General features: G+C 35.3%; 2 protein-coding genes across 5 annotated transcripts; one reads left to right on the top strand and one right to left on the bottom strand.

Moving 5' to 3' along the window:
- Positions 1–27481: 27481 nt before the first annotated feature.
- LOC145668707 (WD repeat-containing protein WRAP73-like) lies at positions 27482–54639 on the bottom strand. 3 transcript variants are annotated; one of them, XM_081736806.1, is made up of 8 exons: positions 54475–54639; positions 51185–51356; positions 49859–50041; positions 47999–48175; positions 39729–39950; positions 38503–38662; positions 37362–37571; positions 27482–30458 (listed from the first exon to the last, which is right to left on the bottom strand). In XM_081736806.1, the coding sequence occupies exons 2-8, from the start codon at positions 51335–51337 to the stop codon at positions 30241–30243; spliced, it is 1323 nt and encodes a 440-aa protein (XP_081592932.1). In that variant the 5' UTR covers positions 51338–51356; positions 54475–54639; the 3' UTR covers positions 27482–30240. The 3 variants fall into 3 exon arrangements, with proteins under 3 accessions (XP_081592932.1, XP_081592934.1, XP_081592933.1); XM_081736808.1 differs by lacking the exon at positions 54475–54639 and adding an exon at positions 54395–54415; XM_081736807.1 differs by lacking the exon at positions 54475–54639 and adding an exon at positions 53977–54335.
- A 137-nt stretch (positions 54640–54776) lies between these two features.
- Positions 54777–137593, top strand: LOC145668706 (sorting nexin-13-like). Of its 2 annotated transcripts, none has more exons than XM_081736804.1 (18): positions 54777–54924; positions 65041–65153; positions 68013–68115; positions 94415–94626; positions 96137–96360; positions 97209–97381; positions 103150–103263; positions 106145–106274; positions 108052–108219; positions 109656–109816; positions 111208–111330; positions 115305–115641; positions 116893–117035; positions 119212–119427; positions 123814–124005; positions 129580–129794; positions 133318–133430; positions 135976–137593. In XM_081736804.1, the coding sequence occupies exons 2-18, from the start codon at positions 65041–65043 to the stop codon at positions 136215–136217; spliced, it is 2979 nt and encodes a 992-aa protein (XP_081592930.1). In that variant the 5' UTR covers positions 54777–54924; the 3' UTR covers positions 136218–137593. The 2 variants fall into 2 exon arrangements, with proteins under 2 accessions (XP_081592930.1, XP_081592931.1); XM_081736805.1 differs by having other exon boundaries at positions 54796–54835.
- The last annotated feature ends 6586 nt before the right edge of the window (positions 137594–144179 follow it).

The raw sequence follows: 144179 nt of genomic DNA, 5'->3' as shown, positions 1-144179 counted from the left end.
ACTATCATTCAGCTTTAAGATGGCACAAATTTTAAAGGACTTTGTTGATAAGTTGTCTCAGAATTATTTCAATCTTTAAAGATGGTGTGGTTGCATAAAACAGGAATGTCAAAAGGTGTGTTAAAACGGAGATCCTCATTTTGTCTAGTTAAAATGTTTGCACTGAAGAAAATTAAAGAAAAACTTAATATTTACACGAGCGTGTGTTTACACCTATGAGAAAGATTTTGTTTCACTCACCTAATATTATGCTTTCTAAACTTTTATATTTTCTGCAATTTCTTAATTAAAATTCCTTTGGAGAATTTTTCTTTATCATATCATGATACAAGCAAACATATAACCATTAAGACTCTCTAAAAGCTACACGCTGGCTTGAAAAGTACTTTTCTGTCTATAAATTCCGGAAAATGTCGTAGAAGAAAGTATGTTGTTTGACGGAAAAGAGAAAGCGGAAAAGTGTTGGTATTATTCATTTGCAAAAATAAATCTAGAAGTGTCATTGAAGGCCCGTTGAGCCTGATACTTGCAGCAACTATTAGTTTCAGCAGAAAATCCATAGCAGCTTCGGCTGAGTTGTTATACCAGGAAAAGGCCTATCAAAAACACAAATTCACACCTAATGGAAATTAGAATGTTGATGAGACTGAAGTATCAACAGTTATCAAGAAAAAACAGCAAAATAGTCGCTTTGAAAGGAAAGAAGAAGGTTGGGAAACTGTCATCTGCTGAACGAGGATAGCTTCTGATTGTAATTGTTGTGTTGAGAGCAGGTGGAAACTATTTAGCCTTGATATTCAACTTCTTCAGAAAACAAGAAAACCCTGATTTTATTAATCATGTTCCACATTTTCAAGAAACTGGTTGGATGCAGAAATACATTTTTATAAAGTGGTTTGAGAAATTCATAGAGTTTACAAACCAAACTCTAGAACGACGTGCTCTGCTTTTACATGATGGACATGACACTCATACTAAAAGTCTTGAACTTATTTTGTTAACTCGTTCTCATAACCTGTTATTATCCGTCTTTCACCTGATTGCGCTCATCAATTACAACCATTAGATGTCGCTCTAATGGCTGCACTTAATACACATTACAGTCAGAATTTGACACATGGTATACAACGGAATCCTGGTCATGTAGTTACCGAGCAAGTATCAGAGAGGTGAATTGTAAAGCACTTATGCATGCTGATTCAATGTAAACTGCGATTATCGGATTTTGAAAGCTGTGGAATTTATCCTTAGGACACAGATATGTTTCTTGATCATCTACAGAGAAACCCAATATGGAGACACCGACGATAGAAACTCTACAAGTTGAAGTTACAAAAAAACAGAATCACTCAATATAGAACCAGAGTTCTAACATCGTTGATTAGGCAAGAGAATATCCTACACAAGCACAGCCATCTACGTCATTTGCCATCCACCCTTTCAATTTGCCGCAGAACAATCTTTCAAATGAAAGCGTAGTTACCAAACAACAGCAATTTCAACTTCTACACCTTACAAAGAATTACAAATTATAAGGAAAGGAAAATTGAGATTGTAAATCAAGTTCAAAATACTACAAAATCCAAAATCAATTAAAAATGTTCTAAGCAAAAGCGACTAGCCGTAAACTATTTAATGAAGTTTCAAACGGAAGAACATAGAGAAGTTTCCTGAATATATCCTTGTCACAGGATGAACCTGGGGATGCTGTATATTTATCCTGCAAAGAAATATTTTATCATTCCGCTACCAAGAAAGGATTCAATGTTTGGAATGTCAAAAATGGGTACACAAATGGGGTGGAAAAGTCCCCTCTAACCTGACCTCTGAGCTGCATCGGGCAAGAGATTCCTTTAGACCCAACTGAAACGGACACGGTCATTCTAAACCAACAAACCTTAAAACCTCTGACATATGGCCAGGAGATCCAACTTATGGAGAAAATAACTATTAAGGGAAATTACTTATTTGTAATCTTGTATAACTTATAAACTATATAACGTCTTTTTATAATAAAAAGTAAGGGAAAACCCGTGTATCGTTATCTACCGAATATTACACTATTCTTGGGACGTTAAATCGATTGAGAAAACAAGTATCTTGATAGCATTTACCGATTTCGCTCAACACAAATCAATATTGAAACCGGAAGTAATAGTAAATATGAACCACCTTCGGTTTTAGTAAACTGTTGTAGATAATCATGGTATGTTGTATTGAGCCGCTAGTCGTTTGCAAAGAACTGCTTCTTAATATTTGTTACCATTTTCGATCTATGGCGATAAGCGTTGAAATTGGATATAGCTAATTTTAACGACTTCCGGTTTGAATAGAGGGTTAACGGAGGAGATGGAACCTACTCTTGGGACGGTGAGTCGATTGCAAAACACCGCATCTTGATAGAATTTACCGTTTCTCCTCTACAGAAACCAGTATTGAAATTGGAATAGTCAACTTGAACCACTTCAAGTTTTGAAAGCGTTGTACAGTCATAATATGTCCTTGAGACGCTGAATTAAAAAAAAACACTCTATTTTACCATTTTCATTCTATGGCCATAAACGTTGAAAACAGAAGTAATAATAAATTTAAACAACTTCTGGTGTCGGTAATGTGTTGTGGATATCCATGTTATACACGACTCCAAAAGTGCATTACCACCTGCAATCCTCCCTTTAATGCAAAAGTAAAAAGCCAAAAAACACTGTCGTTGGGGTGGTTGAGAATTAGAAAGGCGTTGGACCAAACATCAATTTTGTTACAAATATAGGCAGTGCGGCAAACTGCAAATAAGAGAATAAAAAAATTGTTAACAATGACGATTTTATTATCGTGAGAGCAATTGATGACATGAAAAGTTACAAAATGATCTTACTTAAGCAGTTCAAAGAAGAACGAAAAGAAATAGATATCAAAGAAAAGCAGTTTCTCTTCTCTTTAAAAAAATTCACAAGAAAAGAAAAAGGTTACATAATTTAAAGGCTTAATATAAATGCCTAACAGCACAGAAACACACATGAACTCGAAACGGAAAGAGAGGCAAACACAAAATAAGGAACGACAGTGGCGTAGCAGACATGCGGATAATAATAATAATAATAATAATAATAATAATAATAATAATAATAATAATAATAATAATAATAATAATAATAATAATCTTTATATTATTATTATTATTATTATTATTATTATTATTATTATTATTATTATTATTATTATTATTATTATTATTATTATTATTATTATTATTATTATTATTAAAAACTCGTTTTCTTTTCGAAATTTCTGACTGCCTAAGAGCGTGTGTGCATATACCGGTCATGTGTGCACTTTTGTCAATGGGCTGTACCAAAGGCCAAAATGGATGGAAAACTAGGGAAGAGAACAAAAAATTCTAAGTCAAAGTTCGAAGCACTTGTTTTTGACAGGTGTTTTTTGTTTCTCTTCTATCTGGAACGGAAAAATTTTTGCGGCTAAGAAGTTTCAGTATATAATATTGCTAATTTGCAAGTAGATTTATTTACATTGAAATTTGTGGTCATTAAGAAAATGTCATTAGAAGACATTATTGTAAAAATTAAGTTTCATTTCTTCATCCATCGCAAGTCTTAGGAGCCCTCTATACTTCACTCCTTGAATGTCGGTATCGAAAATTTAGGATATCGATATATCAATGTCGATATATACGTGATATCGAATGTTGATAGGCCTATGTCAATATAGATATCGACGATATTGATATACCTAAATATCGCACATGCCTAGAAACATGAAATGATGCATTATTATTATGACGATATTATTATTATTATTATTATTATTATTATTATTATTATTATTATTATTATATTAATAATAATAATAATACGAAAATAGAGAGGATGCTTGAAAAATTGATTAAGCCACTTTCAAAATGAATGCGAAACTTAGTGGTCAAATAAAATACTCAATTTCCAATAGAACTGTAGATCTCCGAGACACATCTAGGATAATGTCAAACGTTTAACACATGCTTTGTTTCCACGTGGTTCGGTTACAAATTGTGTCGTGTTCATTGGACGTACTGATCTCAAATACATTCTAATAAACCCAGTAGGTAGCTCGTGCCCGTAGGTCATGCGTTCCATTCCAGACTACTAATGAGCACTGAACAAAAAGAAAAAAAGAAACAAAGAAAAGAAACGAAAAAAAGAAAAATGAATGATTGCTACTTTACTGCTAAATTTCTATCAGAAACACCCTATATTAAAACTCCAAACTGTATCATAATGAAAAGTTACAAATGTTCAGAAGGAAAATTGAACAATCATTATAGATGTAGCAGATCTTACATGTTTCAACCTTCAAATGTGAATAAAACACATTAAATTATAGGATGAAAACAAATTTTCTGCCAAACTAATAGGAATAAAATGTTGTTTTGAAATAACTAAAGAGGGGCCATTTTCTAGTTATCTCCGAAGATTTATCTGTTCGGAACGATTTCATCTATTGCGGATATAGCCTTGTAATTCGCACAGTTGGAGCCATTATTATATGTAAAAAAACATTTCCTGACAGGGAATCGATCCGAGATTTTCCACGTGAAAATCTTGTATGTTAACCACTACTCCAATGATTGCTCTACACAAACTTTGCTTAACAAGTGTTGTGGTGTTTCTTTCTGAGAACGATAACACGAAAAGTGCTGCAAATTAATGAAGTGTTTCGAATATCCTGGTAATTTCCTTGACCTTTCGCAACCAACATTCATAAATCGTCTTTACCATGTTACAGGTGTTTGCTTCCACATTCTTGAGCATTGCTCGTCCAGTATGAGATGTCGATTCTTCACGATCACTTTGTTATAAAAAACAACTTGGGCGTGAACAGAACTCAAACCTAGGTTTGATAACTGGACTGCTTTTAAGTCTGCTACGTTACGAATACACTATCATGCCACGTAAAACTAAACACCAAATATTACTAACTTCAGCTTTGGAACGAACCGGCTCCTTGTAAGGTTATTTACACCAAACTAATTAGTGGGTACTAATTTTTCTCCAGTTCGTCGAATAAATAAATTTAGTGTATCGTGGCGGGCATAAGTCCTTGACCAGGTAATGGTGATTACTTAGGATCCAAATACAAAGTATAAGAATTAAATCTGTCATATCTGTAGTTTGGTGTGGAGAAGAAACTAAATTGTAAACAAAAGATTTAAGAACAACTCATGCCAAAGATTATTGACTTGTAGCGTCATAAAAGAAATACGAAAATCGTTTTGAAGCGAAGAAAAATAACGTATAACTTATTCGTTACAATTTTGGGTTTTGGTAACATTTCACACACCACAGTTTCACACACCCCAATAGAGGAGCCTTGCCCAAAATAATATTCCAGACGACTATAGTAACATTGCGGATGAGTGTTATTGTATTTTGTAGCAATAATACTCATGTGCCCCAAATTCGTTACCAATAATTATTGGGGAAGATCGCTTCAAAAATTTAAAATTAAATCTCCCATAAGGAAAATAAACGTTTGTGCTTACGCCCCAAAAGAGGCCCCAAAGAATGACTTTCTCTCATTTACTATTAAAATTTAAAACACTCAGACATTTTTCAATAAGAATGCCAAATTTCTCATTAATAGTGTGAAAACTTCATGTTCTACCAGTGATGTAGAAAAGTATACGAATTATGGAACAGGCTATATATATATATATATATATATATATATATATATATATATATATATATATATATATGAGTGGAAATTGGGACTATAGGGCACTATATAATGACAGTTGAATTCACTAGACAATAGAAACATCAACTTCAACCTAGCCACTAGCCGTGTTCTTAAACCTGGTTAACCGGATGGGTTCGATTTAAGGTTGAAACAAAATGTGTCGGTTTATTTCAGAAACCGAACCGTAATTTGGTTCAGTTTTGTTTGGAAACACACTATATTGCCTTTTTTCAGAATATGTACACATATTTTGGAAAAGTTCCTAAAGATATGTAATGGTTTCGTTTTAAATTAAGTTATTATGAATCTGCTGTTTCACTTTTGAATGAAATTACGATACTCCATATTTTTCTCTACATATATTTTTGTGAAAACACGTTAATAAGAGATAGAAAATGCAACTTTTTCGGTTCGGTTTGGTTTCGGTTAATCGTTTGAAAATGAAATCTTTGCGCTTAATTTCCCACGATTATGTCTCGAGAAAACCCACGAGCACGATGTTGTTTACCTGAATATTACTTACCTTGGAAACGAACCAGGTACCTCACCCATCAGATACTTCAGTGGTCGGGGTACCGGGGTCGATTCCCAATGGGAGAGTATTTGACATTTTAAATGTCGTCGATGTATCTGTCCAAGTCGTTCAACGGAGATACTTTCCGTGAATCAGGAAAAAAGTGGTTTGAGGCACCAGGTTCCAGTTAAGGGTTCGAATTACTCTTAAGACCACTTTCTCTTTCATGTCTTTGCGTGTTCGTGTATATTTCTTTATTTTAAATTTGAATTCTCTGGACGATAGTATTTTAACATGACCGAAATCAGAGTGTTTCAGCGTTAATAAAATATTGGAATCGGAATAGGACGTAATATTGAGGTCTCAAATCTTCAGTATTAATAATAATAATAACAATAATGGTATTAAATTTTTTAATGTCGACCTAAAATTAGGCAAAACTTACAGAAAAGTCGTGATTTCGGAGAGGGGGGTCCGTACCTCCAAAATACACCTCTGCAACTACCCAAATTTTAAACCAAAGCGTTCACTAAAGTTTCATATAGAAAGTGTTCTACTTTACGTTTTAAGGGAAATAATTGTAATAAAAATAACTGAATATCACTGACCAGTTGAAGCATTAAATAAAATAACTTTTAGAACATGCAAAGTTAATTATAAAAGCTTTGCTACAAAAATACCTATACAGACCATAATTCGATGAGGTCCGAAATACAGAACTAACTCAGGAGAGTAATGCTCTCGGAAAGAAGTAGAAACGGAAAACACAGTTCTGGTTGGTTGGCGTTATCCATTTCTTACCACATTGCATTCAAATAGCAGAAATCAAACGATTGCTGCTGTCGGTGTTCGTGGCCGAGTGGGCTAGCGCTATATCCTAGTAACATAATTCTCTTTTGGCGTAAGTTCAAACCCAGCCCAAGGTAAGTTTTTTTCACATTTTTATAACACTTTTTAAATTAAAATAAGATGAAAATAATACTTAAAAAAGTATTTTACTTACTTTTGTGCAGATAAGTAGTAGTAGTAGTGGGAAGGGGTTAGAAGCCCCGCAGGGCTTTTTGTTCCCCTTGTGCTCCATGATATAAATTTTGACCAACTTAAAACAACTGGCTAGGATAGCGCGAAAAACAGCTGGCTAGTGTAGCGCGCGAAAAAAAAGTGCTTCCGGAAGCATTACTCTCCCGAGCGGGTTCGTCGAAATACGAAGTAACAAAATGGAGTATAAGATTCAGTCTACAGAGCATTTGTTACTTAAAGAATGGACATACACTATCGAGAATCGAAATAAAACGAGAAATGTTTACGATACTTTTCGTCTCGTCTCGATTCTCATCTAAAAGCGAGACGATAATTTGAGTTAGCCTTGTCCCGTCTCGAATGTAAAATGTTAATTGTCGTCTCGATTTTGCTTCTTTTACTTTAGAAACAAGAGGAGAAATTCCTCTTCTCGCTAAGAACATTAAACAAAACTGAAATATTCTTGCCAAAAGTCACGTTTCAACTTATAATGATGTGACCTGAGCGACAATAAGCTTTTAACTTTTAATCTTCTACGAGATAATAATAATTATTATTAGTTTATTATTACTACTATTATTATACTACTACTACTAGTAGTAGCAGTAGGAACGGGTTTTAAGCCCCGCAGGGTTTGATTGGGTTCTGTTCTCGACATCAAATGGGCAAATTAGACTTGCACAAATTCTTCTGTAAACTTTACGGGCCTTATACAGAGTCGTTTTGACGTATGGTTAGCGTCAACTGAAGACCTCAATACTGCAGGAAACATGTTAGTTAAACTCTTTAATATGGCACTAATCACGCTTCAGAACAGCTCTGATAAGACCTTACATGACATGACCAACTTACAGTTGGCTAAGGTACAGATAAACAGTTGGCTAAGGTAGCGGCCGAAAATAATACAGGACAGCGCGCGAATACTGAAACATTTGGGATCGAGAAAAATGCGTCCGTCACGATACATTTTGGTGTAAATAACCATACAGGAAGAATCCGGTTCGTTCCGAAGCTTTGGGGAGAAAATAGAACAAGTGAATAGTTTTCGTAGTAATGACATGAAGTGCGAACCTGAAAGAAAAGCAAACATAGGAATGGAGAAACAAACATTTAGGAGGAAGAAAAGTGTTTTGTGGGACCTTGAGTAAAGAGTTGATAAAAAGACTCATAAAATGCTTCGTTAGGAGTGTTATATGGGGTGGAAACGTGAAAATTATTTAAAAGTGATGAAAACGACTGGAAGCCTTCAAAATGTGGGTGTGGAGAAGAATGGAAAGAATTAGTTGTGTCGAGAGCGGAAAACGAATGAGAGGATGTTAGAAATAGTGGGGGAGAAAAGAACACTTTTAGATATTGTTAAGAAGAGGAAGAGAAACTGGTTGGGACATTGACTAAAAAGAAATTGTATCATGAGGGACGTCCTAGATGGTACGATGGCGGGAAAGAGAGGGAGAGGGCGAAAGAGATTACAATTAATGGATGATATAAAAACAGAAAGATCATACGTCAAGACGAAGAGGTTAGCGGAGGACCGTGGAGCATGGAAGCTTCTCAGCTTCTGCAAGTGACCTGCCAGTAAAAGTAGAAAACCTATGATGATGATGATGATGATGATGAGCTTCATGTGGCACGGTAGTGTAGGGGTAACGTAGTGGACTTACAAGCAGTACAGTTATCAAACCTAGGTTCAAGTCTTCTTCACGACCAAGTTGTTTTCTTTAACAAAGTGATCGTGAAGAATAGATTTCTCATACTGGACGAGCAATCCTTAAGAATGTGGAAGCAAACACCTGTAACATGGTAAAGACGATTTATGAATGTTGGTTGCGAAAGGTCAAGGAAATTACCAGGATATTCGAAACACTTCATTGATCATTCGAAGCACTTTTCGTGTTATCGTTCTCAGAAAGAAACACCACACCACTTGTTAAGCAAAGTTTATGTAGAGCAATCATTGGAGTAGTGGTTAACATACAAGAGTTCCACGTGGAAAATCTCGGTTCGATCCCCCGTCAGGAAATATGTTTTTTTACATAAAATAATGGCTCCAACTGTGCGAATTACAACGTTATATCCGCAATAGATGAAATCGTTCCGAACAGATAAATCTTCGGAGATAACTAGAAAATGGCCCCTCTTTAGTTATTTCAAAACAACATTTTATTCCTATTAGTTGGGCACAAAATTTGTTTCTTTCCTATAATTCAATGTGTTTTATTCACATTTGAAATTTGAAACATGTAATATCTGCTACATCTATAAGAAACATCCAATTTTCCTTCTGAACATCTGTAACTTTTCATTATGATACAGTTTGCAATTTTAATATAGGGTTTCTGATAGAAATTTAGCAGCAAAGTGGCAACCTTTCTTTTTGTCTTTTTTCTTTTTCATTTCCTTTCTTTCTTTTTGTTCAGTTCTTATTAGTAGTCTCGAATGGAAGGTATGACCTACGCTACCTACTGGGTTTATTAAAATGTATTTCGGATTAGTACATCCAATGAGCACTACCGAATTTGCAACTGAACCACGCGGAAACAATGCAGTTGTTAAACGTTTGACATTAAGCTAGATATGTCTCGGAGATCTACAGTTCTATTGAAAATTGAATATTTTATTTGACCACCAAGTTTCGCATTCATTTTGAAAGTGGTTTAATGAATGTTTCAAGCATTATCTATATTATTATTATTATTATTATTATTATTATTATTATTATTATTATTATTATTATTATTATTATTATTATTGCATCATTTCTCGAATCTAGGCCTATGTGATATGTCGATATATCAATATCGTCGATAATGATATTGACATATGTCAACATTCGATATCGCGAATATAATTCGACATCCTAAATTTTCGATATGGATATTCGGGGGGCGGGGTATAGGGGGCCCCTAAGACTTGCGATGGATGAAGAAATAAAACTTAATTTTTACAATAATGTCTTCTAATGACTTTCTTTATGATCACAAATTTCAATGTAAATAAATCTACTTGCAAATTTGCAATATTATATACTGTAACTTCTTAGCCGCCAGAATTTTTCTGTTCCAGGAAAAAAGAAAGAAACAAGCACCTGTCAAAAGCAAGTATTTGACCTAGAATTTATTTAGTAATTTTTTGGTTCCTCTCCCACCCCTTTTGTCCTTTGGGTCCGCTCATTGACAAAAAGTGTACACATAACTACTAAATGCACACATGCTCTTAGCCAGAATCATAGATTTTGAAAAGGAAACGAGTTTTTAATAATAATAATACTTCTTCTTCTTCTTCTTCTTCTTCTTATTATTATTATTATTATTATTATTATTAATAATAATAATAATAATAATATAACTATTGGGTTAACAACTAGGGTCCCATCTATTTATCTTGCATGTGAGGGCTGCAAGTCTGCTACGCCACTAGTGTTACTTATTCTGTGTTTGTCTTTCCGTTTAGTGTGGATGTTTATTTTTGTGTTGTTAGGTTTTATATTGTTTTTACATTAAATAACCTCTTTTCTTTTTTTACGAGATTTTTTTTGGGGGGGAAGGAGAGAAACTGCTTTCCTCTGATATCTATTCTTACCATTCGTCTTGTTTGAAATTCTTAAGTAAGAACATTTTTTAATTTTTATATCATCCTTTGCCTTCACGATAAAAAAGACATAATTCTTAACAATTTATTCTATTCACTCATTTGCAGCTTGCCACACTGCTATATTTGTAACAAACCGCTTCTATGATAATAAGTGTTGAAACCGGAAATGACTAATTTGAACAACTTCCGTTTTAAATAGAGTATCTGGAAAACATGGAACGTAACCATTGGATGCTTAATCGACTGCAGAAAACCACATCTCGATACCTCTTACCATTTTTGATCTTATATCTGTTAACAGACAGACGGACGGACAAAACCGTTCTATAAGACTTCCGAGACTCATATGCAAAGGATAGTTTGGAAGTAAAAAAAATCGAAATGCTGTAGTCTTATAAGCTGTCCCATCTTGATCTGGAATTGTTTCTTCCTTTGCAGCTAGGAATTCACACCTTTTGACCTTTGTAAAATACTATAATACTATTTGCTCCTAGGAAAGAAATCAGTATCTCAGTGTGAAGCAAAAACTGAACAACTAAAGCCCATCATTATATTTCGCCTATCATTATATCATATTACCACATATTGATGTTACCGTGTCTGTCAATCATCAATTGTATGTAATGTTACTCACAAAGAACTGAACGATACTAAGTTCCACCTAGGATTATAAAAACTGCGCTCGTGAGCGCGCTCGTTCTTCGTGAGTTTTATCATGGGTTCACTTTTTTAAAAAATGAACGTGAATTGAGTTTAGCTCGAAATACACGCGAGTTTGACTCAATTTTACGCTTAATCCAGGTTTTAGGCATTTTCATGCCAAATGTTAATAGTTACTTGTCAGATTGCTATTTCTCAACCTCTAGGAAGACACTAATAGAAATCTGCTTACAATGGTAATAACAAGTAATGTACAATTTTAGAGACTAATGGATCGAAACGGCGAGAAACTTCCTTTCCATTTTCGGTGAATCTTCTTGTTGGAGTTGCTTATCATGTTCAACATAGATGGACTTAATTAGAAACAATGATCTAAAGGAAAGACAATATTGTTGCTTTGTTATTGTGTTCATCATTTAAATTAAAATGAATTCAAGTTCTAGAAAAAATACGGAGAAGTAAGTAGTTTTCTTAAGAGATCAGAGATGCATGCAGAGGTTTGGAGGGGCCATGAATATTTTAAAAATTCTCTTACAAATATCTAAATTGTGATTTTTGTCAGGGCCGGTTCTAGACATTTCTTAAGTGTAAGCAGATAATATTTAGGCGCCGCACCTAAATGATAATAAAAGAGTAGTGGGGGCCGCGGTGGCTCAGTGGTAGGGCGTTCACCTCTGGTGCTTGGGGTTCCGGGTTCGATCCCAGCCCCCACCAAGTGAACTTTGTGGTGGACAAATACCGTGTGCGTGGGTTTTCTCGGGGTTCTCCCGTTTCTTCCCACTTTTTCATTCCACCATTTCATTCATCACTCATCATCACCGTCTCCTTTAGCCTAACCGGCATAATCGTGGGACGTAAAACTCAAAGATTTCATTTCATTTCATAATAAAAGAGTAGAAAGTTGTAACGGACAAAAATTCTTCAAATAATTGTTACAATTGCAAATTTCGTCAATAGCTGTAGTCTCAATATGAATATTAACAAAAAAAAAAAAAATGGCCAAATAATATCTAATTGACTTTGGATAAATACTGAACAGAGTTCCAACTTTAATAATTAATATCATATTTATTAAATAAGCGCAAAACACAACTAAAATATATACCTAAAAAGTATTTTGACCAGTACAATTGAAACAAAGGTCAAAACAGAATAAAATCCATAAGCTTCAAGTCTAACATTAACACGGTTTGATTTTGACAAAGAGGCATGCTATTTTGTTTCGTTAAAAGCATATTTATATAATATTTTCTAGTGATATGACTGTGGTGATTAACTTAACTTCTAGTTTTCTTTGTTACTAAAAAGTTCATGTTATAAAGACACTTTTCTGACTTTCAATTTGGCAATATCTCTTACTTTTGCATCCGTGTCCATTTAATCGAGCATGCCATTTTCAATAGCCAACAAAGCTAATTCATTTCATCGTCCTGAAGATATAGTTCATTTCAAATAATTCTTTATATTTTAAATGAACTTGTTTTTCACCAACAAATGAGAAAAGTGAGTGCCTTAATAGATATTTAATTTGTCTTCGATCCAGTGGCGGAACGTCAACTCAAGATTTCTCTTTTGCGTCCAAAGATTTTTTGGATTAGCCTACAAAATGCAAATAATTTTGTGTAGGTATTTGACCCCTGAAATGGTGCTACTTTTTTAAAAAATTAAAAGTTCTGGGGGACTTAGATTCTCGGACCACCTCCGTCGATGCACCCCTAAATACAAGTGACTAATAATCAAAATTTTACATTGCATTAGGACCATTACCAAATGTTTAAAAAATCGCTCCATCTAAATTTAATACGAGAGAATGGATTGATGATGATTATTGCACTGTTATAATAAAACGAGCATATGCATACTCTGCTATGATTGACCGTGAATGTTCTGAAAAATGTGATACTGGTAGTTACAATTCTAATGAACTTTAACTTTCGATTATAATTACCCTTTCGAGTTACGCATATACTGCGAGAAAACTAATTATATTCAAACAAATTTTGAAATACACTAAAATTTAATCAGACCCATAACCGAAGAGGTCGTATACATTCCATTTTAATTTAACAATTAAATTACTGCAATCAAGTAAAATAAACTTACTTAAGTAAAATAAACTTAAGTAAAATAACAATCAAGTTTCAAAAGTTTGTCGACTTGCAAATGCTTCGTTAACAGTAACTGATATTGACAACTTCCCCACCTCAGTATTTGTATGATTATCACTTTCGAAATTTTGTCCAGAAGCCGAAAGAAACTTTATAGAACCTTTGCTTGCCTCTTATCTTCTTTCAAATTTCGTAGCTTTCTTTTCTGATAAAATGCTGCACATAGTTTTAATCGTTAGCCTTTATTATTACATGAAAAACAAAGTACTATTGAAAAGAAGGGAAAACACACATCATTATAAATAAAAAAACAACGAAAGGACTCAAGAAGAAACGAAAATATTGATGAATGACAAATGGACTAATAGACATTAACAAAGTGAGCATTAAGCACACTGTTAAAAATAATTTCTTAAATTTGACATACCGTTTCATATCTGTGCACCGAGACAATATTTTCTTAAAAATGAGATTCAGCAAATTTCATTCATAGAGGAAAGTAATAGTATATTTTCTCTTTTCGCTTTATACAACCTCATCTTTTCTTCATTTCTCAGTAATGAGAGTTTCATACTCTTGTTTCTAAGAAGAAAAGATACTCTCGGTACACAGATAAGAAACGGTTTCTCATATTTAAGAAGTTATTTTTAACAGTGCAGTGGGCAGCGATTGTGACAAACTGATATTAGGAACTTTAAAAAAGTTAAAATTTCCCTCAGAAATTATCAAAAACTCCATTTGTACCGCCCTTCTTTTTGTGGTATTGGCTCCCATCAATGGACTAGTGGACAACAAAAGCCTAGTTGCTTCAACTTCGATAATGTATATTTCACTTACATTGACATTTCTCAACCCTTAACTGTGGTGATTGAACCGAAGTACTGTGCGGGGACACTTGTTTATGACAAGGCAGAACACCCTTGAAGACATTTCTTTCTACTGACTGATAATGCCACCTAAATCCATAAACAGCACGTGCAGTTTGTTTCTTTGTGTTTGTTGACCCATTCCCATTTTAAAGACATTAATGGCAATGATATTCTCAAGCAAGGTCGTGTAAGGGTTGCTGCGAGAGGAATGAAGACTCTTATACTTGTATTTTGTACATATTGTGGGATTGTGTAAAGAATGCCGCTGTCTTTAGTCGTTACGCTTGATAAAACCTCTATTGAAAATCTGAATTTCTCTTCATTTTATCTCATATTCGTAAAATCCCTCCTTCTCTCTTTAAAAAAACATTTCCTAAATCTCCCTGTGCACGGGAAATTTTCCTCAAACTATCATCACTTGTGAGTGTGGCATTGGTGCCAATTGATGTACGAGTACATTTCAATTGTAAAGAGGTGTTTTACAGCTAACCACGCAAAGACTTGACTTCATTATCCTTTTGATGTATTTTATCTGTATCTCAGTCTATACAATATTTACTTGAAGCTATTTGGAAAATTTTTCATAATAACATTTTCTCTAATAAATATTCACATTTAAAATACAAATCTCCTTTAGCCTAACCGGCATAATCGTGGGACGTAAAACTCAAATATTTCATTTCATTTTTTAAAATACAAAATTTATTTTCCAATTTGGCGCCCTTTTCACCTAGCGCCTTCTTCGAACGCGTAGTTCGTAGGATTCAACATCCGGCTCTGCTTTTTGTGTTAATAATATGATTTTGTATTGACGTCTAGAGGGGTCACGAAACATTTAGGGGGCAGGCCCCCTAGCCTGTTCTGATTTGTGTAATGACACGCAAGAATTTAACTACAGAACCTTTATTGATAACCATAATTTTGTGCAAGTACAATAGCGATCACAGGATACAAACTTCTACTACTCACAACACTGTTGCCATAACATGTATTACGAGGAAGCCAACTTACAATAACAACATATCCCCTCCTCAATGTAGCAATTTTGATTTTAACACAAATTCAACATTGTATAAAACTTTTATTTTTACGCCTTGCAGTGGTTTTGTTAACATATCAGCTATCATTACTTCAGTTGGACAATATTGGAATTTTACCTCTTGTTTACATTCCAATCACGAATAAAATGAAATTTTATCTCTATGTGCTTGGTTCTGGGATTTATTTTGTCATTACTTATTAGACAGCTTTGATTATCCTCATTAATTACAATTGGTTCACAAAAGCTTTCATGGAAATCATTCAACAAATTTTTAAGCCATTTTGCCTCCTCACAAGCTTCAGACATTGCAACATACTCTGCTTCAGTAGATGACAAGGTAACACATGACTGTTTAAGACCTGTCAGTTAAATCGCCTGCCCAATTTGCATCTACAAACCCTATTAGTTTGCCGTTACATTCTTTCTTATTACCCAACTGTAATTTGTAACATTTGGTCCCTTTCAAGTATCGGAGAGTTCTTTTTACTTCAACCCAATTTTGTTGAGAAGGATTATTAGTTTTTCTACTTAACATGGAAACACTGGCAGCAATATCTGGCCTACTATTATTGATTATATACAGTAAAGCCTGTCTCAGACTGGACTGAAGTAAGGCTGCGATTCACGATCTAAAAATCACGACCTTACTTAACGATCGTGTGAGAAGTAACTTGCCCCTAGTTCAGGTTGAAATTTTCTGCTATCCTTATTTGGATCCTGACTTGGAAGAAATAGAAGCAGTTTCTATTTTCTTCTGGATTTGCATACAACTACCAATCAGAAAAGAGTAGCGCCTGACGACATTCAAATTTATTTCTAGCTGTAATTTCAAAACAATGCTGTCTGGACAAGAGAAGCATTAATAGTATTAATTGAGTCATAAGAAAAATATGATTTTTTGTATAACATGAAGCACGATTTATATTTAAAAGAATGCAAGAATAAAGACCTTAGAGGAGGTATGCAGTGAAGGTATCCGCCAGAACACTACAGATGTGAACAAACGTAATTACATCTTTTAAAAGAATAAAAATAGGTGTTTAAAGTATATGGTGCAATTTGTATACCAAAAAAAGTAAAATGTTAAAAAAAGCGTGCAGGTTTACTTTTGGCGCACCACTTGAAATAATTGTTCAAAATTAGAATTCTTTCACTAATAACCTTATTGTTTTCTAAATGATTTTTGCTGGGCGACATGAAAATATCCACACAGGGGTGCCCACAAGGGGGGGCTATGACGCAAACTGCGTCATTGAAATATTTGGGGGGGTTAAAATCTATATAAATATGTTTGATGAGGGGGGTAAAATTAATCGAAAAGAAGATTTTTTTCATGGAAGAACACCTACGAATAGACAATTGGGGGGGTGCATCATAGACATAAGGGGGGGTGGGCACCACTGTATCCACATGGCATAGTTAAAATCCAAGGGGGTATCGTAAGCAATTGTTAAAAAATTATAATTCTTTTATGATTTGCGTATAAATACAGCGTCCGGATGCATGCATAAACTACAGCCCAAAAAACAAAACAATCTGCGCTAGGTTGCCACTAAAAAGCACGAATGCTATCTAACCGAGTCATAGCAGAGCGAAGCTGTAGGGCCGAGCGTTGGCGAGGGGGTGGGTCTGAAGGGAACAGGCGCGTCAGCGAAGATGGATATCCGCATAAGCAAGAGTAGTGAAAATGAGTGGGTTTTGATAATGATACGAGTTTCAATAGCATTTGTCATGGTTTTATACTAGTAGCGTTCCACTTGTAAACAAAATGCAACTTCTGTAAACTTACAGAAATTCACCGCCGGTGGAAAATAGCTTCTATACAAGCATCTTTCATAGCAACTCTCTTATTTTATCCGTTGTAAAGTACTTGTAATAATTTTAGACTAGTAATCCTACACTTGTAAACATAAAATTCTAATGTGAAAAGTAAATCAACGCCACAAACAGAAATAATGAGTTAATTGTCATCAGTGTTATGTGGCTTTCGTGAAATTTTAGGGGACAGTTCTACAATGCTGGCACAATACAAAAATTCCGTGTGTAGTTCATAAGAGTGGTTCCCAGCTCAGTAAGTTTACTTTATAGGCTATGTGGGCATTTTATGTGGGTAGTGAGCTGAGCGGATGCACTCAGTACCTATACTAGAAAATTCCTCTTACTTCTTTATTTTAGCTTTACGCGCCTGATAACTGCTCTCACTTACATATTTGGACAAGTCATTCAATTTTCAGTTCTACAATCTGGTGAATCCAAGGATCTACAGACCATTTTTCAGCTGATAGGCTCCCCCATGTTCGTATTTCGCTGCTAAATTTTCGGTTACTAATTTCAATAGCGTATGAATTCTGAATAATCCATTCTGTAGATTTTTTTTTTGTAGGAACGAGAATCTTCTGTACGTAGTTCATTATTCACCATTGAAATTACGGTGCTTTCCTGTGCATTATTGCGGCGAATTCACCCCCTGGTCCACCAAATCCTCTTTACTCTTTCTCTCTCTCTCTCTCGTTTTTTATGGGTGGAGGGAAGGGCAGATTTTATGTCAGCAACAAAGCAGATATTGCTGCTATAGATATTTCACCCTCTTCGGATGAACTCATATTGTGAAATAGAAAAACGATAATGTTTACGATTACGATAGTTGATTGCCCTATCAGCGACCATGAGAGGCTCTGCTGTTAAAACCTACTTAGTTTTAAGGATCGTCTGAGACCCCTACATCACCTCAGGATAAAAGAAATTGCATTCAAGTTTGAGTTGAGCAACACTGTTAAGTTGTAGCCTGGGTTAAGGCCTTAGTTCAGATCCGTGTGAGACGGGCTTAATGCGCCAATAGCCTTTTGATACAAACTTGCATCAACTTTACTTAATGATTCTACACATAAGACATTTCTAATGCAACCAGGATCTAATGGAAATTTTGACGTTTTTGCATTTTCTAGCCTAAATCTTTTTAGCACTTTATCGACATAACTTTCTTGCGAAATCACAAAATATCCATCAATATTTCTGCTGATTTCGAGCCCTAAGTACCTGCTCAAATCGCCAAGACAATGAATCTGAAACTCTTTTGCAAGCAACTGCTGTGTTTCATCAATAATCCTATTATCGGTACAAGCTATGACTACATGATCAACATATATTAACACATACACATGAGTATAATTTACTTCCTTAGAATATAAACAAGGATTTGACTTTCCCCTCCTGAACCCATTATTTAAGAGGAAATCATTTATCTTTTAATTCCAAGATCGAGCAGCCTGTTTAAGACCATATATGCTCTTCTTCAACTTCCATAGAAAGTTTTCTTTACCTGGTTGCTCAAAACCTTTAGGTTGTTTCATGTAAATTTCTTCTTGTAAGTCACCATACAAAAAAAAACTGTCCTTATGTCATAATGTTTCACTTCCATATTTCTTTTTCCTGCTACAGTAAGTAACACACGTAAAGTGGTTTGTTCAACAACCGGTGCAAAAACATCATAGTCTTCCCCCAAGACTTGGTAAAACCCTTGCGCAACAAGTCTATCCTAATACTGTGAACCTTTGCCGTCAGTATTTTCTTTTAACTTATAAACTCATTTGCTACTTAGTGATGTTTTTCCTTCTGGTAATTTCACCAAATCCCATGTTTGATTTTTGTGCATAGAACTAATCTCTTTCTTTCATTGCCATCTTCCAGATTTCATTGTCCGGTCTACTCATAGCTTCCTGAAGTTTTCCTGGTTCTTCTTGTGTCATTACCACCACCTTCTCTGCATACCTGGCAGATAGTTTTCCTTTGGTGGAACGCGATGATCTTTTCAGTCTTTGCTTCTAAATTGTTACCGGTACAAATTTCATCTTGAGCCCTTTCTTCATAGTAACTCCCGATACTTCCTGAGGTTTCCAGAGTTTCACATGTTTCACCGTTATTTAAACTTAACGGTACAAGGGCATCATCTTCGTCTTGTAATACTGCATCCACTTTGGGAAGATTTTGTGTGTCTAAGACAGTAAGATCTTCACAGGTCGGTACTTCATGCGATACATTCTCAACAAACTGACAGTCCCTACCTATCACTACTTTGTTGTGACATCTAGTAGCCTGTACCCTTTTCTGTTTTCTTCATACCCAACTAAAACCAGTTTTCTTGTCTTGACATCAAACTTTGATCTTTGTTGATTATGGATCATCGCATATGCAATGCATCTAAAAACATTTATGTGTCCAAGATATGGTTTCTCGCCGTACCATTTTTCATATGGTGTCACCTCACACGCTCTAGTAGGAAGACGATTTTGAAGATAGTTTGCTGTTAGTACAGCTTCACCCCAAAATTTATTTTCCATGTCTGCAGCAATTAACATACATTGTGCCATTTCTGCTTCGATTCTCTTTCCGTTACACCATTCTGTTCAGGAGTATACTGTACCGTTTTTTGGTGAAATACCTTTTGCTTAAGAAATGCCCGTAAACTAGTTGATGTATATTTGCCGCCATTATCTGTACGTAGCACTTTTGGCCTCTTCTGAAAATAGTTTCCGATGAATTGCACATATTCTTTCAACTTTTCTTCAACCTCATTTTTGTTTTCCAGTAAATAACAGTATACCTACTACAATCACCAATAAATGTTATAATATACCTGATTCCCCTTGGAGTTGGTGTTTGCATAGGCCCACAAACATCAGAATGTACCAAATCTAAAATTTCTTTGGCCCTATAGCTACTTTCCGAAAATGGCTTTCTTGTCATTTTCCCTTGTACACAAACATTACATATCTTTTTAGTATCATATTGCTTTAATACTACACCACAAACTAAGTCATCTTTAACATTTCACCTGTTTTCAAGTACCTATGGACTTCTGTGTCCTAATCTACTATGCCACACATGAATACAATTGTTTATTTCTCCTTGAGTAACCTTTAAAGCTTGTGTATCATTACTGTACTCTTGCTTACAAACATCTAGTTTGTACAAACAACTGTTCTCTTTAGCACTAGCGATCTTGCTGCTATTTTTCTTAATATGACATTTATTCCCTGAAAAATATATATCTAAATCCTTTTTTGTTAGTTGATTCACAGATAAGAGACTACCATCTAATTCTGGCATATAAAAATCATTCTTTACTACATTACATTTTCCATTTTTAGCAACTTCATTTTTGCACAATAAAATATCTTCCCCAATACCCTTGGCTACTAACATTGGACCGTCTGCCAAGTAAATTTTACTTTCTGCATTATAGTTTTATGTTTTGAAAAATTGTTTATCATTTGTCATGTGATAAATAGCAGCAGAATCTACATACCATTCACCTACATTTACTTCCCTTGCACTAGCCTTAAAACATACATATGCATCTTCATCTTCTTGCGTTCCTTGTGAACAATGTGTTTCTACAATCACTTCACTAGCACTTTGCACTATTTACCGTGGAAAAATTTTTCTTTTTACTACCAGTAGCTTTAAATTTTCCACAATCACGTTTGAAATGACCTGGTTTTTTACACTAAAAACACACTTTTCTCTTCTTTTCCTTGCACTTTCTTCTTTGAGTCCAACTCCATGGCACTTTCTTCATTCTTGTTGTGACCTTGCAGTTCCTTTCGCCTCTTGTACTCGTCTATGAGCTTTCCTTTGACTAATTCTAGTGTTAGCTCGTTCTCTGGACGTGTTTTCAATGCTGTTATCAAAGTTTCATAGCTGTCCGGTAAACTGCATAATGGCATCGCCACTACTAAATGATCGGCCAATGTCCCTCCTACTCCGGTAAGCTGATCCACGACGTTTAACATACTATTAATATGTTTTCCATGTCACTCTAACTGCATACGACACAGTCTTTTCAGCAGAAACACCTTGTTTGTCAAAGTTTATTTTTCATGATATGACCTTAAGGCTTCCCAGTAGTCCTTTGCACTTTCCTGTCGCCGTAAATGAACTGATTATCTTCAACTAGCAGCCCGATCGTTGCCCTAGCTTTCCCATCCTTCTTGCACCATTCTGCATCAGGAGATTCTGGGTTTGGCTTTTGTATCACATCGACAGTTCTTCCATGAGAAGCAACTGTATTTTATAATTCCAAACACTGTAATTGCTATTGTTTAACTTTGGAAACAAAGTTTTTGCTGTGTCCGCCATCTCGTACAAGTTTTGCGCCAATGAGAAAACAACAAAAACGATCGATCCTAATGACTGCGAGACGTCAAAAATCACAGATACAATTTTAACAGTTTTAAACCACTTCATTTACATTTTCCTCGTCTTTACCGACATTTCACTGGGTTTAAATACTTATCTCTCTGGCGCCCATAACCAAAGCTCTGATTTGTGTAATGACACGCAAGAATTAAACCACAGAACCTTTATTGATAACCATAATTTTGTGGAAGTCAGGAGCAAGTACAATAGGGATCACAGAATACAAACTTTTACTACTCACAACACTGTTGTCATAACATATATTTCGAAAAAGCCAACTTACAATACCAACATAGCTTCCCTGGTTGCGGGCCTGGTAAGGCCCCGTGAAATTTTATCATTTATTTTTTTTTTGCGAATAAGAGTATATAATCAATAAATCATCATTGTTCTAAGCACAATGGCTTAATTTCGTGTGTAAATGTGTATAGAGAGGGGAAAAGAGTTCGTTGAAGAATTTCACCTTCAATTTCTAAATTTGACAATAAACCGTACTTTTGGCACCAGTCTCGTTATTTTTTTAAGCCAGACTTCATATGCAACTATTACTGTACTAAAGGTTGACACGACATTCGTGTAAAAACAAAAACGCCTGCCACTCAGTACGTCAGCAATGGTGTTCAGTGCCCATTTTACTTTGAACCGTTTGTGGCTCTGGGTCAATTGAAGCTGACGCAGTCATATGCCGCTATTCCAGTATACAGCAGATGCCATCGAACCTTCGACACAAACCAGCCAAATCAAGCCTCAAATGTATACAGATAGAGCTTCGATTTTCGTATAGAAAGAGCCAAATCGATCCTCAAATTTTGTACACACATACAGCTTCACCAGATTTATTAGCGTGCGAAGCCGTTTTTTTCGATCCAAGTTGAACTGGAGAGGTCACATGTTTTGCAAGATCAAGAAGTCGGGAATCCCTCAAATTACAACCCAACTATCCCACTGTGCTGCTGTTTGCATACTGTTAAGTTCATGCTAAGAACGGGCTTATTTTTAGTTGGTAAATCAGTAGACAGTTTTATTTGTAATCTTCCTGATGATAAGCGTAAAATTGAGCGTGAGTTGAGCGCGCTCCTTTAAAAAAAGCTAAAGTTTACTCACTTTTCACAATCGAGTTTGAGTTGAGCTAAGCTAGTTTTAAAAGTGAGCGTTTACAACCTTGATTCAATCATATATATTCAAATTATACTTGAAATATTTCATTAGTGATCTTTAATCTTGCTGATACCTTTTCTGATCTCAAACAGCTTTCTAAGTAACTTGAAACAATCATTGAGTCTTCTCTTAAATGGCATTACCAAAATGACAAGAAATGGGCCAGTTCGCAATCACGGCTCACTAGGGCTCAAGTTCACTATCCTCAAACAGGTTCGCACTTACTAAACTCAATGAGAATCACACTAGCTCCGACACATACTTGAGCCCAGGCTCGATATGCACTTTCAAACTTTCCCATAGTAACATCCAAATCTCTCATCAAGAACCTTCAGTATCACGGAACTCAGATGGAAATTAAGACAACATCTGTTGTTAGGATTTATTTCATGGATTTTAGGAATAATGGTGATTATTATTAGTTTAACAGTTTGGATTCCATATAAAAGTCTAGAGCAACACACTTAGTAATTAATACAATGCCTGGTCTGTGAATTCTAAGGTGAATGCTTAAAGTAACGATAATTTGTTAAGATTTATACATTTTCAAAAGGAAAAGCTTTAAAGCATTATAATTGCATCAAGTTAATCAGATATGGCAATGAGACGTATGTGCATAAAAACAAATACAAAACATGTCCCATCCACGCTTCTTTACTAAACAACCAAATTATTTAGTATCGAACAACTTCATTGACATCGGAAGTGACACAATTATTTGGCTCATACATTGGTGGTTGAGATAGAATAAATTATTCTGATTCCGTAAAATATCAAAAATGATTGAACCATTACAGAAATTCCTAGTTAGATCTACTTTGTATCATTCCCTAATTAATTTTACCCAACGGACTAAAAAAGAACAGAAGAAGAATAAACTTGGAATCTTATGTAAGATTGGCAGTGATTTTACGGCATTCTTATCGAAAGCAAACATAGCTGATCAGTAGCGCAGCCAGGATGTGTGTTTGGAGGGGGGGTCCAAGTGCTGTTATAGGTACATATAGAAAAATTACAAACAAAAATATATATAAACATAAAAATATATAAAAAATACAAACATCAAAGTACCAAAGTACATTGTCGGACCTCTTTGGGGGAGGGAGTCCTCCCTTTTCTACGCCACTGTAGCTGATGCATAATATCTACTGTTAACTAAGATACAAAGGATCTTATCTTGTACCTGGGGAGTTTAAAAAAATAATAATTTCGATGCTCTCTGGCAATTTTGTCAATGTCTTTTACTCGCTGCTAATCTGGTAACGCCGGGTTTTGAAAATCAGTGGGGGTGCTCTAATTCACAGCTTACAATCAAGGAAACTTAAAGTACATAATACCACCCAGGCTTAACAGAGGCCAGCCCCTCGGAAAATTTTTGAAATTGATCCTCCTGAAAATCAGAATGGAAGAAAGTAGGAACGCTTTCAAAGTTTTAACTGGAGATCCAATCGGAAAACGACCATTAGGAAGACCTAGGAGCAGATGGGACAACAATATAATGAATCTCTCAGAAATAGGAATGAAAAGTAGAAACTGGATTCAGATTGGCTAAGGATAGAAGACAATAGAGAGGTTTTTGTGAACGCAGCATTGAACATTCGGGTTCCATGGGCCATAGAGTTAATTAGTTAGTTAGATCCACCTGAAACTGCAGTTTTAGGTACTTTTGAATGAGAGTGTGACGACGTAGGGAGGTTCTAGTTCTATCTAACCATTGATCTTAGTTCTTGTCACGCTATTCGGAACGCCGACTATTTGCAATGTGGGAAGTTAAAAATATCTAGCTAAAATTAGCACCCAGAGAAACAGTGGTTCAATATGTCATTTAAAAATAAAACGTCGCCTCGCATAAAAAATGCCATTTTACAAATTCGTACTTTTATATATTTTTATCTCTGGTACAGTATCTGCCCAAACTTTGTATCCGCTCTCTTTTATATATATAATTTGCCACCCCCTGTATCTTCAAAACGACCGCGAATATGAGAAAATGCAAAAACACATCCATCATTATTTTAAGGGGCTTAAATTTTGAGCTATAAAAGGCCCACCCCAGACACTCCCATATAGGGATACGTGGGGTCAACTTGAAAATTTTAAATGTCAAAGGGGGTCGAGTGATATATCGTTGGAAAGCTCTTGACAAGAGAATTATTTTGCCGAAAGTTTCAAGTCCCTATGTTGACCCCAACTAAAATGGCAAGGGTTTTACATTTCGTGTCCATGAAGTCCGTTGCCACCCCGTGTATCTGCGAAATGACTACGAATATGAGAAAACGAAAAAACGCATTCGTCATTATTTTAAGGGATTGTAATTGGGACACAATTCATTAAATCTTCTGGTAGTCGCACGATAGTTTCGTCCACATTCTCTGAAAAGAAAAATAAGTTCAAATATATTTCAGCAGAACGTGCTCCTTTAATACGATTCATTATGAATGTCATAAGAAAATCTTCAGCAAAACTCGAACACTCACACACAAGCTCAATCAAACTATCCTCGATAAAATGTCTTAAAACAGCACTGCACCCAATTACATTCGTTTGTATGAAGATTGGATTCGACGCAAAGACAGACAGAACTACAACAATATTAATATTTATGAGCACTGTAACGCATGCCTCACCATAGTATGTGAGAAGTGTAGAAGTTGCTACGCAAAATAACATCCAAATGTGCAAATAGGGTAGACAATTGTACTTTTAATTGCTTGCGTAGGCCTAATTTATCTTGGTCTTAAGCCTGTCTCTGTCAAATAGGTACGCGCCTTTTTGCTTCGGAGACCCGGATTCGATTCCTGGCGGAAGCTCAAGTGGTTCAGATTCTACGCTTATCAGTAGGTCCCGTCTCATGTAGCCTCGCTGCTGAAAGGTATGCTAACCTCAAAATCAACTCAACTGAACTCTGTCAAATGGATAACTTAATTGTCCGAACACTCAACCGGTGTAGTCAACTTTGCTTCGACTGGTGCACCTAGAGGCAAATCTCAGAACAAACAAGTGACATAGTAAGATGTTTATGCAAAGGTTCATTCCCGCCAATGTAACTAATTGGAAGATAATTTGGGACTGTGTATGCGGGTTGCTACATTTTCAATCAGCGAAAATACGTAGTGCCACATGTCTAAAACCTGTAGTGATTACCACTTCTCTACACACTGGTAGTATTGATCCTTCTTTCTGATGTCCATATTTTCGCAACTGTTTACTCCGTTTTTTGAAACAACCATTTCTTAGAACCTTACTCTCATGGCAATACAGTATAACAACAAAATGGGCCTCCGTTTACAAAACTAGGGGCAAGATGCACAGAAACAAAGTCTCAACCTAATAACTCATCATTTTTTTGTTTTACAAAAGTATTTACGATACCTACACCCTACCTAAAAATAAATTTTAAAGAAACATAGAAGGACCACATTCACAAGCCATAGATATCTAAAAGTCATCAAAGGCCTTCAATCTGAAATCTGATTTCACCGACATTTTAGATTTCGGCAAACTAGCAAGTTCAGAACTTACACCAAAAAGTTCATTTGTCGAGCCCGTTCAAACTACTCGACCCCATTTGCCATTTGAATTCTTCAAGTTTACTCCTGTACCCCTATTTGGGAGTTCTGGGGTGGACCTTTTATAGCACATAATTTTAATCCCTTACAATAATGACGAATGTGTTTTTCGTTTTCTCATATTCGTAGTCGTTTCGCAGATACACGGGATGGCAACGGACTTTATGGACACGAAATATGAACTCCCGCCATTTAGGATGGGATTAACGTAGGGACTTGAAACTTTTGGCAAAATATTTCTTTTGTCGAGACCTTTCCAACGATATATCACTCGACCCCATTTGTCATTTAAAATTTTCAAGTTGACCCCACGTACCCCTATATGGCGTTGCCTAGGGTGGACCTTTTATAGCTCAAAATTCAAGCCCCTTAAAATAATGATGGACAGGTTTTTCCGTTTTCTCATATTCGCGGTCGTTTCGAAGATACAGGGGGTGGCAAATTTTAAATGCATCACCCTGTTTATATATATAAAGACCATACTATCATTTAAGAAATACGGGGAAAGATTATATTTTTTTTCCTTCTCATTTTCATTTTTCTTCCGCTTCTTTCGTGTAGATACTAAGCACCCTCACCAAAAATTACGTGGATGATGTGCAGAGGAGTATTTCCAGCGCCGGCGCCCCCTGAACATGCGGATACGTTTCCGCCTTCCTGTGGAACCAAGTACATTGCAACTAAATGAAATTTCGCTCTATGTACTGCGAGTCAGATTTTCATTCAGTTGTAAAATAATGAGTTCCACAGGAAGGCTGAACTTACCCACATGTCATCAGTTTAGAAGCAATGGTAGTATTTAATAGTGACAATAATAGACATATATTCTTGAAACAATCGTTCAACATTTTTCCATATTAAGAATACGAATCGTTATATCCCACCATTGTTACATTCTCGTGATAGATTAATTAAAAAACCAATACACTCTTTAAAAAAAAAAATTAAACGCACAGAACAGATATCGAATCTGTTACATGCTATTTTTTTAAAGAAAGGAAAAACACACACTATTTAAGGAAAAATATTTATTCAAATATAAATTATATTTATAAATATGCAGGTATAAAAAAACAGTCTAAAATTTAAGTCATGGTAAAAAATACCTCGTCATTCATTATTCCTTACAACTTCCCGGAGTCTCATCTGCAATGTGCTGACAAGATTATTTTAGTTACAGACGGAAGTTAGAGGAATCTTTAATGGGAGTTGGACAGTCTTTCTAATGAATATATACAATGCCTGCACTTCGAATATATAGCAACGTAAACTAAAAGCACCGTATATTGAGCAATTTTTCGTTGGACTTCAGTCTTAATGTAACTACAGCCTCAAGCGTTCCCAAGGTGTCCATAATACCCTTCAAGTATAGATCATGTTAAAAGTGTTAACGGTTTTGCTGCAAGTGTGATTCTAATGGAAACCAGTGTACTGAGCCCGAAAATTACACTATTTCTTTCTTTTGTCTTATTACATTTTTCTAAGTTTCCAAGTTTCACAGAGGAGTATAACTCTGTGGAAAATAGCCCCTCGGAATGGTACGGGATTCCACTAGAATCACACTTGCAGCAAAACCGTTAACACTTTTAACATGATCTAAAATTGAACGGTATTATAGATACCTTGAGAACGCTTCAGAGGCTGTAGTTACATTAAGACTGACATCCAAAGAAAACTTGCTCAGTATAATATGGAAAATAGCATATCTCATCTCATGAAATACTAATGACTTCAAGAAAACATCTAAATGTGATGGCAAATACTTTCGTTAAAGCTTTTGTGCAAGCCAAATATTTCTCCAGGCGAATCAGTGAGGCTATTTTTGTTTTCCACAATTTACTTATTTTCACTTCTCTACGCGGAAAGCACCAACAGTCTGTTATGGAAGTTTCTGTCAGTTGAGTATAAGGCACTATGAACGTGTACAGCTGTGTTATTCATGTGAGCCATGTTAATAATAATAATAGTAATAATAATAATAATAATATAATAATAATAATAATGAGTTTGTTGCTAAGGCTTTACTCAGGGGTTTGAGTCGTATATGACAATTGAATACATAATAAACACGAGCGAAGTTTTGTAATTAACATGGTTAATGTCACTATTGTCTAGTATGGAGTTCGTAAAAATTCTGTCATATCTGTGTGCTTCATATTTAGTGGAAAGGATTATAAAAATGGATTTGTTCGATAAGGAACCTTTCTTCTTGTACTTCAAGAGAAAGTTGGTGATCAAGATATACCATTTATCCCCTAACATTCTGTATAACGATTGTGTCGGTCTGGTTTACTGGCATGAAAAGAAACTGAAGGTAATGCTATTTATCACATTAAAGGTAAAGAGCTTCCTCGTAGCTAGGGGCATGAGAACCGAATTCGATTCCCGGAGAGAGTTCATATGGTTTGGCTTCTACGTCAAGCTGTAGGTTCACGTCTCATATAGTCTCGTACTGAGAAGGAACATTAAACTACAAACAAGTTAATAGTATGGACGAGCAGAAGTCCATCTCACTAGTTCTCTCTTCCTTTACTAAATTCTTATTAGTTTTAAACTAGCAACCCTAGTACGTGATTGCATTCAAATATGGTACCCGCCTGAAAGATTCACAGCTACTTCTCCGTCTTCTTATTTTATGATGTGTTAACGAAAGTGATTAAACTGGGCATGTTTTTGTGTGTACAGTCCGCAGCAAAAAAAAACCTGCAACATGAGCATGTAAGTTTATTGTGAAACGACGAAGTTTTTTGCTCCAAAATAAGTGTGCAGGGGAGGACCCGAGGTTTTTCCTGCCGTGATTCGTGCCCCTTAGACGTTATGTTGATTCCTTGCGCTGTTAGGTATAGTTTCACAATAAACTTACATGCTTATGTTGCAGGTTTTTGGCTGCGGACTGTACAATAATGTTTTTCCTACTTTCAGGCAAGTACTTTGTTTTACATTCCCAAGTATACAAGCAAATGTATCTAATTCTTAACAGGAGTATAGAGCTTTTCTGTTCCCAATTTTCTCTCCTGAATTCTATATATATATATTAGTTACTTTATGTGAATAAATTAGTACGATATTCTTTAAGACTAAATAATGTGATTACATGCGGTTATTTCAAGAAAATTTATTTCAACTAAAGTTGCACTTACCAGAACCATTCAAATGGTAAGTCTCACCGTGAGTGTTTCAGTAAAGAGTTATTGTCGTCTTCAGCACGGATCCTTTTCAGCAAATTAACGTTGCTACATGAACTGCGCTACTGTAGATTAACTTTTACTGCAAAATAACTTGTGCATTTTCAGAAGTACTTTTCTTTTAATCTCCGCATAAATAACGTGATTTTCTAGATCCTGTGAATGAACCTGTTTCCGTTTGAAGTTCCACTTGCTTCACCTTTTCCATTTTCACTTGAATGGCAATCGGGTTTGGAAGTGCGTAAATTACCTTTTCTACTAAAAGATATCAACAGTATTGTAGTTCGTTTAGCAGCTTCAACTTTTGTGAAAGGATCAGTGCTGAAGAAGTAATAAATCTTTGCTGAAACATTCACGGTAAGATTTACGACTTGAGTGCTTTTGGTGAGTAGGACTTTAGTTAGTATTTAATATGTATCCTATCATCATTAAGTATTTTGATGTAGTGAGAAAGTTACGTGGTATGGGTGCTGACGAACACAGTCACACGGTAGTTAAAGTAGCACTCAACCACGAAAGGGAGCAAAAAAGATATATTTTTATCGTTTTATTTACGTTGCTATATATTCTAAGAACGGATGCAATATAGTTTAATCACGTCTGGACGGACTACATACACAAATAAGCATTTGGTGTTTGTTAAACAAAGATAAACTTTTGCCTGATACGTGCCATAATAAATCTGTAACTTCACAAGTATTGTTATAAGGCAGAGTTACTGATACACAACCAATGGAAGTCCAAAAATAAACACTAGATGTCCCTGTAGCGACAGCTAGTCTTGGTTGAGTTGGATCCCACTCGAAACCTACGGAAATAAATGCAATACATAATCGTTAATATTAATAGATATCGTTAATAGAGTTTAAAAGCGATTAGTGCTTGCGAACATTTGATTGTTTGCCACGTTACTGTTTGAAAATATAACAACACAGTAGAATAATTCTAATCTTGATACAAACAACTTTAGAAAAGACTAAATTATACTCAAAAAATAACGAATTACTTTTCATATTAAATTAATTCTTTTAATCATTCATCAATTACCCTTCATGAGCAGGAGAAAAAAAAAATCAACGTTTAATTGAACATTGAACATATATCTATATCATAGATTGTTGAATAAAATTCGTCTACGAATTACTTTTCATATTAAATTAATTCTTTTAATCATTCATTAATTACCCTTTATGAACAGGAGAAAAAAATCAACGTTTAATTGAACATTGAACATATATCTATATCATAGATTGTTGAATAAAATTCGTCTACGAATTACTTTTTATATTAAATTAATTCTTTTAATCATTCATTAATTACCCTTTATGAGCAGGAGAAAAAAAATCAACGTTTAATTGAACATTGAACATACATCTATATCATAGATTGTTGAATAAAATTCGTCTCCTGCACGGGATATTAATCGTATCTCTGTTTGTAAATGACTATATTTTGTTCTACTACTAAAATGAACATATTACCAGACATACGAGGCGCATCCAGAAAGTAACTTTCTCACACGTCCCATAGCTAGCAAGCCGTGAGAGAGTAAGGTCCTAGCATGACGCACGCGCCACTGGAACTTTTCTAGTGCTCTCAGTAACGTCGTGGCAGTGGTTGAACATGGACATTCCTATTCCACCTCCCGCCGTGTGTGAAGTGTGAGCAGTGATAACGTTTTTGAATGCACAGGGCATAGCGTCGATTGAAATTCATCATCAGCTGTATCGTTGCAAAAATGTCAATGCTGACCCCACGCGCCTCGCTTTGTATTATGAAGTCAGTTGCTCCGGCACCCACCTGGCACACAACTCCATAAACAGGCGCTCCGTGACAATGGTGTGCAATAAGGACAGGGAAATCGGCGTGAACTGTTTGCGCATGACGTTACGCCTATAGACCTGGCACAATTGATGATGGATTTCAATCGGCGCTATGTCCTGTGCATTCAAAAACTTGATCACTGCTCGCACTTCACACGCGGTGAGAGCTGGAATAGGAACGTCCATCTTCAACCACTGCCACGACGCTACTGAAAGCACTAGGGAAGTTCCGCTGGCTCATGCATTATGGTAGAACCTTCTCTCTCACGTGCACGCAGTCGCTTCCTAGCAATGGGACACGTGCAAAAGTTACTTCCTGGATGCACCTCGTATATGTATAGCACTACCTGAAGTGCCTGTTCTTCGCCGGACAATAGGCATAAATAGGAAATATGTAGAACATTTACAATCCTTTGTCTTTTGGATCAATAAACTGGTTGACATGAGTTCGATTTGACTGCATTTCTGACTCTCTCCGTCAAAGTCGTCCATAAAAGCTTTCTTCCCAAAGTTGATGCCTAACTAGTGTTGTAAAATTTCCGGAAATTTTGAACCTGCTGGTAAAAAACCGTTTTTTCCGGTTTCTTTCCGGAAAAATTGAGAAAATAATAAAAATCTTTGTATTAGGTTAGTTTTACTAGTAATGGGACCTTTTTTTTCGAACGCGTGAAAAATGTAAGTTGAGAAATTTCAATATAGCGAATATTAAAAGAAAAGTATTCGAAAATAAAATTGTTGTAATTATTTTTGAAAATTAATAGTCTGCACTCATTTCCTTTATGTGCCTTTTACTCGTTTACACCTGGTTGTGCATTAATTACAGAACTTTTACAATTTCATACACATCTACCATCATGAAGCGTTTCTGTTTTGCAACAAATAGGGCTCTTGAATGAAACTGAGTTCTTAATGTGCTCTTTGATCTGGTGAAATTTTGTTAATTTTAACCAAATTATTTCTTAAAAGAAAGAGCAGTAGACAAATTTCTCTATTACTCATGCACTTAGATATATAATTCTATCATTTAATATCCAAATACAGAATTTACTATAAATTTTACGTACAAAATTTTGTAAGTAAACAAATACCTGTTTTCTACTGCGACAAATTATCTATATATATAAAAGTGAAAGTGAATATATTTGTAATTTAAAAACTCTTGAACCACCATACTGATCTCAATAAAAAAATTTCAACGTGGATGAATTTAGGGCCTGGGATGGATTTTAGCATTTCCCTTCGAGGGTGCAACTTGGAGGAAGGAAGTGCGAATATATATTGAAAATTACCGATCTTGGTGTCGAACATATAGTTTCGGGGTTGCTAAGATGAACAGTGACATTTCCGATGCCATTTAAATCCAAATTCAGACCCATAACTTGGGTAGGAAGAGATATATAAAAATAACTGAAAGTGGCCCATATTAGTGTCAAATCTATACTTTTCGGGGTCGCTGAGATGAGCGACATTTCCGATGCCGTTTAAATCCAAATTCATCCCCGTAACTAGGATGATGAATGATGAAAATGACCGATATTAGTGTCGAATCCATAGATTTTAGGGTCGCTGAAATGAACAGTAACACTTCCGATGCCGTTTAAATCCAAATTTATCCTCGTAACTTGGGGGCGCGGAGAGGTGACCGATATTAGTGTCGAATGGGGTTCTGAGATGAACAGTAAACTTCCGAAGCTGTTTAAATCAAGATTTAGCCCCATTAGTACTAGTAAAGCGGGAGGGTGACATGTAAAATAATTAAAAATGACTGATACTAGTGTCGAATTCATAGTTTTTGGGGTCCCTAAGTCCATTGGTGATAGTTTTGGTGCAATTTATACCCAAAATGAAACGTATTCTCCCGTGCGAAGAACGGGTATTTTGCTAGTCTTTAATAATAACGAACAGAAGTTACATATGATAAATTTATTAATATATTTGTCGCTGCTCAAATTTACGCACTTGTACGGCGTATGTGCGTATATGTAAATAAGATCATCTCTCTTTTTGAGTTGTTCGAAAAATATACAAATAATAAACAGGGATTTTTTTTTTTATTAGAAATCAGAAAACTAAAAAGTAAAATTAAAAGCTGTTGCTTTAAATATTTTTCCTGCTGGCGAAATACATCGTATACATTCTGCAGACACGTTACAGCAAATAAGATTAGCATCAGGCGAAGAAATAGTTTTTAAATTATATTTCCCAGTTTTTGCCAATATTTCAGAACAAAAGTTTTTTTCTAATGGGTTCAAAATTTCCGGAAATTTTACACAGCACAAGGAAGATACGTATCTCCATAAAATATATATTTGATTTTAACACACTGGTTATAACTGAAATGATTCTGGCCTGTTATTTTAACACTTCCATGCCGTAAAACGGTAACTTTATAATATACTTAAGATAATTTAAATACGTCTATATTAATTAATCTACTTGGATTATATTTTAGTATCTTTTGTAGCCATAACTCCATTCTATCACGGTGCTTACTTTAAAGGAGTCTTGCAATATTTGTTGCCACAAAATTTCCCTATTCTAATATAAGAAATATAACTACTCACTGATCTTAACTGTAAACTAGTAAATATAAAATAGTTTTCATTTTAAAAGCATAACGGGGCAAAATATTCGAAAATTTCAATTTTTCACAATTTTTCAGTTTTTTTTTCAAGCCCGGGAAAAAAAAGGTTAAAAACTGGTTTTTTACCCAAAATTTCCGTTTTTTTTTTCCAGGCTTTTACAACACTATGCCTAACTAAATCACTTTCTGGCATCTCATAAAAATGATAGAATTACCTCACGAAAAATCGGGAAGCAAAATCCTGGGTCCCTACATCTTGGAAGTGAGTTCTTCCAATGATATTTCATCAGACCACTTAAAGCATTTTCTTGCAACTAAAATTGATAAGATTCACCCAATTCCATGGAATATATTAGGCAATCACAGGAGTTATACGAACTGTTATTTTTCGCACAAACGGTTCCAAGCTGCACCAAACACTTTACACTTTTAAAATCTAGGAAGAAAGATCTAGGTACAACAGCCAAAAACTGCATATTTTATAATGCAAGTTTGGATATTCAATGTTTTGCATGTAACGAATACTTTAAGACAGTTTACTAATACGCTGAAGTATTCTGAAAATCATCTTGTTTGCTTTAGATGATGATTTCTGAAGAATCCTCGCACTTTGAAGTTTTCGGTTCTTCCCTGGAGCCTTATTCACGAGAATAAAAGTAGAAGCAATAAAAACACCAAGAAAATATAAATGAACCTCCCTCTCTTTCCTGCGACCATACCCTCTAAAACGTCCCTTATGATACAATGATCCATGTTCCATGATCCAATGATCCATGATACATGTTCCTTATTCAATATCCTAGCCAGTTTCTCTTCCTCTTCTTAATAATATCTATAATTGTTCTTTTCTCCCCTACCATTTCTAACATCCTCTCATTCGTTTCCCGCTCGATCCAGCTAATTCTCTCCATTTTTCTTCACATCCACATTTCGAAAGCTTCCAGTCGTTTTTCATAATAAACACTTCTGACCAGAGTATATACACTTGTTCATTAAAAACTAAATTCCAGTGTAACAGTTTCGACAACGTAACTCTGATGAGTTAGTGTCTGATGAAGACAACGTTACGTTGTCGAAACTGTTACACTGGAATTTAGTTTTTAATAAACAAGTGTATATACTCTGGTCAGAAGTGTTTATTATTTCTTTAGTGAGTTCCAGAGCCGTGATGGATAGAGTCGTTTTTCATCATTTTTGCGTATCCATTTTTCTGACCCATACAGTACAATACTCCACACGAAGCTTTTTATGAGTCTTTTTTCAACTCTTTATTCAAACAAAATAGATTTTCTTCTTCCTAAAGGCATCTTTCGCCATTCCTATCCTTGCTTTTATTTCACGTTCACATTTCATATCATTACCAATAATACTACCCAGGTATCGAAAACCAGACACCTGTTCCATTTTCTCCCTTCCTACTTCTATATTTGACACCGACCCCTTCCTTCCAATCACCATCATTTTGTCTTTCTAACATTTATTTTAATCCATATTCTTCACAGCCCTTCCTCAAGTTTTCTAACATCTTATTGATCTTCTCTTCAGATTCTGCAATAAGCACCATATCACCTACAAACTGTATACACTTAATCATTCTGTCTCCTCCTGAAATGCCGTTTTCATTTTGTAGGCTCTTTTTCACTATCTCCATCAAAGAGAAGCAAGGAAAATATACCTTGTCAATTGATCCTTGTCACTCGTAAATGGCGGGGTCAAGTTGTACGTTCTTTTGTTCGAGAAAGGAACGTTGCCAACTCATATTGATGTTTTTATTGTTGTTAAGTCAATACTGGATGTATTTTTTAATTACCGTCTCTCATTCTTTGCTCAACCAACCATACTTTATAATATGTCTTGGATATTTTGAAAGAGCAAACAAATTGAAAAACAGTCTTTTTGTTTCATTTTTGGCTTCAAATAAAATTCTTGTGTCTATTATATTTTATATACTATATTTCTTCTAAATATTTTTTCTTTCTTTCTTTTTAGAAAAGATCTAAAGTTGGGTGCTCTGATTTTTCTTTTAGAATCTGTACGATGTTCTTTGGTTTGTATCTTTTCCGAGTTTGTACGAAGTTTTTCTTTCGGCATGCCAATATACCTCTCAAAGCAGCTGCATTTTATCTTGTAGATTCCTGTTGTTTCATTGGGATCTTCGTAAGAGCTCTTAAATTGGCTAATATTCTTCCTCAAAATTTTTGGGATTTTTAATAACATGCAAACTTTGGCGGGGGGGGGGGGGGGGCAGAGGGGCAACTGCCTTCCCAGGGAAGCTCCCCGCCGTTCGAGGCAGGCCCATTTTAAGACATTCCCTTACTCCATATATGATACGAACATGAAATTATAAACGAAGATCAAACAGATTTACTACATTACATAAACAAAACAGCACACAGAAGGTAAATAAAACAAAAAATGAGTCGTGGGTCCATTTCAGTAAAAATGTTTACTCTTAGGGGCCCTACAAATAATATTTATTCGTATGGCTTTGAGATTTGACAATATTCTCCCCTTAATTTTGTCATGTATGGAAAGGGCCCAGGGGCGTAACTAACGGCCCCGCAGACCTTGCCATGCGCGAGGGCCCACAGGCTCCGAGGGACCCATAAAGAGTAAGAGAAAGAAGGAAAAGAGGGCCCAAGAATTAGAAAAACGACTTTTTCTAGGGGGCCCAATTACGCTTATTAACGCTTGCTCCCCCAGAAAGAAATTTAAGTTACGGCGCTGACAAACAGTATTGTGAGGAAATCTTAATTTAGAACATAATGTGACTAACACATATTACATACTTATGTTTGATCACAGGTTAAATAATTTTGCGTATTCAATGCAAAAAACATAACTGGTCTTACAAAAAAAAAAAAAAAAAAAAAAAATGGTACAACTTATCCTTGTTTTCTTAAAAAATATATGCATATGCAGAAATTTTACGTAATAGCAACACCTCTGACATTATTTGTAAACAACGAAATTTGCAACGTTACCATCTGCGCAAATGTTTTGGATGTGTAACAATTTCGAAGATCAATTTAATCTCACAGGATGCAAGAATCATTATAAAAACGTACGCATATATTCCTTTGTTTTTAACGTAGCGTCACTAATATCTACTCCACATGAGATATTAGTAACAAAAGATAAATGGTATTGTGACTAACATGAAACAATACTTGCGTGTTAAAGAGAGCTTTAGAAACAAAATGTAGAAAAGGCAATTATAAGCATGCTTAATAACACAACATCATGGAAACTACCTTCAGAACCATACGGTCAACTATATATTTAATTCCTAACTTTGACTAACCTGTTATTGCTTTATTCTGTATAAGAATAGCTTTAAGATCTAGCACGGTGAGATCCCAGACCCAAAGAACTTTCGGCATATTGTCATTTCTCGTAGCTAGATACTGTCCATCGTGACTGAATTTCATCAATCCAATCCCAACTTTAGGGTTAGGTTTACTGAAGTCTGGTTTCAGCGTTGGAAGAGGAACGGATTTTTCACAAATGACATCTACAACATACAGAACGTAAACAAAATATTACTCAACGCCCGCCAAAACTACTAACAAACGATTTCTATAACCGTTTTTACATACATAATACAATATCCTTCTCTCTTTAGATTTCTGAAAATATTCTATGAGCTACTAGTCACAGAACTCCGATCATACAAAACCTCAAGAACAAAAACTCCAAAGAGAGATGACACTTGATCTTTGTCAATAAAATTATCTTCTAGAATTCTAGTTAATACTAATAAAGTTTTACTCACGTTAAAATGTTCATCATAGAAGATTGAAAACGGAATTTAGTTGAAAAACCTTCATCTTTCTTCACATGTTAGTGTTACCCTGATCTTTTGTGTTAGTAATGAATGAAAATGGATTACAAGGGATTGCATTTAAGAATTCAAGGTTTACTGTCCACAGACCTAAATCATTTATCCAACTAATCTTGGTAATCGCTCATTTCGTTGTTTTCTTTTTATGCAAAGATTTTTTTCAAATAAATCTTGTTATATTTTGCTCATGAGAAATAAAAATATGCTTTTTCACTTCTTTGTGTTTCCTTTTACATTTAACATAAGAATAAGTTTCATACTAACAGTTCACTTCCTGCGTAAAGATGTTACATTTTGTGTAACATATACTTGTGCTCCAGTATATACGTATCTTTATTTACATATTTACGTAATTTCATATTTAAGTTACGTAAGGTAAAATTTCAGTTAGGACAAAAACCACGGGATTCGAACTCGGGACTTTCCATTTACGCTTGGTCACTTGATTTATAAACATCATGAACAAACATGCTTCGTGTTTGAGTGGTCGAATGTGACTGGATTTATTACATTCAGTAACACACGCATAAATTATAGAAAAAAATCTTATTTAACACATAATATTGCAACCTATATAAGCTTGATAAATCGAGATACTCACATTTGCTCTTACACGCTGTATCCACTCTTCTTCCAGGCTCCAATTTTTCTTCAGATAAATCGACCTCTTGATATACTGTACAGTTTGACTGTAACACTGAATTTCGATCGTGAGCAATGTCAATTATAAGCCGGTACGTTAAACAGTTTAACAACCGAACCTACGAAAAATAAATAAAAATAAACACAAATTTAGAATGGATGTCACATTGCATAGACAAAGTGCAATTAACTAATAAACTAACACATAGTAAACCTTCTATAGACGTAGACACAATGAAATGCAACGAGTAAAGCTAAGAACACTTTGGAAGGTGAAGTGAAAAAGGACTGATGAGGAGGGAATAGGATGAGAAAAGATTCGAAATGAAGAACGGTTAATCGAAAGATGTTAGAGGGGCTTCGCTACTTACTAGCAAGAACCGACAATCCTATTTATAATGCAAGAACACTATCACCTGTGAATAACGCTTATATGCAAACTTCAAAAACATTTAAGAGTTACGGGTTGCCTAAAGATCTAGGTGAAAATATTTAAATATTCTCATTCCTTATAATGAACGCAAGATGCCTCAATCTGTCAAGCAGCACGCTGATAGATCTCGCTAGCTGCGCTGACTTCCTCCTGACACTAACAGAAGTCTGTAGCGTGGAGGCAATTAGCCGACGACCACAAGGATTAAAGCGAACAACTAATTTGTAATAACGATTAATGTAGTTCAAGAACTTGTGTCACCCACAAATATGTGAGCGCATTTTATGATGTCATAATGCAAACCCAAAAAATTCTGCACAACATGAAAAAGCTTTGAAAACAAGTGCTAGTTCATTTTACAGCGTTTTGTAAGGTACAAAGGACCTATATTCCAAATTTACGAAGTTGTTCATTATTATTGTGTTATTTATAAAAATGCAAAACAAGAAAACAGATTACAAATGAGAAACATAACGAAGAACATTAGGAAACACTTAGTGAGAGTGTACTAGTTATTTTAACTACGAGTAATATTGCTACCTAACTCAATGGAATGCCTATTAAATACATATTTTTTAAAACTGTACTAATTTTAAAACACACTGTTATTTATTCCACGGTGTATGTTTTGAGCTTTTCTAAAAGAGCTTGGGCTGAGAATGCCAAAAACCATTTGCCGAAACGTACACAGTTGAACAAATAAAAGGGTGTTTTAAACTAATACAATTTTAGTAACAACGAGTAATACTTACCTTTTGATCGTAACTACCAACGGCAAGAAATTGTGCGGTGGGTGACCACAATAAAGATTTTATTCCAAGTGCCCATTCGTATGCTTCATATGTCCACAAACATCTTCCATCCAGGGTATATAATTGCACTTTGTAATGCAGCGGAGAATCCCAGACACAAAGTATGGCACTGTCAGGACTCCACGATAGACCACTAATAGTTTTAAGTCCACACTCGAAACTCTAAATAAATTAAAATTATTAAGTAAAGTTTATATTATCATACAGGAAAATTCAATTTATATCTAACACAAACTACATTAATCAGCTCCGCTAGAAGAAAAATTTTGGCCGGTAATTTCCAGAGTTAAAAAAGTGCGGCTCTCATTTTTAAGGATAAAATGACAAGAAAAAGTAGTTTCATAGGAAGAAATTTGAAAACGGACACTTGACATAATCTCATTGTCAATTTTCAGAAAAAAACTGCGTTATCGCGTCCTATTTTTCTCATCAGAAATGTAATTTATTTGTCAAGTATTCTCTTCCCTCCATAATACTTGTTCCATTTACCTCTTAAAGCAATGGTGGTCTTCAGACTTGTTTTATTCGTATGTTGCTCTATATACTACCACTATTTTCCTTCTTTCTTTACATATAATATATACCTAATCCTCAAAGACGACAGAGTAGGTACTTGCAATAATCGCCGCGCAGGTTTCCTTTATTCAATAAGTCTTCCTATAAATAACTGTTTATATAAAGAAATGATTCAAAATCCACTTAAAATTTTAAAGTTACCTATTATAACAAATATGGGGTGACATTGTAGTGTGTGGTTAGAGCGTTGGAATCATGTCTGCGTGGTTCTGAGTTTGATTCCCAGCCGATGCTTCGCCAATTTTCGGTGTCCATCTAGTGTCGTGAGGCAAAACTGGGGAGTCACCTGAATAAAAGACGTGACGACCGTGATACGCCAGTTAGCGATAGGGCGACGCGGCACGTTGACCACGCGTTCGTCTCTAGGTTGAACGTAGTTCTACCAGTCGCTAACAGATGGCGTGGAGCGGCTCAGGCCCACAAAGCAGGTCGTTACGCCAAGTGGTAATATAACGAACATGAAAATTCTCTTACGTTTATTACAAACTTTACATGTTTACTAATGAAAAATCAAATGAAATGAAATCTTTTAGTTTTACATCCACGATTATGTCCTGTAGGCTAACGAGACGGATTATTAAGAAATGTGATTGATTTAATAAAACTGGTCCAACAAGTATACGAAAGGAAACGGGAAAAGAAATGAAATCTTTGAGTTTTACGTCCCACGGTTATGCCGGTTAGGCTAAAGGAGACGGTGATTATGAGAAATGAATGAAATGGTGGAATGAAGAAAGTGGGAGGAAACGGGAGAACCCCGAGAAAACCCACGCACACGGTGTTTCTCCACCACAAAGTTCACTTGGCGGGGGCTGGGATCGAACCCGGGACCCCAAGCACCAGAGAAAGGAAACGGGGTAACCCCGTGAAAATGAAGAGCATGAAGTTGTTCATTACAAACTCACATTGGTTGAAACTGAACCAGGGATCCTCGTACGAGAGGAGAGCACTCTACCACTGAGTATCGTGTCTCTGCGTTACCTAATGATGTGGTGTTGATTGAGATGAACAACACCATGATCAACAAATTACTATAAATAGAAGCTACCTTATGTAAATATGATGAAAGTTAGAGTGTCATGTATCTAGAAGGACTGTACATCCATCCCAGTTATTCAATCTATTTTGTACGAGGACCATCTGATAAGTCTGTTATCTCACGCAAGATGCCACTCCAATCGCAAGTTTAATTTTGTACTTGAAATCTTCAATAATAATAATAAAAAAAATTGATAATTTCGAATGTCTTATTGCGAGGAAAAACTATTAAGCAAACAAAAGAAAAGCTTGAAAAGTGTTATGGAAATGTTTCGTGGCATAGTGCGAATATGGTTTATAGTGTTTCATTTTGGTCATAGGGGCACAAACGATGCTGAAGGTTCGGGACGTTCAAAGGAAGTCACATCTGAGGAAGCAGTGAATAAAATTCTGGATATTGTGGTGAAATATCATTCAGTGAAGATACCGGAGAAGATGAGATAGTAAACATCACAGTTTTAATATTCATCATGAATATTTAGGAATGAAGAAGCTGTCGGCAAGGCAGACGCCGCGATTTCTTACTGTTGACCAAAACAGAATTACATGAACATTTCGAGATAGTGTTTAGATATATAAGGGCGCAACCCTAGTGAGTTTTCGAGGTGTTATGTCATTCTAGATGAAATTTAGATACATTACCACCAACTAGAAAGCAGCGTCACAGCAGTGGATTTCAGCAGGAGTTGTTGCCCTTCAACTCTTCCAAAGAAATGGTAATGATTGTTTGGATTCCCATAAAATCGTTTCCATCAACTATTTGGAAAACGGTAAAACTATTATGGGTTACTGTCATTCTTTATTAAATCGTTTTACAAATAGTTGATGAAAAAGCGGCTTTACTGAGCAAAGAAAAATTTTCCTTCACCAGGACAATGTCCCAAACCACACTTCTGCAATTGCCATGGCCAAAACTGTCGAATTACATTACGTACTGCTACCTCATCCATCATACCCTCTAGAAGTGGTAGGCCTTCAGTGTCTGAAAATGTTGCAGTGCGAATGCGTGGAATCTATTCACGGAACCCGAAGAAAGTGATTCCTGCCGGATCCAGGGAACTTGAAATTCCACTCACAACGTTATGGGGTTTCTACGTAAACGTTTATCCATGAAACCATACCGAATAAGTCTCACTCACATGCTAACGCTTGAGGACCGTCGTGCATGGGAAACTGCTCTGATATGTAAGTGCTCCTGGCCTAGGATAATAACTTTTCCCAGAACCTGGTTCTGACAAACGAGGCAACACTTCATGCAGGTGGAAAAGTACAAGCGAACAGAAAAAAAAAAAATCCACTCTGCCAATCACACACAGCAGAAAATCAGAAGTATGTGATGGGAAATGGTTCCTCAATCCCCTTATAGTACAGACGTGCCCCCGTCCGATTTCTTTCTTTTTGGTCGTTTGAAGGCTCACTTTCACAGTAGGCAGTTTATTAGTGATCAACAACTCATTGTCTTTCTGAAACAGTGGTGTAATAGTCAGCGTCCTTAGTTTTACAAAAGTGCGTTTACAGTATCGAAAGAACAGTGAGCGGATGGAGGATACACTGAGTGATGCGTATTTACATAAAGGAAACAAGTACACACACACAAAATTTCATGGTCCTAGTGCAACTATTAAAAAAAGTTACGGTTCACCGTGCAAAACTTTTTGAACGCCCTAGTAAACACACACAATATGCGTAATTGGGTAACGCAAAATCTATACAAGTTTGTTCAGATAGTTCGGGACACCTCTAAAGTCAATGTGTTTTGTGCTGTGTCGTGTCCTTTCTTTTTAGGGAAGGAAACGGTTAGAATTAATTTCTTTGATATATTGACCGAGTAGTTATTTTCTCAATGAAGCTAGTAATACCTACGGGTCATTCCATATCAATTCAACAGAATGACTGAACTTCACCATCTCAGATTTTAATGAAATTTGGTACATAGATGCCCTATAGATAGACTAAGAAAAATACCAAATTTCAACTTTATATATCAACCGATATTGAAGATAGGGCTATGTAAAGTTTAAAAACATCCCCAAAATATCATGTTCAGTGAATTTTGAAATTGGAGTTGCAGCTTTCCTAATTGAGCTAGAGAGCTGATTAAGGTGTCATTTTACACCATTTTTCATGCTCTTTCCTGTGGTATACAAGATCATATAGGATAATATAGAATTTGGTTGTTCAAAATCAAAATTTTATTTCAAAAATTTTCAAAAAGTACATATTTTAAAATTTTGAAATTAATTCCATGAATAGATAGTATTATTATAAAGAACCTGGCAAAATATGAATTTGGGATGATAATGTATTCATTGTTTTAAAAAATTCAAAACTAACACTTGATTGTTCAAGAATACTCTGTACGTAGAGTAATAACACAACAATGTTATGTTTTATATTTCTGTAAAAATAAAATGAACACCTACCTGACGAAGGAGTATAGATGAGCCCACAGTAAAACTTTTCAATAAGTAGTAGGATATGTTTATCATTTGAAGTTCGAAAAAGCCACGTTCTTTCGGTATACATCACTTTCAAGAAAAACATAACTTCTTCCAGTGGGAGTTAGAGGATCCACTACTAACATCTACATATCGGTATTTCTTGGATATGAGAATGATGGAGATGGCCCAGATGGATGAAGAAGTTATTTTTACTTCATCAAGTTCATTTTTCTGTAAAACATATCCGAGCCACCAATTTCCTTTATAGTCAGCGGTGACATAGTCTGATATGTCATCTAATTGAAGTTTATTTGGAGATTTTGACACTTTCTTTTACCAACCCTGCACACCATCTGAAAATTTTTATACAATTTGCTCTCATGTTGAATTTGAACTACCACCCCTGAAAACCTATGGCTTCTCCGAAATAAATTCCTGCGTACGTCCCTGATAACCAGTGCGCTAAAATAGAGTTTATATAAACAATGAATGTTGGAATTTTAAAATTAAAAATTTAGTATGAGATATTCAAGAAAATTAAATTCCAATTGATAAGCTACAGATGTAATCGATAAAGTTTGCCTACTTTTTATCAATATATTTAAGCAGTGTTAAAAGTATTGATACATATGAAACAGACATTCAGGCATTGTTTCGTTAGCAGGGGCGGCTTCAGGATTTTAATTTTGAGTAGGCCATTTTTTTTTTATTTGTTTTAAAAATACAACTGTATAGGATTTGTTTCTTTGCAGTAAATATATATTTTAATTATCTTTTAGACGTTTATATTTTTCAAAATTTTGGGGTATGTCTGGGCCTACCCGCTGAAGCTGTTTCAGTTCGTTTGGTTTGTTTAGGCTTAACGTCGTTATGTACAAGCGAGGTTATGAACGATTGGACATATTACTTAAAGTGACATCTGACTCACTACTCGGTTTCCAGCTGGGAGAAATTTTGTGGGCTCATATTACAAGGAGAATAATAAATTTAACTAACACAGATGATTCGAGATATTTGAAAATGTCTCTATGAAATTCACACGATTTGTAGCAAATCTTTTTTGTTTGTTTACACCATTTTTTTTAAACACTTGGTTTAAACCAGCCAACCCTGATGTCGTACCAGTAATAGATGTATACTTTTCACAAACCACGTTTATTTACAGTAACATTTTTTGTGAAACTTGTATTAAAATTATTTTATTGACTTCCAAAAAACTGAAGTTCATAAGTATCAGCACTTTAACTTAACTCTAAGTTAAAGGTTTTAGAGCATGAGCTTAATAAGTATTGTCAGCAGATTACAAGTCTGTATGATAATATAATTTAGATCCATTACTCTACTCTTTATATTTATTCCCACAAGTAAAACAACAAACATTGAATACTTGTATTTTTCAGCTAGGTACAGAGTATTAATGAAAAATCTAGTGTTGGTTTTAAACTTTTTTTTAACAATGAACCCATTATCATCCCAAATTCATACTTTGCCAGGTGCTTTACAACAATACTATTTATTCATGGAATTAATTTCAAAATTTTAAAATATGTACTTTTTGAAAAATTTTGATTTTGATTTTGAAAAAACAATTCTGTATCAGCCTATATTATGTTGTGCACCACAGGAAGGGGCATACAAAATGCTGTAAAATGACACCTCAACCAGCTCTCTAGATCAATTAGGAAAGCCGCAATCCCAATTTCAAAATACATTGAACATACTATTTTGGACACTTTTTTTGAAATTTTATATAGCCTTATAATACCGCTTGATATATAAAGATGAAATTTGGTATTTTTCTTAATCTCTATGAATAGTACCCTTGTGCAAAATTTCATGGTAATCTGAGATGGTAAAGTAAATTTTGTCTTCAAATTGTGTTGATTTGATCTGGAACGACTCCTACGTCATACAATCGGATGGATCCCCATCACATTTCCATAGCGAGATGGGATCATTCTTGAGTAGAAAACTACCACATCGTTGAACTGGAATCTGAAATGATGATGACTAACTTCTGTCATGACCGCCATGTTCCTACACCAGACTTTTTATCAGGTATTACGCTAAAGACACATTTTACTATGTTCCATTACCGCGTACAATTGACGAACTAAAGGTTCGCATAACCAATGCATTTCACGCTGTTACACGTGACACGCTAGGCCGTGTATGGCAAGAAATGAGTATCGAGTAATTACTTGTAGGATTGTCAGAGGAGATTACGTTGAACATTTGTAACAGTTCAGGAGATTTCTGACATTTTGCATGCATCTGTACGTATAAAATCTTTATTATATAAAATATGGCTGCTTGTTTGTTACCTCTACAATAATATTGAAAAACCTTGTATATGTGAAAAAATGGTACAACCAAAATCGATGAACTGTAACTGATTAATATTTACATACGACAATATATGACTTGACGTAGAATATGATAGTTCTCAATAAATTATATGAATTGATTAAGAAATAATATTAAAAATGCTCGATAATTCTACTACATAATGACTATAGATCATGTAGGAATATTGCGATATATAGTTCGTTTATTTAACCAATCTTTTATTTATGAAATAAATACTTTTATAGCCTGATCTGTCTACACATGTTCAAAAACTCCACTATTGATATTTAGTATATTTCCTTGTACTCTATTTTTCGTTGTTACTGGTTTGTTTATTCGTTATGTAGTGTTGTTACTATGAATACAAATGCTTAACGAATGAGAATTTTCAAACAGAATGCGGAGCATAGGGAATAAAGTAAACAAACTAAAATATTTATTACGACAATCTAAATTTGTACTATTCAAAAGCTAAAACTACTGAAAAGGGTTAACTTTTACTGTTTACAGAACGGTGACTTTCCAGTGGTTTTAATATTTGGAAATATGTAAATTATTTCATTCAAATACATTTTAACCAATACTCTACAAAATGTTTTCCCCCTTTTATTCAATTTTTCACGTCGAGTGGTGAAACAGCTGTTACCCAATAGTTATCATACTGAGAAACAAACAGTGGAAAGATGAGTATATTTCTAGAATTTTAATGTTTCTAAATAATTTAAAAGGACATTTTCCAAAGTTCTCAGAGATGTAGCAACAAGCTTTTTTTTTTTTTTTTTTTTTTTTAAATTTAAATACAAATATTTCTATCAAGAATCTTTAACGTTAAGGCTGATTAAGTACGTTCTTAGCTTTGAATCTGTCATGGAAATATGAAGCAAGTGCAATTACTGCTGGGAATAATCATTCTGACTGATGTTGTGACGAGTCGGTTCAGTAACAACAGAAAGGCGCTTTATATTAAGGTCTACTCACATCCTCTGGACAGCCATTCATCACAATATAACAAGTACTTTAATTTTCAAGGAGTATATTGCATGTACTCATTTTTACTTAATCTACTTTCCACAAGTTTGCAAATGGCATTATAAGACAGTGAAAGAAAAAAAATATGTATAGGGTGTTTCAAAACAACACCGACAACGTTTGGGAGTGATTCCTGACACCAAGACAAAAAGTATAGATCAACCTGGGTGCACAAATCCTTCCTTTCGGAGTTATAGGCTCCCTAAAACATGAAAAAAATGAACTTTAAAAGTCCACAGCTCCAAAAGTATGGGACCTACCGTAGTCGGGTTAAGACTGCAGTTAGGAACTAATATGTGCGCTATCCAAAATTACATGTTCAGAATCCTAGCGTATTCAGGCAACAATTTTTATAGAGGGAGTTTGGCTACAGGCGTATAATTTGAAGTACTCATCAACTACCTCTATAAAAATTGTTGCGGAAGTACCGCAGGATTGTGAAACTTGGAAATTTGAATAGGGCACATACTAGTTCCTAAGTGAACTCTTGACCCGACTGCGGTAGGTCCCATAGTTTTGGAGCTATAGACCTTTAAAGTTTGTTTTCTCATGTTTTCGGCAGCCTATAGCTCCGACAGGAAGCATTTATGCACCCAGGTTGGTATATACTTTTTGTCCGATCTTGGTGTCAGGATTCACCTCCCAAACGTTGTCGGTGTTGTTTTGAAACACCCTATATATATATATATATATATATATATATATATATATATATATATATATATATATATATATATATATATATATATATATATATATTCTATATATTCTCTTTACCATAAGCTCGGACCACGATGAACATGATATTATACAAAGTGAATCTTTAGCATCTTTCTGTTTGGCAAGTGCAAGATAATGTCCATCTGGGCTAAATGATAAACAGCCATCTATTGCTTTTGGATGCTTGAAGTATGTCACAGATCCATTCAAGAGAGACCACACAGCTACCCACAACTGAAATAAAGATTGAGATACGAGGGTTAATGAACTAAAGTTGCGAAATTGACAAGAAATAAATGAGAATTACACAATAATTGCTTACAGAACGTAAGGAATATTTCTTTATATCCTATTTTACTAACTTACGACATGTTCCTGTAATCACCATACATTTTTGGTGTGTACTAATTATTTCAAATAGAAAAACGACTATTTTTTCTCGTTAGTAGGTAGGCTTATTCCACCTTGTGATGCTAGCTAGTCACATACTAAAAACGCTAGAACTCCAGTGAAATGATGAAATGAAAATGTTTTAAAACTAAAAGATAAAACTTCATAACTGTAGTAAAGAAAGCATTTAATGTGACGAAGATCGAATATCACGTATCAACACTCAAAAACATATTCAGCCGCACCTTAACCTAAATATTCAACACATTAATAAACTTTATGTGTTTTGTCTCAGGATTTCGAAAAGCTGAATTCCTTCAATGCATAAATTCTCGAATACTTTTTTCGCTATCCAAGCAAACATTTCTTATAAATATTCATACCTTCATCTTTAAATAATTTTTGCCATTCAATACTGTCATATCAAATTTTAGTTGGTAAATTTTAGTGACTTTTCTCTGTAATCGAAAAATGTTTGTGCAAAAACTATTATTGATGTAAAATGAAAGAAAATTAAGTCGAGAATTGAACAAAAACACACAAAACTTAGTGTATTGAATATTTATGTTAAAATGCATCTTTTATATATATATATATATATATATATATATATAAACGATGAAATGCATCTTATTGATATGTGCCCTTCAAGTTTCGTTATAAGAGCTTTCGGTACTACACTTACAAAGTTGTATCTTTTAGTTTAAAACTATTTCAATTTCACACTTTCACTGCAATTCTAGCATTTTAGTATGTGACCAATTTTCTTCACAAGATGGAATAAGCCTACCTATTATCGAGGAAGAACAGTCGTTTATCTATTTGAAATATTTAGTACACGCCAAAAATCTATGGTGCTAACAGAAACACGTCGCATGTTAGTAAAACAGAATATAATGATAATTACACAGTTAATTATTATGATAAACACAGGAAACTAACTGAACCATTTCTTTCAAAAGAGCGTGCACTCTCTGTATTTTTACATGAAATCCCATAAAAACAACGCAATATACAGGGTGGGGCAAAATAATAATAATTAAATAAAAGTGGCCTAATATGAAACTAGGAATATGAACCTACATAACTTTTCCCAAAAACCTTATGTTCTTCTGCTTGATTTATCGCAATGGAAAAATCATATTGTACACAATAATGTGTGTGTGTGTGTGTGTGTTAATCCTCCGGGGTAAAGAAGCGGTGATAATGAACAAAGTGGTGCAATGAAAAATTTGATTAAATCGTGAGGACCCCGAGAAAACTCATGCTCTTGTCCACCAAAATGCCCACTTGGCGCGAACTGGGATCGAACCTGTGACATAACGCAGCAGAGATGAATACTCTACCACTGAGCCATCGCGGTCCCCTATGTGTTATTCCGTAATTGGACGTATTTTATGGAAGCAAAACTGGCCAATTTTCCAGGAAAGTAATTTTTATAAATTTCACTGAGTACGTTGTCAAACATCTATTCTGTACTGGTTAAAATGCTGATTTAATATTAAAACAAAGTTTTGTTCCTCTTACGTGGAAATCTGCAACAGTGATGATATGTCTACTGTCAGGACTCCAACACGCAAATACTATTCCACAACTTCCTTCATCTATTTTACAGTGCCAATCTGGATCCACTAAAGAAAAAGCAAGAACTAGAGCTTTCTTGTATGATGCACAGAGAATGTATGACGAATCAGGCGACCACTCAATGTGCTAAAATAAACAAGTAAGAAAAAAAAAATAATCAATAAACAGACCATAATGTTATTTGTATTAACATATTTAGTATAATTTTTAAGGCACTAAGCTCTCTTCCTTATATAAAAAGTGTTCCGAAATTTCATTTCAAAATTTCGACTGAATTAAAAATAAGTAGTATTATGTCAGTATTATCCTCTATTAAGTGTCCCTATCACTGCGAAATTAAAATACCGCTAATTTTACAGAAATTATGAAACATCTTCAAATAGATAAAAGATAATCGAAAAGTGGATCAAGACCCCCCTAGACGACGTTATTTTGCATGAGGTAGCGTTATCACGAGTCACCTAGTAGCTTTGCGTTTGCAGTTATTTAGAAACGAGAAAATAAATGCCAATTTTCTAAAAGGCTGGAAATCGAAAGCAGATAAGTGAGTCTTGATAACGGTATCTCACGCAAAATAATATTGTCTAGGGAGGTCTTGTTCCACTTTTCGATTATCTTTTTTCTATTTGAAGATATCACATAATTACTGTAAAATCAGCGGTATTTTAATTTTGCAGTGATGAGGCCTCTTAACGTAGTTTGATTCACTTTAGTTGTTAAGTAGTTACAAAAGACATTTCCTTATATCAAAGGGGAAAAACACTTTTCTACAAGGTCTCTTTGGTTTTTAATGCTTTAAACATGATATTTTACTGTTTATACAACAATGCAACAGCTATACTAAGAATACGTGGAAATACTACTAAATCTTCAAGAAAGTGGAAATCTCTTACCCATATAATGTTTTCTCAAAAGGTAAAGTTTAAGAGAGGAACTCTACCAAAAGGATGCATATGTTAATGGAATAATTGAGCGCGGTTGATCACATTGACCAAGTTGCCAGACAGCAACGAAAACTTTTGGGAAAGTCTTCTTCTTCTCGGATACAAGGTAAGGTCTCCAATATTAAACATGTATGCTATAGCTATTATTACCAAATGTTTACTATCGACTTTCTCATATTTAAAAAAAAAAAAAAAAAAAAAAAAAAAAACTATTTAGAACTAAATTGCAAACTTATAGAGTGCCTATCTTTTTTATATACATACAACAGCAAGTTGCAAAACATTCATTATTAAATAGGTATTTCATTAAGAAAATGATACAAACCTCAAATTCAGAAAGTGTTGGATATATGTGAAAAATTTCAAATGTTTCAGCATTTCTTACAATAAGTTTTGAAGATGACCCATATGCTAAATACATTCCATTTGGAGAGAACCGTACACGAGTATTTGTTTGAAATACTTCCGAGAAATGCATTTATCATCAGTCTGAATACCTGTAACACAAATAATAATACACTTTCAATGCAAATACACAAAAATAAAGACATCATCAATAGTAGATATTCAAACACACAGGCTCAATAACTTAAGTAAAACTAGATAAACTCCAAGTATTAGATACGTCTCATATAGCCTCGCTGCTGAACGGGACGTTAAACTCGCAACCAACCCAACTTTAACACTAAGTGATAGCACGTTTAACCTCAAAAGCAATCACTGTGGCTAAAGCTTTTCTATATTTGGATCAATTCCAGATATAAAAAAATATTCCTGAAAACTGAATACTATCATATTGATAATACGTTTAAAAAAAAAAAAAGAAAGAAAAAAGTCCATGATTAAGCACAAGGGCTAAGACTGTGATAATGATGGAATAAAGAAAGTAGGAGAAAACGGGAGAACTCTGAGAAAACAACGCACAAGGTGTTTGTCCATTACAAAGCTCCACTTGGCGTGAGCTGGGATCGAACCAGGACCCCACAAACCACAGGTGAGCGCACTACAATTGAGGCACCGCAGCCGCAATAATGAAGTTTCAGAGTATTGGAAAGTTAATACATAAATTTAAAAACTACCTACAGTAGAAGTGCTTACTGTAGCTTCTTATAAAACAATCACTTCGGATACATCCCAGGCCAGAACTCAATTAGAAGTCCCAAATTGGTTTTCCCTATTCATTTTCTTGAAGAATAGTTTACATAGGAAATGTTTTTTTAGGGAAAATATGTTACGCTTCGTGTTTCATTTGAAAACCGGATTTAGGAAAGATTTTAAAAATTTTTTTTAGATAAAACGCTATCTTTAACTTAATATCCTACGGTTATGACTTTTAGGTTACAGGACACGGATGAACAATGAAACTGAATGATTTGAAAGAACTGATGGGCGGTGAATACGGAAGAAAAACCCATGGACATGATGTTCTTCATTGCTCTCACATGGCGTTGTATAAAACCAAACAACGTGCTTCCTCGTGTTTTATTTCAGTAGCATCTTCAGAAGTAAACCTACACCAAGGCGGCAACGGCGATCACATAAATTTGTTTGACGGTAGCTATTTTGGCCTTTATTTTGATTGTCTTGGAAAATATATGTAAGACTTTGCACATTACCTTCAGGCAGCAATTGAGTTCAGCATGGATTCCTTACGGAGTACCACTACGTGGCGAATTACATTTCGTACAGCTTTAATATTTATAAATTGGTGCAGGTCAAGTTGCACATTTTCCAAAGTTTACGGGTAAAATACAATACTCTTCATTGAAATACATGTTTATAAGGAAGAGATTTCTGCAGGTAGCAGAATTACATAGTAAGTAATGCAGCTGTAGTATTTCTGCACCGTATACGAAAGATGCATTTTATTTTACAACTTTAGCTTTACTACTGTGAAACCATTAAAAGAGCTAAACATATTCGTGTCACTGCGAAAATTCACGATGTTTCACTGCTCTCGCGTATGGGCACGCTCCCTACAGACACTTCCCGCAGGCAAACCAGATTTGCCCTTCCCTTACTCGGTTAGATAACACTTCTACTACTGTGGATATCTAGCACAGGTTTGTTTGTTTATTGCACTGTACTTTCTATCATATAATTTAGAATGCTGTATTTAAACGCAAATCGTGAAAAAAAAAAGTATTTTTTAAAATTATTTCTTAAGTGAAAGTTGATCATTAAAAGTTGCATTTGTATTAATTAAAAATTGTTAAAGGAAAGGACGAATATAATTGGTTCATGGAATACCTCCTCTCACTTTAAGAAGTATATAAGCTGTAATCTTAGAAATTGTATTTCATAATGTGTCTGATGAAGGCAAAGATAATTTGCCGAAACTGTAACGCTATTATTTATTAGTTAATATATGCTTTGGTCAGAATTTGTCTGTTATTTTATACAAGAAGTTCCAAAGCTAGAATGAGTGGCATTCAAAGAAATACAGAAGAATTTTAGGTTTACAAGTGTTGCGTTACTAGTGTAAAATCATTAAAGTGCTTTACGACGGTTAATAAAAGTGAGTACATGTGAAAGATGACTGTATTAGATACTATTTTTCCCGGCGGTGTATTTCTGCACAGTGTACAGAAGCTATATTTTATGTTTGCAAATGGAGCGTTACTAGTGTGAAACCATGACAATTGTTATTTAAACTCGAATTATTGCCAAAAGCCACTTGTTTTCACTACCCTCCCTACGCGTATACAGACCGTCCATGAGGCGCCTACTCCCTCGGATGCATCCACGCGCTAACACGCGGGCCCAAAGCTCACATCGGCAACAGTGCACTTTATGCAAAACAAGTTATCTTGCCACGTTGTTGACATGACGCAAGGTAGGAATAAGTAGGGTAGGGTCGGGTAGCTTAGGGTTAGGAAAATTAACAGAGTGTAATTGCTCACATTCCTATTTAATGTAGCGGTTCCTATAAGTGTTCTGCACAAAGTGACCTCACCCTAACAGCTTTCTCCTGCCCTGACTCGCTTAGAAAACATTCATGCTTCTTAGTGACACCAACAACAGGTTTGTTTGTATTTTTTGCACTATAGTTTTTATTTTTATTTTATTTTATTTTTTTTTTTTGTTTTTTGTCATATACCCAGACGCTGTACTTACATGTAAATGGTAAACGAATTGTAGTTTTTCAGAATTCTGGTGGCTCCCTTGAATTTTATCTATGCAAAATGGGGTAATGTTATGTCGCCAAATAAATGTTTTGGAAAACAACAGAAAGGAAAACAGTGAAAGAATTGTAATTTTTCAACAATCATTTCGAGTGGTGCTTAAAATAGACCTGCACGTTTCCGGTGTTTATACATTGGTTCTGAAATAACATTAGGGGCGTAAATAAGGCATTGCGGGGGGCCATAAGCCATCCGGAGACCCCAAAATCGTAAAGTGGGACGTAGAGAAGGGGCCCCACTCCACACTGTCTGCGGCGGGACCTCCAAGACTTTTGTTACGCCACTGAATAACATAATACATTTATTCCGTAAATTTTACAAATCTATGTATCCGCGAAATAGGACTGCACCTTTACTTCAACAACAGTTTATGATTTACATTAAGTGAATAAATAAATGTGAAATCATTCAACTTCCTGCCGAAACTCACCAAAAACACACTGAACTATTTTTGAAACCGTAAACATTAGCAGACAACAGATGTTCATGAACAACGTTACCAGAACTAAGGATAAAATAACTAAAGCCACACAGTCGTCTGGAGAATTTCATGATTAATGATTTTTACCAAAGAGAAAAATAAACTAAAACAAATCAGAGAGACGATAATTGTAGAAGTTAAGAAATAAGAAACGAAAAAATTGATACAGATAAACACATATGTGCACCGAAATTTCTAGGTTACCAATACGTTCTTGTATAAAGGCATTAATATCTGTCGAAGAATAGTCTGTGGCTATCTGATATTCTGCTAGGTCAATTTTTTTGACACACTACTTGTTAGAATTTAAGTATGTGAACTCTAGAATTAAATGTTTACAGAATTTGCATATAGCTAGTTCAAACGTGGAAGAGAAGTCTGGGCTAGAAATTTTTGAAGGTGTGTTCGAAAGGAACATATAACAAAATATTGTGACCGAAACAACTTAGTAAACTGATTGTAGTAAACATTTTGTTTTAAAGTTTCTTATTTAGCATAATCATTATGTGTTCTTAAAAGTAATGGAAAAACGTGAGTGCAAGCTAAAAATGTAAGGAAGTCGAAACATCACTCATGAATACTGATGTTGAAAATACTTCCCAGGTTCCATACCTCTAACCAAAATGAAAAATTGTCATTAATTACATAATATAAGCATCACTATCACAATTCTGGGGTGAATTTACATTGGTCGCTCCAGTTGATATCATTACGCTGACACAATAAATTATAATCGGAGTATGTTTAGTACAAGGGGTCCAGAAGCACGTAAAAAACACAAAATTTACAGGAGAAATGAGTGATGCAAGTACTTAGACGTAACATAACGTAACCAAATCTAACCTAACCTAATATAAATTAACGTAAGCTAACCTGAACTAACCTAAACTAACCTAATATTAGTAGAAATAAGCGAAATTCTATCATTTTTTGGAAAATTATGTGGGATTCCTGCACTAATATAACAAACTAAACTAACCTAACGTAACCTAAACTAGCCTAACCTAACTTAAACTAACCAACCCTACCCTAAACTAACCGAATGTGAACAGAAATTACCAAAATAGTAACATTTATTTAGAGAAAAATCTGGACCCCTTCTGCTAAACATAGGCCTTATAATCTTATTGATTTTAACGAAGCGAATTTTTTTTTTTTTTTTTTTTTGTGTGTGTGTGTAAATTTTACCTCAATTCTGTATAGAGAGATCAGGTTTACTGTAGTGGAATGGCGCGTCCAGCATACAAAATTTACGGAGAAATCAGAATGAGAGGAAAAGTCAGCATAAGAGTAACAAGCTAATAATGGTCATCTATGTAGGGTTATTAATTAGGGGGAAAAAATGGCAGTATGAGCTTGTGTATTGATGCGATATTAGGCAAACAGGCAATAGAGCATAATATGGCAGTGTTACAAACTCGCTGTCTTATTAATTAACCTAGGATGTGTTAGATTAGCCGAGAAGTCTTAAATACAGTTAAAATACTCGAATATTTCATGTACAGCGTTTTTATGTATGCTGCTCATTTGCCGTACTCACTCAGGCTTCAACACTGTCCAGTGTATTACAAGACAGATTTTCGAGTAAATTATATATTTAAAATGTAAAAGTATAAAAATAATTTTGAATCAAGTTTACATTAGCATCGGTATTTGTCATCCTAACTATCGTCACACGGTGTTTTCTTATTTATATAGTACTCAAGTCGAATCATGAAGCTTGACCTAGATCTACCGATTTCACCACCCAATAGAACGCGAGGGTGTGTTCCGGTCGTCAACCCCCACCCATCAAATTTTGTCAGTGTCTTCTCTCATGCTACACTGAAAACATCTCCCAAGAGTACAGTGTTGTCGGATTGGCGTCAAGTTCCGTTTTGTTAATTCTTTTTGTTGCGTTATGTTTTCGTTGTTACTATTTGTGCTATTATTACCATTTTAGACTAGTTGTTACAGTAGTTATTGTTGTGCAGTGTTATTATTGGTAATTTTTAAATGGTCTTTTTATATACTCGTTTACTATGTCTTCAAAGTTTAGCAACGTAGTTGGTGAATTTCAGCTGTTTGACGTTTCCCCAAGTGTGCGCTCGAAAAGCGGCTCCACGAATTGTACCGAAGTTTTCCGATGTGTTGGAGCTCAAACAAATTATTTCTCTGATTGGTTTAGAGCCCAAACTTCACGACTCGGCGCGAGTACTATAGTCGAAAGGAGTGCTATTTTTGTTATACACAATTTCAACTGGTGTCATTTGCCAGAAAGTAATCACTAGCACCATCACCAGTCTCATCAGTGTAGCAACCTAAGATTAGTTTAATTTTGGATAATACATGCACAATACATCTAGAAAGCTACTAACATGGCTTTTAGCCTTAAACTAAACTAATATATATGTTTAAAAAATAAAGCTAACACTTAATTTTTACTATAGCTGGAATTACATGGCACTGAACACAGAGAAGGTGTGTGGTTGGTCTGAAAGTTCATTGCGTAGAATAGTGACTAATGCACCGGAACGGTAAGCCGAACTCCTAAATTAGATTCACAGCCTATTTTGTATTTTTGTGTAATAAATTCGAAAATACTTAGGTTCAAGCTTTTCCGAAGTAAACTAACTTTGTATTCGGATCTATAGAAGATGTGGTTTGAAGAATAATCGATTGTAACCATTGGAGATTATAATAGTTTAAATAGATTTTTTAAAAATAGTTTAAATAGATTTTTTTTTTGAAGGAACGTTTCTTTTCTTGGTGATCACTTTAGACTGCAAGTCCTTGTTAGGCAAAGGTGAATTGTCATAACATTTATAAATGATATTATAAATCATCTTCCTCTAGCATGGGAAGTGGGAACCTCACGAGATGCTAATGAGGTACTGAATAATTAATTACTCTCAAATAGCGCTCATCATACTGACTATCAAACCCAGAAAGCTAAACTGGAAACCCCAAAATCATAAAATATAAATTAACAATCGGTGCTTAATTAAATTCCAAAACTGAGGTGATATTATACAAACCATTCTCGATAAAATCACCTCCAAACAAACAAAAAGAAATCAGATTTTAAAACTTAGGCGAAATTTATGTGCTAAATACGTAGAAATTCGTCGGGGATCGTAACACGGCAAATTTTGGATGCGTTAAAATATCGAATAATACTTTTGATAAAGTGGATACTTTCAAATATCTAGGATCAATATTAACAGACGAAAATGATATTTACGAAGAAATTAAATGTCGACTAAAAGCAGAGAATTCGTGTTATTATTCAGTTCAAAATCTCTTGTCGTCACGAATTCTGTTGAAGAATTTGAGGCTTAAATTATACAAAACGATAATCGTGCTGTTCTGTATGGTTGCGAAACATGGTCGCTTGCTATGAGGGAAGGGTATAGACGGAAAGTATTTGAGAACAAAATCCTGAGACGAATATTCGGACCCAAGAAGAACGGAAATGGCGAAAACTTCATAACGAGGAACTACATAACGTATATGGTTTACCAATTATTGCTAGGGTAATCATGTCTAGGAAACTCAGATGGGCAGGTCATGTAGCCAGGATGGAAGAAAGTAGGAACACTTTCAAAGTCTTAACTGGAAGATCAATCGGAAAACGACCATTAGAAAGACCTAGGCGCAGATGGGAGGACAAGATTAAGATGGATCTCGTAGAAATAGGAATACAAAGTAGAAACTGGATGCAGTTAGCTAAGGATAGAATTCAGTGGAGAGTTTTCGTGAACACGGCATTAAACCTCCGGGTTCCATAGGCCATAGAGTTAGTTAAATTTAGGCGAAATTTATGTACTTAATATGTATTTCGTGCCGCTAGCTAGTTACGATTTTATTTTTAAAATATGCCGCTGCCAAATATCAGTAACTTTCGCGAATAGAAAAGTGTCATGTTGATAAACGTTGCTGTACGTTTTTTTCCTTAATTCTTAAGAAACATTGTTTGGGATTGAAATAGGTTAACGATTGGGGATTAATTCAAAATTAAACCCCAATACTTTCACTTAAATGGCATAATTAACATTTAACACCAATTCGTAATGTTTTTCCTTCAGTTGGCGACTTGTATTATACGAGGACAAAGATTTGATTTAAATCAAGAGAATCAACAAAAATGATTTTAAAACAATCATGATTTTTTTCCATCCTGTGCATTATACAGTGTTGTGGGATAATATTTTTTCTAGTATTGTAAAGCACAAAGAAAAGTCAGCTTCTTGGATACTTTGTTGAAAAGTTCTTCAATTTTTCCCCTCTTTTCGTTTTTTTTTTTTCAGGTATGTCTATCCTCAACTATCGCTTTTTCTTTTCTTTTATACATCTTGTACGTTTAGATTTAGAGTAATTTTCTGTACAGAGGATATGAGTATTTGCGAGATAACAAAACTGCTGAAGAGAGCAAATATTATCACTTGTGTGGTGTATTATTTTTCTGCATTTTTTCTCAAGCAGACACCTGTGAGCATCATAAATTATTCAGTGTACAGTTGTTAATTCTAAAAAAGGTGTGAGGTATGTGAAATATAGAAAAACGATACCCCAACACACACCACGCAGGTAACAATATTTTTGTTCTCTTTTATACAAATTAGTGCGTTAAACAGGAAAATCATGTTAACAATGCTAATAGTATCAATATGAAATAAATGGAGCGCCCTCGTGGCTATATGGTTAATGTACGCGTCTTCCGCACACGGAAGACCTGGGTTCAATTCCCGGCCGGAGCTCGTATGATTAGGATCCTACGTTAAGTTGTAGGTTCATGTCTCATTTAGTATAGCTGCTGAAAGGGACGCTAAACTACGATCCAATCCAATAAAAAATAAAATCAGCCGGAGCCTATATTTAGGTCTACCATCCGTACATAAGTAAGGTGAAACTAGGTAAGAAACTTAGGATGGTTATTGAACAGATTCGAACCCAGGATAGTGTAGTTGTTGAACAAAAAGGCTAACCTGGCTAACGTGCACTTGGTATGAACTTTTGCTAGCAACGTTTTTGAAGAATAGATTTATCCTTTTATTTCATAATTACAATATATGTAGTTGACACCCATACACGTAAGTGCGAGCCTTTTGAAAGATAAGATTTTTTTTTTTTTTTTTTAATATACTCAATTAATGGAAATTCTGTTCTGCGCGTGAGGTCAAGACTTTCCTAGAAGTTAATTCGGCAAAAAGTAGGGGTGTTTGATACTGATATGTTCGTTATATGTAAGATAGCGAAAAATATCGATATACATCCTAAAACCAAACGATACTGAAAATACTAAACGAAATCAAGGATACGAAACAGAGAAGGCAATAGTCACAAGAAAATGGTGACTGGTAAATCTCACAACAGACTTCAAATTTTAACCATTGCATATTTTTGGATCAATATAAAGGTACAGATGTTCAAAAAATCACATCTGAAGGCACAAAACTGTCTTCAAAGTATTATAGGATATTTTAGAAATTTCGTTTATTTTTATGCCAAAAATTGGTATAAAAGTGCTTTTGTTAATTTACTAAGAAAGTACAAGCTACGAATGTATAAAAGCAATTAATGTGACGATAAAGCACTGTGTGATAGGAATTCTGTTTGATTTATAAAGTTTTTAGAACAGATATATGAAGTATAACAGGCATATCATCGTATTAAATATGCTGTGATGACAAGAGAGAGTGATAAGGATCCAAAACTGCGTGGTGTGGGTTTCCAGCGAGTATAAAGACTCTAGAAATGACTATTCAACTGAACAATTAATTACCATTACTTTCGATGCTTCAGAAGGGTCTCAAAGTGCCTATTGCATATATATAGCAAGTTTTCCCTTGTTGCTACCATAAAGCATAATTAATAACGCCTTCGGTGAGGGGAACCTGGGTTCGATTGCTGGTGAAAGTTCATGTTGTTCGGTTCAGACGTTAGGCTGTAAGTTTTATATAGTCTTAATGATGAAAAACAAAGATGAACTTCAAATCAAACAATTAGCACACGCTGGGGACAGATCAGTGTATAAGAATTGTGGATAGTGTGTTTTCCTTAGATTTATTAATTGTTTCGTTTACAACTTCTGGTGTGATTATGTTATTTCAGCCTTCCAATACTTTGGCAGTGAACTGGTACAACTCCTGTTCAACAAACGATAAATATTTATCTTCCATGGGTCGTATATGGAAAACGTTACAATTGACATTCGTGAGTAATTTCAACAACCCATTCCCTGCACGACAGTTCTATTCAACTTTTTATGCTCTGTTGTTGGCATTTTCATTAATGTAACTTATTATCACTAGCATTGATATAGCTGGATTTATTTGATAACATAACTTATTTTATGATTGAATAACGTCCTAATCAATAAATTTTGCTCTTTAAAATACCACCAAAATATGTTGTATCAAGCAACTAATAATTGAGATAATTATTACCCAATTGTAATGAAGTAATATAGTTAAAGCAAATTTTTATTTCCTTACAATCCATTTCTAACCTGATTTTAATAAATCACATGTTTTTAAGCTAAGATACTACTGAAATTTTTGCTTCTTATAGATATTGTTATGTACTACTAAAATATGTTAAAACTAGAAAACAAGCATCGCTATCATCTATCATGTAATTAGTATCGAGAATCAAATTAGTAAATATAATTATTTGTGTACCTACTATCTCGTTCCCTATTCCCTATCTTGGTTTAAATGTACTGTAGTGTTCAGACTGAGATATACTAATCGACATTAATCTATTTAATTGGTTTCTTGTGCAGTTTGAAGGCAATGTTCAGTAATAATTCATGTTTGATTTGTGATCATTACTGTAATTCAGCTGTTGCTACAGTATTTGCATATGTAGAATCCGAGTGCATTTAAAATAAAATATTTATGGTTGTCAGGGTTACAGTATTATACAGCTTTATACATATATTCATTTGCTTAACATTATATACGCTGAAATATATTTCGAAGGTAATACATACAGTTATTTTGCTGACATATATATACTAGACTTATCATACTTTAAAGTGGTATTATGTCGCTTTGGATAATCGCATTTAAATGAAATTGGTCACATTTGAAAGAAGAACTCAAATATTTTTGTGCATCTCAGCAATAATAACAATGTCAATAATGAACGGGGTCAAACAGAAAAAGTAAATTCACTCATTTTTACATATTACTAAAATAAATTTTCAAATCTAGTTAATTTAGAAGAATCCGTTGCCTCCAAAATGTCATGTTGTACCTATCTACTTTAGAATCGAATAAGCTCTCTCTGTCACTGTCGACTACGCCTTGCTGCAGCGGCACCATATTCCCGCCATCTATACACTAGCTATTTCTAAAACGGCAACAAGATTGTTCAGAGTGGAGTTTTGCTGTTTGGTGTCGCTACTGGCGATTCATATCAAGCAAGTAAATATCAGATTTAGTGAGTGTTACTATCGTTTAAATTTTGTATTCGTATGTAAATAACTCGATGAGTTAAAAGAAAGAGAAAAATAACAGAATTAAATTAGCTAAATTATTAAACTCCATTCAAAAGTTTCATATTATAATTAAATTAGGATTTAGTTACGTTAACTGTGGGATTTGCAGCTTTTCATTCTTTGGAAAATCGGCCTCTGCTGAAAGGAACAAATAGCACTGTCACGTGAAGAACAATGGCTTTTATGGCGTGACCTTTTTTTTTTTTTTTTTTTTTTTTTTCAATTGAAAGTGGAACAGGTAGTATATTTCTCTTCTTCCAGTTTTAGTAGAGAAATTATAATGAGGATAGAATATATTCTTGGGACCCTTAATTGGTTGTAAAAACACTTCTCCCCATTTATTACTGTTTTTACTCTAGAGTGATCACCGTTAAAACCGGAAATGGTTGATCTTTCTCTTACTTCTGGTTTTAATAGATTAGAGTGGAGATGAAATGTGTTCTTAGAATGCTTAATTGAATACAGAAAACTGCTTCTCGTCAGCTATTGTGGTTTTTATTCTATGGCGATCAACGTTAAAACCGGAAGTGGTTGATATATGTCACTTTTGGTGACTATGAGACTAAGAGAGAAAATGGTATCTATTGTCAGAACACTAAATTGATTCAAAGAAAACGCTTCTCGCTATTTCTCACCGCTTTTGCTCTTCGCCTAGATCAGCGTTTCCCAGCCTTTTTCAACTTGCTGCACACTACGGGTGTTACTTGGATTCTCGCGGCACACTTATAGATATTATTATTTGTAAATATAAAACACAGTGGTATTTTTTCTGTGATTATTGATCTCCTTCTCACAGAAAAGAAAGCTCTATCACTGTTTTTTCACCCGTGGTAAATCATTATGCTTATTTTTCATTCTAATTTAAAAATTGAAAACAATTGCAATAAAAAATTGGACTCAGGTTTTTAAAAATACGCTTTCTTTTTAAAAAACTGTATCCAACCTTTTACTAAAAAGAAAGATCACTAAATAACGAACGAACAAACAAATCTCTCTTACCTTTAAAACACAAACGTAGGTAATTTGTTGAAAGGATTGAATGATATTTTAAATTTTCAAGTTACGAAATACTCTGCAACAATAAAGAAGGAATAATGGTCATAACAATGATAACCATTGTTTTCAACATTAGAAATGTACAGAACAGTAACCTGGTGTGAAACTTAAAATTGTAGATTCACAGTAGAGGTTCATAGTAATGTGAAATACAAATATAGATTTTTCCCTACGTTTTGCAATTTGATTGCTATAAAATTAATAATTTTGTTTCGATTCCTCGCGGCACACCAGCGTCCCATTCACGGCACACTGGTTGGGAAACGCTGGCCTAGATCAATATTGAAACTAGAAATTTGTAGTGAATTTATATCACTTCCAGTTTTAGTAGAAAGTTGAGGATGGAGATGAAATGTATTTTTTGACACTTAAGAGTCTTCATCCCGGCGAAATTAAAATACCGCTAATTTTACAGTAATTATGTGATATCTTCAAAGAGATAAAAGATAATTGAAATATGGAAAAAGAGCGCCCTAGACAATATTATTTTGCGTGAGGTACCGTTATCACAAGTCACGTAGCGGCTTTCCGTTTTCAGCTGTTTAGAAACGCGAAAATAAATGCCGATTTTCAAAATGGCTCGAAATCGAAAGCAGATAAGTGGGTCGTGATAACGGTTTCTCATGTAAAATAATATTGTCTAGGGCGCTTTTGTTCTACATTTCGATTATATTTTATCTATTTGAAGATATCACATAATTACTGTAAAATTAGCGGTATTTTAATTTCGCCGGGATGAAGACACTTAATCGATTGCAGAAAACCGCTTCTCGCTATCTATTATCGTTTTTCCTCTTTTGCGATCAACTTTTAAAGCCGGAAATGATTTATTTGTATCACTTCTGGTTTGAATATCGCCTCCATCAACGAACCTAGTTCCTAGCTTCAGATCCTCTACACCCTGACCAAATTTTTGGTGGTGATTCATCAAGTAGTTCTTGAGATTTTTTGTCTCCCGGACGGATACACGGACAGGGTAAATATGTAAACCGACCTTCTTAATAATAAATAAATAAATAAATAAAATAAATCATTCATATTATTGATTTCATTACGGACACATGTATATATATTTCCATATGTAAGCATTTACGCTTAAAACTACCTATCGGCAGATGAATGTGCTTTCTACGTATGTAGTCTGTGGTTGTCACTGATAGAGGGAAAAAGTTAGTGTTGGGATTCTAAGCAGTAGACCCATCTCATATAGCCTCGGTGCTGAATAAAAGAAAAGCTCGAAACCGCAGTCAATTAATTTATATAAATCAAAATGAAAGTGACTATGTTTGTGACTTAATAACTCTTGAATCACCCGACCGATCTCGATCAAATTTTCAACATAGATAAGGTTCGGGCGTGGGATGGCTTTTATCATTTTACTTTGACGGTGCAACCTAGGGGAAGGGGAGGGGGTGAGATATATAAGAATGCTCGAAGATGACCGACATTAGTGCCGAATCCATAGTTTTCGGGGGCCGCTGAGATGAACAGTGACAGTTCCGATGCTGTTTAAATCCAAATTCTGCCCCACAACTTGATAGAGGCAGGAGATATATAAAAATGATCTAAAATATTTTAGTCCAGCGAAGCGGGTAATTTACTCTAGTTGGTATCTAAAAGATCCACAGAACGATAGATATTTGGTATTTGGCTTTGATAATTTTGAATTTTGTTGGTGCACAATATAAATATTTTCAATTTCGTTTGGTTTAAAGTAAAAGAAAAACAAAAAGCAAAAAAAGTCGGCATCCAAGATAGAAAACTTACAACACTTCCAGAAGGGAGAATGGCAAACTGTTTTTGAAGAGTAGATAAATAGAATTGCTATACGTAATTTTTTAAAATAAATATGTGTGTTCTGTGTAGAAATAATATATGTATGTAATGAATATTCATTATTGATAATTATTTTAACATTACAATATTAATTTTTGATTGTTGAATATTCTTTAATTTTTTTTCATTCTTTCTAGATGAGTCCGTCTGTCATGGGTTGGTTAGCTCTTTTTCTTGCACTATGCCTCTCAACATTCGGAATTTGGTGGTGCGTTACAATTTCTCTTTCGCTATTGGCATTTTTCATTGGGTAAGTAGTGACGTATTATGGCATAATACATAAGCTTTAGTGCTTTCTTCAGGTTACTTTGAAATGTGTGTTTGGTTCGATAGCAGAATTCTCGGTATAACACACAATCAAGTCGTAATTATAACTTTTAAGATAACTACCAAAGTGCTTGTAAGTTGTATAAATAACTGCAATATTTCATTCAATTCGCAAGCACTTTAGTTGATAAGTCAAAAGCCATAAGTACGCCTATCTTACACAAATATTTTGTTGTACTTAATAATTCACCCAATGCGCTAGATTTTATCAGTCATGAATGTGTACTTTTCAATCATTGAATTCTTTGATATATTTGATTATTGCAAAAGAATGCAGTTCGGTATACACAGGCTTCGTTCACTGATAAATAATTCTACCTCTACTCATTTTTTTTTCTTACGAGAAACCTCAACATAATAAGTGGACTTTAGAAAAATCGAATCTGTCTAAATTAATTGAAGCGCTTGGAGGATAAAGGTGGTATGTAACAAATTGAATATAATGGGAAAATTGACTTTCACAACTTTGTCCGTTAACATACCACCTTCATCGTTTCTAAATATCTGCACTAGAACGAGGACTCACCAAATAATGTGTTAGGTAGCATGATAGCATATAACACGTGCATGAACAGCCAGAATGCAACGTTTCGAAAAATATGACATAACACCTTTATTATCCAAGCGCTTCAATTCTTTTTTTTATATTTAAAATTTTTGTTCATAGTAGTTATTACTCTTTGAATCACCTTAACTTTTAATATTGTTGAACCATTCCCGCTGGTGTAGTGGGTACCGCGTCCGTCTTTGGTGTACGTGATCCCGGGTTCGATTCCCTGGTGGGAGAGCACCATAAATTTATGTTGTTTTTTTTTAATCATTCACTTTCATTAATCATCCGTCTCCTTTAGCCTAAATGGCATAACCGTGGACGTTAAACTTAAAATAATAATAATCTTTTAAAATTTCATTTCATTTTCTTCATATTGTTTTGTAATAATTAACTCAGAATTCGTGAAATTAGCATTAAATTCTTATTGATGTCATAATATGTATACTTTTTAATAACATAACATGGTTGTTAATTGAAGTAGCTAGATAAGTAATGGATTATGACAGTGAAGTAGATAATTAAGTTTGTTTATCTATATTCAAAGTACTTTATGTAGAAATGAATATCTTGGGTGGAAAAAGAAATTGCCGTATACATTAAAGAGGTTAACTCACTTACATTGAGCCGAATTTGAATGTCCCACTTACCTAGGAAATGCCGTGTTTCCACCGCTGGTTGTGTTCAACCTGCAGACTATTAGAGATGAGATGACTGACTATTGCCCGGCATCGGAGTTTCCATTGCAAGAGACTGCATTGCAGCTGGATCATAGGTATTGCATGCCAATTCACTTTTCAGGCTTTCCACATTCCGAACACGATATAAACTCGACGATGGGACTGGCACCGCTTGAGGAGTTCGAAAGAACAATAATCCATTCTCCTGGCATCTGAACTCGTGACAGGGATGCCAGAGAAAGGGGTTGCAGGAATTCTAATTTCCTGTTCGATACTACAATAGAATTCCAGCTATGTTTTTGCCGTGTGGCTGGATGCAGTTCAACCTGGTGCAGTTTCTGTGCAGTTCAACCTGGTTCACGTTTTGTCCGTACAGTGCTGGGATTTTATACTGATGCATTTGAACCAGGACATGAGTCTGGTAGTACGCACTATTAATTTTGACGTTTCGCTCCACCTTTCGGAGAGCGTTTACCCCCGTACGAGTAACTGGCCACAATCATATACCTTTTGGGAAACTCTCTGCACACTGGCGAAAGAATACAGATCACGGCAACAAATCTGTATGTAATAGCACGAACTTGACCACAGTCTGTAAAGTAAATCCACATATCATCAAGAGTAACGAAGAACTTCGACCGACATTTGCGAGATGACGTTCATACAGCCTTCTACAGTTCCTTTTTCGCTCAGTCACATATGACACGGTTTCAGAGCGTGCACACTGCTCTTGCGAACGACCGTGAGGCGTAAATCCCTGTGAATGGCGCAGTTGATTGTCACCTGTGATGTGCAGAATTTTCTGGCCATTACACGCTGTGTGTAAACATTTTCGGAGGTCGGCATGGTCCTCTTGACGGGTATCTAGCTGCTCGCGTTGGTATGGTGGGTCTAGGACTCTGTACAGCATATTTCCGTATATGATTCACAATGGACGATCTACACGAAAATTACGCATTTTACTTACTTCTACGATGCACGGCGCCATGAACTTGAGCATCAGAAAGGACCACAATGAACTCCTCCCAGAGTCTGTTGAATTTTGGTGGCATCGGACTAGGCTCGACCACAGTGCTGTACTGTGTGACTAATGAGATACTGTTGCTTACCTCATGGCAATCTCACGCCGATGGGTTGAGCATGCTCTGTACAGTTGTACATTGACGTATGATAAATTTGATTTGGTTGACATCATGCTTCACAACTTGTTTAGGACACAGTAATGTAGGAGAAAAGGTGAGACGGACGAGGAAGGTATTTTCGGATTATAGTATCAATGCAATATCAAGTCTAAAGAGTTCTTTAAGCTTTAAACAGCATGAAGAATTCTTTAGACAGTAATATTAAACAGAGGACCTAAATTTTTGCCTTTAAACAGTTTAACATATGTTGACTGCGGAAATCTGAAAACCGTACCATAGTACATCAGTATTGTGTATATCCGTACCAAAATTTTTCTGAGAGTGATATAATACAATATACAAAATGAGAAACTGCTATTTCAAATAATGTTGTAAAGCTAATGTTGGTTGCAATCTGTTGATTTTTCTAGGGGATTGGCCGTACTTTATTTAAAGAGCGCTGAAATCTCACAGAAGTATTACGTAAATGTTTACCGCTCAAGATTGGAATTTTCAAGGCCAGGACTGAAAAAGGTATTTACTCTGTTTACATTCAAAGCTTTGTTTACTAACTAAATATATTATTTTTGCTCTCAGATTGTTAAAACTCAAAACCAATTTATACATATATATATTTCATTTACATTAATTATTTCTTAAGTATTTGCAAATGTTTCCAAATATTTTCAGCGTATAAATTTCTTAAGACAATTGACTGTTGTCTTGACCAGGGTGTCTACTGACCTGGAAAAACTGGAATTAGCCTGGAATTTATTTTTGTACCTGAAAAACCTGAAAAAAAAAAACTAGAATTTAGCAACAAACCTGGATTTTTCCTCAATGTTACTTTTTTTTATTGCATACAATATAAAAATCCTCTTTTCTTAAAGGTTGGTTTTGTAAGTATGTTTGTGCTGCCCCAGAGACACCTGAGCTGAGTTCTGCCATTTCCTTGTAACAGACGTTTTTCTTATTTCATTACGCTTTCCTGTGGCAGAGTTCCCATAGACCTAGAAAGTCTTTAGCTGGAATTTCTGTCTATATTTTATGTGGCAGAACATTTTTTGCTACAGTACAAACCTAGAAATCAGGAAAATACTGCAGAAATCAGGAAAATACTGCAAAATTTTTACGAAAAAGTAAGGGACCAGTCAGGGAAAATAGTACTTAAACTGGGAATCAAGGAAAATTCGGAATTTTTGCTCAGGAAAGAAACTGTTTTTTATAACTTTTTGCCTATTTGTTAAGATAAGATGATAATTGAAACACGAGAACTCAATGAAGCAAACTGAAGGCAAAATATGCTCCAGTGTGCTGTAACACACAGTTGTTAGCATTTTCTTTCAGGAATCCTTTCTCCAGAACCTAAGTTTCAACATATCATATCGTAAAATTAAGTAGTAACTTTTTATTTTTGCTGGCAGTGGATATTAACAGTAACAACTTTTCTTTGTTAATAATAACAAAAAAAAAAAAAAAAAAAAAAAAAACGAAAAAATAGATCTGGAAAATAGTATAAATAGACCTGAAAAAACTGGAAAAAGCCTGTAATTAAAAAAAAAATTAGTGGACACCCTCTTCTTGACACGTACATTTCTCTCTCTACCTTTTTTTTTTTTTTTTTTTTTTAATTTAAGTGGAATTAATTCTGTGTAGAATAAATGGAGATTTGGTAAATGCAAACGAATGAGAATAAAATGTTTGTTTAGTAAGACAAAGGTATCAAAATGAATTAATGATGATGTTGATAAAAATGAAGCGTGTTTCAGAAGTCCATATGGCGAGTTAGAGATTTGTGGTCAAACTCTTATCTCCTACCCCAAAATTGAACATTTCTCTTACTACTTCCTACCAGGGTTGGCTGGTTTAAACCTTGGTCTTTTTTTTTTCTTTCTTCAAAAAAAGGAACTGGTGTAAACCAAAAAACGAAAAATGTTCGAAAAAGTGTAAGTGTTCGTAAAATCTTGATGAACACGCATTTGTGGGTTATCACGTTTCACTCCCGTATATTATTCGTATTATATTCAGACCTAAATTCCCCATTCAGTACTCGAAGATATTATGCTACAGAAGCAACTTTTGTTCTTTTTATAATTTTATGAATGTTTCTTTTGTGATTTTTTAATAGTTTGTTATTATTGTTATCCAGTTGCAATCAAAGAAAAAATCTAAATATTGTTTCGTTGTAATAATGTTTACTGTTGGTAAAATACATCGAAGTGCCGTACTTTCTTTGAGGGGGGAGGGGAGGGTCATAAAAAAACCACCAGAGGCATTTATTGAAATCAGAAGTATCTTTGGTATCTATGTATGTATAAATGGGTCAGAACCAAAGTGGATTCAAATAATTCGTATCTTTATTCACTTTTCTTACTGTTATGCAAAGTAAGTCTTTGTATTTCTTTAACTGGGACTAATAAAAGTCGTAGTGAACTAACTTGGACTAAATTAGTTCTTGTGTACACTGCAGTATTTTGAAATTGTCCATATGTAATTCTGTAGAATGGTTTCACTTGTACAACTGTTTATTTTTTTGTCCTTTTGAAATGGCTCTTGACAATTATATTAACAAGTATGTAAAGATCAGTATAATATATTTTTATCAGGAGTCCTTCTTGAGTGCGTCGGCAGACATATCGCCAATTTAATCCTGGTTTCGAGTTCAAATAGAGGATAATTTCTCTCGGATGTAAGCCGAGAAGCGGTTTGGATTTCGCTTTGAGCTTATGTAACCCCTTCCACTGTAACCCCATTGTTGTAATATAACACGAAGGCGAAACAAACTTATTTCTGTCCATATGTCATATAAATACATAGAGCAAATTATTTAAACCAAAAAGACCTGGTTTAAACAAACAAACAAACAAAAAAAAAAAAAAAAAAAAAAACGGGTTTAAAGCAAAAAAACCTGGCATTTTGGTTTTTTCAATAAAAAACCATGGTTTTTGCCAACCCTGCTTCCTACACACCAAGAATATGTTTTTACATGTTAATAGAAGCAACAACAAAAGCTTTTGTCAAGAAGTTCTATATACATTAATAAGAAAATGGAAAATGATCCCCTAGAAATCATGAGCTGTATCAATGCTATTCTATGCATACACAGTAAAGGTTGTACGCTGTATATGATCATGAGCTGTCCTACACCTATGAATGATGTACGGATTGTGTGAAAAGACCACTTTAGTACGTTGTGTACCATTCTTCAGTCTCAGGCTTCCACTCTGCATAGAGACGGTCATCGAGGGGCCAGGTGTCATGCCGCGAAATGATGATCTATGCTTCTTCCACATGGTGGCAGCTGGTCAAGGGTTGTTGCTTGGGTTGCAGACTGGATCAAACGCCATCCAGTAGAGTTCCACACGATTTTTTTTATTATTATTATTTGTAAACATAAATATTCATGCTTGACGATAACCACGACACGTATTAAGATAACATGGTTAATGGGGAGTAGGAGATCATCCGTCAAGCCCTGGAGAGCGCGTTGGGTAACACGATCGTTGTGTGAACGGATATTGACCTATTGAAAGAGTCAATTTCCATGATGGCTCAGGTACACCAACAGATCTGCTTGAGTGATGTTCTGGATGCACACTACATTAGCCAAGGTGCCCCATATGAATATCAAAGGCGAACAGCCATTGTAGGCTATGCATCTCCCTAACACTATTACACTTGGTATAAGTTTTGTGTGTTACCGCCATAGTCAATGTAAAGGTATTTGATGGATAGTGCGAAGTCTGACCGACAATCATAACTAAATACAGTGATGTTCTACTTTTTTTTTTTGCAATACCGGTGGAGACGGAGGGTAGGGTTGCGAGGGGTGAGGGATGTCTGACCTGCAGCAGACGATGATCGAAGTTGTGCGTCCAGGAAATGTTCGCAGATGGCCCTAGCTGATAGCTTTGGTGTGGTATTGGTTCTAATATATAATGCGGTCACTGTGCGTTACGCAATAGGAGCTCATCTGATGAGCATGTCTGGGGATGGATCCGTATGCTGTGACAGGGCTATGATGTGTACCTTCCTCAGTTGAATGGCGCCAATATTATATTGTGTAACGTGTGAGAATCTGTGGAACGATCACATGGCGTTTCGTAGGCCCACGAAACGCCTTTAATAAACTGCACGAACAGAGCCTACCTATAGCATCCTTGCGTGTCTTGAGCGTTCACAGAAATTTGACACACAGTAACAGTTGACTGCTTTTTCACACTTCATCATTTAATACAGTGAATTCGAACTTTCCATGACCGTGCTTCCAGTAATACACACAAATGCAATGTCTCTTTGTTGATTCTTTTGAGTGTTTGCTCTCTTATCAGTAAGTTTTCAAATATACGTTTTTCATGTTTTGATTTAATTGTCTATATTTTGTAATAGTAGAAAGTTTTTTATTGATGGAAGTATAACATTAGATATGTTATGTGATAAACTGAGAAACAAAATAATTTGTAGTAACATACTATACTATAAGAAAAATAGAATGTTAAAAAAAAAAAAAAAAAAAAAAAAAAAAAATTAAAAATAAATAAATAAATAAATAAATATGCGCGCTTTTCTGCATTTTGATCTAACATTTGAAATCAAATATTTAGTTATAACCTTCAAGTGTTATGTCATGTGGTCGTAAGGAGATGAATGAGAAACACAAGTGAATATTTACGGAAGACGAGACCCGTAGGCTGATTAACCTACGGACACAATGTTGTCCACCACAAGCTCGCATAATCTGGGATCGAACGATGAATCCTTTGTAACCAAAAGTAAGCTTACTAGAACTGAGCTATTACCAAATATTCCTTACATAACTTCACTAAACTATGAACTTTATGCTATAAGAAAAGTTGTGATACGAGATTCCAAATCCGAATAATTAAATGGGAAATACGTCCTTGAAAATTGAAGGATATAAACATTTCATTACTGACTTGCTTGTAATAACCTCACAAAAAAGATATTAGCGAATTTTTAATCAGAAAAGCCCAACTTTTCTAGGGTAACTTTTTTTTTCTACTTCCAAATCGTTCTAGTTCCAAGACAGTGTTCCCTCTTTGAAATAATATAAGTTGAGTCATTTTGAGTTCGTGGATCCCCTTCTGGGTCCCACTAACTCAAATTTTCAAAACGATTTTAACAGTTAAGGTTACTGTTCCCTCCCACCTTCTCCGAGCATTTCGCCTTTTCGCCATCAGACGCTTACTTTTTCATTTAGCAATCAGTACTAGCGCCTCTACTGGGAAGAACTGAAAGATCGTATGGCTTAGTTTGAATGTATTCAGGATATCCACACTTGAAATGAGCGGAGAGAGGAATCCAACAGTTTTTTTCTTTTCTTTCTTTCTTTCTTTATTTATTTATTTATTTATTTTTTCGTGCACCTGCAGTCAGTCAGAATCTATTTTTACAAGCCGTGTTCAGCTGTAGGGCGAAACCTGAACCATTGACGAGTAACATAGATCTTTTCTTTCTGCAGGCAGAAATAGAGTTTTTGTAAGAAAAGCGGGAATTAGGTTGCAGAAAACGGTCATTCGCATCGCATTGACAAATTTTCTTTCCTCCATTTATCACTGAAGCTATTCTTTTCTTTCTATTCGATTATTACCAGAATATGATATAAATAACCTAAATGGTTCTTTTATACAGAAAACAAACAATACTAATATTTTCTTACAGTTATCAGTATTATATGATTTTTTTTTCTGAAGTGTATGATGCATGAAAAATAGACAGAATGAATTTTGACTTTTCTGTTTGTCGCTATTTTTCTGAATAGAGAGAATGCTGTGCCGCAACTAAAGGGCTTACAGGGCCCGCAACACTGGGAGGCCCAGAACAAAAGAGGCCCATTTTATTTTCGAAGTTAAACTTTATAATGTTAGGATGTTAAAAATTATGTGATGTTGCAACTATATCATTTGTACCTGTGAAGACGGTAACACCTGAACGATTATTTAGTAAATTAATAGCCAACAAAACTTATAGTAACCAGCGAAAACATTATGACCACTCGTAACTTTTTGAACGAAATCATTGCCCTCAGCTAAGAGCTACGAGGCATAAAACAACCGCGCGCCAGATGGTGACAGGAATCTCACTCGATTAGTCAAAGTGATGCTTGTGCCTTGAATGGGGAAGGACGACGATATATCAACAGGGTGACTAAATGACTGGGAGCTTCATTTCGTAAACAGCGCGACTTGTCGAGTTTTCGCGATCTGCCGTGCTTAGTGTATTTCAAAGGTGGGAAAAGGACAGTGAAACCAGCATCGAACCAAACAACAAAAAGTGGGGCGACCACACCTCATTAAAAATGTCGGATATCGTATATCTTCGAAGTTAGTACAGCAGAATAAGCGAAAACTATAGCACAATATAATAATAATAATAATGAGCATTTTTTGCATATGTGCAAGTTGTGACTCAGTAGATAGAACGTAGAAAGGCAAAACTGTTCTCTGTAAATTTTACGTGACTCATGAATATGGAAAGAGGGGGTCCGTTTAACATTTTTGCGGGAGGCCCATTCGTCCTTACTTACGCTACTGAGAGAATTAAGGTAAAATAATATGATCAGTATATATATATATATATATATATATATATATATATATATATATATATATATATATATATATATATAAACTCCTGGTGCAACAGTCCCTTGTGATCTGAGTCTGCAGAGCGGGCTTATGTGAGTGGTCAGCACAACTACACCCAACGTCGCCGGCTGTCTAGATTGGAGTCCACTATCTTTTAGTTTTCCAAATTTTCTCTCACTGTTTGGCCAACACCGCAATGTTTGAGTGCCACACCGGGAATTAAACCCCGGAAAACGCACACCGTATCACTTTCGCTAATCATTTGGTAAAACTCTTCACCAATTACCCTCTTCACTTATGTCGCGAACAAATATTCAGCTTGCAAATTTATTTCGAGAACTTCTCATTCCCTAATAAATGTTTATTCTCTTAGTTTATACGTACGCAAGCTTGCCTAACAACCGACAAACTTACACAATCTCAACAAAGTTCAAATGTGCTGTGTCTGCTGTAAATCACAGATCAGTTAGATTTAAGGGGCTTTTAGAGTGTAATTTTAGGAACGCTGTAGGAAATCATCCCTCCCCGTCTGAGACAAAAGAAAATCTGGCGGCACGCAACTAATTCACAGAGGTTACAAAGCAAGCGCAACAAAGTTCTGAATGAAAGATTTTTTTTTTTTCCATTTTCCAGACAATAACATTTACCGATGACCTGTTAGCCCCTGCACCACCGCCACCATGAAAGCAAATTCAATCGGAATTTAGTCAAATCGTTTGATCACGAATAATTATCGTTTGATCCCAAGCATACTGACGTACTACACATGATTTGGCTAGGGGCTTATTAGCCCTGGATAATCGACATGTACACTCATGTCCAAAATTAATGTTGCATGTCTATAGATATGTTGTTGTGGGAATATAATTTGATAACGAATTCGCCTGGTATTTCTTACAATGTTAGTACGTGTACAATCGGCAAAGACATGTCTGTGGCAAATTTCATGTCAAAAGAGCAGTAAATAAGAACAATAAAATAAAAATAAAACTTTCTTGTCCATTTAGCAACATTTTGTTTTACTCACTCTAATTTTCGTATTTATAATTCTTTTCCTATAAAATTTGTCACAAATATACATTTCCCAATTATACACATAGTATCAGTATTAAAAGTACCCTGCAAAATCATTATCAAATTATATTCTTACAAAAAGACAGTTATAAATATGCGACAATCATTTTGGACTGAGTGTACCATTCCATAGATATTTCAATCGTAAGTAGGTAAGCAAAGTTTGGTTAGTTTCTAGTACAAAGTATGGAAGATAAAGTTGATTTTTTATTTAAAAATGGAGGTCTCCAACAATGAAACTAACAAGAATATGTGAAATCGACAGGTACAATTCCCTAGATATTTCAGTCGTAATCCGATAGGTGTGGCAAGTTTGGTCAGTCTCTGACAGAAAGTATAGCAGATAAAGTTAATCTCCAACAATGAAACTAACAACAATATGTGAAATCTATTTGTACCATTCCATCAATGGTGGCCTCTAACAACGAAACTAATAACAATATGTAAAATCGATATGTACCATAGGATAGATATTTCAATCGTAAATGAGTGTGCTAAGTTTGGTTAGTTTGTTTTATAAATTATGGTAGATAAAGTTGATTGTTTATTTAACAATGGAGAAATCCAACGATTGTTTATTTAACAATAGTGACCCCAACAATGAAACTATCTACAATATGTGAAATCGACAGGTACCATTCTCTAGATATCTCAGTGGTAATCCAATGGGTGTGCCAAATTTGGTCAATTTCTTTATATACAAGTGTGCAGACGGGACATAGAGCCCGATTTCTCCGTGTACACCAAGCATCCTTTTCCTTTGCTCATTGGAGCTCGGTTTCTTCTTTTTACCAACGTTTGTGTGCGAAGAGTTATATATATATATATATCGGGGTTGGACAAAAAAATCTAAAACGTTTGCAAAAGTGTGAAAATCATACCTAGTATGATGTGGAGCCTCCTTTTGCGTCCCAGACAGCTTGGACCCGACGTGTAATGGGCGTATACAGCTCCTAAATCGTGGTGTGTGGAATTTTGTATCATTGTTCCTCCAAAACATGTTCCAGTTCCTTAAAGGATGCTGGTGGAGGGTAATGAGACCGAACACGCCTTTCTAACTCAGACCACAATGGCTCAATGGTGTTCAGATCTGGTGATTGTGGGACCCAGGGTAGGTGTAATAGCTCCTGGTCATGCTCCTCAAACCATGATTTCACCGTTTTTGCAGCGTGACAGGGTGCCAAATCATCTTGGTAGATGCCATCACCATTAGGGAACAATATTTGGGCCATGGGTAGAACCTGGTCCCCCAAAATGGCCTCAAACGCCTTAGCATTCATCATTCCAAGCAGGGCTATGATGGGACCTGCAGAAAACAACGATATCACTGCCCATACTGTAACAGAACCACCCCATGCTTTACAGTTGGGAGCAGACAGTCTGTATCATAGGCCTGCGACGGTGTTTTCCATACGTAAACACGACCGGTTGTTGGAAATAAGATGAAGGTCGATTCATCGGACCACATTACGCGTTTCCGCTGCTCATGAGTCCACGCCTTGTGGTCCTTGCACCACTGGATACGCCTCTTCGCATTTACTGCTGTGACCAGGGGTTTGGTGATAGCGGCCCTGCCATGAATTTTCATTTTATGAAGTTCCCGTCACACTGTTTTCGACGAAACCGGGTTCTGTAGGCCGGAATTAAGTTAAGACGTAATTTTCATTGCAGTGGTCTTCTTTTTAGCTGCTACAGTCCGTTTTAATGCCCTCCGGTCCCTATCTGACAGGATTGTCTTTCAACCACTGTTGTGCTTTGCAGTCGTCGTTTGCCCATGAATTGTGTATGCCCTCGTGACATTAGACACAGTGCCTTTCGATACCCCCACAATGTTCGCTACTGTTGCCACTGAAGCTCCAACCAGACGGGCACCAACGGTCTTGCCTCTTTGGAAGTCTGTCAGGTCGCCCATTTTTCCCCTACCACTTTCACACCACGACACTCAGAGGTGAACTGGTTACTGCTGACGGAAGAGGAAGGTCCACATGACACATTGAAAACAAAAAACGATCAGCAACCGCAACACGTGTTGTAGACTGGAGGGCCAATCTTACGTGTCCTGTATGAAGTGTTTTTAGATTTTTTTTTTTGCCTTTCCCCTGTATATATAATATATATGTATGATGTATATAAAAACAGAGGGGGCTTTAGTTTTGCCTGTATATCGTCCTTTTTTTCTTTTCTTTTTTTTGTCTTTCGTTATTATTATTATTATTATTATTATTATTATTATTATTATTATTATTATTATTATTATTATTATTATTATTATTATTATTTGTTAACTTGTTTGGTTTATGTTGAGGTGGCCACACGCGTGGTTGTTTCACTATAAATGTGATGATTATTTCTGTTTTTTCGTTGTTTTCTTGTTGCTCTCTCCGTTTTCTTTATTGTTTCGCCTTTTGATGTCTCGGTATTTTTTCTGCTTTTATTTGTGTTTCACTTGTTTTTTGTTCTTGTTCTTTGATCTTTTGATCTGGTCTTTCGGTCTGCATTAAAACATTTTTTCTGTGGTTTGTTTTCGATCTCCCTTTTGTGGTTTCTGATTTGGATATTTGACTGTTTTTTTTTTTTTCTTTCTTTCCTCATGGGTTCTAGTTTAGATTTTTTATTAATTCTGTGTTTCCGATTTTCTTGGTTAGATAGGTTACTGTCTATCTCTCGTTTGGTATTTTTCCTTTTTCTATTTACTTTTCCTACTCCTTTTCCTTCCTTCCGTTATTATTTTTCTTTTTTTCCCCGAGTCCTCTCCCAGGGTTTCTTGTTTGTGGGCTTGTAGTGTATTTTTGTCTCTAGGAGACAGCATTGTCTTTTCTCTTGTTACATCTCGGTACTTTGTTCGGGTTTGGTTTGTTTTCATGGTGAGTCCCCATACACCTATGTTTTTTGGTAGGTTTTTGTGTGTTTCAAGTCTTTGTTTGTGCTTGAGATTATTCTCATGATGGGCACCAATTCTGTTTTCGTACAAAGGTTCTTTAGGGCCTGTTTCTGTCTGAGTTAGCTCCATCTGAACGTAGCTGTTCGCATGAGCAACCGACATCGGTCCCCCTGTGGCTCTATGTTCGCGCCGAAAAAATGTTTTGACACCAAGTCTAATATAATAATTATACATCAGACTATCCATCCCTCTCCTTTCTAGTGATGAGACTGGTGGTTACAGAATTTCTTCCTCGCATTTTTTTTTTCAAGCCAAACATATCTGGAGGTGTGATGGTTTCGTGCGAGTTCTGTGCTTCTATTGCTTTTCATGCTTCGTTGTAGATATTTGATGTCTGTGGTATGTAGGAGATATGTGGGATTTATTTTTCTAAGCTTTCTTATTCTTTGAGGAAGGTTTGTTGTGTCTTTTCGTGCTGTTTGATAGAATTTGTTTCAATTTCTGTGTGAATTTCTCAGGTTCTTTTTCAGGACCATCGGGTTTGTTTCGTGTATTGAGAAGTGGAAAATCTTTTCCCAGTACTTTCAGTTGGTTGGGGGTCCCAATTTTGTTTGAGAGGTTGTGTATTAGTGATTTTTTTCATTTTCTGTTTGTGTCTGGTTCTGCTTCTTTTTTCTTTCTCTTCTTTTTGTTTTTGTCGTTATTTTCGTTGGGTTTGTGCGTGATTTTTCAGTTTTGCTTGGATTGAGTATGTAAAATTTAACTTTCTTTTGAAGTTTGGTGGTTTTGAGAAGGACCCTTGTTCTTTCGGTGGTGGTTTTCTTTTGTTCTATTTTTGGGAAGCTGTTCAGGAACTCGTGAGGTCTTCTATTGATTTCCTTCTTGGTTTTCTTTGTGGGATGTTTTTGTTTTCTTCTTTGTGTGGTTTGGTTCTTTTCTGTTGTTGGATTTTTTTTTTTTTTTTTTTTTGGAAGTCCAGAGCTACTTGTTTTCCTTTGGACTGCCTCTTTTTGTATCATGTGGGTTGAAACGGGATTTGCGCTCTTCTAGGGCAAATTTCAACTTTCTTCCAGTGTTGATTCTAGTTGTTGGTGGTGTTCAATGACTCCTCTGTTTATTTAAATTTCAGTTCATTTGAGTATATTTTGTGTGTTTGGTTTCGAAATTAGTTGGTACTTTGACGTATTCAACCAAGTTCATATCTGATTTTTGAAGCCATATTAGGGATTTGCCAAGTTGGACCCCCCAGCTTTTGTTTGACTTCATAGTGTTGCGCAAGATGTCGTAGTAGACTAACTTGCGTAGTGTTTTAAAGCTCTCTTTCCTTCCTCCGCTCAGGCTTTAGTTGGGTCAAGAGGTTCCGGGTTGTTTGCTGGTTTTTGGAGTATTGATCCTTTAGTCTTCTCTTCTTTTCTTGTTTGGCCTTGGTTCACTTCCTCCTGTCTTTGGTCTCTCTCTTGTGTTAAAAGGTATCCTATGTTTTGGGTTTTCCGGAGTTATACAGTCCTGGAGGATTCGTACTAAAAGGTATGTTTCCACACAGGTCTCTACGAGGTATAGGAGTTTGTGTGGTGATATTGTGTTTTGTACCGAATGGTACAGTTTCGAATTTTAATTTCTGGTTTTGGTGGCTCCTTGGTGTGCGTTGCCTCAGGATAGTAGGGCTCCACCTATTTCGACAACTCGTCTCGTCAGTTGGGGCTTCTGGTGTGGTGTTCTCGTTAGAGTCAGCTTGCAAAGTGGTAGGTTGCAGTCTTTCGCTCTGTTTTTGTGGGTGTGACCGAGCTGACCGATCACGTATCACCTTGTGTGTTTGCGACCGTGCTTTTGTTACGGTGCCCGCGTAGTTCTGTTTCTCTGTTACTACTCCTTAGTTTGAGTTCTTTTTGTGTTTAAAAATGCGCTACTGTTTCATTTTTATTTCTTGTAATAAATTTGTTGAGGTCATCTCCTTTCTCCGGAGGTTTCATTTTGTTTTTATATTGTAAGTTTCAAAGGAAAATTCTGTGCTTCATACCACAAGTAGTGTTTTTTTTGGTGTTCACAGAGAGTGAGCTGGGATCGAAAAGACCTAACTATACGTAGGTTGTCCTAGCTTGTCGACTTGAAGTAATCTTTATATACAAGTGTGCAGGCGGGACATAGTTTCCGGTTTCTCCGTGTACACCAAGCATCCTTTTCCTTTGCTCACTGGAGCTCGGTTTCTCTTTTTTACCAGCGTTTGTGTGCAAAGAGTTTTATATATATATATATATATATATATATATATATATATATATATATATATATATATATATATATATATATATATATATATATATATATATATATATGTGTGTGTGTGTGTGTGTGATGTATATAAAATCAGAGGGGGCTGTAGTTTTCCCTTGTATATCGTCCTTTTTCTATTCTGTTTTCGTTATTATTATTATTATTATTATTATTATTATTATTATTATTATTATTATTATTATTATTATTATTATTATTATTATTATTATTATTATTATTATCTTTATTTGTTAACTCGTTTGGTTTAAGTTGATGTGTCCACACGCGTGGTTATTTCATTATAAATGTGGCTATTATTTCTGTTCTTTCGTTGTTTTGTTCTTGTTCTTTCCGTTTTCTTTATTATTTTTCGTCTTTGGTGTCTCGGTATTTTTTCTTTTATATTGTTGTTTCGTTTGTTTTTAGTTTTTGTTTCTTTGATCTTTTGATCTTGTCTTTTGGTCTGCCTTAAAGTCTTTTTTTTTTTCGATCTCTTTTGTAGTTTCTGCTTGGGATATTTGACTGTTTTGGTTGTTTTTTTTTTCTTTCCTTGTGGGCTCTAGTTTCAATTTTTTCATTCATTCTGTGTTTCCAATTTTCTTCGTTGGATAGGTTTCTGTCTATCGCTCGTTTGGTATTTTTTCTTTTTCTGTTTACTTTTCTAGTGCTTTTCCATCTTTTCTTTATCCTTTTTCATTTTTTCTTTTTCCGTTTTTTTGCTTTCCTGGGTCCTCTCCCTACGTTTCTTTTTTCTTTGTGGGATTGTAGTGTATTTTTGTTTCTAGGAGACAGCATTGTCTTTTTTCTTACTACATCTTGGCAGTTTTTTCGGATTTGGTTTGTTTCCATGGTGAGTCCCCATACACCTATAATTTTTCTGGACTTCCCAAAAAGAAAAATTCCAACCGCAACAACAACAACAGAAACGAACCACAACAGAAAAGAACCCAACCACACAAAGAAGAAAACAAAAACATCCCGCAAAGAAAACCAAGAAGGAAATCAATAGAAAACCTCACGAGTTCTTGAAGAACTTCCCAAAAATAGATCAAAAGAAAACCACCACCGAAAGAACAAGGGTCCTTCTCAGAACCAGCAAACCTTCAAAACAGATTTAAATTTTACATACCCAGCCCAAGCAAAACTGAAAAACCACCACCAACAAACCGAACGTAAATAATGACAAAAAGAAAAAGAAGAGTAAGAAAAAGGAAGCAGAACCAGAAACAAACAGAAAATGAAAAAAAAAAAATCACTAATACATAACCTCTCAAACAAAATTCCAACCCCCAACCAACTGGAAAGTACTGGAAAAAGACTTTTCACTCAATACACGAAACAAACCCGATGGTCCTAAAAACGAACCTGAGAAACTCACACAGAAACTAAAACAAATTCTACCAAATAGTACAAAAAGACATAACGAACCTTCCTCAAAGAAGAAGAAAGCTTAGAAAAATAAATCCACAGACCTCTATATACCATAGACATTAGAAAACTATAACCAAGCATGAAAAGCAATAGAGGCATAGAACTCGCACCAAACTATCACACCTCGAGACATGTTTGACTGAAAAAAGAATGCAAGGGAGAAATTCTGTAATCACCAGTTTCATCACTAGAAAATAGAGGGCTGGATAGTCTGATGTATAATTATTACATTAGACTTGGTGACAAAACGTTTCTCCGGCGCAAACTTGAAGCCACAGGGAACCGGTTTCGGTTGTCCATGCGAACGGCTACGTTCACATGGAGCTAACTCAGAAACGGGCCCTAGGAAATCTTTATACGAAAACAGAGTTGAAGCCCATCATGAGAATAATCTCAGGCACAAAACAAAGACTTGAAACACCAAAAACTACCAAACTACAAAAAAAGAAAAAAAAATCCTACCAAAAGCATAGGTGTATGGGACTCACCATGGAAACAAACCAAACCCGAACAAACTACCATGATGTATCAAGAAAAAAGACAATGCTGTCTCCTAGAGACATAAATACACACAAACAATCAAGAAACCTTGGGAGAGGACCAGGAAAGAAAAAAAACGGAAAAAAGAAAAAGCATAATGAAAAAAAGGAAAAACAATGTGAAAAGTAAATGGAAAATGAAAGATACCAAACGAGGGATAGATAGAAACCTATCTAACGAATAAAATCGGAAACACAGAATGAATAAAGAATTGAAACTAGAAGCCATGAGGAAAGAAAAGAAACACAACCAAAACAGTCAAATATTCAAACCAGAAACCACAAAAGAGAGATAGAAAACAAACCACAAGAAAAATGCTTTAATGCAGACCGAAAGACCGGGCCAAAAGCTCAAAGAAATAAGAACTAAAAGCAAGCGAAACAACAATAATAACAGAACAAATATCGATACACCAAAGATGAAATATAATAAAGAAAACGGAGAGAACAACAACGAAAGAACAGAAACAATAACCACATTTATAGTGAAACAACCACGCGTGCGGCCACATCAATATTAATCAAACGAGTTAACAAATAATAATAACGAAAAACAAAAGAAAAAAGCACGATATACAGGAGAAAGTTAAAGCCCCCCTCTGATTTTATATACATCACATACATATATATAGAACTCTTTGCACATAAACGCTGGTAAAAAGGAGAAAGCAAGCTCCAGTGAGCAAAGGAAAAGGATGCTTGGTGTACACGGAGAAACCGGGCTCTATGTCCCGCCTGCACACTTGTATATAAAGAAACAAGACAGGTAGTCCAGAGAGAAAAATAAATAAAAAAAAGTCTCTCTGGACTTTCTCAAAAGATCCAACCTAAAAAAAATGAAGATCAGATAAACGAACAACAAAGAGGGCCAAATTACACAAGGAGGAAGACAGAACACTCCACAAAGGAAGCCAAGGAGTGACTGAATAGAAGAACTGATGGAGCTCTTGAAGAACTCAAAAGTAGAAAAATACAAAACCGCCAAAAACAAAGGTCCTTTTTAAGACCACCAAAACCTCAGAAAAGAGTTAAATTGAATATGCCAAACCTAAACAAAAACCGAAGGTCCTTCTTAGGACCACCAAGATCTCAGGAAAGAGCAAAACTGAATATGCTAGACCCTAACCAAAACCAAAGGTTCTTCTTATTACCACTAAAACATCAAAAAAGAGTTAAACCAAATATGCCAAACCCTAACACATCTGTGAAACGCACAAACTAGCCTGACAAAAGTAATAACCAAATAAAAAGAAAGAAAAAAAGCAAACCTAGAAACAAGAAACACGAAAAAGAAAGAATCATACAAACCTCTCAAATAAAACTAAACTCTAACCAACTAGAAGTGCTGGAAAAAGGACTATCCGTTTGTCCAACATATAAAACAAACACAATGTTCCTGTGAAAGGACCTGAAACAATTCACACAAAAACTAAACAAACTCTACCAGACATCAATAAGAAAAGAAAGACAGAACAAAAACCAAACCACCAACCCCGTGCTTAAAAAGAAAGGGAACAAAGAACCAGACATTACCATACACTGTATTCAGGAACACATAGGTCAGCCACAAGAGAAAATCCTTGAACTCTTACAAAAAAAGAAACAAATCAAACCTATCCCTACGCCATAGACACGCACTGTACCAACTTAAATCATAAAAGGACATAATCATAAAACCCACTGATAAATCAGGAGGCCTTGTAATAATGAACTCAAGAGACTATGAGAAAGAAACACTTCTTCAATCGGAGGATAAAACCACATTCAGAGAAATAAAGCAAAACCTTCTTTGAAAACCTACTGATAAAAACAGGAGCACTAAAACACTTCCATGCAGGAAGACTAATAAACAGAGAGTCAAATCTACCTACTACAAAAAATACACAAACAACCAAGACCAGAGATGAATCTCCCCCCAGGGAGACCAATAGTATCAGCCTGCAACAGCCCCATAAGAAACCTAGACAAATATCTAACATACTTTCTTATGAAACTCATACCAACACTGTCAGAATGGCTAAAATGTACCACAGATTTCCTCCAGAGAATCAGACAAATCAGGAAAACGAATCCCACAAATCTCCTATAAACTACAGATATAAAAAAACCTATACCAAAACATAGAAAGCAAAAGAGGCATAGAACTTGTATTACACTATTACACTTCAAGATATGACTGGCTAAAAAACAGAATGCGAGGGAGAAACCCAGAGCGACCAGCCCCTGCTCTAGTGAAGAGAGGACTGAAAATTCTGATGTATAATAACTACATCAGATTTAGTGAAAAAATATTTCTCCAACGCAAGGGCACATCCACAGGGGTCTCGCTGTCGGTGCCCGATGCGAACATATATGTTCACATGGAGCTAACTCAGACAGAAATGGGTCCCATAAAACCTTTACTCGAATATAGATTTGTAGACGACATCATGGAAATTATCCCAGGCACTAAACAACAACTGGAAACATATATTGAAAACCTACAAAAAGCAAAGGAGGACTAGAATTCACCATGGAAACACACCAAACTCGAATAAACTTTCTAGATGTAACAATAGTGAAAAGACCATGCGGCCATCTAGAGACAGACATCTACTACAAACCCACAAACAAACAAGAATTCTTGAGAGCGGACTCAGGACACCCCATAACATTGAAAAACTCACTAACAAGAATCTAAGAACTACGACTAACAAGAATCATTGAAAACAAACAAAGATTAAAAACCAGATTAAAGCTATTGGGCAGAATCTTTATAACAAGAGGCTACAAAAAAAGCACTTGTCAAAACCAAGATAGAGAACCTGCTAAAACAAGAAAATAAGGGAAAGAAAAAACGAGGGAATGACAGACTAATACTCCCGCTTCTTTACCACCCAAACTATGAGAAGAAACTGAAAACCATTATCAAAGAATTCTGGGAAAGAGTGAGAACGGAATACAAAACAGAAGACTGGTGGCAAAGGATGGCCCAAGGACCTCCAATCATAGCATACAGGAGACCCAAAAACTTCAAACAACACCTCACAAAAGCAACATATGACAGACCATTAAAAAGGGAAACACTAAGAAATAAACTCACAGGAAAAACACACGCAAGAGAATAGAGAGAACTAGTACACCAGAAGACAGAAAACAATAAAACAGGAAAAGAAGAAAAGGAAAAAAGAAAAGAGAAACAAAAGAGGAGAATACAAAAAGAGGAAGGAGAATTAAAGAGAAAGGAAAAAGACAGAAGCGGGAATGAATAACGAAAATAAAAGAGAAAAGGAAAAGAAAAACAAAGACAACAGAAAAGGGGACACTAGAAAATAAAAACAACGAGAACATAGAAAGAGGAAACTTAAAAAAAAAAAACATGGAAAGAAAAAATAGAACACAACCACAGGACCTATAACTAAACTGAAAACCACAAAATGAGACAAAACTCAAATCAATCAAAAGGAGACCTAGAAAAGGAACGTACAACCAGACCCATAAGAAACGTGGAATAAATATTATATAAGAAGGAAGAAAAAGAAAAATGAAAACGAAAAAAATAAGATGGCAAGAACAAAAACACAACGACAAAGAAAAACAGAAGCAAGACCAACTACTAAAACAGAGGTGGAAGCACAGTATGAGAGAAACGAGAATAATTGTGTCTCAACCAAAAATGATCTGAAGATTGAGAAATACCATAAAAAATAACAATAATAACAACTCTGTAAATCGAAACAACAACAGCAATGGAAGAAACAATTAAAAGAGACGAAGGATACCCAGGGGAAACAAATGTCCTCTTGTTTTGGCTTTAATGGCTTAAATACATATACATCACACACGAACGCTGGAAAAATGGAGAAACTAAGCTCCACTAACCAAAGGAAAATAACGCTAGGTAAACACTGAGGAACCGGGTCGATCCCTCGCCTGCACACTTGTATATACGGAAGACAGTTAACTTTGGAAGCAGTCTGCAACGAGAACACCACGCTAGAAGACCCGGCTGACGAGACAAGCTGTCGAAATAGTTGGAGCCCTACTATCCTGGGGCAGCGCACATCAAGCAGTCATCAAGACCAGAAATAAAAAATCAAAACTGTACTTGTCAGCACAAAAACACAATCTCAAAAAAAAAAAAAAAAAAAAAAAAAAAAAAAAAAAAAAAAAAAAAAAAACTATACCTCGTAAAGACCTGTTTGAAAACGTACCTTTTAGTACGAACCCTCCAGGACTGTATAACTCCGGAAATCCCAAAACAAAGAATACCCTTTAGCACACTGGGGAAACTAAAGACCGGAGGAAGTGAACCAAGGCCAAACAAGAAAAGAAGAGAAGACTAAAGCAGCAATACTCCAAAAACCAGCAAACACCCCGGAACCTCTTGACCCAACTAAAGCCTGAGCGGGGGAAGGAAAGAGAGCTTTGAAACACTACGCCAAACAAAAAATAGGGGATCTAACTTGGCAAACCCCTAATACGGCTTCAAAAAACAGATATGAACTTGGTTGAATACGCCAAAGTACCAACTAATTTCGAAACAAAGCACACAAAATATACAAAAATGAACTGAAATTGAAATAAACAGAGGAGTCATTGAACACCACAAACAACTAGAACCAACACTGGAAAAAAGTTGAAATTTGCCCTAGAAAAGCGCAAATCCCGTTTTAACCCACATGATACAAAAAGAGGCAGTCTAGAGAAAAACAAGTTAGCTCTGGACTTCCCAAAAAGAAAAGAATCAACCGCAACAACAACAAAAACAAAACGAACCACAACAGAAAAGAACTAAAACCACACAAAGAGAAAAACAAAAACATCCCACAAAGAAAACCAAGAAGAGAATCGATAGAAGACCTCATGAGTTCCTGAAGTACTTCCCAGTACTGGAAAAAGACTTTCCACTTTCCATACACGAAACAAACCCAATGGTCCTGAAAAAGAACCTGAGAAATTCACACAGACACTGAAACAAATTCTATCAAACAGCACGAAAAAAACAGAACAAACCTTCCTCAAAGAATAAGAAAGCTCAGAAAAATAAATCCCACATATCTCCTATATATCACAGACAAAAAATCTACAACCAATCATGAAAAGCAAAAAGAGCACAGAACTCGCACCAAACCACCATGCCTCGAGACATGTTTGGCGAAAATAGAATGCGAGGGAGAAAATTCTGTAACCACCAGTCTCATCACTAGAAAGGAGAGGGCTGGATAGTCTGATGTATAATTATTATATTAGACTTGCTGATAAAACATTTCTCCGGTGAAAACATACAACCCTGGGGGACCGGTGTCGGTTGCTCATGCGAACGGCTACATTCACATGGAGATAACTCGGACAGAAACAGGCCCTAAGGAACCTTTATACGGAAACAGAATTGGAGCCCATCATGAGAAAATCTCAGGCACAAAACAAAGACTTGAAACATATAAAAAACCTACCAAAAACATAGGTATATGGGGACTCACTATGAAAACAAACCAAACCCGAACAAAATACCCAGATGTAACAAGAGAAAAGACAATGCTGTCTCCTAGAGACAAAAATACACTACAAGCCCACAAACAAACAAGAAACCCTGGGAGAGGACTCAGGAAAGAGAAAATAACAGATAAAGAAAGGGAGGAAAAGTAAATAGAAAAAGGAAAAATACCAAACGAGGGGTAGACAGAAACCTATCTAACCAAGAAAATCGGAAACACGGAATTAATAAAAAAAACGAAACTAGAACCGATAAGGAAAGAAAAAAACAACCAAAACAGTCAAACATCCAAACCAGAAACCACAAAAGAAATCGAAAACAAAGCACAGAAAAAATGTTTTAATGCAGACCGAAAGACCGGACCAAAAGATCAAAGAAACAAGAACAGAAAACAAGTGAAACAACAATAATAACAGACAAAATACCGAGACACCAAAGGCAAAACATAATAAAGGAAACGGAAAAGAACAACAACGAAAGAACAGAAACAATAACCACATTTATAGTGAAACAACCACGTTTGCGGCTCACACCAACATACACCAAGAAGTTAACAAATAATAATAATAATAATAATAATAATAATAATAATAATAATAATAATAATAATAATAATAATAGTAATAATAATAAATAACGAAAAACAGAAAAGGAAAAAGGAACACCTCGAGATAAGTTTGAAAAAAAAAAGTCTCATCACTAAAAAGGATAGGGATGGATAGTCCGATGTATAATTATTACATTAGACTTGCTGACAAAACAGTAGCGTCATTTCAGATTTGGCTTAGGGGAGGAGGCAAGACCCCTTGATATAAGTAAAATTTCGCGTTTTTCACTGACTTACTACTATTCTATTGATAAAATCTATATAAATCTCAAACCCAGGGGAGGGGGGCAAATGCCCCTCCCTGCCCCCTCTAAATAATGATTCTGTGACAAAACATGACAAAACATTTCTCCGGCGCAAACATACAGCCACAGGGGACCGGTGTCGGTTGCCCATGCGAACGTCTACGTTCACATGGAGCTAACACAGCCAGAAACGGGCTCTAAGAAACCTTTATACTAAAACATAATTGGAGCCCATAATGAGAATAATCCCAGGCACAAAACAAGGACTTGATATATATATATATAACTACCGAAAAGCGTACATGTATGGGGACTGACCATGGAAACAAACGAAACCCGAACAAACTACGAGATGTACAAGAGAAAAGACAATGCTGTCTCCTAGAGACAAAAATACACTACAAGCCCACAAACAAACAAGAAACCCTGGGAGAGGACTCAGGAAAGAGAAAATAACAGATAAAGAAAGGGAGGAAAAGTAAATAGAAAAAGGAAAAATACCAAACGAGGGGTAGACAGAAACCTATCTAACCAAGAAAATCGGAAACACGGAATTAATAAAAAAAACGAAACTAGAACCGATAAGGAAAGAAAAAAACAACCAAAACAGTCAAACATCCAAACCAGAAACCACAAAAGAAATCGAAAACAAAGCACAGAAAAAATGTTTTAATGCAGACCGAAAGACCGGACCAAAAGATCAAAGAAACAAGAACAGAAAACAAGTGAAACAACAATAATAACAGACAAAATACCGAGACACCAAAGGCAAAACATAATAAAGGAAACGGAAAAGAACAACAACGAAAGAACAGAAACAATAACCACATTTATAGTGAAACAACCACGTTTGCGGCTCACACCAACATACACCAAGAAGTTAACAAATAATAATAATAATAATAATAATAATAATAATAATAATAATAATAATAATAATAATAGTAATAATAATAAATAACGAAAAACAGAAAAGGAAAAAGGAACACCTCGAGATAAGTTTGAAAAAAAAAAGTCTCATCACTAAAAAGGATAGGGATGGATAGTCCGATGTATAATTATTACATTAGACTTGCTGACAAAACAGTAGCGTCATTTCAGATTTGGCTTAGGGGAGGAGGCAAGACCCCTTGATATAAGTAAAATTTCGCGTTTTTCACTGACTTACTACTATTCTATTGATAAAATCTATATAAATCTCAAACCCAGGGGAGGGGGGCAAATGCCCCTCCCTGCCCCCTCTAAATAATGATTCTGTGACAAAACATGACAAAACATTTCTCCGGCGCAAACATACAGCCACAGGGGACCGGTGTCGGTTGCCCATGCGAACGTCTACGTTCACATGGAGCTAACACAGCCAGAAACGGGCTCTAAGAAACCTTTATACTAAAACATAATTGGAGCCCATAATGAGAATAATCCCAGGCACAAAACAAGGACTTGATATATATATATATAACTACCGAAAAGCGTACATGTATGGGGACTGACCATGGAAACAAACGAAACCCGAACAAACTACGAGATGTACAAGAGAAAAGACAATGCTGTCTCCTAGAGAAAAAAATACACTACAGGACCACAAACAAACAAGAAACTCTGGGAGAGGACTCGGGAAAGAAAAAAAAGGAAAGGAAAAGGATAAAAGAAGGAAAAGTAAATAGAAAAATGAAAAATACCAAACGAGGGATAGACAGAAACCTATCCAACCAAGAAAATCGGAAACACAGAATTAATAAAAAATCTAAACTAGAACCGATAAGGAAAGAAAAAAACAACCAAAACAGTCAAACATCCAAACCAGAAACAACAAAAGAGAGATCGAATACACCCCCCCCCCTCCAAAAAAAATGCTTTAATGGAGACCGAGAGATCGGACCAAAAGATCAAAGAAACAAAAACTAAAAGCAAGTGAAACCACAATAATAACAGAAAAATACCGAGACACCAAAGACGAAACATAAGAAAGGAAACTGAGTGAACAACAACAAAATAACGAAAGGACAGAAATAATAACCACATTTATAGTGAAATTACCCCGTGTGTTTATGTAGCTACGTGCTACATCAACATAAACCAAAAAAATAAATACTACTACTACTACTAAATAATAATAATAATAAACAGAAAAAAAAGATAAAAAGGAAAGGAAAAAGGACAATATACAGGAGAAAACTAAAGTCCCTCTGTGATTTTATATATGATATATATATATATATATATATATATATATATATATATATACAGGGTGTCTATAAAGTCCTTTGCCACTCCTAAAACTCAGAAACGGTGAAATAGATGTCAAAACGAGTAAACAAGTATTTCATTATTTCAAAAGTACCACGTATTGAGGGACACAAAGTTGTCCCAGGGTTCCTCGGAGGGTCCCAGACGGGGTCCAACTTAAAATTTTCAAATGGCAAGGGGTGTCAAGTAGTATATCGTTTGAAAGCTATTTTCAAAAGAAAGACGATAGAATAAGTTGCGATGCTCTATAGTAAACCTGTACAAAATGGCGGAAGGTCAAAATGTTAATACAGTTTGCGTTGAAAAGTCTTTGGCTCTTTGGTATTTATTTAAAAATGGTGGCCTCCACAATGAAACTAACAACAATATGTAAAATCGATATATGTACCATTCCATAGATATCTCAATCGTAAATGAGTGTTCCAAGTTTGGTTATTTTTTGGTAGAAATTATGGCAGATAAAGTTGATTGTTTATTTAACATGGTCTTCAACAATGAAACTAACAACAATATGTGAAATCGACACGTACCATTCCATAGACAACTCAGTGTTAAAGGAGTGTGCTAAGTTTGGTTAGTTTGTGGTAGAAAGTATGGCAGATATAGTTGATTGTTTATTTAACAATGGTGACATCCAACAATGAACTAACAACAATATGTGAAATCGACAGGTACCATTCCCTAGATTCTCAGTGGTAATCCGATGGATGTGCCAAGTTTGATCAGTTTCTGGTACAAAGTATTGCAGATAAAGTTGATTGTTGATTGAACAATGGTGATCTCCAACAATAAAACTAACAACAATATGTAAAATCTACATGTACCATACGATAGATAAAAAATTCAATCGTAAATGGGTGTGCCAAGTTTGGTCAGTTTGTGATAGAAAGTGTGGCAGACAAAGTTGATTGTTTATTTATTTAACAATGGTGGCCTCTAACAATGAATCTAGCAACAATATGTGAAATCGACACGTACCATTCCCTAAATTTTGTTACGTCCATTAGCCAGACTATATCTGTTTTTGCTTAGTTTTTGAATTATTCGTTTTATGTTTGATTGTTTTGATTTTATTAGTTGTATATGTTAACATTGGTTTTGATTTTGTTGTATATGTTAACATTGGTGACAATTGCGTCATCTACCGTGTTAGACACAAACTATTTGGACGTTAAAAATAAACTTAATACACTAGGATTTAAGATAAAATAAGGTAGAGAGGCACAAAAGTGTAAGGTTAGTAGCGAAAATAGCAGCGAATATCACGAGATGCTTTCATTACTGCTTCCGACAGCGAACTGAACGATAAAGTGTATTGGTGACTCGAAGGTTCGGGAAACGTACACACAGACACACACGAAGAACGTGCTGGGAGTTCGGATTTTAGGGCAACATTTACTCGAATTGTTTATTTAGATTTCAAGTTGTTCGAGTTCTAGGGCGTTCGGATTTCGGAGGCGACATTGTACTGAGGGGAAAAAGATATTTGGTCTAGGAATTAATTCGTGCGGGTGGACAAGAGATGGCGCAACGAACGGAGCGTCCCACAGTTCCGTGTATCCACACATGTGTTGCAAACCCGTGTCATCGCGTATCGTTCGTAGTATAGGGCAGTGGATTAAAGCGTCAACAACACCAGTTTGTAGTTAAGTGAACATGGCGCAATTTGTGCCTGATAAAGTGTTTTTGCGGGGTGTCCTGCTGCATTATTTTAACATGCAGAAAAGTGCGACTGAAAGTCATCGTATTTTGGTGGAAGTGTATGGTGACCATGCTCTAGCTGAGCGAACGTGTCAGAAGTGGTTTGCACGGTTTAGAAGTGGTGATTTCGGCTTGGCAGACCAAGAGCGAGCTGGACAGCCAAAAAAAATTTCAAGACGAAGAATTGACAGCATGGCTCGAGCAGGATTCGTGTCAAACGCAGGAACAACTTGCAGCAGCATTAGGCGTTGATCAAACAACAGTCTCCAAACGCTTGAAAGCCATGGGAATGATTCAAAAGATGTCACATTGGGTTCCACATGAATTGAAAGACAGAGACGTTGAAAGACGAAAAACCATTTGCGAATTGCTGCTTCAACGACAGAGCAGAAAGGGCTTTCTGCATCGAATTATTACGGGTGATGAGAAGTGGATCCATTACGAGAACCCTAAACGAAAAAAGGCCTGGGTGAAACCAGGTGAACCAGGTCCATCAGAACCAAAACGAGATATTCACTGTGCAAAGGTTATGGTGTGCATATGGTGGGATATGAAAGGTGTGGTGTACTGTGAGCTGCTGCAACCGGGTGAAACTATGAATGGAGAACGTTATCGACGACAATTAATGCGTTTGAAGCAAGCTCTGGCCAGAACACGACCAGAATGGGAGAACAGACATGATAAACTTATTGTTCAACATGATAACGCTCGCCCACATGTCGCAAAACCGGTCAAAACCTATTTAGAAAATGTCGGATGGGAAGTTTTACCCCACCCGCCGTATTCACCAGACGTTGCTCCTTCGGACTACTACTTGTTCGATTGCATGAACAACGATTTGATTGGACAGCGGTTTACTTCTTCAGAAGATATCGAAACATGGGTCTCTGACTGGATCGCTTCCAAGGATGAGGACTTCTTTCGCCACGGAATCCGTACATTGCCTGACAGATGGGCGAAAGTGGTGGCTAGCGATGGACAATATTTTTCTTAAGGTATTTATGTATTTTGTGTTTGTACTACAGCTTCAATGTGTGCGTACCAACCGCACGAATTAATTCCTAGACCAAATAAGTGTTTTCATTTCTCAATACACATTACAGAAACACTTAATAATTCAAAAGAAAGAAAAATACAAGTAACTGAAAGTGACTGATTATCACGCGGGGAGAAATTCTTACTGATTCAAAATGACTGACTGTGGTTAGAGTACGAAATTATCACAATCAAAGTAGGGAGAAACAGGAGTTAAAAAACCTCTTTGCAATGGACGGCTTCACATATTTAAATCTATAATTATTAAATTGCATGGAATTAAGAATACCGCTAACATCTGTTATACAGGGTACATCTTAATTATATATAAATTACTGTACTTAATTTGCAAACTTCTGACGGTAGTGTCACTTCGTTCACTTCCAATAACTTACTAATGGGGGGAATTTTATCCCAAAAACATTAAAGTAGGAGAATTTCCCTCCAACTTTCAGGATTTTGGCACTCTGATCATCATACGTTAAACTTAACGTACAGAGTATAACTACGGAAGTAATTTATTATTTTATTATTATTATTATTATTATTATTATTATTATTATTATTATTATTATTATTATTATTATTATTATTATTATTATTATTATTAATTTTCTTTATCAAGATCATTACGTTCATATACATTTCATATTATTTGTGCTTTCGTTATAATGTGATTGTTTTCTTTTCTCTTTTTTCTTTCTTTTTCAATCAGGTCGTTCAGAAACTGGAAGAACCAGGCTGCATTTATAAAGCTGATCGAAGACTTACAGGTTCCAGTGTTATAGATGAGTCCTTGCAAGAAATATTGGGTTATATATTCCGAGATTATGTATATCCTTGGTACAAGAAACTTAGTGCAGATGAAGAATTCTTGTATGAAATAAGACAGACAGCTCATAAAGTTATTGTTACTTTTGCTAGCAGGTAAGCAGATAGTTATTTGTAATGTGTATTAGCTATGCTAGAAACATAATGAAAAGTATTAACTTCAACATGTAATTTGTTATCTTAAACTTTACTTACGTCAAACTAGACTACTAATAGTGTACATGCGGCTTTTGGTGTGGAAATCAAGAAAATCTATAAATAGCAATAAAGTAATATATATATGTCATTTTCCCCTGTGAAGGGTGAAACTTAACTTACATATACACTCATTTTTGTGAGATTTGCCGTGTGTCTTTCTTGAAAACTGTACTAATAAAATTTTTGTATGTTATAGAAATTTCCTTCGTCACTGACTTAACATCGTACACCATTTGTTACGTTTTTCTGAAAGTTAGAAACGAAATGAAAAATTTAATTTAACATTCCACAGTTATTGTGTGTAGGCTAAAGACAACGAATAAAAATTTAATTTAACATTCCACAGTTATTGTGTGTAGGCTAAAGACAACGAATAAAAATTTAATTTAACATTCCACAGTTATTGTGTGTAGGCTAAAGACAACGAATAAGAATGTAATTTAACATTCCACAGTTATTGTGTGTAGGCTAAAGACAACGAATAAAAATTTAATTTAACATTCCACAGTTATTGTGTGTAGGCTAAAGACAACGAATAAAAATGTAATTTAACATTCCACAGTTATTGTGTGTAGGCTAAAGACAACGAATAAAAATTTAATTTAACATTCCACAATTATTGTGTGTAGGCTAAAGACAACGAATAAAAATTTAATTTAACATTCCACAGTTATTTGTGTGTAGGCTAAAGACAACGAATAATAAACTGCAAGAGAGTGATTGTGAAAGAATTAGTGGATTAAAGATATCACACCTAAGACTAGCAAACTACCACCGAGAGATTATTTCCTTGAACAGTTTAAGTAAAAAGCTCTTTCGTGGCTATATGAATAGCATACGTACCTTTGACGCGGGAGACCTGGGTTTGGTTCCCGGAGGGAAGCTCATGTGGTTTGGATCCCACGTTGGGTTGTAGATCCACGTCTCATATAGCCTCGCTCATGAACAAGCCACCAAACTCAAATTAAATCAAATACATAAAAAATAAGTCTCAGTGCTTGTCTCAATCAGAGAACTCTTTTTAATGCGCTCAAAGTGAAGATTCATAGCTAGTTTCTACATATTAGGGAACAAGAAAGAAATACCATTGGTATTTTTTTTTTAACTTTCAGTGAATTAAACGGTGCTGGATGTAAACGAAAGAATATGTTCATTCATCAATCTATGCAGTGATATTTACGTAAGGATGATTATTCCTGCTGGTCGAACCTAGATGCTGGTCTATAAATCCAAAAACTCATATTTCTTGAAATCATCTATCTTAGTATATAGTATATAATCCTCAATTTCAATTTTAGTAATTTTGTGTCGTTTGTTTCACTATCGATGTTATGAATTTAATCATTATGAAACCTCATCCCACTGTTCTTAAATATTAAGTGATTACAAACACAGTGTTTTCTTTCAGGGTGAAAGAAGTGGATTGGATTCCGTACCTTACTACTCGATTAGTCGATGATGCAGCTTCTCATCTTCGTCTTTTTCGGCAAGCTAAAGCGAAAATGAAAACTCGATCAAAAGAAACTGACGCAAAACCTGTTGATTTGGAATCTCTCTTTTTTGATTTAGAAGTAACCATGGAGGACAATCTTTGTAGAGATCTAGTCTGTACTGTTGAAGAAAGTCAAAGACGTAAGTACGGAGAATCATTTTGTATTCTAGTTTGTTATTCATGAAAACATATCGCTCCCCAAATGACCTGCATTTCTTCACCTTTTGCACGGCAAAAGCGATTCCAAAGTGACTTTTATGGTAAGACCATTTATTTCGTTCTTTTAATATTTTAGAAATCAATATCGTTTATTACTAATCCTTCGTATATACTAATAAAAGGATGAAACGACCGATTTTTTACACACCAGAACCTCTATAGGTGCGAATTCTATAACACACAAAGTATGAAAAAAGTGACTGACTGGATCAGGATTCGAACTTCCCGGGAATAGAACGGGGAATCGAACTCACGACCACATACAAAGGGAGTTTGCATGCTTTATCTATGCGTCTGCGAAGGGAACTCTTTCTCGATAGATTTAAAGAAGAAGCAACCAAAGATATACCATTAGGAGTTCAAGTAATCTCATCTTGAAATGTTACTAGTTAACAAAGTGCGTTATATATCTTTTTAGTTTTAGTTTTTTTCAGGAAATATTTTAACATATAGTGCACTTACTATGTTCGTCTGTGTTTGTCTTGACTTCCCTGTTTACGTTAATATGTTACTATTTTATTTACAGTGTTCTTGTGTCTTCACTAGTTCATTTTAAACGATCTTTTATATATAATTAGTGAAACAAATATTGTATATTAAAATAATGCTTCACAGGGAAGTGCTATCAATTTTAACTTTTTCCTTTTTGTTATTATTATTATTATGAAGGAAATATTCTAGACTAGGAAACCACTGTTAAGTATTGTATCGGACTTGTTTTAATATTGTAGAAATATGTGAAACAAGATATTGCCTTCTGTATTTCCAGAATATTTACAAGACATCAGTGAAGTGTTGCTATTTCTGCTGTTACCTGCTGAGGATTTTCACTGCAAACCTCTACGATTTCTTGTGAGAGAGTTAATTGTTAATTCCGTGTTCCTTCCTTTGTTTCATCTCTTCTCCGATCCAGATTGCATAAATCAAATTATAACTTGGCTGGTAAGTAAGTGGAACTGCAAGCAAATACACTATTATTTAATGATAAGTTAAATAATGTAAAGTTAGTCTTATTTCCAATTGTTCAGATACAGTTTTGCCTGCGTAACTGCTGCACCGTTTTTGAACTATTTTGGATTTCTGTTGAATTATATTGTCGGGATCGTAATACTGCAAATTATGGATGCGTTAAAATATCAAATAATACTTTTCATAAAGTGGATCTTTTAAATATTTAGGATCAGTATTAACAGACGAAAACCATATTCAGAAAGAAATTAAGTGTCGACTAAAAGCAGAGAGTTCGTGTTATTATATTCAGTTCAAAATATTTAGTCGTTACGAATTCTGTCGAAGAATTTGAAGTTTAAAATATATAAAACGATAACCATATCTGTTGTTCTGTATGGTTGCGAAACATGGTCGCTTACTCTGAGGGAAGAACGTAGACTGAAAGTGTGTAAGAACAAGATCCTGAGACGAATATTCGGACTCAAGAGGAACGGGAATGGGGAATGGCGGAAACTTCATAACGAGAAACTATATAATTTATACGGTTTACCAAACATTGTTAGGGTCATCATGTCTAGAAGGCTCAGGTGGGGAAGTCATGTAGCGGGAATGGAAGAAAGTAGGAACGCTTTCGAAGTTTTAACTGGAAGTCCAATCGGAAAACGATCATTTGGAAGACCTAGGTGCTGTTGGAAGGACAATATTAAGGTGAATCTCGCAAAAATAGCAATACAAAGTAGAAACTGGGTCCAGTTGGCTAAGGATAGAAGTCAATGGAGAGCTTCTGTGAACGCGGAATTGAACCTCCTTGTTCCATAGGCCATAGAGTTAGTTATATTGTATTCGTGTTGTTTACCTCCCTAATTGGCAGTGCCACTTGCCTATATGTTTTAGATATGCGAGCCCTACTATCGTGCTCAATCGGCCTCCAGCGTAGCAAATGAACGCCAATCCGAGTAAACACAGTCGTATAAGTGGATAGGGAGCCCGAGTCCGAGTTTGAGCGAGTAAGAGCCTCAATGAGGCTAGCGCAAGCACGAGTAAGTGCCAGCCTCATTGAAGATTGCGAGCCCGAGCCATCAGTGAGCGCTAGCTCAGTGGGGTTAACGAAGCTAAGATCGAGCTGGCGTGAGTGCCATTAAGGATAGTGAGCTCCAATTCGAATGACTGCAAGGCTTGAGCTAGCGTGAGCCTATTTCAGATTATAAGAAAACTAGCCTTCGACTAGCTGGGAACTTCATCCTAGACCCATGTATTTACTCGGCGTATGTCCTTGTACTTCATATTTCAGCATTTTCTTCCGTTCTTCGCACGACATTGCTTTGAAAACAATGTAAACCCCGTCCCCCTTAGAATACTCATTTCAACCAAAGTGAAATAGAAATTCATGTCGACTATATGCCAACTGTGTTCAGAAATTCATTTCAGATGATTCGCTCATTTTCACGTGATGATGAGACTGACAATCAATCTTTTAAGTCAATTTTATATATTGTGTAAGAAAATAGAAATTGCTTCCCTTCTCTCGTTGAAGCGAAATTTCCAGAAACGGTGTGACATATGCTTACTTTTTTTGAATAAGAAGTTTATATACCAAGTCTCATATTCCTAACAAGTGTCTAATCTTAAGATATTTCGAGATATGACCATCTTATCGTAGCAACTGCAACTCCACCCTTTTTTTTACCTTCCACCTTTTCTCTTCCCTTCTGAAGGGAACAGCAAAAAATGCTGTAACATATCTTCAATTCTAAATTTAAAACCTAAATACTAGTTTTCATGCCTCTAACCTTAAGAAGATTTGAGATATGGCCATCTTATTACAACAATTGTAACTCCCATCCTGTTTACTTTTCACGTTTTTTTCGTCCCTTCTACGGATAATAATAACAAGAAAACACTTAAACACATCTTGAGATATTTTAAGTGAAAGGTCTAAATACTACATTTAAGTGAAAGGGATTTCGAGAAATGGTCATCTTCTTTTAACATTGCAACCCTCACCATTTTTCTTTCCGCCTTTTCCCCTCCCTTCTATGGGAAATATATATATATAAAACCGGTGAAACACATATCTAATTATTGTAAATTGGACGTCCATATACCAAATTTCGTCTCTCTACCCTTCAGAGATTCGGAGATATGGACATTTTAATTACTATAATAATTGTCCCACCCCTTCCTCGTTAATTTCCAAAAATTCTTCGTTAGTGGAACTTTACGTCACAAATTCTAGACTCTGTCTAAATTTCAAGTTTCTAGGTTATACGGTTTGACCTGAGGGTTGATCAATTAGTCATTCACTAAGGATTTTTTCTTTTATATATAGAGATAAATGTTTTACTTACCTTGCATCTTTAATTATTATTCCTTATATTTCACTTGTTTATTTCTACGAGCATTGTTCTCATTTATAATGACGTGAATAAAAAATCGTTATTATCCTGAATGCCTGTAGATACATTTTAATAGTTGTGTTAGGCAATTTTGCAAAGAAATTATATCAATTGAAGTGTTTAAGATTGCAGAGAAGTTATCTCCATAGAAATGTATGAGACTAAGAAGAAATAAATCAACATGTAAACCTATACTCATTAATCTTCTAAAATGCTATTTCCTTTCACAATCCTCACTGAAATAAGCGAGTGAAATACAAGAAATTAAGGGTAACTTAAAAACGCAAGGTATATAAAAACATTTTCTTGTGATACATAATTTGTGTAAACAATATGAAAACCTTAACTTATTTGAGATTAGTGAGCACAAGTCCCATTGAAGATAGTAATCCTGAGCCGAGTGAAACCAAATTGCAAAAAGACTATCTCTGCTATGAATGTGCATTGCACACATACCCGTACTAACTTTAAGAGCTAATTTTTTGGCTGCTAGAAACTCCTTAGATTTTTTGTTTATAGAATTATGAAGAATAGATTTGATTTTTTTCGACCACGTTATACTCCTTATTTTCTCCCTTTTCTTCCTTCTTCATTGTTGCAGTTGTGGTACATTAAATTCAAATATTAAAAGTACGAGGGTCGTTTTGAAAGTAATGCCTCATTTTTTTTTCATTGAAACCAATGGAGATACATAAATAACAACAGCACAGCTAAACAGAGCAATATTTCGGCTACAGACTGTCATTTTTCCACATAGTTCTCACCATTTGTTATGCACTTTTGCCAACGATGAACCAGAGCCTGCATACCGCGCTTATAAAAATCGGCATTCCATGGACTGTCTTTTGGATTTCGGCTTGTAGTGATGACATCACGTCTCATCTTCAGTGACAATGCTACCCAGAAAATTGTCACGTTCAGCTTCGTATTGGTCCAGCAGGTCTCGACAAATTTCCATTCGCTGAGTTTTTTTTTTTTTTTATCTTCTGTAAGCATCCGCGGTATCCATCTCGCACAGACATTGCGATAACCAAGATGTTCCAGCATTACAGCCGACATTCAGCTTTGTACACAATTCTCCGGTCGTTATCCGGCGATCAGTACGGATGAGTTGATCAAGACGCTCTTCATTGCGAGGGATGACAGCTGTGCAGGGTTGACCAGGCCGTGGCTTGTCATGAACACCCTTTTCACCACCTTGAAAGTACCGTACCCATCGCCTCACATTGCTCACGTCTATTGTATCGTCTACATAAACCTTTACGAAGTGTCGATGGATTTCAGTCGGCGCAATTCCTTCAGCAGTGAGGAATTCAATCACACATCGTTGTTTTATACGCACATCCATATCAGGCTCCATTTTGGAACACTCCTATGCTGGCTCCAACTACCGCAGAACAACGGGACCAGCTGCAAATAAAAGAGGAAGGTTCAAGCATTTGCACTACGCCAACGACATCTGGCACGGACATACAAAGTCAGCACAAAACAATAGGAGACATTAATTTCGGAATGACCTTCGTATATTTATAATGACGAAAACGTAAACATCCATTTGTGTATGTTCGAAATATAAATTCTACTTGTTAAAAATAATTACCTTTCTTTATATCTTCAAATTTCTCACTTAGTAATGTTCCTTTCAATTGTTTCTACAATATTTCAAACGGACATTTGGCCATTCATTTTCAGGAATACACAGTAGCTCAAGTCCTTTCCCACAACTCATTTTTCACATTATTTTCTTGTGTATCCACAATGGTAATTAAAAACAATTACGTAAATTTTATAGATGCTTATGGTCGTGTACCTTTCCCTAATGTTATTGCACTAACTGCAATATTAATAACCTTTTTATTTATTTAATTTTGAGTTTTGGTTTTTAGGCGTCCTTTCCCTTCAACACGGAAAGGACACCTGGGACGGATCGGAAAGGGCACCTAAAATACAAATTTAAATAAAAATAAAATAAAATGTTACTAAAGCAAACGCCAAAAATATAGGCGGGTTGCGCGCGCACCTTACAGCTCGCTGTTGTCAATTCTCCCTTATCATGTGCCACCTCCTTCCCCTCCTGTTGCAGGAGTAAGCATACGACAGCCGTTTACCTAGCCATAGCTCAAAGCCTACGTTCTGCCATAACCAATCTTCAAGACGCGCGCGAAACATGAAACCTTGACAGTGACTGAGCAAGACAAATGTAAATGTGGCAAGTGCGTAGGTTGCTAGTTGGCTGTTGCTCTCTCCGCCCACTTTTTGTTGCGCGCGCAACCCGCCTATATTTTTGGCGTTTTCTTTAGTAGTATAGTTAGTGCACTAAAATGAAAGCTACATACATATATTAATATGTGAGAAAAAGTAATAAGATCAAGCTATTATCATTGAAAAAGCTAAGCGATCATAAATATCGACAAAATTAACGTAATGGTCTTTAATTACCATTGGCAGACAGAAGAAGACAATATGAAAAGGATTTTATGGGTAAGGACTTAAACCAGTGTGTGCGCTTGAGGATGAATGTCTCATTTGAAATATTCGAGGAAAAATTGAAAGGAATATTACTAGGGGCAATCAAAGGCATTTGATGATACGAGGAACTGTCAAAAAGTTCCAGGAATTCTAGTGTAGGTCTTTATTACCACAATATAAGTACACATTTACTTAAAGGCCTTCAAAGTAGGAACCTTCGGAACACACACACATACACTTGCTCCATAGCTCCTGTGATTGCTTGAAACACTGACGAAAGTACTCTTTTGGTATCTTCCAAAGCTCAGCTGTCGCGTTAGTTTTGATCTCTTCTACGGTGGCAAAACGAGTACCTGAGAGGCCCGTTTTTAGCTTTGGGGAGATCCAAACATCTGATGGTACTAGGCTATCAAAGTCTCTGAAGCAGATTTCTCCGATTTGCACATGAACTTGATGTTTGCTTGTTGCTCGATGTGTGAAATTGCGTCTATTGATCACTACACTCTCCTCAGTTCAGCCACGTTACTCGTACACTGCCTGTTTATTATGACCTGTTCACACTTGTCAGTTTCATAATTAGGCAACCTATATACTGTACTGTACAGGATTCATTGTGATCGCACCACAAATACCAAAACTACAGCATTCCGGAACCTTTGTGACTGCCCCTCGTATTACAGTGCGTTTCACACGCTCGATAAGTAATTACCTTTCTTTACTTCTTTTAAATAATATCTATTCTTGCATTTGTAGAATGGTCTGATGTGCATAGTAAAGCTTTAAAAGCATAATGAAGAAAGGTCTCTCAATATTTTTAATACAATTGTTGGTTTGTATAGCCCAATTTGTGTACGTGTTACATATATGTATCAATTTCTTTTTCTTTTTCATCAGTGTAAGGAAGTTCCATTTACGAGTGAAGTGTTTATCACTGTATTACGAGTAACTGATAATTTAGAAGAGCTCCACGCCACCCGTGAAATGATTAGCAAAGAAATCGCTCTTTTGGTAAGTGTTCAAATCTATTTAAATTTTCTAATTTGTAAAAGTGATCCACTTGCAGACAGTAAAATGTTGTTGAAATTTGTTTAGTGATTGTATATCTCGTATAGCTTGTTGTTTATTCACGCATTGTTCAATATAAAGGGTCATATAAAAGGTCTCCGGTTTTCTGGTACATTTTTGAGCAAAAAATTCTTTATTGAAAATCAATTTTATTCAAGTACATATTGACCATCATTATCTATGACCTTTTGCCATTTTTCGGGTAGCTTCATAATTCCATCGGCGTAGAACTTCTGTGGTTTATCGTCGAAAAACTTGGCCAAGTGATTTTCAGCGGCGCTTCGGTCGGCCAATTTTTTACCGTCAAGAGAGTTTTGCAGAGACTGAAACAAATGGTAATCAGACGGTGCAAGGTCCGGGCTGTACGGTGGATGCATCAAAACTTACCAACCAAGTTCCGTCAATTTGATCCGAGTCATCAAAGATCATCCGAGAATTGGCCAACAGAAAGGGAGTTGTGTTCCATCATGACAATGCGCGACCACACACATCTTTGATGACTCGGAACAAATCGACGGAATTTGGGAAGTTGGCCACTTGGCCAAATTTTTCGACGATAAACCACAGAAGTTCTACACCGATGGAATTATGAAGCTACCCGAAAAATGGCAAAAGGTCATAGATAATAATGGTCAATGTACGTGATTAAAATTGATTTTCAATAAAGAAATTTTTTGTTCAAAAATATACCATAAAACCGCGGAGACTTTTCATATTACCCTTTATTCTAATTATATTTTGTCTATTTCTTGATAAAGCCAACTTATATAATGAAAATTGTTACTTAATTCAATAAGCAGTATATTAAATAATACTTACTAAAATTGTACCTATAAAAATACTTAACTTAAACTGTACTTACTGGAAGTGCATAAGTTATGGATGGTTCTCCAACCAAAGTTGTTTTCTGAAAAGGCCTATGCTGAGAATGGCAATAATCATTTGCCGAAAGGTATACAGTTGAATAAATAGAAGGATGTTTAAGTAAATACAGTTTTAATAAGTATTAAACAATGGTAGTTCCCTTACTTCGACACGATTCGTATATTTACGAATTTTTAAAATTTAAAGTATTTGTGTGAATAATGTATCCATAGAACAAAGGAGTCCCAAGGTGGGCATATGTAAATCAGAATAAAACTTATGTAGAGTATTGTGTAAGAATACTGTAGTCGAAAACTTAGACACCTTTCAAGGCTAAAATGGCTCGTCAACTCAGGTAATAGAAGAGGTTGGTTGATTGGGTAGAGTTTAATGTCCTTTCCCAACATCGAGGCTATATGAGACCCGGTTTACTAATTAAAGTTGAATCCGAATCACACGTGAATTTGTGTCCTAATCAAATACCGGATCCAGAATACCAGACCACTAAGGGCACTAAGAAAGGAGAGGAATAAGAATATAAAAAGAATACTAGGCAATACTCAAATATAACATTTAAAATGGCAGATAGCGACTCACGATCTAACACACTTATTCTGTTATATCGTTCAATATACAAGGATCACCTCAAAAGTAATGCCGCCTGCAGTGCATGAAGTTCAAAGGAACACATAGTAGGAGGAGAAAAAAAAAATAATGATTTTTTTTTTTTTTTTTTTTAGTTTAACTTCCCAAGATTATGTCCTTTAAGTTAAAGGAGATGGATGTGTAATGAAAGTGATTGGTTTTAAAATTACATTTCTTCTGCTCTCCCACCAGGAATCGAGCCCGGGATCACTGCACCAAAGGCACACGTTCTTGCCATTATATCAGCGGGGAGAGCATGTGAAGGAAGAAGAATTACAAACTTCGTGTGAAAAAAGATACATATATTGAGTACCTAATAACATTTTTCAAAATATTGTCCTTTGCTTTCGATTAATTTTTGCCACCTTTCAAACAATGCTGAAATCCGCTTTGGTAAAATTGTGAATGTTATTGTTTGTTTTATCGATTCATTAATAGTAAGTTTAATGTCTTCTATGTCCTGGAAATGCTGTCCACGAAATTTGATTTTGAGGGGGATAAACAAATGGAAACCAGATGCGGCTAAAACAGGACTGTAAGGAATTTGGAACATTACTGACAATCCCATTTTAGCAGTGGGATGTGATTTTTCCATTGATATGTGGGAACGGGTGAAAAACACGGGTATGATGGTGAAAAAACAACCCTGTCCAGTAGAAAATGATTTCTTTTTCGTCGAGTAGTTCCCTCACCTTATGAACGAATATTTCCATTGCATTATGCCCGGGACCAATTACGTGACACAATTTTAACATAATCACTGGGTGGTTCTGTGTAATCAACCACACTCTTACTCGGCTTTCATCCGTCACTGTGTTTGTAGGTCTACCACTTCGGTCTTTATACCCCACGGAATTCTTCCTCCTGGAACGTGATCATCCATTTCCTAACAATCTTTAATATGATAACGGATCTACGAAGCTTGGCAGCCCTCTTTATGTCAGAAGACCACAGCTCTATGTATTTCTTTGTTATTCGTACTGATTATTTAGTTGTCAGCAAATATATATATGCGCATTAATGACGTATCATATTACATGTGTGTAAAGTTTCAGTGTAATTTGATAAAAATATAAGGAATTATTATAATGAAGGGATTTCTTTTGTGTCACTTCTTGTATAATCTTTTTGAACGATATGCCAGAATTCTAGAGGGTCCAGTCGTATTGCTGTGAGCCATTTTCAATATTACATTTGATTATTATAACATTCAAAATGGTGGCACATGATGGGACACTATAATCTGGAATATCGTTCAAAATATCTCTAATCTTTTTCTACTTCAAACATTTTCTCTTTTTTCGCTTTGTTGCAGAGGTCACGGGATTCTGGTGGAGAAGATGATGCTTCTATTAAACAACAATTAAATAGTCTTTTGTATGTTAGAAAAATCATAGACAATAGAGTTCATAGACTCCAAGAGGGAACAGACACTGATTCTGTTGGTAAGCAAACACATTCACATTTTTAATATTTTATTTTCGTCTTGCTTGAGTGTTCTGCCCAAACTCGTGTTTAAGCTGATTTATCTAATGAAACTAGCTTAGTTAGCTAGTAGAATAGGAATAGATGGCCCAGTTCCTTTCCACAGCGTTTCAAAATACTAGAAAATAAAAGTAGATTGAGAATTAGCTTCATTGATACTACGTACTATAGTGGCTTTATTACACAGATTTCAACATGGTTAGACCTTATGAAAATCAGCAGTTTCAGTATTGTCGGGAAAAAGGAATATGTTTAATGCAGGAGTTACGTGCCTTACCAAAGACTTTCTCTTGCTGGATTTTTAAAAGTTTTAATATTTTTATCGTTTTAGTCTGTGTCTTTTTTCTTTGTTTCGTAAAGCAAATTTCTGAAAAATAGAGCAGGATTAAATTTCAAACATTCAAATAAAATAAAGCTAAACTTTCAAATTTAGTGTCCTAGTTTGTGAATCGCGAATGGGAGAGGAAACGGAAGAACCACGATAAGACCCACGGACACGATGTTATCTACCTCAGACTCATATGGTCTGTTATCAAATCAGAGATTCCTCACACTAGAAGTAAGCACTCTACCTCTGAACCAGCATGTCCCCCTTTTCAAACACAGCCACAACTAACCCAACTAACTGTTCGGTATGCTATTGTTTTCTTTCTTCCCTTTCTTTTTGTTTTTGTCTCCACTCGTCAACGGCTGTTGCACGTATGAAAATCCAGTTTTATTCGTTTGGCATAGTTTACGTTTGAGAAGTTGAAAATGAAAACTTTGAAATTTTCCATAAGTAGAAGCTTTGCTTTGTTATAATTAAATACAAACTAATTATTTGCCGAGCAGAACCATATATTTTCATTAAAATTCAACACGTGTTACAGTTTCACCAACTAACTCTTTGGCTTCATCAGACACTATGTGATACAGGATAACTGTACAATCGTATGTATATACATTTAAGCCGTTGTCTGTATATACTCTCTTAGCTGTTGTATGTATATACGATTGTACAGTTATCCTGTATCATATAGTGTCTGATGAAGCCAAAGAGTTAGTTGGTGAAACTGTAACACGGTTGAATTTTAATGAAAATATATAGTTTTGCTCAGCAAATAATTAGTTTGTATGAAAACTTGTGATATTCACTTGCACCCTTCAATTAATATTCTTTTGTTATAAAATAGTTGGTCATTTTGCAAGTAAAAAAATAATTAAATATTACAAAGAAGGGTTTGCTCTACTTTAATGTTCTTAAATTATCAGATATTAATTCATTACACACGATGTTAGATTTGCTTTACATTGTTTCCTGTCAGGGACAAATTCTTCCGTTATTTTTCTGATAAGTGTTAGGCTTTTATGTTTGTCAAAATTCTTTTACTTACATTGTATATCATATAAAACTTCATTTATAAAAAACAAGGTGCCGCGATGGCTCAGTGGTAGAGCGTTCATCTCTGGTGCATGGGGTCCTTGGTTCGATCCCATCTCGCGCCAAGTGAGCTTTGTGGTGGACAAACATCATGTGTGTGGGTTTTCTTGGTGTTCTTCCGTTTCCTCTCCCTTTCTTCATTCCACCATTTCGTTCCTTTCTCATCATCACCGTCCCCTTTAGCCTAGCCGTCATAATCGTGGGGCGTAAAACTTAAAGATTTCATTTCATTTTTAAAAATAATAATAAAAAAAAAAAAAAATTTAATGAGCCAAATCAAGAACTAATTGTTTAATAGTGTGTATTTATCATTATAGGTTTGCCATCTCATATTGACTGGAATAGGTTGCTTGCACCGGGATCAAAACTCTTCACTTTACCTTTGGATGTAATTCTGAAGAATAACATAGCGTTATCTTATTTCATAGACTATATGACAAGTATAGGAGCTCAAGCATATCTGTTTTTCTATCTAAATGTGGAAGGTAAGTCAGATGTGAAGGGTACTTCATTCTGGTATATATATATATATATATATAGTAAAATTACTTGCTAGAAAGTAAACAGGACACTGCTTCATGAAAAAATCAGTACTACATGTGTGCAATACAGGACTAGTACTGAAATTACTGTGTCCCCACCGCGACGCAAATCCGAGTGCATTTGCGCTTAGATACACACGTGCTAATTATTCATCATAAATAATACTTTACCATTCGGGTGGGACGATCCCTCTCCAACGACTTCTTTCATTTCACCTTTCTTCATCGTGAACTTTTTCTTGGACTTTTTTGCAGCCGTTTCCTGACATTTTTGTAAAAGCGTCTTAATTCTCTTTTTATTCTTTTTGTTACATGTTCGTACCAGCGATAGCCTAGATTTTTCTGCTCTTTCTTGGGCACACTGTTTTGGTTGCCGATTTCTGATTAGTACATCTCTTGTTCTGTTCTTCTTAGTGTTTCCGAGAATTCGTAGGAATTTTATCTTCCTTGTGTGGATTCTAATTTCTCACTTTTCGTCATTATCTATTCTCTCCATGTAAGTGTTGTGTTTCCTGAATAAATAAATATTCTACATTATGAACGTACATCGTAATATTCATATTACACGATTTAATAATAATAATAATAATAATAATAATAATAATAATAATAATAATAATAATAATTCGCTTGGATACTTGTCTCGGGATAAAAAAGATGCAAATGGGAATTGTATCTGAGTACGTTTTTACATAAACCTGTCGCTTCATGTTTAATTCTCACTTGTGAGGTATCAGTCTGTTTTCAGACATTATACTTTACTTTTTTTCTTTTCATCGCTGTGTTTCTTGTGGAAGAACAAAGGATCAAAGCCTCTTTCCACTCCAAAAGACTCCAGCTTTTGGTTATTGTTATTTAAGGTGGTTGTAAAAGATGTTTGATTAGGACTTTATCCGAAGTATATCACGTTTGATTTCATTACATTTGGTGTAAGAATTTTGGAAATCGTTTTAAAAATCTGATTGTAAAGATAACGATGATAAATCAAAGCTAAATTAAATTTAGATATGACTGTACTTTTCAAATTCTAGCTCAACTGTAGTTGCTCCAAGGAATAGATACATGTACAAAAGTAGTTTTTGGTTCAAAATGCTAATAAGAAACAAGACAATGAAACACGTTAACAGTAAGATATCCTTATGTATTTAAATTTTATCGTACTTCCCTCACATTTTTATCGTCTTGTCACTTTTACCAACTAAAATCAACTGAACATGAAAGTTTTACAAAGCGTTAATGTTTTTCTTCTTTTCTTTTCTTTTCTTTCTTTCTTTTTATTTTTCAGCTTATCGGTCAACGTACTTGCTACGTAGGAATCGAAGTACATAATGATTTATAAGTATATATCAAATAATTGTTAATATGTTCTTCATTTGTAGGCTGGAGGGTATCCGCAGAACAGCAAATATCTGATATAGAATTGCAGAAGCTGAAAGGTCCTGGTGATATCAAGCAGATAAAATCACTCCCTTACAACCAAGTACTGGAAAATATAAAAGAGGCAGCATATAGTATCTATGAACAGTATTTATCAGAAAAGGTAATAGATTGATTTCAAAATACTCCTAATATTTAGTTCACAGAATATTACGTAGTTAATTTAGATTATATCTTATATCTAAATGCATTTATTTAGATATGTGTTTAGATATGATATGAAATGTTATAGTAGTTAACGCACAAGAAGGCAATAGATTTGTTTTGCCATGAAACCCTTTGTTGCTATTTCATCCATTTAAAAAAAAAAAAAAAAAAAAAAAAAAAAAAAAAAATCAAACAGGCATTATTATCGGAAAATTATTTTTTTTAAAAAAGTAAAATTTTCCTGTTTCCTATTGTCTGAACTGTATAAAATGCTTAATGAAGTATTATCGAGGGAATCCGAATTTATATTAATTTTCGCTTAAATTTGATTAAATTACTCGTTACACATTATTAGCTTTTAAATAAAAAGTATTATTTGCTCAGCGAGTTTAATAATATTTTAGTCGATAAAATTTTAGAAAAAGAAAAAGCTGGCTAATATGGAATATATTGAATTTTGGTTTCTTTATCCTAGTAAAATATGACTTGTTTCATTCGTAGTTTAATTAACAACATTAAACCTACATACAGAATATTATGTAGAATGACTTTTTTTCTTTGTATTCAACCTTAGGTGGCGGTATCATGATAAATGTTGTCTGAACCACAATGAATTAGCGTTTACTTTAATTCATTGAAATCTTAAATGATAGACGTATACTAGAATTTCCTTAAGCATTTAGAATAGACTTTTTCGTGTATGTTTTGGTAAACTTCACTTTCAAGATTTTTCAGTATTATCGATCAAACTAGGAACTGGTAATCACTTACAGGCCAATTATGATCTGTGTGGTTCTAATTATTGATCATTTCGTCGAAGTTAATTCTCATTCGATAAATAAGTACGTGAGATACTGATTGATTTCCAAATTGTGTTGATTAGAATATTCATAAAAAATATCAAATGTATTGTTACCAAGATTTTCAACTATTACCATATGCAATTCATGCCAGTAGGTATAGGAAAAATCTTGAAATATTAAAGAAAAGTCTTAAAATCCAGGACTCAACTCCTGGTCATACACTAGCAGAGCAAATGCTGTGCTAGCGACACGAGCAGTTCTCTGTTTTCGATGCTTTATTTTTCAACTCCCTACTAATCAGCCATCTGCTGGCATTTGGCAATTATTTGTGAAGACAATCCACTATGGTGAATATTTTGATGGCAGTATTATTAATTTGTAGTGTAGTAATTTTTTCTGACGCCATTGTCTTCTTACTTTCGTTTTAAATTAAGTAAACGAAAAAAAAATGTCGAGTGAAAAAAGGGAAAGCATTCTAATAATGTTGGTATTGTTTATTTCTTGTCACTAATTTGATTTTTGAAATATAGAATTTACTTTATAGGCTTCTCCCAGGCTTCGTATCGATGAGTCAGCTACAAAACGACTTGTCTTACGTATTCGTAGTGAAGTGCCCACGGAAACATGGTTTGATGAAGTGCAAGCTTGTGTTTATGAAAAACTGCAGGTAAGAGTCAATTACAAGAATTTAGTCGTAGTTAATCTTAGTACAATATTTTATACTATGAACAGGTATTGAAAGAAAATGATCTAATAATGTAATCAAAAAATGCCAACAGAGTAAGAAGGAAAAGAAGCTGGACACGATATAAACATAATTTATTATTTTAAGATTGGTACAAATTTTTATTTATAGAAAGGCAGAAAACAATGAAGAACGTAAAACTAATCACTTGAATGGTATAGACCGCATTGGAAATCTAGCATAAACTACCAAGAGCATAAAAAGTATCTTGATAATCGAGAGTTGTCACGATTAAATTCTTTTTCCAATTTATAGATTTCGTCATTAACGTGATTCAGGTCCCATCGAATTTTTAAAATAATTTATGTGCTTTATTTATACGATATAGTCAGTGTATTATTTTTGAAATAACGATTACGTTGTGCTTATTTTTTCATTCTTACTAAAAATTTAAAATATTAAAAATATGATTTAGAAACACAGATTAAGTAACGCACCAGGTTGACTTATTTCCTTGCAGCGGAATGATATAGAAATAAGATTTACGCATTCTTCGAATTTTTACTTGCGCTCTTCAGTTTAATTACTGGCGTTCCAAGAAGTAGAAAAGTAAATGTGGAGATAAAAAAAAAACGTAGATACTTTTTAAATTTATCTATACAGAGTGGATCTTAAACCATTCTTGTAACTTTAGGAAAACATTATTTGATACACATTGCAATACTATTCGATTAACAGTGTTCCCAACCTAGCATAAAGTTGCATTTTTTAATGCCACTACATTAAGCTATTACATATTTCAAATCTGCTTAAATCTGCATATTAAGCAAAAACTTGTAACATTGATTATTCAGTGTTGCAAAGTAAGGACGCTGCAAAATCGAGCAGTAACAATCGTCTGCAGTCAAGAAAGACGGACATTGTGACACTTTGTAAGCTGACACCTAGGACTTGAACTTCTTGAGGTGTTTCCACTGCATACTGACGATTTAAAACTCAGTTTAAAATGGTAGATTCATTCGTTGCCACAATTTACAGAAGAAAATCATCCTATCTGTGTGGTAACGCATCAAATATCGAAGAGACGTGCCATACGCTCTTGCTTTTATATCTCCATAAGCATCATGGCACCTGCTATGTATATATTTTGTGGTACCCCAGGTCCTTAACTATTGTTTGTGCTTTTTCGTAGCTCTTATTCAATTTTGTGACTATCGTTAGAATACTCACATGTCTATTGCAACATACATTTATCCACTGTAGTAAAGTTGTGATATATATGACAACAACATGATTGCTTTTTGCTGTTCGATCTGTGCGAAATCTTCGTACCCAATCCACGACGGTCGTTCGTTTTTGGTACACATGATCTCCATAGACGTCGTTCATTGGTCGGAACACCTTAGTTGATTGGCATCCCTCTGTACTCAGAAATTGGATGACTGCTCGTTGATCCGACTTGGGTGGATTTGGAATGATGAGTGCCATGGTCAAATCTTATTCGTGCCAAGACAGGAAAAATCCCACGATGATTACTGCACTAATGCCACAATTATACATGCCACTACACACCACTACAACAATTCAACCCTATATAATCAACTGTTCCTGCCAGGGATTCCGAACATTTTCATTTGATCATCCCTTATACACAAAAATTAAGGTGCGAGTTAAGTTTAATACTGAGTGAGTAAAATCGAATGTGAAAAGAAGATAGACTGACACGATGTCAGTCGATGTATATATGTAGAAACATAGCTCTAAAGCCATCCAGAGCACTGAGTTTTGTTTTCTCTTAAAAGCCTGTAGGGTAAGTACAGTGTGTACTCTGTGATGAAATCGACAGCATCCAATCTGCAATTATTAACATAAACCTTCAAACGTCAGAGATTTTAATTGCTTGTTTGTAGTAGGGATGTACCGATATATCGGTATCGGTGATATTGATCACTTTTGGGAGTATCAATATCGGCAAATGGACACCGATATTTACCAATACATTTTACGAACTATTTTCAGTTTGTTTAATATTAACAGTGACACTTATACTTTATCGGTTTCTTTTAAAGTTGATCTAAATTATTATCAATTGTACAATCGATTTCTTTATGCATGCCCGATTCTTTATGTACGCCTTTGGTTTGCACTACTCTTACTCAATTGACATTTTTAGTCCCTCGATGCCAAAATAGTGGTGAAGAAAAGCCAAAGGTCCTTAGTCAGGATCATGGGCGCCGGAAGAAAATTTTCTAGGGGGAGCCCATTCCATGGTTGCTATATTACGTCTAGTATTTAATAGGCGTGGTTTGCTATATTACGTATATATTTTCGTGAGCCAGAGGGTCCCACCCTCCCTCCCCCTTCGGGCGCTCATGCTGAGGATAGCAGACTTGTAATTTGATTCCGAAACGAGACAGATGTTTCGATTCAGAAGAAAATGTTATGGAAGAAACCACACACACTCACCACAAGACGCTCACTTTATCATTATTTTCTCCTACTTACTGTTTAAAAACAATTACTACTAAAGTTAATAAATAGTTTTATCGTTTTGGACTTCGCTTAAATACCCCTCTTATTTTTCTTCAGGTATACACAGCAACACTTGTTCGGCACGCATAATTTTGTAAACAATAAAAATTTGTAACGGTAGTATCCGTTTGCATTATCTGTATGTAATACAAACCAGTAAATACAATGTAACTTTCAAAGTACATTATCACTCTAAATATCAATCACTGACTCTTAGTATTAAGTTTACGCTATATAAGTATTTGCTGCTTTTTAGTTCATTGTAAGTGAGCTGGATTAAATGTAGAGGAAGTATTTGTGTGTGTGTGTGTGTGGGGGGGGGGGGGAAGGCGTTATATGAAAAAATCCTTTTTGTCTTTGTATGTCAGATTTTTGCCTTATATCTAATATACTCTATTATAATGTTGATCATCTCATTATTCTGAAAATTCCTGATAATATATAAGAAATGTGTCTAAAAGTATCGGTTTTGGTGTAGAGTATCTGTGAGAAAGTGGTATCGGTACATCCCTAGTTTGTAGGTAATACATTACCACCAACTTACATAGGTAAAACATAACCTAAGTACGGGGCGGCTAGCAGCTTCTTATCTTTAAGATGTTGCCAAATCGCAGATTATGCTTTTAAAAAAGTTTAGATAAATGTACAATCATTAGAAATGCACTCGTTTCAATTTGTATTCCTGTTGTCATTATTTTTAATTTGTTATAATAGTCCAGAAAGTTCATATTTTTCTTCAGTGTTACGAAGGAAGGAAGAAATACAGGGTGGCCCAAAAGTAGGTATACAGTACTGTACTGATCAGCTCATTGTATTTTGTATCATTCTTATTGTTATCCATCGCGTTGATTTAATTTCTTTATTATTTGTTCGTAGTGTGTTTTTACCTACTCTAGCTTTATATCTTAAGCTCGGAAGAGCCGAAGGAAATAAACCCATAAACTAGAATGTTATATTTGATCAATGCAGGGGTGTATACCTACTTTTGAGCCACTTTGTATTCTTTATTTGTTGTTTTCTGTTTCGGTAGATTTGTCATTTACGAGTATATTTAATTGCTTAAAAGTTAAATCTGAAAAGAGACAAACATTGACTAAAGCAAACACATCGTATAGTTTATGATGGCGTTCGAATAGCATTAAAGAAATCAACCTTACTATTCTCTTTCACAAGGGAGAAAACTTTATTTCCAAAGACTGGCGAGGATGCATGCTTTCATTGTGTGTAAGTGTGTAATACTGAATTTGTGAAGCTAATATTCCTGTTTCCATTAAACTGTAATCTATCAATCAATAAAATTCATATGAGGTAAACTGTTTTCTAATTGTATGGGATCAAGATAAGTAATATCTTTTTTTCTCTTGATATGCTAGGAAAACTTCAGGTTTTAATTTTCTATGAGAAGGTTTTACTAATTTTCACAGCTGGAAGAGCGATTTCTTCCCTCTTTCCAACGAAGTGTGGCATACGTGAAGCTCTTGGCTGAATTAGACCTGCTGAAGGATCCTTCTCGAAGTGATGAAGAAGATTCTCAGTCCTTGGACGAAATTAGCTTATCGGATAATATTAGTTTATCATCATTGGATGCAGATGAACGAGTGGACCGATTTATTGTAGAGGGAGAAATTGCAATGGGAACTGCATCAATAGCATCCAGTTTGGCATCATCATCGGATGGAGAAATGCCCAGGCCTTCCCTTGCATCTCAGATTGATATTAAGAAACAGTCTTTTTACGTTGCTGCAGAAATAATTGAAACAGGTACAGTAATCTGAGGTGAGATAATGTAGAAGGATTATTGTAGTTAATAAATAAATCGTAGCATTGGATTTGTTGAAAGTATAAGATGTAATTCTTATTTTGATTAAGAGCATAGTACAGTCAAGAGGAATATAATCTATGTTGTCTTGGAGTTACGAAAGTTTATTCCGCAGAATTAGTTGTAGAGTAATTGGAACTATTATTGGCTTAGACCTGGCTAGTATCTGTATTGGCTTAGATATTTCGTGATAGGTCGAGAAGTAATCATCTTACCTCTTTTTACAAGCTCAAAAAAGAATTTCCAAGCGATTCCACTATTAAGGTACTACAAGAAGCAGTCTTTTGTTGCAGAAATAATTGAAACAAGTAGAACAATCTTAGTTAATAATAATAATAATAATAATAATAATAATAATAATAATAATAATAATAATAATAATAATAATAATAATAATAATATAGAAGGATTATTGTAGTTATTTAGTACATCGCTGTAGTAGATCATTTAACCCCAGTCGTCATGTTGCTGGGCAGATACTTTGAGCTACCAGCGACAGGTTTGACTTTGTATTTAATATCTTATCGCATCAACTACAATGAACCGAGTAGCTTAATATCTGAAATAATTCATGCGAAGTCAGGTACACTGGTATGACGGAAAGGAATATAAAAACAAGAATTAAAACTTAAGAACCCATCTGAGTTTTCGAACTTTATAATTATATATTGTTCTATATCGTTACTTCCTAAAAAGTTTTGGGGAAATATAATCCTATATTGTTCTGTATCGTTACTAGCTAAAAAGTTTTGGGAAAAGGTGGTAGAACCTCTGAAAATTCTCAATCGCATACAAAAAGTAGGGCACCGAAAATAGTTATTAATTTGAGTAAAAATGGATCCTATGCATGTTACTACAAGGAAGCTAACTTTATATATTCTCCACGTAATTTCTGTTTATTTTGTATCATGTTGACAATATAAAGATCCGGGTGCGTTTCAGAAGAAAGTTGAAAATTTGAAGCAACAACATACAAAATATTTTTCATAAAGGAACATTAGGAGTACCCAAAACCAATATGAGCGGTATCCGATATATCATACTTTGTTCTTGTGACTTATTTTACATTCGCAAGCCGTTATTAACTCTGTGTTAACTGATATGTGAATTAATAAGTACCGTAGTATTCGGTAATATATAATAATGCATGATAGGGGAGTTAGTTACATCTTGTTTCTATGTTTGTTTTTTAGGAATAGTTAATGACAGAGGAAAGACTTATGGTATTTATGCTGTGGCTGTTTCGAAACGATATGAATTAGGGTATGAAGAAAAGTGGCATGTATATCGTAGATATTCAGATTTCTATGATCTTCATCAAAAAATTAAGGAGAGGGTAAGTTGAATTTTTATCTCCACATCGTATATTTTCCTTATTCACGCCTATAGATAAAACCTATGTTTAAATGCGATCCACTTACACATTGCAACTTTTATTGTAATACCTGCAGAATACAATCCAAATATTACAGGAGGAGAAGAAATTCTATTGAGCAGAAATAGCAACAAAATGTGATCCTTATTATTAACATCAGACAATATATTTATACGCTAAGGAATTGTAACCTCTCGGAGCATCTAAAAGAAGCACGACAGAATATTACTGGTTTAAGAATTTTCTTTGGAGTCCAGAATGAAATAGAAAGACTTGTTTTTGAAAATTTGTCGTATTTTCGAAAATAATAATAAAACAAAGCTTAACATGGATAAGAGAGGTTAAGCTAGGAATGGGAGGCAGTAATGAAAAAGTACATACAATATCGAAAAAAAAAAAAAAAAAAAATCAGCAACAACATAAGCTAGCAACCTTTTTTCTTGAACAAACGAACACACATATTGAGCCTTCTTTTCACGCGGGAATTTCGGTTAAAACAAAATATTTTTCGCACTGCTCTGCCCCGGTGGGTCTATTTCTTTTATTTTCCTTATGTGTTTATTATGTTCCTTCCTGTTTTTGTTCTTCAGGAACAAAACTCAAGGGGCGAGCCGAAAGTTACGAAGTACAAGAGATTTTCAAGAATCATAGTTGTATGTAAGAAAGTCTTGTTATTTGATAATTGAAATGAAATTTTAAGTAATAAAATTATTATTATTATTATTATTATTATTATTATTATTATTATTATTATTATTATTATTATTATTATTATTATTATTAATAGTAATAAAAGACTGAAGATAATTCCGATGTGTTCAGATATTCTGAAGCATCATGGAGTGAAACTTATACATTGGTGGCAATGTATTTAAGAATGTCCAGTAAGAATTCAAGGATCTGGCCAAAAGTTGGTGTACAAGAAGAAAGTGATGGTAAGTACATGGTAGTAATCCCAGCATGGCGCTCATATAATATTCCGAATATGTCATATGGAATATTCAAAGGTGATAGTCATCTCAACTTTCTGCTCATATGATATCCCGAGCATATGATAGGTTATTCAAAAACATAGAGCACTGTCCGTAATAGTACGTATATCCACTCCAAGTGGACACACAAGTAGCTGTTGGGCGGCCGAACAGACCTTAAATGTCTGTCTGCGGTGTAGTATCCCACGCTCATTATATAGTTCTTGGCGTGAATATCCGGCGGATGATATTCGTTGCCGGAGCCCGGTTGGTAATCACTGTTCCACAGTGTCCCACACGTGCTCGGTTAGGGATGGCCAATGCGTCGACCAGCAGGTCCTCTGGATTGGTGTAGAATGACTTTCAGATGACAACATTGATACATTTTGAAAGTTTGCCGTCGTAAGCCTGGACTCACTGTGACCTTAAATGCTGGCGAATGAGACGTATGCAATTTGTTGTGCCACAAGCAATCGCGCTAACTTCACTATAGTGTATAGATGTTACAGTGCATTTGCAGTAAGTTTCCTCCAGTTTTCTAGTTTTTATCGCAGTTAGTCTTCCAGGGGGCGTGAAGGAAAAAAAAAATTCTCATTGTCACTGTCGTAGTGAATAAGAGGAAGAAATAAGAACATTGGCATTTAAAAATATTTTTATCTTGAAATATGAATGAAGTCAGCAAAGAGTTAAGTTTTCTTTTAGAGGGCATCAGGAAAGCATGCCACTAGACTAATATAGACTACTTATCCTAAGGGCATAGGTGATAACAGTGAAAGTCGAACTTAGATCAGAATGGAAAATGGAGTGGGTTTTCTTCATAATCTTGAACTATACGATTTTCAGCCGACTTTAATATGCATTAATATAAAGTCATCTAACTATTGTGTACAGTAGCCGAATTGACGTTTGATCTTGAGAACTACTTTCACATTGATGAACGCGTTTATTACTACGTTATAATGTGGAAGGCTGCTTCGGCTGATATCCTTGTCTTTTAGAGATACAAGAACCTTGTTGACATGAAGCAATATTTACTCGCTGAAAGTTAAGTTTATCAGTGGAGGTTTGGCAGTAATACGTTGCGCTCCCATAGGTTCATGCCAAACGTTAATTCGGCTGCCGCATAGTATAGTCTACATTACAATAATTGATTATTATGCTTTCAGTATGAAGATTTGGGCAAGTTAACATTTCCAGGCAAGAAAACATTCCACAACATGGATAGATCAGTTTTGGAGAAGCGGATGAAAATGTTGAATGATTATCTTCAGATACTTCTTCAAGTAGGAGTAGTTCAAACGCATCCACATCTGCAAGACATGTTGTGTGCTTTCTTGGAACAAGGTGATTATGATAAAGGTGGAAGCAACATTACAAGGACGGTAAGAAGACTTCAACTGCATTTATTTATTTATCAAATTGAAAAGGCATACTTTCATATAATTCAATTAGCTCACAAAGATTATTTTGAAAGGGATAAAATTTTAGTTACTTATCTCTCTAGAAAAAAAATCAATTCGTCAGTTGCGTATGATACAATTTTCCGTGAAGAGTACACTTGTAAGTGTTGAATGCAATCGATGGATTAATTTTGCTGTGGAAGATGATAAATAACTAAAATATACTTACATACTTTCCTGCTAGAATCTCTCATGTCTCGTGTTTGTCGGTAATATTTGTCTCGAAATGGACAGTGTTAGTCCCAGGAAGTATTTCCATTGTAACCCTAGAAATTAGAAGATGGGTCACTGAGGCTCATTACTAGATTATTATTTGCATAAGCTGTTTTTATTGAAATCGTGGAAGCATTAAGTTAAAATTTTACACTACATACAGTAATAGCAAACGTACAAACGTAAATGACAATTAAGATGTATGAGAGATTCATATTAAACTTGTCATTTATAGGGTTAATACATATGTGCATGAAAAGTGCTAAAGACCTTTTCTTGTCATTTTCTTATATGGATATAGAGATTTTCAAATCAAGGTGTCAGGATATTTACACACACACACACACACATATATATATATATATATATATATATATATATATATATATATATATATATATATATATATATATACAGGGTATCTAAAAATCCCCTGACATAGGATAACTATTTATTATCAGAGTTACAACAAAATGTAAGATGAGAAGAGGAGAAACCGTCGGACGAGCCGGTTGGGCCGTACGCTCTTTATGCGCCCAGTGTTAAATGAAAATGCAACGTTGCCATTTACTTGGACCTACAACATAAGTGAATGAAGTTACTGTTTGAAATTGGGGCTGGCCATCGACATGTTAGCGTAAAAGACAATAACTTCATTCACTTATGTTGTGGGTCCAGGTAAATGGCAACATTGCATTCCCATTTAACATTGGGTGCATGAAGAGTGTACAGCCCAAACGTCTCGTCCGATTTAAAAAATTCTGAGACTTTTGAGACACCCTATATATATATAAATTCGGATTTAGTGTACCAGAATTTTCCATTCTTACAACTTTATCCGTATTTTGTTATTATTATTATTATTAGTAGTAGTATTACAATTTTAAAAGCATTTTCTGTGTAGTTTTAGTGTGTTACTATTGTAGACTCGTAACTCTAATTACCAATAACGCTATTTAAAACAAATACTTTAGTATTTCTACAGTTAGCTAGTATTATCATTCGACTTACAGATTTCTGTAATTCTTGGCTGAGCTTTCGACTCTCCCCTGGGGTCTTGGTCACGGAGGATAAAAAAGGGAAGAAGAAAATAAATAAATAAATATATAAATAATGGAATAAAATGAAATGAACTTACCAAGCAAAGAGCTGTGCTAGAAAACACTTTGTCAAGTACATCCATTAAACATCAGATGGTAGTGCAATATGGCGGAGTCGATTTGTTTGTTCTTTTGTTTTTTTGGTGAATCTACTCCACCATATTGCAGCTCACATCACCACCATTTGATGTTTAATTGTTGTCTTGACAAAGTGTTTTCGAGCACAGCTCACTCCTTGGTAAGTTCATTCTATTTTATTCCTTGATGTTTTTATTTTTCTTCTTCTTGTTTTTATTCTCCGTGACCAAGACTTCAGGGGAGAGTCGAAAGCTCGGAGGCACAAATAATATCCAGAAATTATAGAAATCTGTAAGTAAAACGATATTTGGAATTTCTGAGCGTTATTTTACATTGTCTGTGGCTAGTATTACATAACAATGAAAACCTGATCGAAAGTAACAGAAATGTATTAAATTTGTCGTTAGGAATGACTGATTTTTGTGTAAATTAATTTATATGGTGTGATTATTTTACTGTAATTCATAATAACTTCCTCGGTGTTTCAGAAATTAACAGCGTAACAATGTAAATAGGTAGATTTAGGAAAAGAAGCTGTCAACAAATTAGAAAAGCGTACAAACTTCTTTCGTAGTAAGGTTTGTGACCTAGTTGTGAGTTGTTGAAACATTGACTAATTACAGAACTACAGGATAATAGTAACCACTTCATTTTTCAATATGACAAAGCTTCACCATATTTCGATTTATGTGCACTTACTTATCTTAGCGCAACTCTTCCTAACCACTGGATTGAAAACTCATCAGACTACATACCCCTAATGTTCTGGTTCCCAAGAACACCAGATACTGCCCCAAATAATATTTTTCCTGTGAGGTTATGTTGCGTATGTTCCTCTTCTGCTAGTCGTTATAACAGGTTGAGACTTTTGTGAGTCAAAGTAAGGAAGTTGTATAGTTGTGTTTTATGTTGAGTATAGTAGTATTTCCTGAATCTATTTTGGTTTCTGCGCTGGCGATTTTTGAAACCTTGAAGGGAATTATGATTTGTTCTTTATATATTAGAAATGAAAAACTTTAAAATACGTATATATATGCACACATGACTGATATGCAACGTATACTAGCATAAAACAGCTAAAGATAAGATGAATCTAAAATTTATTTTTATACTCGATATTTCACTTTGACATTGAGGATTATTCGTATTTACATACGTTTTGGTCTAACATGGAGCATATCTATTTAAAGGTCAGTTATATTGTTAGTGATCTTGAGAATATTGGTTTCAGGAAAGCACAAATGTGAGTATTCAGTTTTTGTTAAATATCATCGAAAAAAGAGCATTCATCTTCAAAAGAAGCAGATTGGGTAACCTAGAGTTGTTATTAACGAATCTGAATTTCTTCCATGTTAGGACTAAAACTTACGAAAAACGATTTTCATATATTCCTGGAAATCAAAGAGCACCTTAGGAAATTCGCTAAACCGGAACGCTTTTCATCCAGGAAGACGCCCTATGATTGAGCGTGGAAATTTATATATATATATATATATATATATATACATATATAAATTCACTTATTTTCAACATCAACTTATTTGTTATTGTATACATGCCTTTCTGCGTGTTGGTCTAAATAGTTAACGCGTGTGCCTTATATGTACGAGATCCCGGGTTCGATTCTCGGTGGAGAATATCAGATCGTGGTTTAGATACCATTTTAAATTGAAAGTTTTGTGTAGCCTCACGTACCCTTACTTTGACAAAGGAAGTACGGTAAATACAATTCTATGCTAAATAATTACACAAATTTACCAGTACCTCAGTGGCTAAGCGGTTAGCGTACGTGCCTTTGGCGCGGGAGACCCGGGTTCGATTCCCGGAGGGAGCTCATGTGGTTCGGATTCCACGTTAATCAGTAGGTCCACGTCTCATATAGCCTCGCTGCTGAAAAGGGACGTTAAACTCAAAATCAACTCAACTCAAATTTACCAGTAAATGCATCGTCGTGAGATCCGGGTTTGATTCCCAGTGGGAGCTCATGTGGTTCAGATCTCACGTTAAACTATAGATCCACGTCTCATACAGCCTCGCTGTTAAACTGAAATGCAAATCTAAATGCGTCGCCTAAACTTGTCCCGTACGGTTTCGATAGTAACCGTATAGGACATCAACAGCAAATTACAAAATAAGATTACGTACAATAGAAATGTAAGACGTATTTTCATAAAATAAGTCCAGAACTGCAGAAAGAAGCGTTACTGTTGAAAGAGCAAGTTAAGACGACCCATTTACCTGTAATTTGGTTTAATAATTTAACAGCATTTCAGTTTGTTAAATCCAATCAATACTAGCCTATATTGGATCGAATAGTTGAGTTGAGTTAATTTTGAGTTTAACGTTCCTTTTAGCAGCGAGGCTATATGAGACGGGACTTACCGATTAACGTGGAATCCGAACCACATGAGCTCCTACCGGAAATCGAACCCGGGTCTCGTACGCCAAAGGCGTGTACGCTAATCCCTTAGCCACGATGGAGCTCTTGAATTGAATAGCATATAATTGTTAAATTACTATATGAATATGGTCTGGGAAGCTAAGTACACCTACTTCAAGAATGATAGAGTGTGTGGAAAGATGTTCAGAAAGTGGACTCGATAGCGTATTAATTAAACGCACCAGCACAGCAACCAGAACATACGGGTTCGATTCGCGGTCCATTCGTTCATTTTTCACTCTTCGCACTAGTAGAAGTGAGAAGAAAATTCATGTTATTTCCTCTGTTTAACATATATCATGCTATATGTGTACTTTAAATACGTATTTCCATCTTTATTCTCGCTTCTATTATGATCTAATTTATACCAAGATACGTGTCTCTCTGAGGAATAGATCTTGCATGGGTATGTAGTATTAACTAATTGAACGATTCGTGATGATAGATAAACATGTAAAAATGTGCTGTTTATTTCAGATTGACACTCTTGTGAATCCGCTGAAAAGTTCGATGAAATCTGTTGGAAATGTGGTACGATCTGTTCCAGATAATCTGTTAAGTACAGTAGATGGAGTAATGGATGGTATAAGCAGAGTGTTTCAAGCAAAACACATTAGGCATCCTGCGTTCTATGAATCAATGAAAGTTGGTGCATCTTTAGATGTTGAGGTAAGTTGTTCATTCATATATGATACTTTTCTTGTGTAAGAAATATCAGTAGAGAAATTTCGCAGCAGTAGTACGAGTAACAATAACCCTCGTAGTAACAATATACGAGGTATAATCAGAAAGTAAGGTTACAAAGTCTGCAGTGAAACGTGTATATATTATTTCATACAACCAATACAGCCAGCACATAATACATACATTAGGTTATTTTTCGACATAGTCTTCATGTCATTCGAAGCACTTACCTCATCGTGAGATGAGTTTGAAGATTCCCTCCTGGTAAAAATCCTGTCCTTGCGTATTCAGCCATGTTGTCACGAAGTATTTCACCTCCTCGTCTGAAGCAAAGCGATGGCCTCCAGGGTATTCCTTCAAGTGCAAGAACAGGTGAAAGTCACTTGGAGCGAGGTCCGGGCTGTAAAGAAGGTGGTCGATGATATCCCAGCGAGCTGTGTTCAAATCTGTTGATGCCGTGCTGGGTCGGCCACTGCGCTCGTCGTCGATGACGTTTTCGTTACCAGCCGCAAACTTTCGACACCATCTGAAACATGCTGACGAGACATTACAGTCTCTCCGTAAACCTCTACCAGCTGGCGGTGTATTTCAGCCGCGGTTACATGTTTCACCCACCGCGAGATCAGTTTGCAAAACGAGTCGCCATTTGTGTTAACTTACAACTAGCGCCGTAGGTTGCGGTTGGCTGAAGCTCTGCACAGTTGCCAACTCCATGTAGTAAAATTACCGCACACTCCTCATTTCTCTATAACAAACGAAACTCTAGAAATATTTGCCTTGTAACCTTTGTTTCTGATCACTTCTTGTATATAATCTGATTTTTTTAAAAAGCATTGTATGGGATTTTATCGAAGATTTAAGTTTTCCGAAACATCGGAAGACAGTAGATCACATAGAATTAGAACTTAAGTAAATATGGCTTAAAGAACCAGTTATATCTTCTTTCACAGTTAATGTATCATATTTAATTTATACTGTTACATAGCTAAAAGAATAGAAGTGACTCACTTATCATTGCTCAGACGTTTCTACTTACTATAGGTGCACAGAATACTCATTTTGTCACGGAGGCAAGAAATAAGAAAGATTATTTTTGAAACACGTATCATAAGGGGGTAAAGGAGGAATTCAAATTTTCTGCCAAAATTAAGTATCACACAAATCCTTAAATTAAGAGGGGTGAAACTCGGTACTAAACTCTTCATTTAAAATGAAGGAATACGTATTTCAGCGATTTCGAAGATTTCGCTCCTAAGAAAAGGGAGAGAAGAAGAAAGGACGTTTCTGTAATATCCAGATACACTGTCTTTATTTAGATAGTAATGAGTGTGAAGGTTCGCTTAAGTACGAAGTGTGAAATTCAGTATATTAACTCTTAATTAAAACTAAGGAAACACATGTTTCAGTGTTTTTAAAACTTCTCCTCTTGAGGGAAAAAAGGATATATTCGTATGATATCCATATTTCTCTTCCTGTATGTATAAAGTGTCGAATATGAGGGTTCGGTTAAGTTGAAGTGTGAAATTTAATATATAGACTCTTAATTAAAATTAAGGGAGTATGTGTTTCTTTTTCTTTTTCTTTTTTTTCTTTTTTTTTTCTTTTTTTTTTTGGATAAAAGTATGGAAAAATGTGTTTCAATTGTCGAAAATTTTGTTCTTGAGGGGAGAAATTTATATAATATTCAAATTTCTCTTTCTTCATCCAGAAAATATGCAATGTGGGAACTCACTTAAGTTTAAAAAATGAAATTCGGTACACAATCTCATTAAAGGTGACCGAACATATTTTAGCATTCTCGAAACTTCCGCTTCTGAAGGGGAAGAAATTCTTTAATATTCAGATTTCCGGTTTTATTTTTATTATTATTCTTTATTTCTCTCTTGTGAAGGACGGAAAATTCTTCTTACAATGTTATATAATCAGTAAACTTAACTTATAAGGCACCTCAATGGATATTTGTAGAAAACATAAAAAATACATTACTAGATAAGGAATTTTAAAATCGAAAGCAAAAATTATTCATAGAAGAAATATCAAGACAAAACTTAAAACTGTTGAGTATTTCCTAGAAGAACAATTATAATTGGTGGAACCACAATTCAGAACACTTAATAGGAATATACAGATCTGGTCCACAGTTGGTACACAAATACAGGATAGTGGGTGTGGGTCCATAGGACCTCACGAACACGTCACATAGGTGTTTAAAAATATACAATACTCACCTGAACAACATAACCATCCCGAGTATCAACACAAGCAGCAGTTTGGGCAGATAGCAAGTCATAAAGATGCTCAATGTCCGAATGGGGTATGTTAACCCACATTCGCTGTAGATCTTGCGTAACTGGGTGTGATAATCGTTGATGGAGCCCGGTTGTCGCACTATGCGCTGCAGGTGCTGGCTTAGGTCTGGAGATCTATCAGGCCAAAATATACAAAGTATACAAAGTAGAGCACGCGTGATTGACCTAGCGATGTGAGGATGTGTGGTATTCTGCTGGAAAATGGAGTCATGAAAAAGATCCAAAAGTCGGGACAGAATTGATAACGTTACGAATGTACGACACATTAGTTACACTCCGCTGAAATAGGACTGGAGGCGAGAGGGGTGTGAACTTATTGCCCTTTCATGCCAAAATGTTAGGTGTAAATCTTTTATGACGAGTGCATGTGGACATCCCCGTTCACCTTCACGTCTACAGGCACACACATAGCCGTCACTGTGTCCGAAATAGAAACGATCATCATCGGAGAATACCACCGCTCTGGATTTGTCTTGTCACTGGAGTTCCACCCGGCATCACCGAAGTCATTCCCGATAATGAGCAAGTGTTAGGTGTAATCGTACGAGAACAACACGGAAACATAGACTTGTCTCCAGCAGTCGCTTCATGTGCTCACATGGCTCTAATAGCACTAGCAGCCGCCGTTCTGTTAATTAAGGCGACTCGAGCGATCTCTCTCTTGATATTCTTTCCAATGCGTCGCTGAGGTTCTGAAAGGGATATGGGAACTTTCTTTCTTTCATCGTGTTCACTAGCGATGGACTACCCAGCTGCGCAGCCTCACTATACGTCTACACGTACCAGCTTAAGAAAAATACAGCGACGCCACCAGCAGTTGTGCTTGTCTGTTAGCTATCGCCCTGCATCTATTTCCACTGAAGGAAAGAGCGTTGAAGCACAGTTTGATCAAGTATGTTTCCTCTTGACAAACCGCAAAGACCGGCAAGTGTGCGCGGCTGTCGACTGCCTAACGCTCATTTCAATTACGAGACCCACAAAAATCCATGGGGGATGCATCAAGGGATTTCACAGGAATGCCTGCAAAAGGGGATGCATTGATTCCGTTTCACCTGCCATTCGTTGACTTCGCCGTTTGACTCGACCCCTTGTCTTGGTGAATGATAACACGAGATATGTCACTGTTTTATAGGGTAGAATATCATAGTAGTAAAGTGGCTCCAAACTGTTCGTCTGGTAATAAGGTACCTTTTTGTCTTTTCTGCGTAGCGTAAGTTTGCATTATAGCAGTAACCACCAACAACAATAAAGCCACTTGGAAGACTTTCCGCATATTCACGTACTCAGTCAGAACGACTTGGAATACTAGGACGACAGAAGATGACTCTCTTTGTATCATATTCCGATACACACACCTGTGCCTCATCTAGAATTACAAACTTCCATCTGCAAAAAGATGTTCGTACAGCTTTTGACTGTTCGTCGTCGTCTCCATAATATGTGAGGACTGGAGCGTATGAAGTTGAGCCTTATGATTCTTTCTCACATGTAAATCTTTTCCAGTTGTGCAATTTGCGATCGCGGCGAAACGTTGTATTACCGTGTTACTGTTCTTTGAGTCTGTGAGATCTCACCAAGGAACGCACGTTTTGCACAACATCGAGATATTTCCGGACCACCTATATCTATGATGTCCAATTTTCGAGGACGTAGCACCAGTGGAGATGCTTGTTTTGTTGCGGTTCAGCACAACATTGATCTCTTACTTCGACACGAAAATCCTTTGTCACACTGTTTACTGATTTGACTGTTATCATAACCAATATTGGAAAAATCACAAGTGTAACCCTCCCAAAAGGCGGAATTTTCGGAGTAATATGACACACATACACACAACAACCTCCCCGCAAATCAACGCATAGTACTTTCGAACTAACCGTAATAACTTCTCGGACATATTCACAATGCTGCAACTTAGCGACCGAATTCGTTACCGTAAACCTGAAACGACCTTCTGTGGCTTCATGAGTTTCGAGAGTAGACGAGAATAACTACAAAGGACGTGGTTGTAGATTGGAACTTCAAGTTATATCCTTTTCTGCTTTTGAGTCTAAATTCTTAACTCTTTTTCTACACAGTTGCAAAAGAAAATTAATGGAATAAAGTTAAAGTGCAATGGAGAGATCGCATGTAATTAGTAATAGGTTTTTAAATATTTTTCATTATTTTCTTTACCATTTTAAATTTATGGTATTAATTTTTCTTTTGACATTGTCTTAGAAAAAGAATTGAGGATTTTATACCTAAAATCTAGATTATGTTAGAAAATGAATTAAAGATTTCATAGCTGAAATCAAGGAGGGAGGGGGGATTCCAGAAACAAATAAATTTCTCGTTGATTTTTTAACAATTTCTATTCATATATATTCGTAGTTTATTGTATGAGTGAGCTTTTTTAAACGAATATATAAATAAATCATTATCTAAATACGTCATCTAGTATTTAAAATATCTTAATGAAATATAGAACTTAATTATTGCGGATTAATGTTTAAATTCTTTAATTTTGTATCTTCGCGATATAATTATAAGGTTTATCTGTTTCCTCTACATGCGAATAAATAAAGTAATTTCTTCAATATTTCGATAAAATCAGCAGGCTTGATCATAAAAATAAGGTGGTGTTTTTCAAAGGTGTAAGGGGAGAGAAATGGGCGATCAAGATTTTGTTGTACTTCAGGTGATTGTCGTTTGATGAAGTTGACAGTTAGATATGCAGTGTTCCCAATAATTATTTTTATTGTGTAAATTGTAGTTATCCAATAACTGTATCTATATTTTGTCTAAATTTCATTAGTTGAAGTTTAATTTTGGATTTTTTGTTTTGTTTTTATAGAGACAACATTAATATTATAAATTCCGTAACCAATTGTGATTTTTTCACAATTGGTGATTTTTTGGGATGAGAGAACTAATGTTATTTTTAATATTTTATCAGTTGACTAAAGGTTCCAATTTTCTGGTTATTTTTGGTCAAATGGGACGCCAATCCCAATTTTGGAGTGATTCATGATTAAATAGTTAAATTTATGTGTAGTTGATTAATATACCATTTTTCCAGTAAGTCCTTTTCGTATCTATTCTTTTGGCCTAAGTAACAGAAATATTTCATTTCTGATCAATCGTTTTGCCCGGAGAAACAAATTACATTGCCCCTCATACAAATGATACAGTTTAATAAGGCTTTCGTTGGTTTTGCACCCGTAATGTATAACAAATGCGATGTTAATTTTTTTTTATTTATTTTCAGACTGACGACAACATTCCATTAAGAATTATGTTGCTATTGATGGATGAAGTATTTGATCTGAAATCGAGAAATCAGTGGCTTCGGCGTCGCATTGTAACGTTCCTTCGTCAGATAATCAAAGCTATGTTTGGTGATATAGTAAATCGGAGAATTTTGGATTACGTTTCGTGGATGACTAGTCCAGAACAAGTAGCAGAGTACCTGAAAGTTTTTAAGTAAGAAAGAAGTTTTGCCTTTATTTGCAGAATAATTTTTGCATGCGAGGAACAGTCAAAAAGTTTCCGGAATGTTGTTGTAGTTTTGGTATTTGTAATGTAATCACAATGAACCTTGTACAGTACAGTCCTTAAATTGTCTAGTTATGAAATTTAACAAGTGTGAACAGGTCATAACAGGCAGCGTACGAGAAGTGTAATTGAACGGAGGAGTGTGTGTGATAATCAGTTGACGCAATTTCACAGATCGAACAATGCGCAAATATCAAGTGCATATCATGTGCAAATTGGGGGGAAATCTGCTTCAGAGACTTTGATAGCCTAGCACCATCAGATGTTTGGATCTCCCCAAAGCTAAAAATGGGCCTCTCAGGAACCCGTTTTGCCACCGTAGAAGAGATCAAAACTAACGTGACGGCTGAACTTCAGAAAATACCAAAAGAGGACTTTCGTCGGTGTTTCCAGCAATCACAGGAGCTATGGAGCAAATATGTGTGTGTGTGTGTGTTTCGAAGATTCCTACTTTGAATTCGATTAAGTAAATGCGTACTTATATTGTAGTAATAAAGAGCTATAATAAAATTCTGGAAACATTTTGAGCTCCTCGTATTTATGTAATCAATTAACTGAAATTATTTCAATATTACTCACAGGATTAACCGGTCGACCGTATATTGACCAGAGGATAGAACAGCCGAGCATAGGTTCAACACTGAGAGATACGGAAAGGCCTCGAACCTCATATTCACTCGAACACATGCTAGATAAAAAGACTCCCTAATGTTGTGACTGAAACGCACAGTCTATGCACTTACAGTTAGGTCTTCCTTAGCATCCTCTCCTGTCTGTCTTTACCTTGGCTTGGCTGGCCTTCCTCTGATCAATATGTACCAAGCGTAACACTCACTGGTGTGATTTCGGCAACCAATCCTGTTGTCTTCAACAGCTAGACAGTAAAAAAAAACTTCGACTTCACAACTGTTTTTTCACATTTTATTCAACTTAGTTCTTTTTCCACACAAAACACTGAAATCGGCTATAAATTATTGAAGAGATCGATACACACACACACACACACATACATACCAAAAAAAAAAAAAAAAACCGAACTAACTCACAACTTAGCGGTACCAAAATAAAAACAAACCACAATGTTACTGCGTCCACATTAAAATATTTCACTTTATTCACTTACTTTCTTTTTCTCTTTGATCCATATAAGAATTGTATCAACTTATAAAAATTGATCTATGTACAAATTGCCTATGTATCTATCTGAAATGTTGTATTATCTGTACGATTTAAAGTCACAGAGCTTTGCGCTTTTGAATGAAGCCATTTATAATAAATTCCAGTTCTTACTGAGGCTACCTTCGTCCAAATTTAACGTTGAGTGTTTTGTTACAACTCAAATACACTTCTTTGTACTATGTTTTTCGTAATAACTTTGACCTCTATTAATTTGTGTTTGATAACACCTAGATATCTTGATAAGCCAGAAAGCTTTACTACTATGTATCTGTTGAAGGCAGCAGGCTTAATTGCCGAAACTCTACTAAAAACATAAAATCCTCGTAGAAGTCCCAGACACATGATAGGTGAGTTTTAGTTAAACTGTGTCCGATTTTACATAAAATACTGTTAGAATATTTATAATTTTCGAACTTTTTAGTGAAATATCTGGGACCTGTATCATAAAATCTTCAAAAAACTCAAACTTCTTAAAGAAAGAAATTTTATTGAATGTGACAGAAGTTGCAGTTGTGGGGTACATTACAATACTTTACCCAGAAAGAAAGCTCTGTCGGATTTTAACAAGAAGGGCGATAACATGAAGTAAGGTATACTGGCAAATCTTATATTTTCTAACATCAATAGCATTAATGTTTCTTCAAAACTTGGGATGGCTATGCCTTCCACGGTGATCTAACTCACACGTTAGTGGAAGTAAACCAAAGAAGTATTAAAACATTGGGTCACATTGTGGATGCTTCAAACGGACATCTCTGCAGATGATTGTCTTACAAATGGAACATTCAACGATGTAATGTCCGGGGTCTGATGGGAGGTACAATACATTGCGTTTCGTAACTAGCCAATAATGGTGTAACAAGTGACTTAGCAACATATGACTTTGTGTTGTCCCAATCCAGAATAACACCTCTGCGACTCACAAACACTGGTTGCACGATTTTCAGTTCTTGACGCTCACGTTCCAACTGCTGCAAGTACATAGTTGCGTTATTTATCTAGTCAGGTGACAGCTATGCGATGTACGATAGCATGAAACACAGAACGTAACGCTTCTGTTGATGCAGTCGTGGTTTTGATTGTTTGGTTGTGGTGCCAACACATGATGACGCACAGTGTAACAGAGAAACTTTATTCATTTTAATGACTAAACGAAATTGTTATAAAACAGTAAATTTTGAATTCCAAGTAGCTGTTTTAATAAATTGCTTAATATATTTTTCAGAAAATGGGGCGAATATTAAAGATACTAAAAGAAAACTCTCAACTTTCTTCACTCGCCACACAATTGTAAGGTCGCTTATGTTGGTAAATCTGCGGTGATGGTTTTATTCCTCTATTAGATAAAATATTATTACCTAAATGTTGTACAGGAAAGGTTGTAGAGTTTATATACATATATTGTATAACGTTATATAAAGCAGAGTTAGAGAAATATTTCAAGTTTAAGAATAGGACTACTCAAACAAGAACTATTTGCGCAAATTTGCACTCTTACATGTTACATTCATTTTCTTTCATGTTTTTCCGAGAATGAATCCTGAATTTTTCCACTTGTCAGTTTTCAGGGAATGGGTGAAACATACACAGAAGACTAGAATGAATGATTGGGGAACCATACAGTTCCACATCACGTATTAAATCATTTTAAAGTAGTAGTGAGAGCCTGTCTGCAGCGTACTGAATTAAAACGGCGTAAATCTCAACGGCGTCGTCAAACGTTTCTGAAAGATATTGCAACATGGCTGAACAGTAACCTCAGTGGTAGAGGGTTCACCTTTGGTGCATGGGGTCCTTGGTTCGATCCCAGCTCGCTCCAAGTGAGCTTTGTGGTGGACAAACACCGTGTGCGCAGGTTTTCTCGGGATTCTCCCGTTTCCTCCCACTTTCTTTATTCCACCATTTCCTTCATTTCTCATTATCACCGTCTCATTTAGCCTAGCTGGCATAATCTTGGGACGTGAAACTTAAAGATTTCATTTCATTTCCTTTTGTGTTATTCATCACATCAACTTCATAGAGTTTACCATCAATCAGATATTAACGAGAGTGTGGTATAAAACATTTGCTATTTGCTGTTTGTAATTGCAGCTATTTGCTTGTAGAATATCTTCTGCTTTCAGCATCGATTCTACGTTAAGACATGAACCTACTGATTACATGAAAACCAAACTACATGTTCAAATGTGCTATTGATTGGTACGTAAAGGTAAACTTTTAGATAGTCTGTGATAGTAGTATATTATTACATTGATATTTATTTGTTTTGTAGGCAGTCTTTCTGGCCCAACGGCTCATTAGCAATTCCTAATACTCCAAGGTGCGACGCCACTAGAATGCGGACACGTGTTGCTGCCAAAGTTGCATTATTATCTAGTCTTTCAGGTAAATTGTTATCTGAAATAAGTCAGTTTGTTAATTAGAAACAAACGAGAAGAGAATATAATCTAATATAATTGCTGAAAATTACTTTTGTCATTCATGTGTAGAAGAAAGGTTTAAAAAAGTGTAATTTTCCTTTTTTTTAATTATTTACATTAGGGCAATGAAGTTTCATGTGAACATACTTTGGTTCTTTGAGTACACAATCATCTCACTCAGTATACTCCATGTTTGGTGTGATCTGCACTAGCATTCTTTCCATGGCAAGAAGACACCTGCCAGATACAACTCGGGGACTGATTTGCACACCATTCTTTCACACAGGCAATGAGATCTTTGTCACTGTGGAATATTTTCTACGTAGCTAAGCCTTCAGACGACTCAAGAGAAAAAAAAAAAAAAAAAAAAAATCGGAAAGGGCCAAATCCAGAATGTAGAGGTGCTGCGGACTACTTTCCATTTCATTATTCTGAACGAAAGTGTCCAGAAGTTCGACACACACTGGCACAACTTTTTCTGTAGCCTAAAATCTCATCAATATTAGCACACTGCCCTTAGATAATCCTATCACTTGAACAAGCTGTCGTGTGGTTACACATTCGTATTCTTGATGAATTGGCCAATGACATTATTCACATCGTTCGCTGTATTCGGTAGCCTGCCGGATCATGGTTGATCCAGTAATCTGGAATCAACACTCTTGAACCTTTGCAACCTTCGTTGAATACTGCTGAGGTCCGAAGTATGATTCCTTGCATAACAAGAGACTTTCTTCGAAGTGTGGCTGAGTCATCCCCGGTTTTGCAGAGGAAGTCTATCACGCCAAGTGCAGCTGTCGACTCTATTGTTCATTGTGCCTTGTCCGTAAGTACAGAAATCAAATTTGTATAATCCACTTCTACATGAAGAACCAAAGTACGTTCACGTGAGACTTCATTGCCCTAGTGATTTCATTTTATTCATTTATTTACTCTACATAACCAAGATATTTGACTTTCAGAAGTTCTGTTCTGAATACATAGGTTCAAAATATTATAGTGAGTCAATTTGTTTACAATATTTTATAAATTAGTTTTGTTTATATAGTATAGACGATTGTATATGTTACATTGAATTCTAAATGGTAATTAATAATTACAAAATTAAATATAAGGAAATATAGTTAATACATAATTTTAATATATATACAGTTTTATCGTTCAGGTATTGTTTTACACTAAAAATAGGAACTTTCTTACGTTTCTCTTAAACGACACAATATTTTTTTCATCCCTAAAGTCTACAGGAAAGTGATTATAAATATATAGAGGATTGTCAGAATTGTGCAACGCAAGTCTCAGAAGTTCAATTATATTAAGAAAATTCTCGAGACTGTTCTTTCAATAACATGTACAGATAGGCTCCTTCTGTACTTTTAAGTTTGATGGTGATTCGTGAAATATCTTACAACACAGAAATGCTTTCAGTCAAAGAATTGGCTAATTTGAACACATTTATCGTTAATTTTCCTGTAGCCGTAGTGTCAGTACACTATGGAAATAGAACAAACAACTCCTTCATGAAGATCAATTTTCAGTTGCTAATAACAATCGAGTGAAGATTTATTGTCTTAAACATATGTAATGGGGTATCACCTGATTCAACTTAAAAACCATTTCAAAGATTATGATTTGTATTGTTTCAAACATTGTAATTTGTAAAGTTATTATTAATTTTAATTATTTCAGAATATAGTTTAAACACAAATTACTGGTTATCTATAGTGAGTAGATTAAGTCAAGGTTGTATCCAAAATCATCAAATGGCATGTAAAAGACACTCATTTTTTCCTATATATATATATATATATATTTATAAAAGAAAGTTACATCATTCTTCACGACGACAACGCTAGTTTTCACCCAGCACACCAAACTGTTTACTTTTGTTTTCATGTTGAATTAATGACTCATTGTCCCATCTCATCTGATTTATCGCCTAATGACCATTTTGTTCCCGGATATGAAAAATAAGATGACTGGTGAGCGGTTTGTGTCGCTTGAAACAGCTGTTGACGCAATCCGAACAGCAGTTTCTGAGGTAGCAGCCAAAGAATTAAAAAAAAGAAAAATCAAAATTGGTTTGAGCATATGCAAAAGTTTACCGAAACTTAAAGGTGAATACTTTGAAAAATAATAAAGCTATTTCCAGAATTTCACTTCTTTTTTTCATGTTGATTGCAGAAACTTTTCCAACAGACATCGTGGTAGTAGTAGTAGTAGAACAACAGCAAGATCATATAACGACCGTGAAAATTCCCATAATCTCTAACGGAGTTTTTCGAAAGAAAAAATCTAGCACATGAGAGCTGAAAATTTAATTTTCTTTTATCTTTGAAGGGTTTTATTAAAAGGGAGGAGTTCTACACATGTCAACAATTTAACAGTATACAGAAATTATTTGAAAATGTACCAATGAATACCGAAATAGTTTGAATTAATCTCTAATTCACTGGAATTAAGGTTAGATTTTCTTCATTTTAATTAATATCGTATTATCTTCGTTTCAGATGAACTGAAGCATATAATAGGCAGTGAGACAACCAGACGTGGACTGTTGTGCGTCTTTGAGATGTTTCAGCATCCAGTTTTGAATCGTCGCTTAGTCTTCGTTTTGTTTGAAGGAATTCTTGAAACTTTGTTTCCCGAACATAACTTCTCCACTATATTTCGTAAACTCCATTCCCAGTCATCAAGAGTGCGTGATGATTTTAAAATGTCACAACGAACTCGTCAGGACTTAAGAAGATGATAAGGGCATTATTACAAAAAGTGGTCTTCTTTAATATATATATATCAGCATTTATATTGTTATTTTTCAGTCATTCCTGTAGAAACGTACACTCCTGCAATTGATTAATAATCGTATTGTGTGCAGTTGTATAATCATGGATCAAAAGTTTCTTGAGAGTTACATACATTGAAAAAAAAAAAAGTCAAGGATTTAAGGAAAATTCTTGGGTAATATACTTTCTGATGGGAAAGACTGGAGTGCAGCGTTCTCCAACTGCAGTATCGTACGTAGGTACGAATAAAACACTCGTATTTAAATAGGACACCATCATCCGAGGACGTTACACTTCAATCTTGGAATAGTGTTTCAACCAAAAAGCATATCCAAGAATTCTCCTTAAATCCTTAACTGTTTTTTGTCAGTGTATAAATGTCAGTGTTCCATGTTAAACGTTTAGTTGTTTTCTTAACGGAAAGCATTTTTCGAAATGTTAAATTAGTGAAACGTTCACTTAACTAAACGGTTTCTTAGTAAACACTGAAACATTTGTCTGTTAATGTTTCGCGAAACGTTTAAGTGTTTACCAAAAAACGTTTACATATTGCTAAAATGTTTAATTCATTAAACATTTATAAATGAAAGTTTAATGCGAAAAACGTTTTGTACCCAAGTCCCAATATAAATTTAATTTCAGACTCTAAGAAACGTGTAACTGTGATTGTACTTATATGATATACTTCTCTCCATGTGTTATTAGGTTGAGTTTAAGACATGAAGGACAATTGAAGGGTAAGGGGGAAAAAACAGGAATGTCCATGTGTGTGCTTTATCGGGTCCTTTGCTCTATCTGTTGGTGACTCTTGATACTATTTAACTGTATATGTATGCATGCGTAGATGTAAAAATATTCATGTAAGAAGGGCAAAAGAGTTGACTCACCCTATTCTTTTTTACGCAGTTTTCAATATTAAAACGCCGTTTTCTCGAAAATACAGTTTTGTGACATTCCTTCTTTTTACCCCTTACCCTTAAATTGAGAAATACATGTTATGATGGATAATTATTTACAAAGTTTTATATTTTATGCAGCTGTATAATGTGATATTCTTCAGCAGTAATATTCTATTTTACAAGGACTTGAACATATCATTTTTATTAATATTTATATATTGTTTCCAGTACTGAGGAATGTATTATTATATATTGTATCAATTTTTTGTGTACCTTTCGTATTGTAGAACACAGTGTGTTCATGCTTTCGATATTTTGTATAATAATTAACGTACAAATTAATTATTTATAAAATTATGTATATGTATGTGTATTTTGTATTTCATTTGTCTTTCATTTATTATGTTTATTCTTTACATGGTTAAATAAAAACAAATGCTAAATCATTATGCAATAGTATTATTGAAAGTGATAGAATTATTATATAGAAACAATGAAATGAAAGCAGATTTTGTTTGCCTTTCTGGAATTTATCCATTACGCTGTCAATTATAGTATAACAAGAATTCAAATTGCTAACAAAATATGAGGTCTTTATTTAAAATTGTCCAATTAACATTAATTTTGAGATAATTCAGTTGATTATTTTCTTCTTGCCATTGCTGATATATATTTACTTTCCGTTGATGGGACATCTAAGCGCTTCCTCCCACATACATAAACACCGGTTGTATAAATTGCATTCTTAAGATCCCAAAAATTTACACATAAATATGGCATCGGATCTTGGCACTCAAATGTAACTCGAGCACGAAGCGCGACAGGCTTCACCATATTCATAAGTTAAATGTATTGAACGATATGTTAGGACGTCTCGTCTCGTCTCGTGTCTCGAAAATGCAAACGCTGGCAGGAAAGGCCAAGATTGAAGTTGCCAGTGGTCATATAGATTGCAAAAGGAAAATCCCCTTTGTGAGAAAAGATTTTGAAAGGCCTTCATAGAAAAGTATCATCTGTCTATTGAATGAAACAATCGTGGTACATGAGCTTCCAGAAATATCATCCTTAATGTCTTGTCCCAAATTACCCTTGCCGTAAACTGAGGAATTCTCTATTTTTTTTTCCATTTCTGGCTGGAATGATAAAAACAAAAGAAAGACAGGGAAGATTTTTACAAGCTCAAGAAACCGAACTACCACCACCATCCATTCAATTTGAAAATTGGGTACACTCTTCACAGTGGTCTTTATTCGTTTTGCTAAATGCACCGAAAACAGCAATTGAAGCTCATCATATTGCAACTAAAATTTTTTCTCCTCCCTCTCTCTCTCTCGCGCGCGCGTGCACACACACAAACATACACATATGAAGGGTAAGGGGAAAAAAGGAGGAATGTCACAAAACTGGATTTTCGAGAAAACGGCTTTTTATATATTTTAAACCGCGTAATAAAGAATAGGGTAGTCAAATCTTTTGCCCCGTTTTACATGGACGTTTCGACATTTAGGCATGCATGGCATATACTGTCAAATAGTACTAAGAGTCACCAACAGATAGGACAAAGCACCCAAAAAAACACACACGGACATTCCTTGTTTTTTCCCCTTACCCTTCATATACTTTTACCATTTTACCAATCGCTAGCTTATGGGCATCTACAATATACAGCAGTCGTGTTGTAAAATTCAGCTCTTCGTTTGGAAGCCGGGCGAAGGACAAAGAAAGTCAAGATATTGTCGACGAACCCTTCAAATTGTTGTTTGCATTCAGTAAATTTATGATACTAGCGATAACACTAAGTCTCGGTTCAGACGTACAGAAAAGTCTGTTGCGGGCCTGCGCGAGCCGGAAATACATTGGTTCTTATCACTCATGCCACACGTGCAGACTTTCCCGCACGACTCTGCTGCGGACCCGCAGCAGGCAAAAATTGAGTTGCGGGGACTGCTGGCTCGTAGCGAGTCCGCACAGGTGTAGCGGGTCGGAAAACCATTGCTGGCAATGAGTCAAGCCACACGTGCAGACTTTCCCGCGCCCGCAGAAATGGAAAGCGAAGAACTGAATGAAGAACTATTCATTAACGAAATACAAAAATATCACGAGATATGGAATTTAAAGTGCGAAATGTATAGAGATAAAAAAAAAAAAAAAAAAACGGGATGCATGGAATAAGATATGTGAAACATTATGTGAGAAATTTAATGAAAAAACAGAAGAAGAAAAAAATCAGCATTCGTATGTATTATTATTACTTTTCAATGTAAAAATCTAATATTCATGTAGTATTTACATTTGATTTTCATTTAGCGTCCCTTTCCAGCAGCGAGGCTATGAATACTTTTTTGTGATAACAATAGACAACAAATACGCTTGGAGAACAAGCCTTTATTCTTAATGCAGTTTCTTTGATGAGATTTCTTGTCACTCACTCCGGAATGAACCGACTGTTTATAACGTACGTTGCATTATACTTTAGGTCGAGGTCACTTATTATATAGCCTCTGTGATCAAAAGGGACGCTGAAGTCCAAAACAACTATCAACATAATAACAGAACAGAAAAGAAAGAAAAAAACATTGTTTTTCGGCTGACAATTGTTGTCTTTATTTGTTAATGTACTATTTTTTTTTTTTAAAAATAGAGTTAACACGAAAATTGTTGAACATCAGGGTACTCATGTGGTTAAAAAATAAAAAGCATGCTCGTAATGTAACAGAAATATTTTTGTTTCTCGTATAATTGATAATATTGTGCAAGTCGTTGCTATTCTAGAGATAACAAGTGAACGTTTTCTCACATAAAGAACAACTTAAACAAAGTTATCTTGCCATGGAACTCTACCTATGTAGCTTACAAAATAATCAGCCCATCTGTTTCTGCTTCCGTTTGCTGCATTGCCTCCTTGTGGTGTGCTACACATATTGGAGATTTCCTCAAAACCTTCTATCGTTAAATATTACAATTATAAAAATGTTTCCTTTTTCTCACCTTAGAAATGGATTATTCGGAAACACTAAATCCATTATTTTTATTTAAGAGTTTACATTAAGAATTTCACATTTCCAATCTGAGCGAGTCCTCATATTGAACACTTTTTCAATATATAACAGAAAATGTCACTACTATAGGAATGAAATGAAATCCTTGAGTTTTACGTCGTACGCTTATACCGGGTAGGCTAAAGGAAATGATGATGATAAATGAATGAAATGGTGGAATGAATAAAGTGGGAGGAAACGGGAGAACCCCGAGAAAACTTATCCACACGGTGCTTCTCGCAACACAAAGCCCACTTGACGGAAGCTGGGATCGAACCAGATGTGAACACTCTATCACTGAGCCATCGGACTCCACTACTATAGAAATCCCCCATCTCCCCTTCAAGAAAAAAATTTAAAGACGCTGAAACTTGTGCTCCATTATTTTTATTATGGGTTTACATGCCGAATTTTACGTCTCTAACTGAAGCGAATCCTCACATTCGGTAATTTGTGAATAAAGGGAAATTTTACTATTATTGAAACGCCCCCTCTTGAACGGGATATTCGGGAAGTTTCAAATAAATGTCTCAGTTTTAATATAAAGCCACCAACTATGTCCAAAAATCGAAATTTGTCACGCAATTGTTAAACTACGCCAGTGGCCGTTAATAACATCTCAAAATGTTTAACTTTCTGTGCTCTTACAAACGATAATTAGTTAACATAATTAACTTACCTTAATGTAACAGCCAGAGCTCCTCCGTGGCTAAGCGGTTAGCGTACGCGCCTTTTGCGTGGGAGGTGCGGGTTCGATTCCCGTCGGGAGCTCATGTTGTCCGGATTCCACGTTAATCAGTAGGTCCACGTCTCATATAGCCTCGCTGCTGAACGGGACGTTAAACTCAAAATCAACTCATTAATGTAACAGCTAACATTTCAATTGATGGTATCGCAAGTCTCATGAAAGTATCTTCTGCTTTAATTTTATCACTTATTTTCGATAAGAATTCATCAAATGAAGTGATACTCATGCGAAAATAATTAAAGAACTTTTCTTCGTCATTGCGCAAATCAATAAACATGGAAGAAATTTCACCTTTAAGCAGTCGTGAGCTTACGTACGGATGAACCCAGTATCGTCTCTGTTTCTTTCTTAGGAGTTTACTGGCTAAGTGTACAAAAACAGCACGTTTCCTTCTTTCAATTTCCATCTTCATTGAACTGCAGCTGAAAATTAAATGAGCTGGTTTCTATGTCTATGTGAAGTGGTTGGGCTGAGACGCCCGCACGAGTATTCACAAATTACCGAATGTGAGGATTCGCTTCAGTTAGAGATGTAAAATTCGGCATGTAAACTCATAATAAAAATAATGGAGCACAGTTTTCAGCGTCTTTGAAAATTTTCTCTTGAAGAGGAGATGGGGGATTTCTATAGTAGTGGGGTCTGGTGGCTCAGTGATAGAGTGTTCACCTCTGGTTCGATCGCAGCTTGCGTCAAGTGGGCTTTGTGGTGCGAGAAGCACGGTGTGCGTGAGTTTTCTCGGGGTTCTTCCATTTCCTCCCACTTTATTCATTCCACCATTTCATTCATTTATCATCATCATTATTTCCTTTAGCCTACCCGGTATAAACGTGCGACGTAAAACTCAAGGATTTCATTTCATTCCTATAGTAGTGACATTTCCCGCTATATATTGAGAAAGTGTTCAATATGGGGGCTCGCTTAGATTGGAGATGTGAAATTCTTAATGTAAACTCTTAAATAAAAATAATGGATTTAGTGTTTCCGAATAATCCATTTCTAAGGTGAGAAAAAGGAAACATTTTTATAATTGTAATATTTAACGATAGGTTTTGAGGAAATCCCCAATACGTGTAGCACACCACAAGGAGGCAATGCAGCAAACGGAAGCAGAAACAGATGGGCTGATTATTTTGTAAGCTACATAGGTAGAGTTCCATGGCAAGATAACTTTGTTAAGTTGTTCTTTATGTAAGAAAACATTCAGTTGTTATCTCTAGAATATCAACGACGTGCACAATATTATCAATTATACGAGAAACAAAAATATTTCTGTTACATCTCGAGCATGCTTTTTATTTTTTAACCACATGAGTACCCTGATGTTCAACAATTTTCGTGTTAACTCTATTTTTTTTAAAAAAAAATTAATACATTAACAAATAAAGACAATAATTTTCAGCCGAAAAACGATGTTTTTTTCTTTCTTTTCTGTCCTGCTATTATTTTGATGGTTGTTTTGGACTTGAGCGTCCCTTTTGATCACAGAGGATATATAATAAGTGACCTCGACCTAAAGTATAATGCAACGTACGTTATAAACAGTCGGTTCATTCCGGAGTGAGTGACAAGAAATCTCATCAAAGAAACTGCATTAAGAATAAAGGCTTGTACTCCAAGCGTATTTGTTGTCTATTGTTATCACAAAAAGTATTCATAGCCTCGCTGCTGGAAAGGGACGCTAAACGAAAATCAAATGTAAATACTACACGAATATTAGATTTTTACATTGAAAAGTAAAATACATACCAATGCTGTTTTCTTCTTCTTCTTCTTCTGTTTTTTCATTAAATTTCTCACGTAAGGTTTCACACACCTTATTCCATGCATCCCGTTTTTCATTTCTATCTCTATACATTTCGCACTTTAAATTCCATATCTCGTGATATTTTTTGTATTTCGTTAATGAATAGTTCTTCATTCAGTTCGTCGCTTTCCATTTCTGCGGGCGCGGGGAAGTCCGCACGTGTGGCTTGACTCATTGCCAGCAATGGTTTTCCGACCCGCCACACCTGTGCGGACTCGCTACGAGCCAGCAGTCCCCGCAACTCAGTTTTTGCCCGCTGCGGATCCGCAGCAGAGTCGTGAGGGAAAGTCTGCACGTGTGGCATGAATGATAAGAACCAATGTATTTCCTGCTCGCGTGGGTCCGCAACAGACTTTTCTGCACGTCTGAACCGAGACGAAGTTTTACAGGGGATCTTTGTTTTGTTCCGCGGAAATGCTGGATCTGACCAGAGTGCGAAATTGCCCTCTGCTTCCATACTTCCCTTTCCTAGTGAATAATATTAATTAGAACCTGAATTATCTTCAGAAACGGTTTCCTACAGGCACATAAAACCTTTCGAACTTGATAAGTGTAAAGGACATTTGGTATAATAGCCTATTCATGGAACTCCGTTGAAAGCAGAAAATATCATGAGAACGGGCAAAATTCGAACACTGAAAAACATAATTAACAAAAAAGAAATAGGATACCAAACCATATTCTCCCCAAATTTTTCAGACTGAAATCCTCTTATCCCGCACGATTTCGCCCCCTGACACTGATACGAAAAGACAAGTGCTCTTAAAATCCATACACATGACTCTTCCGGGACTCAACCCGGGGTCTTCGAGCCAATGGTATATCGCCGCAGACCGCTCGGCTTGGTATGAAGGTGTACGTTGTATGATCACGAATAGATCACGACGATGTAAGAAAATGTTTTAAAAAAAGTCGCCATCATTAATCGAAAATGGCCATCCAAAAATCATTTTTTTTTACACCACTAGCTAATCTAAATGTACCGTCATGAGTATGTTACACAAACGGGGCGAACACCATATTGGGGCAGAGACCCCGCGGGTATGGGACAGATTTGTAAAATAGGGGTATAGAATGTCCCTCAAGCATTCATTCCTCCGATGTGTCATTCAGCTTCCAATACTAGGCATTTTAAATAGAGCTTATTGTGCAGTAACCTATAAAATTTGAATTAAATACTTTTATTAAAAACTAACTAACTCTATGGCCTGTGGAACCCGGAGGTTCAATGCCGCGTTCACAAAAGCTCTCCACTGACTTCTATCCTTAGCTAACTGCATCCAGTTTCTACTTTGTATTCCTATCTCTGTGAGATCCATCTTAATATTGTCCTCCCATCTGCGCATAGGTCTTCCGAATGGTCGTTTGGTCTTCCAGTCAAGACTTTGAAAGCGTTTCTACTTTCTTCCATTCTAGCTACATAACCCGCCCACCTAAGC

Source organism: Thermobia domestica, chromosome 13 (assembly GCF_964235325.1).
Source record: "Thermobia domestica chromosome 13, izTheDome1.hap1.1, whole genome shotgun sequence".
NCBI lineage: Eukaryota > Metazoa > Arthropoda > Insecta > Zygentoma > Lepismatidae > Thermobia > Thermobia domestica.
The sequence above is the reverse complement of the archived record's forward strand: the minus strand, read 5'-3'. Positions and strand labels throughout refer to the sequence as shown.

Excerpts from the sequence above, each read along its gene's own strand:
- LOC145668707 (XM_081736806.1), bottom strand. The coding sequence starts at position 51,337 with ATGCATTTCTCGGAAGTATTTCAAACAAATACTCGTGTACGGTTCTCT. Across the intron at positions 39,951-47,998 it reads CATCGTGGTCCGAGCTTATG|AGTTTCGAGTGTGGACTTAA; the intron begins GTAAAGAGAATA and ends TAATTTATTTAG. Across the intron at positions 37,572-38,502 it reads TACAGCGTGTAAGAGCAAAT|ATGTCATTTGTGAAAAATCC; the intron begins GTGAGTATCTCG and ends TGTATGTTGTAG.
- LOC145668706 (XM_081736804.1), top strand. The coding sequence starts at position 65,041 with ATGAGTCCGTCTGTCATGGGTTGGTTAGCTCTTTTTCTTGCACTATGC. Across the intron at positions 103,264-106,144 it reads GCAAAGAAATCGCTCTTTTG|AGGTCACGGGATTCTGGTGG; the intron begins GTAAGTGTTCAA and ends GCTTTGTTGCAG. Across the intron at positions 129,795-133,317 it reads GAGTACCTGAAAGTTTTTAA|GCAGTCTTTCTGGCCCAACG; the intron begins GTAAGAAAGAAG and ends TTTGTTTTGTAG.